The sequence below is a fragment of the Oryctolagus cuniculus genome, chromosome 9, assembly GCF_964237555.1.
Source record: "Oryctolagus cuniculus chromosome 9, mOryCun1.1, whole genome shotgun sequence".
NCBI lineage: Eukaryota > Metazoa > Chordata > Mammalia > Lagomorpha > Leporidae > Oryctolagus > Oryctolagus cuniculus.
The window spans coordinates 127,868,226-128,011,605 of record NC_091440.1 but is presented as its reverse complement, the minus strand read 5'-3'; the positions used below and the strand labels follow the sequence as shown (position 1 = coordinate 128,011,605).

Here is a 143,380-nt window from a genome sequence, read left to right as displayed (position 1 = left end):
TTCACAAATTTCACACCCAAAAAGGCATGTGTCCAGCAACATCCCAAAAGGATAGAGAGGGGATCTCTATCTCATGTCTGAAATTCTTTATCTATTTGAAAGGCAGAGTTAGAGAGAGAGAGAGAAGGAGAAACAGAAATAGATCTTCCACCCACTGGTTCGCTCTCCAAACGGTCACAATGCTGAGGCCGGGCCAGGCGAAAGCCAGGAGCCAGGAGCTGCGTCCAGGTCTCCCCCGTGGGTACAAGAGCGCGAGCTCATAGGCTATCCTCACTGCTTACCTAGGCACATTAGCAGGGAACTGGATTGGAAGTGGAGCAGCCCAGGACTCAAACCAGCACCTATATGGGATGCCAGCATTGGAGGAGGCAGTTTAACCTGCTACCCTACAACACCAGCCCCTGAAATTCTTTTCTAATGCAGAAATAAGGACCTATCTTCTAGCCATCTCCACTAACAAAATATCAGAGAGTGAAAGAGAGTCAGCAGGACAGATGCCACAATATTTTTTAAGACCTCATTTCAGAAAGCCACAAGATCTAATTCAATCTCAGAAAAAAAGAGCACATCACCTCTGTCACATTCAATCGGACACGAACGCTATCTCTGGTCACCCGCGGGAGGGTGTGCGTGCCCCAAGCAGGGGTCGCCGAGGTCACACTGGGGCCATCGCTCCTCTGTGCTTTATGGTCTTCTGGCCTTCAGGACCTTACTCCACCAGCCTCCTCGCTCTCACAGCTGCACCACGTTCTCTGTCCCAGCTCTTCCCCTGTTTTGCTTCTAGGTGCTCTGGAATTCTCTGCTGAAACTTCACTCTATACCATCCTGGGAAAAAAAGGAAAACTAAAACCCTTCTTATCTACTCTAGGTGCAGAACCTAGAGTTAACTCGTAACCCAGTTACGAGTCCACCTATAGGCCATTTCCCGAGACAGAAGTCCTCACACACGGCCTCCTCCTCCTTCCCCATTTCTTCCTTGCTCTATAGCAATCTGTTCTGCATCCCCATCTCTCTCCACTGGAATTGTGATCCCCCGGCCACCGGGACACAGCAAATCCTCCTGGTTGAAAATTTCGACACATTTTCCAGTCCTTACTGAATTTCTGTGGCATCTGTCTTCCTTGACTCTTTCCCTTTCCTCCTGGGACATCAACCACTCCTCCTTGCTCTTCTCCACTGCTGATTTTATCTCTGTAAAATACTGGCATTTTTCAGCCTTCCTTTTTTTTTTTATTCTAAACACTTACCTTTTTTAGCTTTTTCCAATGGCTTTATCAGCTGTATGCTGAAGACTGTAAAATCTGAATTCCTGGATTAGTTATCTTTCTTTAGTTTTTATTTATTTGAAAGAGTTACTCAAAGATAGGAAGAGATATGGAAAGAGAGAGATCTCCCATCTGCTGGTTCATTCCTCAGATGGCTGCAACAGCCCTGGCTGAGCCAGGCTGAAGACAAGAGCTAGGAGTTTCATTTGGGTCTCCCACAGGGGTGGTAGGATCCCAAACACTTGGGCCATCTCCCACTGCTTCTGCCAGGCCCTTAGCAGGGAGCTGGATCAGAAGTGGAGCAGCAAGGACACATTCCACAGTATTATAACCAACTCCTTGCTTCAGAGCATTAAAGTCCTACAGGTTTCTCAATTGATAGATATGTTGGCTCAATTTGGGCAGACTGATTATTTCTGAGAGCTTAGATTGGAAAGAGGAATCTTTTTTTTTTTTTTAAAGATGTAACTATTTATTTGAAAGAGTCACAGACAAAGAGAGAGGAGGAAGGAGTGGAGGGGGGAAAAAGAGAGAGAGAGAGAAAGAGAGAGAATATCTTGTATTTGTTGGTTCATTCTCCAGATGCCCACAACAGACTCACATGAGTGCTCTGACATGGGATGCCTGTGTTGCACGCAAAGGCTTAATCTGCTACACCACAGTGTGGGCATGGATAAACCTTTCTTTAATAAAGGTGTACTGAAGGGAAGTTTATCTCCCAGGAGAGTTCTACATGCCTGGTTCTTGGTGGAATGCGGCCCCAGCAAAAGGCTTTCCCCTGCTTATCAGAAGCCATCGATGTGCCACTGAGCCAGTATTCAGTTTGTGCTCAACATAAAGAAGAGCAGAGATCCCACAACCACTTTATACAGAAAATGTCAAAGTCAAAGCTGCACCCACTCCCATCTGTCAGCTCTCCTTTCAGGTATTTCACGGTGGCTATCCGAAGACTCAGAACCTTGCTGTGTCTGTTCTATACACACTGCTCACTTAAGAGGAACTCTTCCTCCCAGGAAGGTCCAAGATTTCAGACCTAAACCTGTCCTGAATCACTGTTATGGAACCAGGTTCTCAGGGCCAGTCTTGCAGGGTGTTTCTGGCACAGACAGCGGGTCCACATCCTGCAGCTGTAGCTGCTCCTGTGGTGCCCACGTTTCTGATGCAAACATCCTGTGAGAGTTCACAGTGCTGCCACAGGCTACCTGCCGCAGCCTCCCTCATACAGGCGACATCAGATACTCTCAGCAATCCCATGCTGGCACCACAATCTTCCTCAAGTACAAAACCTGATGTCAGGCGAGCAGCCATGACCTTCCTTCACCAGTGAGATCGCTCACACTGAGCCCAGGCCCCCAGAAATTCTGCACAGCCTCAGTTTCAATGGCCTCCATTCCACCACCATGAAACGATCCTGTTTTATGCCACTTCAAGCCACTCCAGGGGAAGGGCTGCCCAGAAAGCTGTCAGTCCTGCTGAGGCTGCCCTAGGATCCGAACTGATGAGGGACAAGAAGAAACCCATGCTTTACCACCCCCTCAAAAAAAATCTATACATTGAAAATCTTCAGTTGTGTGTGGAAAAATGGCAAAATAAAATTAATTTTTAAGTAGAAGGGAAAATTGAGACATGTACTCAGAAAAAAATCTAAAATCTTAATGCTAGTTCTAGATAATTTATGGAGATTTAAAAGAGCAAAAGAGGAAGGAATGAAGCAAGGAGGGAAGAGGAAAAGGAAAGGTAAAAAGAAAAAACTATATAAATAAATATATATATATGTGTGTGTGTATATGTGTGTGTATATAGAGAGGTGGGGGGAGGAGAGACCTCTTTCCTATTCAGAAATCAATGAGAAAGATACAGAACTTAGGGGCTGGCGCTGTGGTGCAGCAGGTTAAAGCCCTGGCCTGAAGTGCCGGCATCCCAGATGGGCACCAGTTCTGGTCCCAGCTGCTCCTCTTCTGATCCAGCTCTCTGCTGTGCCCTGGGAGGGCAGTGGAGGATGGCCCAGGTCCTTGGGCCCCTGCACCGGCATAGGAGACCAGGAGGAGGCTCCTGGCTTTCAATCGGCACAGCTCCAGCCACTGCGGCCATCTGGGGAGTGAACCAATAGACGGAAGACCTCTCTTTCTGTCTCTACCTCTCTCTTTCAAATAAATAAAATAAATATTTTTTTAAAAAAGATCAGGGCTTAGTTCTAGATACTCTGAAACTATTTTTTCAAGTTCTGAAACTATTTTTTCAAGTTCATCAACATTCCTTCATCTCACAGTGCTACTTCTAATTTATTATTGGAATTGCATTTATTTATGGCTAGTGTTATTTTATACCAATCTATTTGTATTTTTGAGACTACTTTACAGACTCTTTAGTGATTAAGACAGAATTAAGAACCTTTACTCCTTCTCAGGCATGGAAAGCCAAGACACTCTGGCAAAAAAAAAAAAAAAAAAAATGACCTAAATGAAAGATCTCTGTGAGTGAGATCCCAGCAGAAAGAATGGGCCATCAAAGAAGGAGGTACTTTTCTCTGAAGTGAGGAGAGAACTTCCACTTTGACTATGACCTTGTCTAAATAAGGTCAGAGTTGGGGAACTCAAGAGGCTTCCATAGCCTTGGCAGCGCATGACAAGAGCCTCAGGTGATGACTGACATCATAAATAAGAGTGTCAATTGTTAAATCAACAATAGGGTCGGCGCCATGGCTCACTGGGCTAATCCTCCTCCTGCAGCGCCAGCACACCGGGTTCTAGTCCTGGTAGGGGCGCCAGATTCTGTCCCGGTTGCTCCTCTTCCAGTCTAGCTCTCTGCTGTGGCCCGGGAGTGCAGAGGAGGATGGCCCAAGTGCTTGGGCCCTGCATCCACATGGGAGACCAGAAGAAGCACCTGGCTCCTGGCTTTGGCTCAGCATGGTGCGGCAGTGGCCATTGGAGGGTGAACCAACGGAAAAAGGAAGACCTTTCTCTCTGTCAGTCTCTCTCTCTCACTGTCCACTCTGCGTGTCAAAAAAAAAAAAAAAAAAAAAATCAACAATGGGACTCACTGTGCACTTACTCCCCATGTAGGATCTCTGTCCTTAATGTGTTTACTATATGAATTAATGGTAAAACTAGTCTTCAAACAGTACTTTATACTTTGTGTATCTGTGTGGATGCAAACTGTTGAAATTTTATTGTGGTGGAAAGAGGTGAAAAGGTCATGCCAAGATGGCCGCTGAGGTGAAAAGGTCATGCCAAGATGGTCGCTGACAACAAAAACTGCCTGGCAACAGGCCGTGATTGGATGGCTTCAGAAACCACATGACAACAGAGGAAACCACATGACAACAGAGCCTGACTGATGGCAGGCCGTGATTGGATGGTTTCAGAAACTGCCTGGCAACAAGAGCCTGACTGGCAACAGGCTGTGATTGGATGGCTTTGGAAACTGCCTGGCAACTGGCTGTGATCGGTTGGGGCATAGACCGCCCCTTGACTGGATTGGCTGGTCTTGGCTATATAAGCTGTTGTACTAACTCAAATAAAGGAGTCTGTGGGTTCACCTGACTCCAGGGGTCTGTGTGGTGACTCCGTGCCTCTTGCTCCCACCACGCACCTCCTCTGAGAAACCAATCCACTGCAACATTGTTGAGAAATCAACTGCAACAGTATATACTGAGTTGATCTTCTGTATATAAAGATAATTGAAAATGAATCTTGATGAAGAATGGGATGGGAGAGGGAGTGGGAGATGGGATGGTTGTGGGTGGGAGGGAGATTATGGGGGGCAAAGCTGCTATAATCCAAAAGTTGTACTTTCAAAATTTATATTTATTAAATTAAAGTTTAAAAAATAAAGAACCTTTACTCCATAAATCATTCATAATCTTGCTGTTTGGATGATCAATCAGCAAGAAGGCACAAAAACCTTCAGTTATCCCTGGTACCAGGACAAACCGGAGAGCTCCAATCCTGGTAACTGCTGAGACATCTCTGGACAGTGCTGCCTCCCATGGCACTGCAGAAACCTACAGTGATCAGCCCCCTGCTGTGACCCTGAACACAGTCAAATTAAAGAGAAGTATTTTAGCAGCAAGCAAAGTACCCCTCACTCACTCCATGAGTCACTGTGAGAATTACACTTAGCACAGGATGCAGGTGAGCTTAAAGAGACTGACCAGTGTTTTCACAAGTTACTTCCTAGAGGCTGGCTTAGAGACAAGACGCTGACATGAATCACAGGATGAATAAAGCCTCCTGGGATTCTGCAAACCTGGCACCTCTGTCCCTCTTCACACTCCTGAAACACCCCAGCAGGCTGCTGAGATGGCGGCATGCGGCTGCATGGGAGGCACCAGGGAAATGTTAACTGTCTGTAAAAGCTGTTGGGAGAACACGGAGGAGCAAATGGCCAAGGACTAATAACAAGACTCCCAGCGCTGTGGGAGGTCACCGGGTTGAGAGTCATGGATCTGCTGTGGCTGTTCCATGCTGGAGTCCGTAAGCTTGTTGGCGCTTAATCTGCATGACACCCAAATATGTAAACAGAGTTTTCCTGACTATATAGAAATAAGTCACTAATACAAATTTTCATGGCCAATTAGGGTTTTGTAGTCACAAAGAACAGAAAATCACTCTGGCTAATATAAGATAACAGGTATTTCACTGGAGGGACATGAGGAAGCAGAGGGGAAAAAACAAAAGGGAGACTCATGAACCAATCCAAGAGAGAGAAAGAGAGACTTTGCTTAGCTGGAGTCCTATTCTTAGTCATTGGGAGCTGCCTTCAAGACTGAAATACAGCATCACACAGGCACTTCACCAAAGGAGAACTGGAATGATGTCACCAAAATAAGAAGTGGCAGATGACAACGGGCCAAAGTCATCAGCAGAAACAGTGTTGATGTAAAATCTAATGTATCTTCTTCACCAAGGCCCTCCTAACAAGAATGGAGAAGGCAGATGTCTGTATGGTTACGGCACACGTAAACAGAAGATTAAGAATGGGAGGGGTCGACATTGGCACAGAGAGGCAAACCACCACTTATGATGCCAACATCCCAAATCCAAGTGCCAGTTTGAGTACTAGCTGCTCTGCTTCTGAAGCAGCTCCTTACTAATGTGCCTGGGAAACCAGCAGAAGGAGGACCAAGTGCTTTGGCACATGCCACTCACATGGGAGTCAAGAATGGAGTTCCGGGCTCCTGGTTTCCACCAGGCCAGCCCAGGCAGGCTGTTGAGGCCACCTGGGTAGTGAATGAGCAGATGGAAGATCTCTCAGTCTCTCCCTCTTTCTCTATCATTCTAAATAAACCTTAAAAAAATAATCAGGGAATTAGTGTTGGAAGTGCTCGTGAATGATGGGATTGCCAAGCAAGGGGAGAAAGGAGAGCTGGGTGTGTGGGGTTTGGTGGGAGGGACAAGGCAGGCAGGCAGGGGTGAAGTGAGTTAACTCCTGGAAATCTTCCGAGACAATTCCAGAAACTGTATGACACAAACTGAGTGAGAGGCACGCCATTAGCAACAGGCACATCATGAAGAGTCATCAAAGAACAAATAAGGTTTCAACTGTGTTTTAATTATCTGGCTTACTAAAAACTTGAAAAACTTAAGAGGTGGAAGACAGTTAACTGCCATGGTCAGGTTAAAAAACAAAATGAAAACTATATTATATAGCATTTATAAATAAAATAATATTTTCTGATCTGACATTATTTTTGTACCCACCCCTCTCCCAAAAGAGGTATTTTTTTGACTCCAGGTAGTGCTTTCAAACAAAAGCACAAATACAACCTAGAAGCAAAGTTAACAGTTGCTAGCTTACCTGGTAAAAGAAAACTGAGACAGTTATCTTTATTTGTGTTATAGTAAATGGGAGAAAAACATGAAAACAATCTTCCCTTGCTATCCATGGGGTACTGGTGCCAGAGTACCTCCCACCCTGACTAGATACCACAATCCACAGATCCTCAAGCTCCTCACATGAAATGGGGTGGAATCTGCATATAACCTATGAACATGCCCCAGTCCAACCCAAGTCATCTTACAATACCTAGTACAATGTAAATGCAAAATAAACTTGTTATATAAGATCGCTTAAGGACTAGTGACCAAAACTTCCACAGTATGCATTTGCAATCTTCTTTTCCCTAATGTTTTTGATCCACAGCTGGCTGCCATCTGTGGATGCAGAACTCACAGCATAGGGAGGGCTGAGTGTCCCTCACAGGAATCTGCCATTTGTGACAAGTAGTAAGATGAACTCTCCTATTACAGGGAAGAACAGCACCTCTATCCCTGATGTTCCCATATGTAGACCAGTGGCGCTTCCACAGGCTGCACACTGAATTCCTGAGTGGCCGCAAACATGCAGGGGGGCTGAGAATCACTGAGTCCTCCTCCGTCCCTCATTCGCTCCTTCTCAGGGAAGCAGAGGTGACTAGTGGGACACGTGACTTAGGGAGAACAGACTGAGCTCAGCCATTCCTCTACCCTTTGCAGATCCTATCTTGCAGAGAGTGGACCTGCCCCCTGCCTCAGGCCTGCCTCCGCTGGGAAGCCTGCAAGGAGTGGGGCCAGTGCCCGTATCTGGGGACATGTAAGCAGGCTCACTTCGACACGCCTTCAGTCAGTCATACTAAAGCGGTATTTTGATTCACATCTGACTCCTGTATTCCTGTCACTGAAATCAAGAGGAAGAAAGACAAATTAGCCCATGCATTTTCAACTAGTCTGAAACTCATCCCAGACCCAGTCAGGGACCCCGGAGATGTGACCTTGGATTTGCCTTATTGCCACTCTGTACTGAAGAAAGATAACTGTGAAATCCAAGCAGGGCAGGATTCATCTGCTTTACAGGCACATCAGGCACTTCCTGGCGCATTAGAGATACCTTAGCTTGTTTTTTAGCAACAAAGTGTGGTCCTAGCAGATACGTACTTAATAAATTCAATTTCTGCTGCATGGTAAATAGAATAATGCTTTCGTAAAAATGTCCATGTCCTAATCCCTGAAACCTGCGAATATATTACCTTACATGGCCAAAAAGGAGTTTGCAGAGCAATTAAATTAAGGATCTCCAGATAGGGGGATTATCAAGGATGACCCAAATGCACCAAGTATACCCAAAAAGGGAAGCCTAAGGAAGAGGGTGTCAAGGAAAAAGGACAACCAAAGTAGGGTCTGAGAAATGGTATGTGTTGACTGCAGAAGGAGGAAGGGTGCCGTGAGCCAAAGACTGTGGGCAACCTCTCAGTGTGGAAAAGGCAAGGGAGCAGATTCTTCTCCAGAGCCTCTCGAAGGAACATGGCTCTTTCAACACTTTCATCTTAGCCTGGACCTGTAACATATTTCTAATCTACAAATCTTAACAAATCTGGAAATCCACATATACGAGAGTTCTGCAAAAAGTTTATCGAGGGGCAGGCATTGTGATGCTACAGGTTAGGCTGCCACCTGGGACGCTTGCATCCCACAATGGAGAGGCTAGTTTGGGTCCTGGCTACTGCACACCTCCGATCCAGCTTTCTGCTTATGCCCTGGCAGGCAGTGGATGATGGCCCAAGTATCTGAGTTCCTGTCACCCACTTGGAAACTCAGATGGAGCTCCTGGCTCCTGGCTTCACTCAGCCTGGCCAAGCCCTAGCTGTTGTGGGCATTTGGGGAGTGAACCAGTGCATAGAAGAACTCTCTTTCTCTCTATTTGTCTGTCATCCTGCTCTTTAAATAAATAAATAAATCCTTTTTAAAAGTTCATGGAAATGTACACTATGAAAAAATCAAAATTTTTTGTACCTAAATAAACCTTTTAATTTACCCCCAATATTTCAAGTACTCTCATATTAAGAGTAATGTAAGTTTTTATACAGTTTGAAAGGTTCAAGGAAATGCATGATTCCTTTAGTTTTTTTAAATCAAGGTCAAGCCAAAAAAGACAATTGTTGAATAAAAGAAAATCTCCACAAATCTATGTAAAGACATTTTTACAACAGGGTAACAAACAAAAATGCTTTTTTTTAATTTTTGACAGGCAGAGTGGACAGTGAGAGAGAGAGACAGAGAGAAAGGTCTTCCTTTTGCTGTTGGTTCACCCTCCAATGGCTGCCACGGCCAGCACACTGCAGTCGGCGCACCGCGCTGATCCGATGGCAGGAGCCAGGTACTTATCCTGGTCTCCCGTGGGGTGCAGGGCCCAAGCACTTGGGCCATCCTCCACTGCACTCCCTGGCCACAGCAGAGAGCTGGCCTGGAAGGGGGGAAACCGGGACAGAATCCGGCACCCCGACCGGGACTAGAACCTGGTGTGCCGGTGCCGCAAGGCGGAGGATTAGCCTAGTGAGCCACGGTGCCGGTCCAAACAAAAATGCTTTTTAAAAATATTTATTTGTTCGAAAGGCAGAGTTAGAGGGAAAGACAGAGCGAACTCCCATCTGCTAGTCGGCTCCCAAAATGGCCTGGTCTGGGCCAGACTGAAGCCAGGAGCCTGGAATTTTACCTAAGTCTCCCACAAGCACTTGGGCCATCGTTCACTGCTTTCCCAGGCACATTATCAAGGAGCTGGATCATAAGTGAAGCAGCTGGGACTCTAATCAGTGCATCATAGATTCTTAACCCACTGCGCCACACTACTTAACCTGCTGCATCCCCAACACTGGCTTTAAACCCGTTTAACTAATTAGTGACACTCTGCTTCTGGAAACTTGTCTCAGGAACAGGAAATAAGCTTCTGTAAGCCATGCTTCTAAGACTGATCTTCAACATTTTCCTGCTTCAGTCAACAGTACTCCCCTAAACACACCCTTCCATAAACCTTGCACAGTACTTTGTTCCTTTTTATGACTGAATGATACTCCATTTTATGGATATACCACGTTTATTTATCCACTCATAAGCTGATGCACATTTGGGTTGTTCCTCTTTTTTGGCTGATATGGAGAAAGCGTCTATGAACTCTTGTGTAGAAGTTTTATATAACACATTTTAAACTGTCTATGAATACACCCAGGAGTTGATCATCATATAGTAACTGTTTAAATTTTTTCCAAAAACAATATTTTTAATTTATTTGAGAGGCAAAGAGGGAGAGGGAGAACATGGGGGAGGGAGAGGAGCAGGAGAAGGTGGGTAGGGACAGGAAGAGAAAGAGCACTCTGTCTGCTGGTTCATTCCCAAATGATTCCAACAGCCAGGGCTCAGAGTAGCTGGGAACCAGGAATTCAATCCTGGTCTCCCATGCGGGTGATAGAGATAACTACTTCAGCCATCATTGCTGCCACCCAGGGTGCACACTATCAGGAATCTGGAATAGGAAGCAGTGCTGGGACCTAGACACAGGCACTCCAATAGGCGACACAGGCACCCCAAAGGGCATCATAACCACTAAGGCAAACACCCACTCCTAGGTTAACTTTTAAGGAACTCCCAACCTCTTCTAAAGAAGCTGCACAATTTTATATTTGTACCAACAACATAAGGGAGTTTCTCAGTTCTCCACATGTTCACCAACTTATTATTGCCATTTTAAAAACTTATTGCAGCCATCAGAGTAGATGTGAAGGGGTAGCACACTGTAGTTTTGCTAGCATTTCACTAAGGATTAGAGGATTGAGCATCTTTTCATGAAAAAATGCTTACTCCAATCTGTGGTCCCTTTTTAAGTTACCTTGTCCTCCACTTTTGAGCTGTTAAAGAGTTTTTCACATATTCTGGATACAAGTTCCTTATGACTTATATGACTTAAAGTACTTTATCCCTTTCTGTAGGTAGTCTTTTTTAATTCCTGGATAGTGTCCTTTGAAGCACAAAAGTGTTTAATTTTGATGAAGTTCAAATTTATTTTTCTCTTTTGTTGTTTGCACTTTTGGTTTCATATCTAAGACAAGAAAAACCATGCCTAATACAGTGTCACTAAGATTTGTATCTATCTTTTAACACTTTTATAATTTTAGCTCCTCAAAACAGGTCTTAGGATTATTTTTAGCTTTTTTATGTGTGTAGTCAAGTTACAAATGCATTCCTTTGTTTAAAAGTATCCAATTATCTCAGATGTTGAAAGATTATTCTTTCCACCTCACCAAAATTGATGCACTTGTTGAAAATCAGTTGTCAAGACTATATCAATTTACTTCTGAATACTTAATTAATTCCTTTCATCTATATGTATATCCTTATGCCAATACCGGTCTTGATTATTATAGCAATGAAGGAAGACTTGAAATGGGGATGTGAACCCTCCAATTTTGAATTTCTTTTTGTAGGCTGTTTTGGCTATTCAGGGGCGCTTGCAATTCTATGTCATTTTGACACTCAGCCCTCCCACATACGCAAAGAAAGGCCATTGGAATTTTGAGAGGGATTGTTTAATTCTGTAAGTTAATTTGGGGAGTATTGCTATCTCAACAATACTAGGTATTCCAATCGATGAACATGGATATCAATTATGGGCATTCTCAATACACATCATCAATTCCCTTTGTTACATTTATTCCAGAGTACTTTTTAAATTCTTAATTTGAAAGGCAGAGTGTTAACCAGACAGAGAAAGAAGGACAGAGATCTCCCATCTGCTGGCTTACTACCCAAATGCTTCCAACAGCTGGTTCTGGGTCAGACTGCAGCCAGGAGCTAGGGACTCAATCCAGTCTCCCACTTGGGTGGCAGGGACCCAACTACTTGAGTCATCACCTGCTGCCACACAGGGTATGCACTGGCACAAAGCTGGAATCAGAAACTGACCCAAGCATCAAATCTAGGCACTTTAATACTTGATGTAGGTATCCTAAGTGGTGTCTTAATCACTGCACCAAATGCCTGCCCCTATATTTTTTGATGGCATTATATTGGGAATTGTTTTTATAGCTTCATTTTTTACTGTTCACTGTTGCTGTACAGAAATATATGATTTTCATATATTAACTATGTTGTAGGCAACATTACTGAACTTATTAGCCCTGGTGGATTTTTGTGGATTCTTTAGGAGGTAAGATTTCCTATCACAATGCCAACCATGTGGGCACTAGATTGTTTTGATGGCGCCAATCTCTAGCCCTTCCACTCCCTGCTGTTGTGGGGATTTGGGGTGTGAATCAGAGAATGGGAGCTCTGTCTTGCTCTCTCAAATAAAATTTTGATAAAATTTATAATAAGCTGAATTATGTTTTCAGAGTCATAGAATTTCACTTAGATAAATTGGTACTACTTTATTATATTATTTAAGTCCACTATATGCTTTCTTTGGTACACCTTACCTGCCATGGATCAAGAAGGGTGAAATAAGCCGGCGCCGTGGCTCAATAGGCTAATCCTCCACCTTGCGGCGCCGGCACACCGGGTTCTAGTCCCGGTTGGGGCGCCGGATTCTGTCCCGGTTGCCCCTCTTCCAGGCCAGCTCTCTGCTATGGCCAGGGAGTGCAGTGGAGGATGGCCCAGGTGCTTGGGCCCTGCACCCCATGGGAGACCAGGAAAAGCACCTGGCTCCTGGCTCCTGCCAGGATCAGCGCGGTGCGCCGGCTGCAGCGGCGGCCATTGGAGGGTGAACCAACGGCAAAGGAAGACCTTTCTCTCTCTGTCTCTCTCTCTCACTGTCCACTCTGCCTGTCAAAAAAAAAAAAAAAAAAAAAAAAAAGAAGGGTGAAATAAAGTACCTTACCACAAATGTATCAATGCTTTTCTTATAAATCATAACTTTTGCCTGAAGGGCTATACTTACATTGATGGTATATTATTTGTACGTATTCTGCTAACATATAACTGTCAACCTTCTGAACTGTAGAATTCAGCAGATGATGTGTCCTTGTCATTTAATGTTTTTTGTCCTGAACTCAATCATATTTGAAATTAAGATCATGACCTCTCCTGTTTACATTAGCCTAGTAATGGTGTGCCCATTCACTTCCCTCTTTTCTTCATTTCCCATCCTTTTTTTTTAAATATTTACTTATTATTTATTTGAAAGTCAGAGTTACAAGTTAGAAGTCAGAAAGAGAGAGAGGTCTTCCATTCAATGGTTCACTCCCTAATTGGCCACAACGGCCGGAGCTGCGCCAATCCCAAGCCAGGAGCCAGGAGCTTCATCAGGGTCTCCCACACTGGTGTAGAGGCCCGAAGACTTGGGCCATCTTCCACTGCTTTCCCAGGCCACAGCAGAGAACTGGATTGGAAGTGGAGCAGCCAGGTTTGGAACCGGTGCCCATATGGGATGCCAGCGCTTCATGCCAGGGCATTAACCCACTGCGTCACAACACCAGCCCCTCCCATCCTTCTAAATCTCTTAATCTCAGCCTTCTCCTTTTTCTTTTATACTGTTGAGTTACTTTTTATCTGTGATACAATCTTTTTTCCCTTTCACCAGCTGACTTATTTACAATTACAATTATTGATTTAACATGTTTACTCATAATTATGTCATGTGTTATAATTTACACATTTCCAAGGTAAAAAAATAATTGTCAGTGAAATTTCCTCTGTTATGTGTGCATTTATTCTGGTGATTATGAATACTTGTAATGCCTACTCTTTCTTCAGACTGTATTATCAATGCCCTAATCTGAACAACAATTACAATGGTAGCTATTCTCTTCCTTCCACCTTGTCTTTCTCTCCATAACTTCCCAATTTTAAATGATCATATTACAATACTTTGTTCTGTTCTCCATGTCTGGATTCACCTAATTCTACCTTCTCAGTAGTCCTTAAATGTGTCTTCCTTAGGCACTATGGTCAGCTCTCATTAGATAAAATCTGTCCAGTGGAAGATTCTTCCAATGAGTTAATAGAAACAATCTCTTTAAAATGCTGTGTTTTCAAAACTGCTTACCACTATGCTTAAGCAAGTCTGAAGATAAAATTCCTAGGTCAAGCTTCTTTTCCTGAAGATTTTGTTAGTATTTATCTGCCATGTTTTCTCAGAATGAATGTTGTGGCGAAATCCACCTAAGTTTTCCTCATTAGAAATGATTAGGTTCTCTTTGGCCTTCAAATAATTATTTTTGAAATCTAACAATTTTATGAAGACATATGTTGGTCTTGACCACTTGGATTCCTCTTTTAAAAAAGAAATGTCATTTTACATTCTTGGATCCACGCTTTATTTTATTTCCATACTTTTTCTTGAGTTATACTTTAATTTTTGTCCCTGTTCCTTAATTTTTTTTAAGAATTCATTTATTTGAGAGGTAGAAGAAGAGAGAGGGAGAGACACAGAGAAAGGTCTTCCATCTGCTGGTTCACTCCTCAAATGGCTGCCACAGCCAATCTAAAGCCAGGAGCCAGGACAGTTTTCCGGGTCTCCCATGTGGGTGCAGGAGCCCAAGCACTTGAGCCATCTTCTACTGCTTTCCCAGGCCATAAGCAGAGAGCTGGATTGCAAGAGGAGAAGCCAGGACATGAACCAGCACTATGGGATGCAGGTGCTACAGGCAAAAGTTTAGCATACTATGCCACAGCACCAGATCCACCCCTTATTGTTTAATTCCTTGCTTTCAACATCTGTGGATTTACATTTTTCATCACGTCTGGAAAATTTGCAGTTGTCATCTACTTTACGTTGTCTCCCTCCTTCTCATACTCTAAGCCAGGAATAGGGAGCCTTTTTTTCAAATCACTTGCGGGCCATATAAATTTATCAACATAAAAAAGTCTGCTATAGATTTACTTAAAGCACCTGTAGTTGCTTTGCCAGGGCCAGATCGAATGATTTCACAGGTTTTACATGGCCCGTGGGCTGGACATTCCCCACTTCTGCTCTCAATGGACAGGAGAACTCCATCTTCCCTATCTTTTAACCTTTCTTGCCCTATATTTTCTATTTCCTTGCTTCTCTTTACTGCTTTCTAGATCAGTTCTTCAGATATAGTTTCTGACTCACAAATTCTCACTTATTTAATCTTTGACTTAATCCCTCCATTGAGTTCTTCCGTGTTCCTCAATTATATACTTTATTTCTATCTCTTTTTGCATGGTTTCCAAAATATTTCTGTTCATTTCTGAGTGTTTCTAACTGAATATTCACTTTTTAAATTACATGGTTTAGTTGCTGGCATTGTGGCACAGCGGGTAAAGCTGCTGCCTGCCATGCCCGCATCCCATATGAGGGGCAGCTCAAATTCTGGCTGCTCACTTGCAAACCAGTTCCTTAATAATGTGCCTGGGAAAGGAGCAAAAGACAGCCCAGGCCCAACTTGGACCCAACTGGGGACTTGGAAGAAGCTCCTGGATCTTGGCTTCAGCCTGGCCCAGTTTTAGCTATTGTGGCCATTTGGGGAATAAACCAGGAGATGGAAGATATCTTTCTCCTTCTCCCTCTCTAATTCTGCTTTCAAATAAATAAATAAACCTTTATAAAAAATTAAAATAATAAATTACACGGTTTACTTTTAAACACTTAAAATGTAACTGTTTTATGTTGCATATATGTAAATATACATTAATTTCAAGAGTCACATCATTTATCAATGAGTATGTTCTATGCAATATGTCATTAAAAGACTCATTATTTTGTGAACCTCACAGAATACATTTATACAAACATAGGTGGTATAGATCACTCAACTGTCTCTTCAGACAATCAAGAGACCAAATACCAGATGTATGCGGCTATTCCCAGGGTAACACAGCAAGCTGCATTTCAGTAAACTTTTTAAAACTTATATCTACTTAAAAGCATTCAGAATGCCAACAAAACAGCTGCAACATTTTTTTGCAATTACTAAGTGACATTCAGTTAAAAATTCTTTCATACAAACTGCATCAGAAACAAAGATGAAAAAAATATTAAAAAGAATACACTTTAAGAGAATGATAAAAAGTACAGTAAATATAAAAATCAACAGCACAGCCACTTATCATTATCAACCACCGTGTACTGTATATAACTGTATGTCCTATGCTATAGGTAACAGGAAGTGCCAGAGATGTGTTAATAACAACAACATCACTACAACCACCCAAGTAATACCTTATGCTATGACATTACAATGGCTGTGACATCACTCAGCGATAGGGATGTTTCAGCTCCATTACAATCTTCTGGGACAACCACTATACCTGTGGGCCATCACTAACAAAAGCAGCCTCAGGCACTTGGAACCTCTGGGCAATCTGGATGCACTGCTCCTTGTTTCTGCTGACGCTCAGTCATGGTGATTGCCTTAGTGCTTGGTAATCTTGTGAGTTCACTGCTTGACCATAATCTCCTGGTGTCCTCTGACCATGCTTGGAGAGCTCTCTCCCAGACACGGTTTGTTTTCATTCTTTTCAATAACCAAAAGCTCTACAGCCTTTCTCAGGGTGTCCTTGGCTCAGCTTGTCCACAAGGTTGTCATTCTGAGGCTCGCCTTCCCCAGTTGTGTTGCTCTAGGAATATTTCCGTAGGCCAACATGGCTCTTCCTGGCTTTCTGCCTATCAAGGCAGCTTCCTGTCATATTAGCATTCTGGGTCTTGGCCAGCAGAAATCACACTTAAGACCCAGCATTTGTGTTTGAGTTTGTCTGGACTTTTCTTCCCAGTTAGGCTGTGCAGGTGATGTTCAGCGTGCTTTTTTCCATCCCCCGTCATAGACACAGACTGCTTTCCACAGGTCCAACATGTCTATGGGATACAGACATTGTCTTACTTTGTCTGCTTTTTTTTTTTTAAGATTTTATTTATTTAACTGAAAGTCAGAGTTACACAGAGAAGGAGAGGCGGGGTCTTCCATCCGCTGGTTCATTCCCCAGATGGCCGCAACGGCCGGAGTTGCGCTGATCTGAAGCCAGGAGCCAGGGGCCTCTTCCAGGTCTCCCATGTGGGTGCAGGCGTCCAAAAACGTGGGCCATCCCCCACTGCTTTCCCAGGCCATAGCAAAGAGCTATATTGGAAGTGGAGCAGCCGGAACCCAAATGAGCACCTATATGGGATGCCAGCATTGCAGGCTGTAGCTCTACCTGCTATGCCACAGCACCTGCCCATTGTCTGCTTCTTAGAATCAGATGGGGTCCAGGGAAGCTCCTGAAACCAACTTGTAAATCTTACTCCTGTCTCTGAAGAAAGACATTGAAGATCCACATGACAGATTTAAGTTAAGTCCTAAAGCTTCACAAAGAGTATTTTACTACTTATTCCTGATCTTACTATAAAATCAATCCCTAACCCTAAAGCATCAACATCTTCCTAAGATCTACACTTGTAACATCATTCCATATTCAACCCCTCTGCTTAATTTAGGGATTTGTCTTAAGGTTTTTTTTTTCTTTACCTTACTTGTTATTTTTAGGTGATTTACTCCTGTAAAAGAAACAGTCCTAACTTTATCTTATGATGTTCAAATCTTAAATTCTGCTACATTCTAGTCATTATCTCATTTTAGAAGATATCACATGTGTTTGGTCAAGTGTGTTTGTCTGTGGATCTCTACTATCATCCAGTTACAAGAGCAAAGTCATCTTAGTTTTATTTTTTTAAGTTATTTAGTTATTTAGCTATTTATTTGAAAGAGAAGGAGGGAGCAAAGAAGGGAGAGAGGGAGGAAGAGAGGGAAGAGAAAGAGAAGGAGAAAGACAGAAACAGACATAGACTTATAAGTCACTTCCCAAATGCCCACAAAAGCTAGGGGGGTGATCCAGACAAAGCCAGGATCCAAGAACTCCATCTAGGTCTCCCACATGGGTAGCAGGAACTGAAGCACTTGAGCTATCATCTGTTGTTTCCCAGGTGCATTAGCAGGAAGCTGGATCAGAGGTGGAGGCAGGACTGAAACCCAGACATTGTGATATGGGATGTGGCCATCCCAAATGGTTCAACCTGCTATGCCACATGCCAACTTTCTCATCTTAGGTTTTCAATATTTTCACAGTACTTATTTGATTACCATTGTGTGGACTTTTATTGCCAATATACATAAAAACCTTAAAAAGTATTTTGAAAGTATTTCACTAAAGCAAAACATAGTGATGAAAGGAGTAATGTGAGCATTAGAGGCTGGAATGTTGTAAATATAAACAACAACAAGGACTCCCATTTTTAGATAAGTAAAAAACAAATGAGATAACTTCATAGAAACAAGTGAAAAAGAGAAATATGAATAGAAGCATGAACATACATATTTGAAAACTAGCAATCCAGCTCGTTCTCTTTTTTCATACAGTATTATCATCTAAGAAACTATCTGAAAGTTTGACATAAAGTTAATGAGGCTTTCGCTATTATTTTTTTAAAGATTCATTGATTTATTTGAGAGGCAGAGTTACACAGACAGAAAAGGAGAGAGAGACAGAAAGGTCTTGCACCAGTTGGTTCACTCCCCAAATGGCTGCAACCATAGGAGCTGGGCTGATCTGAAGTCAGGAGCCAGGAGCTTCTTCTGGGTCTCCCACGAGGTACAGGGCCCAAGCACTTGGTTAATCTTCCACTGCTTTCCCAGGCCATTAGCAGAAAGCTGGATTCGAAGAAGAGCAGCCAGGACACGAACCAGTGCCCATATGGGATGCTGGTACCATAGCTGGAGGCTTAATCTACTATGCCACAGCTGGCCCCTCACTTTGATTTCTAAAAAACATAGTAGTAGGTGAAGTCACCACCTTTGAAGCCATCATCCCATATGGGCGCTAGTTTGTGTCCCAGCTGCTCCACTTTCGGTCCACCTCCCTGCTAATGACCTGGGAAAAGTAGCAGAAGATGGTCCATGTGTTTGGGCCCCTGCCACCCACATGGGAGACCAGGATGAACATCCTGGCTCCTGTATGTGGCTATCTTGGGATTAAACCAGCAGATGGAAGATCTCTCTCTCTCCCTCCCTCTCTCCCTCTCCGTAACCCTTACAAATAAGTAAATAAATCTAAAAAACAAAGTAAATAAATAAATCTAAAAAACAAAGAAACAGTGACCTCTGGTAAACCAATTACACTTTTTATTATTAAAACAAAACAATATAGTACACAATTAAAAATCCTTTAGCTAAAGTTCAGAAGAAGGAAAGCCATGGATATTTATTCAAAGGTGCCCTCTTTATTTACTAAAATAGGTCATCCTCACTGTTGCCAAAAGTTCTGTAAAAACCAGCTGGAAGTTACTAAAAATATGCTCAGAGATAAAGCCAAACAAGCTACTGGCAAAAGTACATTGTCAAGCAACTGACTTACTGGACATTGTATTATGTCAGTAGCAGTCATTGTGAAAGTGAAATTGCTGGAAATCGTATGCAGTATTTAATACTGCTGGTTCACCTGCTAACCACAGATAACACCAATGCATGTGTTGCTTTACTCACAATGAAGAGGGGATGGTATATTATGCCTTCTCATCTTATTTGAAGGGAACTGGAGGAAAAATGTGAATAAAATAAATGATAACCATTGGGAGTTCAATGCCCTAGTGTGCTGTGCAGACTGACCTAACAATCAGATGTTTTATCTGCTTGTTCCACATAACGTCTTCTATCAAAGCTGATTAATATCTTGCCAAATCTAATGACAAGTTCTCTAATTCATAGTTAATCTCTTAGTAGTATCTGATAATTCCTTTCAACACCATTTTCTCTAAGCTTCCCTGAAATTACACTGTTTCCCTCCTTCCTCAAAGGCCCTTCCTTCTCAATCTGCCTGTCAGCACCTACCTCTTCCAGCTCATCTTCTAAATCTGAGGATCTTTATAGATTTGGTACCTGAGGCTCTTCTCTTTTTCACTTACACTCTTTGCTGCACCATCTCAACCAGTTCCAGGGTTTACTGCAAGTGCATGCTAGACTCCACAACATATGCCTATAACACAGTTTGCTTCCCTAAGCTCCAGATTCATACATCGATTGCCTTTTTAGTTCTACATTGGATGTTGATTTCTCAGATTTAACATACATATCCTAGAGATAACTTTCTCACACTAAAAACATGTTCTGTCAGCATTCACTGCAGTTGGCTATCAGCATCATCATCCACCCTGTTGCTACAGCCAAAAATACATGAAGCAACCCAACTAATCTCGCTGATTTGTCCTTTTGTTCACTCTCTCTCCACAGACAGGGTACTCTTAACAGTACTCAAAGAGGTTGTCTACTCTTTACACTTTTCAATCTATGACATGTACATGAAGAAGAATATGTCAAATATAAATATCCATGTAAACATACACACAGGTTTAGAAATGGACCATAGTATGCAAAAGAATAAAGTTAGATTCTACCTCACACCATATTCAAACATTAAGTCAAGATTTAAATGCAAGAGCTAAGACTATAAAACTCTTCAAAGAAAACAGATGTAGAGGCCGCCGCTGTGGTGTAGCAGGTAAAACCGCCACTTATGGTGCCAGCATCTCATATGGACACCGGTTCGAGTCCCAGCTGCTCCACTTCTGATCCAGCTCTCTGCTATGGCCTGGGAAAGCAGTGGAAGATGGCCCAAGTCCTTGGGCCCCTGCACCCACGTGGAAAACTCAGAAGAAGCTCCTGGCTTCTGGTTTCAGATCGGTGCAGCTTGGGCCATTGTGGCCATCTGGGGAGTGAACCAGCAGATGGAAGACCTCTCCTTCTCTCTCTGTTCTCTCTCTGTGTAACTCTGCCTTTCAAACAAATCTTTAAAAAATAAATAAATAAATAAATAAATAAATAAATAAAGTAGAGGTAGATGTTTGTATCCATGGATGTAAACAAATTTTAAATGCAACACTGAGCGTACAGGCAACCAAGGAAAAAAAAATTAGACTTGAATAACATTAGTAACTTTTGTGCCTCATAGAACTAGAGCACTTCTGGTACCTTAAAAGACTCCTTCCTGTTCACATCTCCTCTGTAGTTCTGCACATGTATGTATATACGTATGACTGTATGTGTGATGACCATTTTCTTGCTTTACTATAGTTTAATCACACTTGTACAAGGGTTTTTCAGAAAGTTTATGCAAAATCAAATTAGAAGATTTAACTTGGGGCTGGTGCTGCGGCACAGCAGTAAAGCCGTCGCCTTCAGTGCCGGCATCCCATATGGGCAGCAGTTTGAGTCCTGGCTGCTCCACTTCCGATCCAGCTCTCTGCTATGGGCGGGGAAGCAGTGGAAGGTGGCCCAAGGACTTGGGCCCCTGAACCTGTGTAGGAGACCTAGAAGAAGCTCCTGGCTCCTGGCTTTCAAACAGCCCAGCTCTGGCCATTGTGGCCATTTGGGGACTGAACCAGCAGATGGAAGATTTCTCTACCTCTCAAATAAACAAATAAAATCTTTAGGAAAAAAAGATTAGCAAACAAAGCAAGTAAGAGGAGCAAAACCAGGACTTAATGTGGATGCTCACACATTTCCTACTGAAGCCTTCATAAAACAGCCCTCGTTTGATGGAAAGAATGAACAGGAGCATTACTGGTGGAGAATGACTCTGGTGAAGCTTTCTGGCCATTTCTCTGCCAAGGGTTTGACTAACTTTCTACAAACACTGCCCTAAATAATCAGACATTATTATTCACTATCCCTCTAGAAAGTCCACAAGGAAAATGCCCTGAGCATCTCCAAATAAGGTTTCCAGGACCCTTGCTCTTGACTAAGGACAGGGTGGGGATTAGGATGGTGGAGAGGTCTTTTATGTATATGTATAGCCAGGCATAGCACTTTTGCTCCGACTGGACCACTTCCCTGCCTTGGTAGCCACTGCTTTGACTGTGCTTTGTCTCAGGTTCACACTGGTAGAACCATGTGTCATTTCCTATCACAATTCTTGGCAGAAATACTTCAAACCTGCTTGTTTAAAATTTCCATCAAAAGCTCTTCTCTTGTCTGTAGCTGCTCCCAGTAAACAGCTTTGGCATCCATCAAGCAGAAAGTTTATTCAGAGTTGTGTTAGCTGAACCAACTGAGATATCCATGGTGGTGGCTACTGTTTCTGTTGCTAATTGTGAGTCCTCTTCAACCATGGCACAAACAAGATCAATTCCTTTTTCCTCACAAATTGATGTTGATGGACTGTCACTGCAAGATTCTTCTTCCACATTGCTTTGTCCCTTCTTAAAACAAGTTACCCATTTGTAAATTGCCAATTTTTTGTAGGCACTGTCCCCAAAGCTCTCCCCACAGCATTACTGATTTCATTATTCTTCCACACAACTTTCACTTTAAATTTGATGTTTGGTCTTGCTTCAATTTTACCAAAATTCATATTGATAGAGCTCCTCTGAAATTCACGTGATATTCTTAGTGCCTCAAACTAGATCCTTTCTCAAAGTAACAAGTTCGTACCAGTTCATTTTAATGCAAAAACAGTTTTGAAATCCAGGTATAGTTTTCCCTACACATTCCTATGAATTTTATAAAGAGTCGTCCCTGCACACAACACCTTATTTGCTGCCCAAACTCTTCCAGTGACAAAATTTGACCAGAAGAGAAGTAAGGCTATTTAAATGATTTATAGTTTTTAAAACAACTTTTATTTATAAAATTTTAAAATCGGGTTGGGAGAAGGCATGAATAACCACAACTTTATTAGTATTCTACTGCTGTGATTTAAACCAACAGTTTCTACAGTGTAGGCATCTGTGATCAGGGCAGCTGGATCCACTGCTCAGGGTCCCACAATCAAGGTGTCAATGGGCCTTAAGTTTATCTGGGTTCGGGGGGATTCACTCCCACACTCACTCGTGTTCTAGCAGAATTCAGTTTGAGGTCACAGGACTAAGGTCTTCTGGATATTTGCTGGCTGTCATCTGGATACTGCCTTGAGCAATCAGAGGCTGACCATACTCATCACCGTGAAGCATCCCCAGCATGGCCACCTGCTCCCTAATGCCAAACTGGGAAAGGAGGAGAGACAAATAAAACGAGATGGGCTCCCCAGTCTTATGTAACATAATCACGTACATTACCATCTTCATTCATTTAGAAGCAAGCCACACAAGTCCATTCTGTCCACACTCAAGGCAAGAGGATCACATGAGGTAGTGAACACCAGGAGGCAGGAATAATGGGGCCACTTCAGGAGGGTGTCTATCACAACAGCTTTCAATGCAGAAATGTTAGTGTGGTCTACAAGTCTGTTTTTGTGCCAGTACCAGCTGTTCTAACAGCCCTCTAGTATGTCTTGAAATTGGGTATTATGATGACTTTGGTTTTTTTGTTGTTGTTGTTGTATAAGATTGCTTTAGCTATTTGGGGTCTCCTGTGTTTCCATATGAACTTCAGCATCGTTTTTTCTAGATCTAAGAAGAACGTCCTTGGTATTTTGATGGATGTCTCACTGAATCTGTAAATTGCTTTCAGAAGGATGGACATTTTGATAACATTGATTCTTCTAATCCACGAACATGGGTGATTTTTCCATTTTTTTATTTCTTCATTTCTTTAATGTTTTATAATTCTCATAGTAAAGATCTTTGATGTCCTTGGTTAAATTTATTCCAAGATATGTGATTTTTTGTAGCTATTGTGAATCAGACTGATCTCAGAAGTTCTTTCTCAGCCGTGGCATTTTCTATGTATACAAAGGCCATTGATTTTTGTGTGTTGATTTTATATCCTGCCACTTTATCAAACTCTTTTTTTAGTTTGTCTTAGTGGAATCTTTTAGATCTTCCTATATATAAAAACATGTCATCTGCAAATAGCGATACTTTGACTTCCTCCTTCCCAATTTATATCCCTTCGATTGCTTTTTTTTTTTTTTTTTTTTTTTTTTGCCTAATGGCTTCAGCTAAAACTTCCAGGACTATGTTGAACAGCAATGGTGAGAGTGGGCATCCTTCTCTGTTTTGATTCTTAGTGGGAATGCTTCCAACTTTTCCCCTTTCAATAGGACACTGACCATGGGGTTGTCATAAAATGCCTTGATTGTGTTGAGGAATGTTCCTTCTATACTCAATTTGCTTAAGAGTTTTCATCATAAAAGGGTTCTGTATTTTATCAAATGCTTTCTCTATCTATTGAGATAATCATACGGTTTTTGTTCTTCAATTTGTTAATGTGACACATAACATGTATTGGTTTACAAATGTTGAAACATCCCTGCATACTATGGATAAATCCGACTTGGTCCAGGTGAATGATCTTTCTGATGTGTTGTTGGATTCAATTGGTTTGATTGGCTATTTTGAGGAGTTTAGTTTCTGTGTTATTCATGGAAATTGGTCTGTAGTTCTCCTTCTCTGTTGTACTTTTTTTCAGGTTAGAAATTAAGGTAAGGCTGGTTTCATAGAAGGAGTTCAGGAGGATTCGCTCCCTTTGAATTGTTTTGAATAGCTTGAGAAAAATTGGAGTTAGTTCTTCTTTAAATGTCCCGTAGAATTCAGCAGTGAAGCTATCCAGTTCTGGGTTTTTCTTTGTTGGGAGGCTCATTATTACTGTTTCAATTTCCACCACAATTGCTGGTCTGTTTAGGTTTTCTCTGTCTTGATGGCTCAAATTAGGAAGGTTGTATATGTCCAGGAATCTATCCATTTCTTCTAGGCTTCCCAATTTGCAGGTACACAGCTCTCGGTAATAATTTCTGATGATTCTTTTTATTTCTGTGGTATCTGTTGCTACCTTTCCTTTTTCATCTGTAATTTTATTGGTTTGGGTCTTCTCCCTCTTTCTTTTGGCTATTTAGGCGACTCGTATGTCAATTGTGCTTGTTTTTTCAAAAAACCAGCTCCTCATTTAGCTGATCTTTTGTATTTTTTGTTTCAATTTTAATTATTTCTTTTCTCCTACTAATTTTGGGTTTGGCTTGCTGTTGTTTTCCTACGTCCTTGAGATGCACTGATCATTTATTTAGTGTCTCTGCAATTTCTTGTTGTAGGCACCAATTGCTATAACGTTCCCTTTCATCACTGTTTTTGCTGTATCCCATAAGTTTTGATATGTTTTATTATCATCTTAACTCATTTCCAGCAATTTTTTTATTTCTCTATTTCTTCTATGACCCACTGTTCATTCAGAAGCATATTGTTCAGCCTCTATGTGTTTATATATGTTCTACAGATTCCTGAGTTACTGATTTCCAGCTTCATTCCATTGTGGTTAGAGAAGATGCACAGTATGATTTTGATATTTTGAATTTGCTGACGTTTGCTTTATGGCCTAGAATGTGGTCTATCCTAGAAAAAGTTCTATGAATTGGTGAGAAGAATATGTATTCTTCAACAGTAGGAGGAAAAGTTCTGTAGATATCCGTTAGGTCTATTTGGTCTATAGTATCCATTAACTCTGTTGTCTCCTTGCTGATTTTCCCGTCTGGTTGATCTGTCCATTGATGAAAATGGGGTACTGAAGTCCTCATTACTGCTGTAATGAGAGTCTATGTCTCCCTTTAGATCCACTGACATTCCTTTTAAATATCCAGGTGCCCTGTAATTAGATGCATATACATTTTTAATAGTCACATTTGGGGCCAGTGCTGTGGCATAGCGAGTAAAGCTACCACCTGCAGTGCTGGCTCACATATGGGCACCAATTCAAGTCCTGGCTGCTCTACTTATGATCCAGCTCTCTGTTATGGCCTGGGAAAGCAGTAGAAGATGGCCCAAGTCCTTGGGCTCTTACACCTGTGTGGAAAGACCATGAAGAAGCCCCTGGCTCCTGGCTTCCGAATGGCGCAGCTCCAGCCCTTGTGGCCAACTGAGGAGTAAACCAGCAACGCAAGACCTCTCTCTCTAAACCAGCAACGCAAGACCCCCCCCCCCCAGCCTCTCCTTCTCTCTCTGTGTAACTCTGATTTTCAAATAAATAAATCTTTAAAAAAAGTCACATCTTCCTGTTGAATTGTTCCCTTAATCATTATATACTGCTCTTCTTTGTCTCTTTTAATAGTTTTTGAGTTAAAATCTATTTTATCTGATATTAAGATGGCTATACCAGCTCTTTTTTGGTTTCTATTAGCATGGAATATCTTTTTTCAGCCATTCACTTTCAGTCTGCATGTATCTTTGTTGGTAAGAAGTGTTTCTTGTAGGCAGCAAATAGATGGATTTTGGTTTTTAATACATTCAGCCCATCTATCTTTTAACTGGAGAGTTGAGGCTATTTACATTCAAGGTGGCTATTGATAAGTACCCATTTGGCCCTGCCCTTTTTCCAGAAATATTCTTATTGTTTAATTGGAATTTCCTTTGCACTTTTACCCAGAGACTTTCTGCGTTCACCTTCTTTCATAGTGATGACCCTGTTTCTGTGTGTAGCACATCCTTAAGTATCTTTTGTAAGACTGGATGGGTGGTGACAAATTCTTTCAATTTCTGTTTGTTATGGAAGGTCTTTATTTCAGCTTCATTCATAAATGAAGAGCTTTGCAGGGTATGGTATTCTAGCTTGACAGTTTTCTTAAGATTTGGAATATATCTTGAGATTCTCTCCTAACCTGTTGGGTTTCTGATGAGAAGTCAGCTGTGAGTCTATTTGGAGATCCTCTGAAAGTAGTCTGGTATTTCTCTCATGCACATTTTACAATCTTTATGTTTTACTGTGAAGAGTTTGACTACAATGTGTTGTGGTACAGATTTGTTCTGGTCATGTCTATTAGAAATTCTATGTTATTCCTGCACGTGTATGTCCCCTTTCTCCAAATTAGGGAAGTTTTCTGTAATTATTTCACTAAAAAGGCCTTTTAAACCATTCATTTTTTTATTTTTAAAAAAATTTTTTTATTTGACAGGTAGAGTTATAGACAGTGAGAGAGAGAGAGAGACAGAGAGAGAGACAGAGAGAAAGGACTGCCTTCCGTTGGTTCACTCCCCAAATGGCCACTATGGCCAGTGCTGCACCGATCCAAAGCCAGGAGCCAGGTGCCTCTTCCTGGTCTCCCATGTGGGTGCAGGCACCCAAGCACTTGGGCCATCCTCCACTGCCCTCCCAGGCCACAGCAGAGCTGGACTGGAAGAGGAGCAACCAGGACTAGAACCCAGTGCCATATGAGATGCCAGTGCCGCAGCTGGAGGATTAACCAAGTGAGCCACGGCGCTGGCCCCCTTTTTAAACCATTCTTTTCATGCCTCTGGAACTCCTTAGACCCATATGTTGATGGTATCCCCTAAGTCCCCAACATGCTTTTTAATTTCTTCTTCTTCTTCTTTGTTTTTGTTTTTTGGTCTGAATGTAAAATTTTCAAAGATTTTTCTTTTAACACAGATATTCTTTCTTCTGCCTCACTGGTTCTGTTAAGGCTTTCTGCCACATTTTTTATTTTATGTAGAGCATTCTTCATATCAAATATTTCATTTTGACTTCTCTTCAAAATTTCAATTTCATTGGAAAAAATTTCATTCATGCTACGTATGGATTTTTTTAATTTGTGGATTTGCTTCTGATTACTTTTAAGTAATCCTACAATCAATTTTTTGAATTCCATTCCAACATTTCTTCAATCTCTTTATCTTCACATTCTGGTACTGAAGTGTTGTGTTCCCTTGGGGTCATCAAATTATCTTTCTTATTCTTGTTTCTTGAATTGGTGCATTTATTTTTAGGCATTTGTGGAGATATTTGTTGGCATTTTCCTCCTGTGATAGCTTTTACCTTTGGACTATTCCTCTGTGGCTTAGTAGAGTGTCCGTTCTTTCAGCAAATACCCAGAGGCATGTGCTGCGTGTGGCCAGGGAACTCTGTTCAGTGCTCCAGGGTGAGGGGAGTATCCAAGGTGACACCCAAGTTGGGCAAGTTCAATCTCCTCTTTATTTTTTTAATCAGAGAGGAGGTTTGATCAGCTCTGCTGGTATAGTCTCATGTTCATCTCCTCTCCTCCAAGGAGACTAATGCCTGGGCACTAGCCCTAGTGGATACAATATTCCTCCATGCTGCCACAAGAACTACACAAAGGATACAGACTATCCTCAGTGTGAGCACAGATCCTGCAGCAATGACCCTCACCAGGGCATCAGAGATCTCCAAGCATGTGGAGCCACCCACAGTAACTGCCCATAGACCCTGCCACACCCTGGGCCTGCCCATGCAGCCACAGTGTTTTCACAATCCCAGCACACAAGGCTCCCACAGTCTTGAACACCCAGCTCCCCTGCCAATTCTCCTAGCCAGACTCAGTTGTCTCCTCTCAGCTGCTTTCTGGGCGTGCAGACATAAGCTGGTACAGCTGTTAGGTATGTCCACAATGCCACCCACCACCTCTTGGCTAGTTACAAGATGCCAGTGCTGTGTGGTCAGGGAGAGAGAAAAATGCCCTCTTTTTTTCCCTCTAGGTTGGCAGGTACACACAGGGCTCCAAGACAGACTCATGCCAGCCTCTTCCCACAGTTTTACTGCCAGTGGCTTGGGCTGCCGCAGGCTGGTCTCACCTAACTCCCCAAAGCTTGTGCTGAGGCTCTCAGGTGCTGGGGTCCTGAGTTGTGCGTGTTCACACCCTCCACACAGTTCCACAATGTCCCTTTTATTTACTCGGAGTTTCCTCTGCCGTTTTCTCCCTAACTCTTCCCTGAGACTGCAGTCTCTCCATTTATTTATTTTTTTAAGAAAGCCCCCTCCCTAATCTGCCATCTTAGAATCCTCAGTAACAGGATTTTAAAGTTTGACTACCTGTCAGAAATATCAGGCATCTTACTTTATAACAAATGACCAATAATTATGTTAAGAATTATATAACTTAAAAGAAAAAAAGTGAAGTTAACTAGAAAATTGTCATGCACTGATTCTGAGCATCCTGATCAAAGGTCACAACTGTCATCCTCCTGACTGTTATGGAACTAACACAATTATTATTTTTGCTCAGAGCAAGCTATTCTTACCAATTTTCAAAATTTGCATGACATTTAAGTGCTTTGGAAATTGGTGACCTGCTTAAGAGTTGGGTATCGGCCGGCACCCAGCTCAATAGGCTAATCCTCCACCCCACCAGCACCCCAGGTTCTAGTCCTGGTCAGGGCACCGGATTCTGTCCCGGTTGCCCCTCTTCCAGGCCAGCTCTCTGCTGTGGCCCGGGAAGGCAGTGGAGGATGGCCCAAGTGCTTGGGCCCTGCACCCCTTGGGAGACCGGGAGAAGTACCTGGCTTTTGGATTTGGATCAACGTGGTGCGCCAGCCGCAGCACGGCGGCTGCGGCGGCCATTGGAGGGTGAACCAACGGCAAAGGAAGACCTTTCTCTCTGTCTCTCTCACTGTCCACTCTGCCTGTCAAAAAAAAAAAAAAAAAAAAGAGTTGGGTATCTTCCACCTGCTATTCTTCTCTACTCTGGGCTCTGAGGAGTTGACCTTTGTAAACCAACTAAATGGGGTCCCTTGATCTTGAACTTCTGTTTGGGTGGAAGTAGCAACAGCCACCAGCAGGAAATCATGAGGGGGATAGAGGATGGGTCAGAGTATCCTCCCAGCTCCTTAATGGCTGGGTTGCCACAGAATAGCTGGGTCTCTTTACCAAACCAAAGGCCACCAATCCTCTTGGATGGCTTTATCAGAGCCCACTTTCTTAAGGTTTTGGTAATTGCCCCAACCCTCTACTCTCCCAGGAACAGAAGAGATGATGGCTTCATGCCACTGCTAAGGATAAAATAACAGATCACTCTTGCCATTGCTTTCCCTTAACACTGCATACACCTTGCAAATGACCCCAGTGTTACTTTCTCCTTGCTTATCCTGTCTGAATTTGCTCATCTGTTTCCTGCTTCGACCCTCAGTCATACACAGTCCTACATACTTCTAAGGATTCAAAAGACACAAGCCTATAGCCCAAAACAATTTATATCAAGCCTATAGCCCCAAAACAATTATATCCTAGCCAGTGGGAAAAACTGCACTGTGAGCAACATGCCATGAGCATGGACATCACTGTTTCTGATTTGGAGCACGACTCAATATGAGGTATAAACAGAAACTGAAAACCATTTGTCACTTTTCCCCCGGGATGAGTTAAGAGCACTCTACTTGGAAGTAACCTCCACATAGTAAGGATAACTAAGTAGGGCCTCATCTGGCTTATCCCCATTCTGTTTGTGTGAAAATACACACACACACACACACATATATATATACACAAGGCATTTACTTAATCATTTGATGTACATATATTTAAAATTGCATTTAATATATATTTTATATATGTATCTATATATCATCATATACATTACAAGGTGAATCAATAGCATAATTTAAGAAAAGTAAATTGTGCCTATTCTTCTTTTTTTTATTTTTTGACAGGCAGAGTGGACAGTGAGAGAGACAGAGAGAAAGGTCTTCCTTTTGCCGTTGGTTCACCCTCCAATGGCCGCCGCGTCCGGCACACTGCGCTGATCTGATAGCAGGAGCCAGGTACTTATCCTGGTCTCCCATGGGGTGCAGGGCCCAAGCACTTGGGCCATCCTCCACTGCCTTCCCGGGCCACAGCAGAGAGCTGGCCTGGAAGAGGGGCAACCGGGACAGAATCCGGCACCCCAACCGGGACTAGAACCCAGTATGCTGGCACCACAAGGCGGAGGATTAGCCTAGTGAGCTGTGGCGCCGGCCCTATTATTCTTATATAACCAACCCAGAGCAACAAACTAGAATGAAGTATTCTTTATATGGTACCAGGGGTAGGAAATGGAGGTGATATTGGACTAGAGGGTGGTAGGCTCAGCAAGCAAAGAGGAGTCAAAGAGGAAAGGACACCATGCCATTAGCCTGGCCCTGGCCACAAATCATTTCATACACCACAAAAGACTTCCATTCCTTGTAACCTTGCATGCCAGGATAAACCACGAACAACAGGAATTTCCTAAAAGCCCTAACAGGAAATCCTCAAACCTTTGCATCCAGAGATAAGCCACAAAAACAAGAACATCCTGTTTTCTTTACCAAAAGACAGAATGCTATGTTCCAACCCAGTCTCAGCTGTTAACTGCTGTGCTATGAAGAGTTGCCACGTCATCTGTGCTGTAAATTCCTCTGACTGCACTTGATAGCCCATGACATCTGAAAGCCTGATTTTCTAAAACTGCTAGTAAAAATGCATCCCTAGGCTTGCATCTGTCAGTGAATTTCATTTTGGTAAGTTCCTGAACAGGCAGTGGTTGGTACTGACTTTCTTAGGAAGTCCTGAGGGTAGATGCACCCGAGACTGTTTAACGGATGGGTAGGAGGCAGATACAGTCAGAAAGGCCCCAACCTTGACTTAAGGTTCTGCTATCCTGAAATTCTGAATAATTTTCTAAAGGACTCCACAAGTTATAGCCCTGGTCCAGGAGGCACCATTATAGGCTCTCCTAGCCACCAAAACAGATTAGACAGAGTAGATCTTGGGAGTCTGACAGTCCTTTTTAATTGGAAAAGCTCTTCCCCTATCTATACAATTAGACCTCAATTCTATTTCTAGTTTTTTAAAGACATTTCCATATTGTTTTCCACAGTGGCTGCACTAATGCACATTCCCAAGAGTCTGTAACATTTCCCTTTCTCCACACCCTCGCCAGCACTTGCTGCTCTCCATCTTTTTAATAAGCCATTCTGACAGGGGTGAGGTGGTATCTCATGATGATTTTGACCTGTATGTCCCTGATGGCTAGTGATACTGACCATTTTTTCATATATTTGTATTTTTTCTTTTGAGAACCATCTGTGCATGTCCTTTGTCCACTTCTGAGCTATACTGATTGCTTTTCAGTGTTGACTATTTTAAGTTCCTTGTATATTCTGGATAATCCTTTGTTGGATAAGTAGTTTGCATATGTTTTTCCTATTCTTCAGATATCTCTTTAATCTAGTAATTGTATCCTTTGCAATATATAATCCCATTTGCCTAGTTCTGCTTTTGAGGTCTTATCCAAAAAACCACTGCCTACATCAACATCTCCAAGTGTTTCCCCTATGTTTTCTTCCAGTACTTTGACAGTTCAGGTGTTATATTTAGGTCTTTAATCCACCTTGAGTTAATTTTCAAATATGGTAAGAGAGAGGGATCTACTTTCATTTTTCTACATACATCCAGTTTTTCCAGCACCATTTATTGAAAAGATTATCCTTTCTTCAATGTATTTTCTTGCCATCTATGAAACAAATCATTTAGCAATATGTACATTGATTGATTTATGGTTTCTCTGTTTTCCTCCACTAATCTGTCAGTTTTTATACCAGTACCATGCTGTTTTAATTACTGTAGTTTTGAAGTATGCTTTGAAGTCAGATATTATGATGCCTCTTCCTTATTCTGCTTTTTTCTTATTGTTCAGGATCACTTTCGCTATTCTGGGTTATTTGTGGTTCCATATAAATTCGGAGATTTTTTCTAGTTCTGTGTGGACTGTTACTGGTATCGTGATGAACACTGTATTGAATCTACAGATTGTTTTAGGTAATATAGACATTTTGACAATTTTTTTTTTTTTTGACAGGCAGAGTGGACAGTGAGAAAGAGAGACAGAGAGAGAAAGGTCTTCCTTTGCCGCTGGTTCACCCTCCAATGGCCGCCGCTGCAGCCGGCGCACCGCGCTGATCCTGGCAGGAGCCAGGAGCCAGGTGCTTTTCCTGGTCTCCCATGGGGTGCAGGGCCCAAGCACCTGGGCCATCCTCCACTGCACTCCCTGGCCATAGCAGAGAGCTGGCCTGGAAGAGGGGCAACCGGGACAGAATCCGGCGCCCCAACCGGGACTAGAACCCGGTTTGCCGGCGCCGCAAGGTGGAGGATTAGCCTATTGAGCCACGGCGCCGGCTCCATTTTGACAATATTAATTCTTCCAACCCATGAACTTGGAACATCTTTCCATTTGCATATGTTTATCCGTTATGATTTCTTTCATTTATTTTATAATTTTCATTGTAGATTTCTTTCAGTTCTTTGTTTAAATGATCTAGTAATCCTACTTTTGGGTTATGATTTCTTTCAATTATTTTAAAATTTTCATTGTAGATTTCTTTCAGTTCTTTGTTTAAATGATCTAGCAATCCTATTTTTGGGTACATCTCAAAAAGACATGGAATCAGGGCCGGTGCCATGGCTCACTTGGTTAATCCTCCGCCTGTGGCACAGGCATCCCATATGGGCACCAGGTTCTAGTCTTGGTTGCTCCTCCTCCAGTCCAACTCTCTGTTGTGGCCTGGGAGGGCAGTGGAGGATGGCCCAAGTGCTTGGGCCCTGCACCCACATAGGAGACCAGGAGGAAGCACCTGGCTCCTGGCTTCGGATCGGCGTGGTGCGCCAGCCATTGCAGCCATTTGGGGGGTGAACCAACAGAAGGAAGACCTTTCTCTCTGTCTCTCTCTCTTGCTCTCTAACTCTGCCTGTCAAATAAAAAAATTTTAAAAAGACATGGAATCATTATTATCAAAGAGATATTTGCTACACCATGTTCATCACAGACTTTTCACAAAGTCTAAGATACGAAATCAACTAAGTTGATCTAGTTCTTAACTAGATGAATGGATAAAGAAAATGTGATATATATATATATATACACACATACATATAGACACATACACACACACACACACAATGGACTATTACTCAACCATAAAGAATGAAATCCTGCCATTCTCAGCAAAATGGATGGATCTGGAGGACATGATGTTAAATGAAATAAGCCAGACATAGAAAAACAAATACTATGTTTTCCCTCATTTGCATGGAAGCTAAAAAAAAATCTGAACGCAGAAGCTGGGAGGGACAGGAAAGGGTAGAGAGCATTTGGATAAAGGAAACCAAATCAGAGTTAAATCGAATAACTTCCCAGTGTTACACAGCATAGTGGGGTGACTACAGTTCACAATAACCTAGTTATATATTTTATAAGCAAACTAAAGACAGGAGTTCCAAGGATCCAATCATAAAGTAAGGTCAAAGCAGAAATGTTGATGACCCTGAGCTAAGCAATGCACATTACACACATGTATTGAAAAGCTGCACTGCAGCCCACAAATGTGTATACAATAAAAAAATTCTAAAAGAACATTAGAAGACATTTTAAGATTTTTAACTACCCACAGAGTAAGTTAACTCAATTAAATGTACTTTTTACATGAAAATAAATGACTCCAAGCTTCTTTGATGTTTATGATATCAGGCAAATATTTACATTTGACACCTAGAAGCTGCATAAATGATAGTTCTGAATTGTTCTATTTCACCTTCTGTGAAGTACACATACACCCTCAAGCAAGATTTCTTTCTCAATACTGTAAACAACAGAGGAGGACTTAGGCAAAGGGGAGGGATGGTCAATGGAATACAGGCACAGACTAAGTTCAGATTCTCTTGAGCTTTCTTTTCAGAGAATGTCCCAGGAAGCCTACCTTATAAGCTTGTACTTGGAAGGGTGCTGGGTACCAAACCACAACCAAGACAAGATTCCAGCCCCAAACACAAGGACATGTGCAGGTGCCAGCTCAAAGAAACCAATTTGTCTCCTTATAATACTAAAGTCTTCCAGAAACCATTTTCTAATCAAGGGATGTATGGCGAAGTATGCCAAATTTCTGCACCTGCACAATCCTGAGCCTTGCCTCTATATTCAATGACCTCAGGACTCTTAAGGAGTATGTATAGCCTCAGCTATCAAGATCATGCTGCCTCCTAGAGCAGGAAGGTACAGCTTTGGGAACTAACCTGTGTACTCGTTGTCTGTTGGTTGCAGCAAGTCTTTTAAATTCAGAATCCCTTAGCAAGAATGTTTGTTAGCCATACTCACCAGCAAGAACCCATTTGCTTCAGTAACAACATGTGTGTGAACAGAAGGAGCAATTTATTTCATCAAGTGTTTACTATAATGAGGGTTCGGCTACTTACATTTTCACTTCCTCAATTCCCATTCATCCCTTCCATTAACTGCTTCCAACAAGACCTCAAAGACCCTCAACAACGTTTCACTTTCAAGTCATGTCCTTCACAACCTCTGCTGCTTGTAGAAATTAACAATTCTTATCACTAGTTCATCTTCTGCAGTACTCCACATCCTGGCTTTGTCCTGGCTTTTTCCTTGATTGCCATCCAATAAATGTGTCCCTCAGCTGGTTCTCCAGTGTCTTGTTCTCTCTCTACAAATATACCTATTGATGAAGTCATTCATTTCTATACCTTCAGTGTTCACCAATATGCTTATAACTCCTGCTAAGAATATTTGACTTTCGGCTGGCGCTGTGACTCACTAGGCTAATCCTCGGCCTGCGGAACTGACATCCCATAGGGACACCAGGTACTAGTCCCGGTTGTTCCTCTTCCAGTCCAGCTCTCTGCTGTGGCCCAGGAAGGCAGTGGAGGATGGCTCAAGTACTTGGGTCCCTGCACCCGCCAAGGGAGACCAGGAAGAAGTACCTGGCTCCTGGCCTCGGATTGGTGCAGCACCGGCCATGGCGGCCATTTGGGGAGTGAACCAACAGAAGGCAGACCTTTCTCTCTCTCTCTCACTGTCTATAACTTTCTGTCTCTCTAAAATATATATATATATATATATATATATATATATATATATTTAACTTTCAGGGTATGTTGGTGGCAACAAACAGAAAATTCACCTCCAGGGGTTTGATCAACAACGGGAATGCATTGTTACCACAGGCATACAGCTGGTATCACGCTCAGGTTTTTCTCAATCAGGATGCCTGCAGCTGTTTTGTAATTCTCATACTCTGCCTTTCTGTTTAACTCCACTGAGCACGACAATTCTGAGAAAATGGAGTGCTGCTTCAGAAAGCACTGTTCCAAGACCAAGGAAGCTTCTTACCCCCAAATCTCCAGCAAAACATTTAATGGATCCCCTGCCCAGGACCTTATTCTATTGTTTGTTTAGATATGCCTTTTATTTAGAATTAATGAACAGGTCAGAACCAGGATTTAAAACACACACACACACACACAAAGAATGAGCGCTCCCTTTGGGTAACAGCTGAACAGTGTGTTTTGTAAGGTGGGAACCGGGAAACAGAACAGAACAAACTTCCACGGATGGGTTAACACTAGGTTATGTTTTTGTAAGGATTCCAGGTACACTGGAATCTCCTGTTTTCAGGGTTAGATATGGCGCATCTGAGATCTACCTGTGTCCCTAAAGTCTGTTTATGGGGCACTGGATTAGCCTGGTCGGGGGGCTGGGTGCGGGAGCTCAGATCCCGGCAATGGCCCCCCGAACCCAGGCGTGGAAGGCGGCCCTGACCCTTCAGAAGGCAGGACTGCTATTTTCCTCAGAACTCGGTTAGCCTTCGGCACTGGGGCCCACGGTAGTGGCGCCCCCAAGCTGGAGCGCACCCCACTCTTCCCTGTTCATCCGGGACGCGACCTGACTGAGTTAATTGCAGCAGGCTGCAGCGAAGCCGCCCCGACCTGAGTTAAATGCAGCAGGCTGTTCTGCACGCCCCGTCCTTGCCGGGACCCCGGCCGTCTCTGTGGTACCCGGCACCGGCACACGCGGACGCCGGCTCGGCACTTACCACACGGCCACGGCGCTCCCCACGCGAAGGCGGAGGGCCAAAGTGCTCAGGTGCCCACACGCAGGCTCGGATCCTCCACGACCCCCGAGGACGAGGGGTGACGACCCCCGGAACACACCCCGCCCAGGCCGCCCGCTCCCGTCTGACGCCGCGCGCGTGCTGGGGCGCAGCAGCAGACGCCAACGCGCAGGCGTGCGGAAACGGCGCGTCACGTGCCAGCGCTTGAGCCAATCGTATGGCTCGCTCGTCCCCGACTCCGCCCCTGCAATGGTCACGGATTCGCTTTCTTCGGGGACCACGTCGGAGCTTCGTGGCTGTGATAAACCAGGGCAGAGGAGCGTAGCAGGCGACTGCAGCATGCCTCGGATCTACCTGATTCAGTGGCGAGAGTCCCCGAGTCAGACGTTCTCAGCACCTCACAACCTGGGGGGCAGGCTTCTAGTACGACCGACGGGCCCCCAAGTCCCTAGGAAATAATTGTAAAAACAATTCAAAGACTTGCCCTACATCACGAGGGCCCACTCACCTTTGTGGTTTTTTGTTTTTTTGTTTTTGTTTTTGTAAGATTTTATTTATTTGTTTGAAAGGCAGAGTTACAGAGAGGCAGAGAGAGAGAGGGAGAGATCTTTCATCCGCTGGTTCACTCCTCAAATGGCTCAAGGGCCAGAGCTGCAGCGATTCGAAGCCAGGAGCCTCTTGCAGGACTCCCACGCGGGTGCAGGGGCCCAAGGACTTGGGCCATCTTTTACTGCTTTCCCAGGCCCTAGCAGAGCTGGATCGGAAGAGGAGCAGCAGGGTCTCGAACCAGTGCCCAAATGGGATGCCAGCACAGCCGTCAGAGGTTTTACCCCTGTGCCACAGCACAGGCCCCACCTTTGATCTTTAAAATACTGTTAACACACCACATACAGGCATCAGGCCGCTTATACAACAGTGGTCCCATAAAATTATAAGGAGCTGAACTCTGGCCTCAGAATAAGCCCTTAAGGCATTCGGATCTGGCTAAAAAGCCCATGAGAGTTTTGTAGGCATAGAAAGCTAAGACACTGTGGCAAAAATAAATGACCTAAATGAAAGATCTCTGTGAGTAAGATCCCAGCAGAAAGAACGGGCCTTCAAAGAAGGAGTTACCTTTCTCTGAAGGGAGGAGAGAACTTCCATTTGACTATGGCCTTATCTAAATAAGGTCGGAGTTTGTGAACTCAAGAGGCTTCCATAGCCTTGGGAGCTCACGACAAGAGCCTCGGGTGATGACTGACTTCACAAATAAGAGGGTCAATTGTTAAATCAACAACTGGAGTCACTGTACACTTGCTCCCCATGTAGGATCTGTCCTTAATGTGTTGTACTATGCGAATTAACGGTAAAACTAGTACTCAAACAGTACTCTATACTTTGTGTGTCTATGTGGGTGCAGTCTGTTGAAATCTTTACTTAGTATATACTAAGTTGATCATCTGTATATAAAGATAGTTGAAAATGAATCTTGATGAAGAATGGGATGGGAAAGGGAGTGGGAGATGGGATGGTTGTGGGTGGGAGGGAGGTTATGGGGGGAAAAGCCGCTGTGATCCAAAAGTTGTACTTTGGAAATTTATTTTTATTAAATAAAAGTTGAGAAAAAAAAAAGATTATAAGGAGCTGAAAGTTCCTGTAGCTGGTAACAACATCATACTCATAGTAAAGTTCTAGCACAATGCATTTCTTTCATATTCATGCTAATGCGTTGTAAACATACCCAGAAACCGACAGGCATTCAAAAGTATAACAAATACAACTACCTACAGTACAATAGTTGGTAATGAGAATACACAAATGTGTTCCAGGTTTATGTACTTTGGTTTTTAGGTTTTAATTTATTTGAAAGGTGGAGTGAAAGAGAAATAGAGCCAGTCTTCCATCTGCTGGTTCACTCCCCAAATGGCCAGACAGCAGGGGCTGATCCAGACTATAGCCAGGAGCCAGGAACTCTGTTCTGATCTACCATGTGGGTGGCAGGGGCCCAAGCACTTGGGCCATCTTCTGCTTATTTCCCGTGCCATAGCAGAGAGCTGGATTGGAAGAGGGGCAGCCAGGACTTGAACCGGTGTCCATATGGGATGCTGGCACTTCAGGCCAGGGTGTTAACCTGCTGTGCCACACCGCCGGCCCCTATTCTGGTTTTTTTTTTTCCACACAGGCTTTCAACTGGTATCATTTTTAGTATTTTGTAAAGTATTGAAACCAGAACCAGCACACAGATATAGATTACTAGCATTGCAAGCAGTAACTCAACCTGCTGTCCCACAACACTGGCCCTCTATACTTTTTTAAAAAATCACAGAGTGTGCTCCTTCTGCTTGTTTAAAAAAATTCACTGGCCAGCGCCACGGCTCACTAGGCTAATCCTCTACCTTGCGGCGCCGGCACACCGGGTTCTAGTCCCGGTCGGGGCGCCGGATTCTGTCCTGGTTGCCCCTCTTCCAGGCCAGCTCTCTGCTGTGGCCAGGGAGTGCAGTGGAGGATGGCCCAGGTGCTTGGGCCCTGCACCCCATGGGAGACCAGGAGAAGCACCTGGCTCCTGCCGTCGGATCAGCGCGGTGCACCGGCCACAGCGCACCTGCCACAGCGGCCATTGGAGGGTGAACCAACGGCAAAAGGAAGACCTTTCTCTCTGTCTCTCTCTCTCACTGTCCACTCTGCCTGTCAAAAAATAAAAATAAAAAAAAATTCACTGTAAAATAGTGCACCATATTATCCCAGCAGTAGCCTCATCCACCTCATGCTCACAGCATCTCTTGATTGCATCATAGGCCTTTTCATGTGATTCATCCTCGCTATGTAGGTTTCTGCCAGTGCATTCTGTGATAGTCTCAAACCAATGCAATTGCCTAACATCTCATTTCTCAGAACATATCCCCATCATTACGCAACACATGACTACAACTGGCTAGAAACAACTAGGACTTTTGTTATCTTGCCTTGTGATACCGTTTTTTGTTGTTGTTTTCTAGTTTTTTTTTTTTTTTTAAGGAAAGAAGAATAACAGCTGTGCCAAGTTCTTTGACTATCTTGAATCCAAACGCCAAACATTTCATAACAGTTGGGCAGTGACCTTCACTCTACTGGTTTTGAAGAATTGAGAGGTCAATTGAAAGACCTACAGGGACAGCTGTGCAACACTTAACAAATAGGAAGGGCCAAGAAGTCCTGTTCTCATCTGCTCTGTCAAGGGCTTCCACAGTCTTTTTTTTTTTTTTTTTTTAAGATTCATCTATCTCTTTGAAAGGCAGAATTACAGAGGGAAAGAAGAAGAGAGAGAGGGCTTCAAGCCGCTGGTTCACTCCCCAGATGGCCCCAATAGCCAGAACCAAAACCAGGAGCCAGAAGCTGATCCAAAACCAGGAGCCAGAAGCTTCCTCTGGGTCTCCCACCCACATGCAGGGGCCCAAGGATTTGGGCCATCTTCTACTGCTTTCGCAGGCCACAGAAAGAGAGCTGGATTGGAAGTGAAACAGCTGGGTCTCGAACCAGTGCCCTTATGGGATGCCGGCACTGCAGGCGGCAGCTTTACCCACTACGCCACAGCACCAGCACCTTCCATAGTCTTGTAAGCTCTAATCAGCTTTGAGAGCAACAAGTATTCTTCCCAAAAATTACTGTGTTCATTAATAAATATGTGGACAGTCCTATCACTGCTATTCAATATATTCTCTTTCTTAAAAAGATTTATTTATTTATTTTAAAGGGAGTGTGAATAAGAAAGAGAGATAGCTTTCTTTTGCTGTTTCACTCGCTAAATGGCCACAGTGAACAGGGCTGGTCCAGGCTGAAGCCAGGAACCTGGAGTTCCATCCAGGTGTCCCACATGGGTGGCAGGGGACTGAGTACTTGGGCCTTACTCTGCTGCTCTCCCAGGCAGCTGGATTGGAAGCAAGGGTCTGGATTGAGTTCCACACTCCAAGCTTCAGCCCAGTCTAGCACCAGCAGTTGCGAATACTTGGGGAAATAAACCAACAGATGGAAAATCTTTTTTTCTCTCTTCCTCTTCCTCTGTAATCCTGTCTTTCAAATAAGTAAATGAACTAAAACAACAACAACAACAACAAAAAAAAACACAACTTCAATGGGTCAGTGCTGAGGCATAGTAGGTAAAGCTGCCACCTGTAGCGTTGGCATCCCATATGGACACCGGTTTGAGTCCCAGCTGCTCCACTTCTTATCCAGCTCTCTGCTATGGCCTGGGAAAGCAGTAAAAGATGGCCCAAGTCCTTGGGCCCCTGCACTTGTGTAAGAGAACTGGAAGAAGCTCCAGGCTCCTGGCTTCAGGTCAGCACAGCTCCGGCTGTTGTGGCCATTTGGGGAGTGAACCAACAGAAGGAAGACCTCTCTGTCTCTCCCTCCCCTCCCTTCCCCCTCCCCTCTGTTCCCTTTTCCTCCCTTCCCTTCCCCTCTCCTCTCCTCCTCTTCCCCTACCCTCCCTCCCCTTCCCCTCTCCTCCCCTCCCCTCCCTTCCCCTCTCCTCCCCTCCCCTCCCTCCCTTCCCTTTCCCTCTCCTCCCCTCCCTCCCTTCCCTTTCCCTCTCCTCCCTCCTCTCCCTCCCTTCCCTTCCCCTCTCCTCCCTCCTCTCCCTCTCTTCCCTTCCCCTCTCCTCCCTCCTTTCCCTCCCTTCCCTTCCCCTCTCCTCCCTCCCCTCCCTCCCTTCCCCTCTCCTCCCTCCCCTCCCTCCCCCTCTTCTCCCCTCCCTTCCCTTCCCCTCTCCTCCCCTCCCCTCCCTTCCCTTCCTCTCCTCCCCTTCCCTTCCCCTCTCCTCCCCTCCCTCCCTTCCCTTCCCCTCTCCTCCCCTCCCTCCCTTCCCCTCCTTCCCTTCCCTTCCCCTCTCCTCCCCTTCCTCCCTCCCTTCCCTTCTCCTCCCCTCTACTTCCCTTTCTTTTTCTTCCCTTCACCTCCCCTCTTCCCTTTCCCCTCCCCTCCCTTCCCCCTTCATCTCCCTTCTCCCCTTCCCCCTCCCCTCTCCTCTCCTCTCCTTTCCTTTCCTTTTTTCTGCAGGCATGCCCAAGGGAGAGTTTGTTTCCAAATTCTGGGCCATGAACAAAGCAGGGTGTTGTCTTATATACCCTGGCCCAAACAATTTCAAACTTTTTAGTACATATGTGGTTACATATACCTTGATTCAGCGGTTAAAAGGTATAGCACTGCTCACACAACTATCACACAGAGCTACACCTGCATACATTAAATTTGCTTCAGTTGACTTATATGCTTTTGTGGTATTTCTCAGACAACTCCCCTCACCCACCAACCCTGAACCCTGCAGTCTCCGAAAGCCTCCTACTGGAAAGCCTCTACCATTTCTGCCTTTAGCAGGTTTTGTTTCTTCCTCTACTTCCCGGGAGAGGATCCCTGCCACAGTACTTCTTGAATCTGTTCGTTCAGCAGCTATTATTTTTTTAGGCTTTCATCAAGACTTGTATCTGGTCTCTGGCCTCTGCCTGTGAACTCTTCAATTCATTTACCACAAAGCAGCTTGAGTTATCTTTCAAAAATTTTTCTTTTTAAAAATATTTATTTATTTATTTATTTGAAAGGCAGAGTTGCAGAGAGAGAAGGAGAGACAGTGAGAGAGATCTTCCATCTGCTGGTTCTCTCCCCAGATGGCCAAAACGGCTGGGACTGAGCCTGGGAGAAACCAGAAGCCAGGAGCTTCCTCCAAGTCTCTCATGTGGGTGTAGGAGCCCAAGCACCTGGGCCATCCTCTACTGCCTTCCAACGCAAATCAGCAGGGAGCTGTATTGGAAGTGGAGCAGCCAGGATTTGAACCAGCACCGATATGGGATACCGGTACTACAGATTGCAGCTTAACATACTGCACCACAGTGCAGGTCTCTATGCATTTCCTGCTCTTGCTTGAAAGCTATCTGTGATTCTGCCTAACATCCTTCAAACAAAGCCTGAACTTTCACATACAGGCCCATTATGTCCACATTTCTAAACCAGGAGGTGAAGAATTGAGCTTGTTCTTGACTATGTGTCAGCAGTTAAATAGAAAGTTGTGCTGTCTGCTTTTCTCTTTGATTTTGCCTATTCTGCAAGCTCAATTCTTCACTGTAAAACTTGATTGTGGGGAGTTGGATTTAAAGTTACAGGCATAAAATGTGATCCCTGTTAAACATAAAAGTGGGAATAAGAGAGGGAAGAGATGTATAATTTGGGGCATGCTCGGGCTGACTTGCCCCAATTGGTAGAGTTGGAAACATACTAGGGGATTCCAATTCAATCCCATCAAGGTGGCATGTACCAATGCCATCTCACTACTCCAAGTGATCAATTTCAGTTCACAATTGATCATAATGAAAGGACTAAGAGTCAAAGGGAGCACATAAACAAGTCTAGTACCTGCTAACACTAACCGATAGAATAAATAAAGGGGAGAGTGATCCAACATGGGAAGTGAGATACTCAGCAGACTCATAGAATGGCAGATGTCCTAAATAGCACTCTGGCCTCAGAATCAGCCCTAAAGGCACTCGGATCTGGCTGAAAAGCCCATGAGAGTATTTCAGGCATGGAAAGCCAAGACACTCTGGCAAAAAGATCTCTGTGAGTGAGATCCCAGTGGAAAGAACAGGTCTTCAAAGAGGGAGGTGCCTTTCTCTGAAGGGAGGAGAGAACCTCCACTTTGACTATGACCTTGTCTAAACAAGATAAGAGTCGGAGAACTCAAGGGGCTTCCATAGCCTTGGAAACTCATGACTGGTGCATAGGGAGATTACTGATGCCATAAACAGGAGTGTCAATTTGTAAAGTCAACAACAGGAGTCACTGTGCACTTACTCCTCATGTAGGATCTCTGTCCTTAATGTGCTGTACACTGAGGCTTAATGCTATAACGAGTACTCAAACAGTATATTTCACTTTGTGTTTCTATGGGGGTGCAAACTGTTGAAATCTTTACTTAATGTACACTAAACTGATCTTCTGTTAAAAAAAAAAAAAAAAAAAGAAAGAAACTATCAATTCCCAACTTGACTCTCACTGGGATTAAACATGACAATAGGTCTGATCTGATTTCATCATCATTTAAAAAAAAAATCATCTATTATTTTTCACTTTATGTTTCTGTGTGGGAACAAACTGTTGAAATCCTTACTTAAGGTATACTAAGCTGATCTTCTGTATACTAAGATAATCGAAAATGAATCTTGATGTGAATGGAAGGGGAGAGGGAGTGGGAAAGGGGAGGGTGGTGGGTGGGAGGGACGGTATGGGGGGGAAAGCCATTGTAACCCATGAGACGTACTTTGGAAATTTATATTCATTAAATAAAAGATAAAAAAAAAAAAAGTTACAGGCATAAGCCTCCTCCCCCAAAGCTGAAGCTATGTGCAGCTGTAAAGATTAAAAAAAAAAAAAAAAAAAAAAAAAAAAAACAAAACCTATGTAACATCTGCCTCACCCGCTGTTTGCGAGAAGCCCCTCCCTACCCCTTTCCTGTATCTTGCCTCCCCCGACCAGTTCCCTGTCCCTGAGTTCCCAAATAAGCCACAAACCTTCCCGTAATCTTGTGTAGGACCCTGCAGTTTGGCACGTACACCCCAGCAGCTCAGAGCCTATACTTCGGCCAGTCAATTCAAAAGGCATCAACCCCAAAGCCATCCAACCACCTTTGGTGGGTCCGTTCCCGCCACTGGATGCACCAATCATTTTTGGGAGATGTCCTTTGAATTTCCCGCGTGATGAGATGATTTGCTAAATGGTACCATGATGTGTGGAGTGCCTCTGAAAATTGTATAAAAACCCTGACCCTCGACTTCCCGGGGCTGCTCTGTTCCTGTGTGTCAGAGAGCCCCAGCATGCTGGATCAATAAACCCCTTGCTGATTGCATGAGAGTGTCTCTTGGAGTCGTTCCTTGGGCGGCGGATGCTTCTCTACCCTAACAGAGGGGGCAGATGGGCAAACTGCCCACAGACCAATTATAGTTTCCAACTTCAGGATGGTTTTCACATTTTCAATGGCTAAAAAAAAAAAAAAAAAGATAAAAATAACATGAAATTAAAACTTCTATTGTCTATAATAAAATTTTACAACACAGCTTCAGCCTACATACTTTCTGTGATTGCAATTAAATTGGAATAAAAAAAATTTTTTTTTGAGAGCCAGATAGAGACAGAGTTTCCATCTACTAGTTCGCTCCTCCAAATACCTGCAATAACTGAGTCTGTGCCAGGTCAAAGCCAAGAACTCGATCCAGACCTCCCATGTGGGTGGCAGGAACCCAACCACTTGAGTCATCATTGCAGCCACCAGGGTCTGCATTAGCTGGAAGCTGGAGTCACGAGCCAGAACTCCCTACTGAACCCAAGAATTCTGAAATGGGATGGTGGCCATGTTAACCACCATGCTACATGCCCACCCCTCGGTCACACGTCGAATACCTGTGACCCAGCCAGAATGATCCACAAACCCTAAAATACACACTCATCGGACCCTTACAACGCCCAGCATGGAACGTTCCCGCATGTTCCCGCTCCGACCGCGGTGCCCAGGGCCTGACTGAGGGGTGACCGAGCGAGCGGCACCCTGAGGAGATCAACCCGGGTCCGAGGAGTCCACCAGGAGAACCAAGAGTCCACCAAGAGGACACGGCCCCGAGAGGCGGCGGGCGCCCCGCGGCAGCACCCACGGGCGACCTCGGGGCCTGCGTGCCGGCGCGAAGGGCCCGCATCCACTCAGGGAGGGCACGCGGTGCCCACGTCAGGGGTTAACGGTCGGAACCAGGCCTCGGCGCGCGGCCCACGCAGGGAGCAGCCACTCTCCGACCCTCGACAACGCCCAGCCCCACGGTAGAGCCGTGCGGGAGTCCGCTGCGTGTGGCCCGGTCTGGCCCAGCCCCCGGCGCACGCTGCAGGGCGACCTCTCGGCCCGGCCCGCCTCGCAGGGCGGGAACCGCCGCGAAACCGCCCGGGGCCGCGCGCTGAGCCTCCCGGAGGAACTACAACTCCCGGCGTCCCTCGCCCCGGCTTAGGGCTTCTCTGCATTTTCTCACACTCGCCCTTCCGCGCCCGCGCTCGGTGGCTCCGCCCCAAGCAGGGCGCTCCGCTATCGCCCCGTGGTCCCGGACGTGGCCACGCCCCGGTCGCCGGGCGACTCCGTGACGTCACGCGGGCCTACGCGTCGCGCAGGAGGCGGTAGTTGGAGGACGGTTCCTGGCTGGGTCCGGGACGCCCCAGGAACGCGGAAGAGGCTCTGAGGGCGGCCGCGATGCCCGGCCTGCAGCGGGTCAGTCAGCTCCTGGAACTGTGAGTCCGACCCGTCCCGCCAGGCGCCTCCCCGCCCCTGCGCGGCCCCCCTTCCCGCCCCGACCTCCGAGGAAGCCCCGCTGCGCTTCTGCTCCTGCGTCCCCGACTTGTCGCTCCCTCTCCTGGGGCAGCTGCCCAGACGGGCTGCAGGGCGGGCTGGCCGCCGGTCGCCTGGCCCCGGGCTCCCCGACGAGGGTCCCGCGCCCGCAGGCAGCCTCGCAGCTTCGCGCGCGCTGGTTCTTGGCTTCTCGCAGCCTCGACAGAACAAAAAGCGCCCGTGGGGCTCCCAGCCCCTGCCGCAGGGACGAACACGGACACTCGAGGGCCGACCGCGGTCGAGATTTCTGGGCTCAGCCCGGGCCCTGCCCTCGTCCGGCCCCGTGACCCGGGAGGACTCAGCGCTTCTCGCTCTCCTGGGCCTTTCTCTGGGCCTTTCTCTTGGAGTGGCCAGAGCAGTGCACTTAACAGGTGCAGCGTCCTATGCTTTGCATGGAATAAGCGCCACTGGATGCTGGCTATTGTCATCACTTCGCATCAAAAATTGTGTTGCAGATTGCTCTCCCGCGTGAGCTTTGAGCCCGTGCGTAGTGAACAATCTCAGTCTGCCGAAGCCTTTCTAAAGACAGTGGGCTTTGGCCTGTTGGAGCTCCTGCTGTTTCTCCTAAACTCCTGGCCCTCTCTTCATGGAATTGTGAAAGAGAAACCAGTTGTCCCTTTGTAGGTTCAGACTTGTGTAGAGTCCTACGAAGCAGGTTTTGCAATTTTTGGTGTAAATTTTAACACCTGAGCCAAACTGGATTTTATTTTCATCAGTGAAGGCAGTTTAGAGTAGTGGTGAAGAGGGCAAGCTAGGAAGACAGACTACCTGGGTTCTTTCCACTCACCTAATGTTCACTTGCTTTACAATTCTGAGCAGATGATACAACCTGTCTCACTTTCGCTTTTCTTGTTTGTAAATAGAGAACATGAAGACTAAAAGCCAGTACATGTAAAGCTCATAGTGCTTGGCACATAATGAATGTTCCTTTATTTGACTTACTATTATTTCCTGCCTACTGCAGCAAGCAAGGTAACAAGGGGTGTGTTACCTGTGTCCTAAGCTTTCTTCTACAGCTCGCTTTAATTTCCTTTCTCTTAGTTTGTCTTTCCTGAAGTCTTGCAGAGGGTTCCATGGAAATGACTCTAAATTCCTGTGCCAGAATCGAGTTTTTTGTCTCCAAATATCTGCAGTTCTTACTCCCAGTAGTTGCTCAGATCAGCTAGGCATATATTTGAACAGCACTTAGGGCTCATGAAGCACCATGCTGAAGATTATGGGAAATAGCTAGCATAAAGGATGTCCAGACTTGTAGAACTAGTATAAGATAGTATATAAATAACTATATTATAGGTAGAACAGTAGCAGAAAAGAGGATTTTAACAACATGTTTGAAATTTCTGATGAGGAAAAGAACACACATACAAGTTTAGGAACAGGCTTTGTTTAAGGGATTATATTTGAATATCACCTCACAGTTGCAAATGTGAGGAAACACATCTCAGAGGGAATGAAGTAAGAGTCAAGTCCTGGGATTGGCATTGTGGCACAGCAGATTAAACCAGCACTTGTGATGAGACATCCCATAGTAAAGCACTGGTTAGAGTCCCCCACTGCTCTGTTTCCAATCCAGCTCCCTGCCAATGCACCTGGAAAAGCAGCAAAAGATGCCCCAAGTACTTGGGCCCCTGCCACTGGCATGGGGTATCTAGATGGAGTTTCTAGTTCCTGCCTTTGGCCTGGCCCAGCCCTGGCCCTTGCAGCCATTTAGTAGTGAACCAACAGATGGAAGATCTCTTACTTTCTCTGTCACTTTGCCTTTCAAATAAATTTAAAAATATATATTTAAGAATGTAAAGTGTTAAACACACAGTGTGATTAGAAATACGTAAGACCAGAAAGTATTATTCCAGTTTGCCTGGAGGATTCAATATGAACAGCAGAGTAGTGAAACAAAGCCTGATAATTAAAAGTCCCAGAATGAAGTATTTAATTTTATAGCAGCTGGGAGCTCAGAGTTTTGGAACTGTGCTGGGAGCAGAGAGAGTCTTGCAGTATGTAGAAGTTGGCAATAGGAAGACTGTTGCACAATCCTGCAGAAAGATAAGTGGAGCCCCAACTGCTGTGAAGATGTTTTTTGCATGATCATTTCTGGTAGTAGGAACCTAGAGTCCATCCCTGGGAGAGGTATTTGGAGTCTTATGCAGCTGTTAGGAAAGTCAAGAGCATATATGAACATATTCATGTGGCTGGGACTCATGAAAAAGAAGAAATAGAATGACACCTGTCAAGAAAATTATGTAAAACTTGACCATAAAGCAAAAAGGTGACCACATGGCATACCTTGTCATGCTGGCATGAGGTCCTCCACTTAAGGGGTCCATATTTGCCTTTAGAAACATCTTTTTTAATACAAGACACAGTTTGAGACTGGCAACTGGTCAGCCAGCCGTTTTTGGTTTGTAGCAAAGTGAGGAGCTTGAGCCAGAATAGCATTCAGCTCTGTCATTGAACACACTGTGTAGTCCAGCTGATAGGCCTCCCTTCTTGAAGAAAACTGCTTGACTTAGATTCTGGTTCCATATCTGACAGCACTGTGAAGAGCACTAAGACAGTCTTTTGGATCTGGATCTGGTGAACAGTTTTGAATAGAGGGACCAAGTAAAGAGGAGCATCAGAAATCACTACAGATTTCAAGTTTGTTAACCAGGAGCATGGTGACCAGGTAGTTATAGAGGAACAAAATCTTAAGGGGAAAATGAATCAGGACATCCATTTGAAATATCAAGTGGAAAGTAGAATGTAATTTTAAATATCAAAGACATCAGGAATTAAAGCTGAGATAGGGAGTAAACTGCTCTTTGAAGAAGATAGTAGACCATGGTTGCATTTAAGGGAGAGAACAGTGAGAAGGAAGAAAGGCAAAGGACAAAGTGTTATGCATCACTTGGATTAGAAGCAAGCCATTTAGCCAAAAATTAATTCTTTGTTGGATCAATTTGCCATATAACTGGCCAAATATCAACTGGTCATTTCTTTTAATTATAAAATCAAGAGCAATTCGTGTGGAATGGGATGATTGCCTCTTTCCTTACCCCTTTCTTTATGACTTTTGAAGATTTTCAGTATGTAGTTGACCACTTTCATTTTCTCTTGATAACTGAGTACCACCTGCACAGCTTTTAGAACTGAAAATTGAGACTGCTTCTGCTGATGTAACTTTTTCTTCTAGGAAATTTCAGAAATCAGTCATTTCAATAAACACTTGGCTCAGGACAAACATTTTCATTATTAGGGCAAACGTTTATCAGTACAGATTGCTTATCTAGGCATGTTTCAAGACTTCATGTTTGTCAGTCTTAACCCTTACTTCACAAACCTTGCCCAATCCTGACTTATTCCCCATCTTGGGGGGGATAAGACCTACTTAAACTTCTAGAGCTTACATCCAAAAATATACATGTGCTTGCCTAACTCTTGCCTAACTCTCTTTTGAGACACTACCAAAACTGTCAAGTTGGTCTTCCTTCCTGATGTAAATTTAATAAACTGTTTTGTTTGACCAGTGGGGTTTTTGGATGGTCTGTATAGGCCGTTCAGTAATCCTCACAGCAGCATTTTAAGAACTGTATAATTTGTTTCTGTTCTGATGCAGCTAGAAGGAACTGGAGTGAAAGAGAAGCCACTTACTATGGGAAACACATGGCACAACCTGCACAGTTGAACTCAGAGAAGAGGATACTAAAGGGCCAAGATGAAGAAGACTGAGGAAGAGAGAAAGAGAGAGGACAGGGATGTTGAGGGGGACTACATGTTCCTTATCACTTATTTCCAAGTGGCAGTGCTGGAACCTACTGTGGCATTCATGGACAAGGATGTCACACATGTACATGACCGTGTAACACATTAACCGTGTAACACATCAATACCAATAATACATTCAGTAATGAAAACCACAGAAGTATATTGACCTGAAAGGCTCCACCAATAAGGTCACTTTAACTTCTCTTCCCAACCTAGAACTTTACCCAAATCCCATTAGTTGAATGTTGGTGTCTTTCTGCTGAGAGATTAGAGATTAGGAATTTAATATATGTATAGCTAACAGGAGACTATGTGGTAATGTAGGGAATGCAGAGTAATATGAAAAGGTAGCTCCCAGGGAATGATGAGAGTGACAAGGATACTTTTTTCTTCTTTGCTTCCCATTGTCATCTGAACAGAGATACTGCTTCTTCCCTTGGGTACATCCCAGCAACCGTCTGGACTGAAAGTTCCTTTTGTTACTATCCCAGTGGACATCAATGCATTTTACCCCATAGGGTTTGGTAATCTTGGCCATCCCAATCCCCATCACTCTGATCACCCTCACTGGTCAAGTCAGACTATGGAAGAAGGTACATACACTATGAGACTTTACATTTACTCTTTTTTGAGGATCTGCCTACCTGTAGCTCAACTGAAAGAATTGATCTTTTTGGTGTATCACATAGCAAGGTCCTCACTACTGAAACCATATATTTCCACATTATAGATTAATTGCCTCAGAAACCACAATCATTTTGGCTTCCAACTGAAGCCACTTGGCTTGCTGCTCAATTTTTACAATATCATGCCTTCCTCTTCCAACATGGAACCATTAACATATTTGTTTGACTCCTATTTCTAATCACTTAGCTGCATCAATAGGTGGAGACATTCATTCCTTCCCCCTTTACCATGGTGAGAGTATTTGATACCAAATCTCAAGGAATCTTCTCATGTCCCCAAATGTGATCATAAAACCGACGTCCTTCCCATTCCATAAAACTATGTTTCTCTGAGGATCCAATTTTTATTAACAAACTGTCAGATCTTGGATTTAAAAGCTTACCTTATTTATACACTAATACTTTTGTTTCATGGATGCTAGCAAAACATACAGGATTCCTAACTTAGAGATGAAAAACTTATAGCACAGCAGGCAACTTAAGCTTTTTTTAAAAAAACTTATTTAATGAATATAAATTTCCAAAGTACAGCTTATGGACCACAATGGCTTCCCCCCCCCCCAAAAACTTCCCTCCACCCGCAACCCTCCCCTTATCCACTCCCTCTCCCCTTCCATTCACATCGATTCGTTTTCAATTCTCTTTATATACAGAGGATCAGTTTAGCATATATTAAGTAAAGATTTCAACAGTTTGCACCCACATGGAAACACAAAGTGAAAAATACTGTTTGAGTACTAGTTATAGCATTAAATCTCAATGTACAGCACATTAAGGACAGAGATACTACATGAGCAGCAAGTGCACAGTGACTCCTGTTGTTGACTTAACAAATAGACCCTCTTGTTTATGGAGTCAGTAATCACCCTAGGCTCTTGTCATGAGTTGCCAAGGTTATGGAAGCCTTTTGAGTTCACCGACTCTGATCATATTTAGACAAGGTCATAGTCAGAGTGGAAGTTCTCCCTTCAGAGAAAGGTACCTCTTTCTTTGATGACCTGTTCTTTCCACTGGCATCTCACTCGCGGAGATCTTTCATTTAGGTTTTTTTTGTTTGTTTGTTTGTTTGTTTTGCCAGAGTGTCTTGGCTTTCCATGCCTGAAATACTCTCATGGGCTCTTCAGCCGGATCCGCATGCCTTAAGGGCTGATTCTGAGGCCAGAGTGCTGTTTAGGACATCTGCCATTCTATGGGTCTGCTGTGTATCTTACTTCCCATGTTGGATCCTTCTCTCCCTTTTTTATTCTATCAGCTAGTATTTGCAGACACTATTCTTGTTTATATGTGATCCCTTTGGTTCTTAGTCCTATCATTACGATCAATTGTGAACAGAAATTGATCACTTGGACTAGTGAGATGGCATTGGTGCATGCCACCTTGATGGGATTGAATTGGAATCCCCTGGTATGTTTCTAACTCTACTGTTTGGGGCAAATCAGCTTGAGCATGTCCCAAATTACACATCTCTTCCCTCTCTTATTCCCACTCTTATATTTAACAGGGATCACTTTTCAGTTAAGTTTCAACACTTAAGAGTAACTGTGTATTGATTACAGTATTCAACCAAAAGTATTAAGTAGAACAAACAAAAAAATACTAAGAGGGATAACGTATTAAGTTGTTCATCAACAGTCAGGGTGAGGGCTGATCAAGTCACTGGTTCTCACAGTGTTCATTTCACTTCAACAGGTTTCCTTTTTGGCGCTCGGTTAGTTGTCACTGATCAGGGAGAACATATGATATTTGTCCCTTTGGAACTGGCTTATTTCACCCAGCATAATCTTTTCCACATTCCTAACAGGGATCACTTTTCAGTTAAAATTTAAACACCTAAAAATAATTGTGTATTAATTACAGAGTTCAAACAATAGTACTAGAACAAAAAAATACTAAAATGAATAGAGTTACATTGTACATCAACAGGACAAGAGCTGATCAAGTCACTGTTTCTCATAGTGTCCATTTCACTTCAACAAGTTTCCCCTTTGGTGCTTAGTTAGTTGTCGCCAATCAGGGAGAACATATGATATTTGTCCCTTTGGGACTGGCTTATTTCACTCAGCATGATGTGTTCCAGATTCCTCCATCTTGTTGCAAATGACCATGTTTCATTGTTTTTGACTGCTGTATAGTATTCTATGGAGTACATGTCCCATAATTTCTTTATCCAGTCTACTGTTGATGGGCATTTGGGTTTGTTCCAGGTCTTAGCTATTGTGAATTGAGCTGCAGTAAACATTAAGGTGCAGACAGCTTTTGTGTTTGCCAATTTCATTTCCTTTGGGTAAATTCCAAGGAGTGGGATGGCTGAGTTGAATGGTAGGGTTATATTCAGGTTTCTGAGGAATCTCCAGACTGACTTCCATAGTGGCTTAACCAGTTTGCATTCCCACCAACAGTGGGTTAGTGTCCCTTTTTCCCCACATCCTCGCCAGCATCTGTTGTTGGTAGATTTCTGAATGTGAGCCATTCTAACCGGGGTGAGATGAAACCTCATTGTGGTTTTGATTTGCATTTCCCTTATTGCTAGTGACCTTGAACATTTTTTCATGTGTCTGTTGGCCATTTGGATTTCCTCTTTTGAAAAATGTCTATTGAGGTCCTTGGCCCATCTCTTAAGTGGGTTGTTTGTTTTGTTTTTGTGGAGTTTCTTGATCTCATTGTAGATTTTGGTTATCAACCCTTTATCTGTTGCATAGTTTGCAAATATATTTTCCCATTCTGTCGGTTGCTTCTTCACTTTCCTGACTGTTTCTTTTGAAGAACAGAAACTTCTCAATTTGATGCAATCCCAAATGTTAATTTTGGCTTTGACTGCCTGTGCTTCTGGGGTATTTTCCAAGAAGTCTTTGCCAGTACCTATATCTTGCAGGATTTCTTTGCTATTCTCTAATAATTTGATGGTGTCAGATCATAGATTTAAGTCTTTAATCCATGTTGAGTGAATTTTTGTGTAAGGTGAAAGGTAGGGGTCTTGCTTCATGATTCTGCATGTGGAAATCCAATTTCCCAGCACCATTTATTGAATAGACTGTCCTTACTCCAGGGATTGGTTTTGGATCCTTGATCAAATATAAGTTGGCTGTAGATGTTTGAATTGATTTCTGGTGTTTCTATTCTGTTCCAATGGTCTATCCATCTGTTTCTGTACCAGTACCATGCTGTTTTGATAACAACTGCCCTGTAGTATGTCCTGAAATCTGGTATTCTGATGCCTCCGGCTTTGTTTGTGTTGTACAAGGTTGCTTTAGCTATTCGAGGTCTCCTGTATCTCCATATGAATTTCAGCATCATTTTTTCCAGATCTGAGAAGAAGGTCTTCGGTATCTTGATTGGTATCGCACTGAATCTGTAAATTGCTTTTGGGAGAATGGACATTTTGATGATATTGATTCTTCCAATCCATGAGCATGAAAGATTTTTCCATTTTTTGGTATCCTCTTCTATTTCTTTCTTTAAGGTTTTGTAATTTTCATCGTAGAGATCTTTAACGTCCTTGGTTAAGTTTATTCCAAGGTATTTGATTGTTTTTGTAGCTATTGTGAATGGCATTGATCTTAGAAGTTCTTCCTCAGCTGTGGCATTGCCTGTGTATACAAAGGCTGTTGATTTTGTGCATTGATTTTATATCCTACTACTTTGCCAAACTCTTCTATGAGTTCCAATAGTCTCTTAGTAGAGTTCTTTGGATCCCCTAAATAAAGAATCATATCATCTGCAAAGAGGGATAGTTTGAGTTCTTCCTTCCCAATTTGTATCCCTTTAATTTCTTTTTCTTGCCTAATAGCTCTGGCTAAAACTTCCAGAACTATATTGAATAGCATTGGTGAGAGTGGGCATCCCTGTCTGGTACCAGATCTCAGTGGAAATGCTTCCAACTTTTCCCCATTCAATAGGATGTTGGCCGTGGGTTTTTCATAACTTGCTTTAATTGTATTGAGGAATGTTCCTTCCATACCCAATTTGCTGAGAGTTTTCATCATGAAAGGGTGTTGTATTTTATCAAATGCCTTCTCGGTGTCTATTGAGATAATCATATGGTTTTTCTTCTGCAGTCTGTTAATGTGGTGTATCACGTTGATTGTTTTGCGCACATTGAACCATCCCTGCATGCCAGGGATAAATCCCACTTGGTCTGGGTGGATGATCTTTCTGATGTGTTGTTGCATTCTATTGGCGAGAATTTTATCGAGGATTTTTGCATCTATGTTCATCAGGGATATTGGTCTGTAATTCTCTTTCAATGCTGCATCTTTTTCTGGCTTAGGAATTAAGGTGATGCTGGCTTCATAGAAAGAATTTGGGAGGGTTCCCTCTTTTTCAATTGTTCTGAATAGTTTGAGGAGAATTGGAGTCAGTTCTTCTTTAAATGTCTGGTAGAATTCAGCAGTGAATCCATCTGGACCTGGGCTTTTCTTTGTTGGGAGGGCCTTTATTACTGTTTCAATTTCTGTCTCAGTTATGGGTCTGTTTAGGTTTTTGATGTCTTCCTGGTTCAATTTAGGTAGGTTGCATGTGTCCAGGAATCTATCCATTTCTGATAGGTTTCCCTGTTTGCTGGCATACAGGTCCTTGTAGTAATTTCTGATGATTCTTTTTATTTCTGTGGTGTCTGTTGTTATGTTTCCTTTTTCATCTCTGACTTTATTGATTTGGGTCTTTTCTTTTTTTAGTTAGTTGGGCCAATGGGGTGTTAATTTTGTTTATTTTTTCAAAAAACCAGCTCCTCGTTTGGTTGATTTTTTGTAATGTTTTTTTTTTTGGATTCAATCCTGTTGATTTCTTCTCTAATTTTAATTATTTCTCTTCTACTAGGTTTGGGTCTGGTTTGCTGCAGATTTTCTAGATCCATGAGATGCATTGAAAGCTCATCTATTTGGTGCCTTTCCAATTTCTTGATGTAGGCACCTATTGATATAAACTTTCCTCTTAACACTGCTTTTGCTGTATCCCATAAGTTTTGGTATGTTGTGCTGTTATCCTCATTTACTTCCAGAAAATTTTTGATTTCTCTTTTGATTTCTTCTGTGACCCATTGTTCATTCAGGAGCATGTTGTTCAATCTCCATGTGTTTGCATATGCTCTAGGGATTCCTGAGTTGCTAATTTCCAACTTCATTCCTTTATGGTCTGAGAAGCTACTTCGTATGATTCTAATCATTTGAATTTGCTGAGACTTGCTTTATGGCCTAGTATGTGGTCAATCCTAGAGAAGGTTCCATGTACTGCTGAGAAGAATGTAAAATCTTTATGTGTAGGATGAAAAGCTCTGTAGTTATCTGTTAGATCCATTTGGGCTATAGTGTCGTTTAAATCTACTGTCTCCTTGTTGATCTTCTGTCCTATTGATCTGTCTATTTCTGAGAGTGGAGTATTGAAGTCCCCCAGTACTATTGTATTGGGGTCTAAGTCTCCCTTTAAGTCCCTTAACAAATCTTTTAAATAAACCGGTGCCCTGTAATTAGGTGTATATACATTGATAATCGTTATATCTTCCTGTTGAATTGATCCCTTAATCATTATATAGTGCCCCTCTTTGTCTCTCCTAACAGTTTTTGTGGTATAGTTTATGTTGTCTGATATTAAGATGGCTATACCCGCTCTTTTTTCCTTTCTGTTGGCATGGTATATCTTTTTCCAGCCTTTTACTTTCAATCTGTATGCATCTTTGCTGGAAAGATGTGTTTCTTGTAAGCAGCAAATAGATGGGTTTTGTTCCTTAACCCAGTCAGCCAATCGGTGTCTTTTAACTGGACAGGTCAGGCCATTAACGTTCAATGTGACTAATGATAAGTAGTAATGTTGCCCTGCCATTTGCCAAAGATATTTTCTAATATATGTTTTGAACTTCCTGTGATCTTTTGCTGTGAGGTTTCCTTCGTTTACCTTCTTTCATATTGATGACCGTGTTTCTGTTTCTGTGTGTAACACATCTTTAAGCATCTTTTGCAGGGCTGGACGAGTGGCAACAAATTCTTTCAATTTCTGTTTGCTGTGAAAGGTCTTTATTTCACCTTCATTCACGAATGAGAGCTTTGCAGGATATAATATTCTGGGCTGGCAGTTTTTCTCTCTTAGTACCTGGGCTATATCTCGCCATTCCCTCCTGGCTTGTAGGGTTTCTGATGAGAAGTCAGTTGTGAGTCTGATTGGAGATCCTCTGAGAGTAATCTGACATTTCTCTCTTGCACATTTTAGGATCTTTTCTTTATGTTTCACTGTGGAGAGTTTAATTACAACGTGACGTGGTGAGGATCTCTTTTGGTCATGTTTATTAGGGGTTCTGTGAGCTTCCTGTACTAGGATGTCTCTGTCCTTCTCCAAACCTGGGAAATTTTCTGCTAGTATCTCACTAAAAAGGCCTTCTAATCCTTTCTCCCTCTCCATGTCTTCAGGAACTCCTAGAACCTGAATGTTGGGTTTTTTAATAGTATCCTGAAGATTCCCGACAATATTTTTTAGATTTCTAATTTCCTCTTCTTTTCTTTGGTTTGATTGTATATTTTCCTGTTCTCTGTCTTCTAAGTCCGATATTCTCTCTTCTGCTTCACTCATTCTGTTTTTAAGGCTCTCTAATGTGTTTGTCATTTGATCTATTGAATTCTTCATTTCATTATGATTTCTCGTCACTATCACAGTTTCATGTTCTACTAGTTGTTTCATTTCATTTTGATTCCTCCTTAATATTTCATTTTCGCGCGAGAGATTTTCTATCTTTTCCATTAAGGATTTCTGTAGTTCAAGAATTTGTTTTTGAGAACTTCTTAATGTTCTTATCAATTTTTTGAGATCCGCTTCTTGCATTTCTTCTATCTCATCATCTTCATAATCTTGAATTGGGGTGTCTTTTTCATTGGGGGGCGTCATAGTGTCTTCCTTGTTCTTATTACCTCGGTTTCTGCGTTTGTTGTTTGGCATATTGGAGATATTCTTTGGTTTCTTCGGTGTGGTGTTTTTTCTCATTATACTGTGACTCTAGATTAAGTGGACTGTCTGCTTTTGATGGATCCTTAGAGGCTGTGATGGGTGTGGCCAGAGAGCTCTGTTTGGTTCTTCAGGGTTAAGGGTGTGCCCAGATTGTTCTCTCACTCGATCATGCGCTCTCTCTCTCTCTCTCTCTCTTTTTTTTTTTTTTTTTTGACTCAGTTGGGAAGTAATTCCACACAGCTGAGTGGAATTGAGGGTAGTTGATGTATGAAATCTGGCCCCTGTGGATATTCTTTTGCTTAACCCTAGAACCACACAAAGAGGTTATGCAGCCCTCAGTGTGGTCTCAAATTGCTCAGCAGTCTCTCACCAGTTTGCCCAGGTTACCGAGTTTGTGTACTCAGTGAGTTCTCTTGCCCTCCCCTCATATTTGCGCAGTCTCAGTTCATTAGCTCCACACTTTCACTAACTAGGTCTTAACCTCCTGTCATTTCTCCCCACCAGAGTCAGGTTTTTCTGCTTGGCTAATGGCCAGCGCCTCTTTACATATGTAAAATGGCACCTGCTCTTTGTCTTGTTCGGCTTTGTAAGGTGAGTGGAGAGAGAGGCTGATGTCCATGCCGGTTCCCCTTAATTGTTCGTTTTTTCTCTCCTCCAGTCAGCCTGGTGAACTTTCCCCAGTGGGGCTTTCGTTCTCTCTAGGCTCTTTCTCCCTTTCCCCGCCAGTGTCTTGGGTTACCGAGATTTTTGTCTCACCTCCCCTTCCAGCACTGGCGCGCAAGACTCTGCGGCGCAGCTTCTGCGGCTCAGCTTCTGCGGCTCGGCTTCTGCAGTGGCGCGGCTCCCACGGCTCGGCTTCCACGCGGTGGGCAACCTTGCTCTCCCCGTAGGTCCTCCGTGTCACATCCACTAGATCCGGAAGAGTTTCCTCTGCAATTTTTTCCTGAGCCTTTTCCTGTGGCTACAGTAACTCCACTTTTATTAAACTATCTTTTCCCGGACTATCGTTGCGCGCCCTCACTATTCCGCCATCTTGGCTCCCTCCACAACTAAGCTTTAGCATGTTTTCCCCAGTTCTCCTTTTACTGAATATCCCACAGGGATGTCCCAGAGGACTCAGAGGAATGGCTCCTATGTTTTGGGTACATTTTAGGAATAAAAAACTAAGCTTGGGGAATGCACTGTGTGTGTTTTTTTTTTTTTTAAGAATTATTTATTTGAAACCAGAGTGATGGGTAAACTCACACACACACACATACACAGACATCTTCCATCTGCTGGTTCACTTCCCAGATACCCACAACATCTGGGCTGGACCACGATGAAACCTGGATCCTGGAATTCCACCTGTGTCTCCCACAAAGGGGGCAAGGGCCCAAGCACTTGGGCTGTCATCCAGTGCTTCCCAAGTACATTAGGAGGAATCTAGATAAGAAATGGAGGAGAAGGGACTCAAACCAGGCACTGTAATACATATGGGCATCCCAAGTAGTAATTTAACCCTCTGTGCCACAACATGTGCCCTTGAGAATGCACTGTTTTATAAGAAGTAAGCATGCTTACTCTTTTTATTCAAGGGTAGGAGGTACTTAGAATTGCTTGCTGCTTATATAACCCATATGAGGAATGGTCCAAGTAAAAGAGCATTGTTAGCACACCTAGAATGATACGTAGACATATGAAAGACCTAACTGACCGTGAGCCATGTATCGGGAAACTACCTCATCTCAGTTTTTAACACATCTTAACAATTTTATGGTTTCCTTTTGATACATGGATGTAACATACACATATACACTCTACCACTTCCAAAAAAAGTTTTGGAATCTACTAAGATAGAAAGACCTTAAAGTAAGAAACTTGAAATGATCAATTCATTTGAAAGAAACAGTGTGTACTTGAAAGGAAAGGAGTATTTCTTATTAATTGAATCCAGACATGTTAAATGGATGAAAATATTGATGATATTTAGCGGACTTACAGGTGATAGTGTGAGAGTTCCATGTATCTGCCCACCTTTGAAATTAACGTAACTTTTAAAAATTATAAAACAAAACTTTATAATTTTTTGAAGATGTATTTATTTGCTTGAAAGGTAGAGTTACAGAGAGAGAGAAGAGACAGAGAGATCTTCCATCCACTGGTTCACTCAGATGGCCACAATGGCTAGGGCTGTCCCAGGCTGAAGCCAGGAACCAGGAGATTATTCCAGGTCTCCCACATGGGTGCCGGGGCACAGAGACTTGGACCATCTCTCACTGCTTTCCCAAGTGTCTTAGCAGGGAGCTGTATCGGAAGTGAAGCAGCCGGGACTCCAACCAGCACCCCTGTGGGATACAGCACTGCAGGCTGTGGCTTAATCCACTGTGTCACAGAACTGGCCCCCAAAGCCAACTTTTAAAGTTACTGGACATTCTCCTAAGTGCATGCAGCAAATGAAGAAACATCTATTGAAGAAAATCTATTAAAACTTAACAAGAATGGTTAGAGTCTGTGGTTTTTTTTTTTAAAGACTTATTAAAAAGACAGAGTTACACACACACACACACACACACACAGAGGGATCTTCCATCCACTGATTCACTCCCCAAATGGCCGCAACAGCCAGGCCTAGGCCAAGCCAAAGCCAGGAACAGGAAGTTTCTTCCAAGTCTCACACATGTGTGCAGGGGCCCAAGCACTTAGGCCATCCTCTGCTGCATTCCAAGGTGTATTGGCATGGAGCTGGATCTGAAATGAGAAGCTGGGGCTTGAACCAGCACCCATATGGGATGCTGGCATTGCAGGCGGTGGCTTAACTTGTTAAGCCACAATGCAGGTCCCAGAGTCTGTGGTATTTGATCGAAATCTGCTACATCCCTCCACCACCTGCTACCTACCTCAGCTTGATTAGAAGTTCCACTCCATGGAAGTTGGACAAGATGACAGGTCTACCTCTTCTGTAGTTTCTACCCAAGGGATTTGGAAACTTCATAGGAAGGGCAGACTGCCAGCATTTCTCATCACTCCTCCCACCAGACCCAGAGGCTACATTGCAAGCAGACGTTGCTTCCACTAAGCCTCCATTTTTAAGGCTGAAACTATCTCAGCATGACTTGATGAGAATATTGTCATTCCAGATCATTCATGTGACAGGATTTCCATCACAGAATACACAAGCTAAGACTAGATCCCACCAGCAGCAAGGGTGTCACTCGAAGAAAAGCAAGTTTATGTCTCTGTCCCAACTCTAAGACTGTAGCTCATTTTTCCCAAATGGAATAGCAGGTCACAAAACAAAGTTCTAAAGCTCTTCATTAAGAAATTGACTTTATTTGAGACAGAATATAGGGAAGTGCAAATCTAAGGGTTCTCTCAAAAACTGGGTATTTTGGTAGTAAGCAGTTTAAAAGAGGCTGGTAACCTCATGTGAGGCACAGCTAAGCCATAGTCCATCTAGTTGACAAAGAACCAAGAAAAACCTATAAGAAGAACCCACCTACAGTCAAAACAAGCCTCAAACACTGGCCTCAAAAAATATCCCTTGCAGAGGAGTCCAAATTGAATTGGATATGATTGTGAAGCAATTTGTGCCCCAGGTATTGTTGGAAATACTGTAGCAATAAATTTAAAATGAGTGGAGGCTGACACCTGGATCTCATACCCATGGCAGCTTAACGGAGTAATTAGAGGAGATAGTCTAATAGAGTCCTTCTAGATCGCTGTCATCCTAGAATGATGGTTTCCAAGACTATGCACCTTGAGCAGTAAAATTAGTTGTTTACAATGAGAAATAGATATCACTAAAATAATCCAGCCACATCACTTAAAAAAAAAAAAAAGGTAAACAACACATTCCTCAGAGTTAAGTACCCAGAGTTGGTACTCCATATTATCTAAACTGTCCAGTTTTCTACAAAAGATTTCAAGATAAACAGAAACAAATTGTGACTCAGTTGTGAAGAACGGGAAAGGATGGGAAGCAGGCAATAGAAACTACCTTTAAGAGGGCTCAGATGTTGGGCTTAGCAAAGACAAAAGAAGCTGTTATAAATGTGTTCAAAGAAGTAAAGGAAGCTATGCTTAAAGAAGTAAAAAGGAAAACAGTTGATAATTCCTCAAAGTTAAACCTAGAATTACCAAAATCCCACTCCTGTGTATCTTCCCAAGAAAACAAATGGGGTATTTAAAAAAAAATGCTTGTTCTTAAATGTTCACAGCAGTACTATGCATGTTAGCCAAAAGGTGCAAACAACCCAGCTCTTTATTAGTTGATGAGTCAGTAAACAGAATGACATGTATAATGGAATATTAATCATTAGGAGAAATGAGCTACCGATAAATTATACAACAGATGAACCTGAAAAACATATGCTAAGTAGAAGAAGCCGGACACAAAAGACTGCATATTGTATGAATCCATTTATATGAAATATATGAAACACATAAATCCATAGTGACAAAAAATTGGTAGTTCTCACAATCTGGCAGAAAGGAGGGATGTGGACTGAAGAAAACATTTTGGCACTAAATAAAAGTGTTGCACATGATTGTGAAGGGACAAAATACCACTGAATTATGTACCTTAAAATAATGTATTGTTTGACTCTTCAGTTTTTAAAAATAAATGACACTGTCTCATCAAATAGAGGACATTAATTGAGATAGTAATTAATATTTTAAAAGAACCAAATGGAAATTCAAAAGTATAATAACCAAAATAAAAACTTACTAGAGAAACTCAGCAGTAAATTTGACCTGGCAGAAGAAGAGATTAATAAGCTTGAAGGTAAATCAATGAAGAGTGGTGTACAGTCCAAAAATGAGAGGAAAGAGGATGAAAAAGACTAAACAGAAAAGAGCAGAAGAAAATACTTGAATAAGCAATAGCTAAAATCTTTCCAAAGGTAACGAGAAACATTAAGCTACACATCCAAGAAATTCAATGAAATTAACATGGGACAAATTCACACATGGAAATTTAGTAAAAACTCTGAAGCTAAAGATAAAGAGAAAATCTTGAAAGAAGCTCAAGAAAAATGACCCATGTATTCTAAGGCAACTCAGGCCTGATTTATTCCAGTTCAGGTTGATTCAACATATCAAAATCAATCAATGCAATATACCTTGTAAATAGAAGGCAAAATCCATCTAATCATCTCAATGCAGAAAAAGAATTGAACAGAATCAGCATCCTTTCATGATAAGAACATGCAGCAAGCTGTGAATTGAAAGGAATCAACTGATGACAGGTACTAATGTACCCACAACTAACTTCGTTCTTAATGGTGAAAGACTTAGATCAACAACAAGGATGCCCACTGTTGCCACTTCTGTTTAACATTACACTTACTGGTGGTTCTAGTTAGGGTAATTCTACAAGAAAATGAAGTAAAAGACATGCAGATTGGGAAGGGTGTTGGTAGATTTTATTTTTTTCTTTTTTTCTGTGTTTTTAAGCAATTATATTTCCTTTTTTCAAACAAACCAAGTTATTTACTTATTTATTTATAAATTTGAAAGCCAGAGTGACAGAGACAGATCTTCCATCTGTGCTGTTAATGTTCCAAATGCCTTCAACAGCTAGGGTTAGGCTAGGCTAAGAACTCTATCTAGGTGGCCTCCCAAGCACTTGGGTTATAATCTAATTCTTCTTAGGTTCATTGGCCAGAAGCTGGATCAGAAGTGTGGGGTACCAGTGATTTGAGCCGGGCACTCTGATATCAGCATTCCAAGTGGCGGTTTAACCCATTGTGCAATAGCACCTGCCCCTTTGATTTCCTCTGAGGCCTCTGTGGTTGACTTGTAGATGGCTGCCTTCTTGCTTTGCCCTTGCATGGTCTTTCCTATGTTCACAGGCATCCTTGGTATTTCTGTGTGTATCCAAATTTCCTTTTCCAATAAAAACACCAGTCACATGGGCTAGGGCCCACCCGCATAGCTTCATTTTAACAATCACCTCTTTAAAGGCTTTATCTCCAAAAACGGTCATCATCTGAAATACTGGGGCTTTGACCTTCAACATGTGAATTTTGAGGTGACACAACTCAGCTTGTAACAGATGGCAATGACCTGTGACTTCAACTATAGATTTAACATAATCCTGTGAGAATCCCAGCTAACTTTCTTCAGATATCAAAAAGTTGATCTAAAAACTCATGGAAATGAAATAAGCCTGAAATAGCAAACACAATCTTAGAGAAAAGCAAAGTTGGAGGACTTACACATCTCTATTTCAGAACTTATTACGAAAACAGGATGGTTCTTGAGAAAAAAGACATAGACCAATGGAAAGGAGTTAAGGATTCAGAAATAAACTCTCACATTTATAATCAGTTGATTTTCTTTCTTTTTTTTTTTTTAAGATTTATTTATTTATTTGAAAGTCAAAGTACACAGAGAGGAGAGGCAGAGAGAGAGAGAGGTCTTCCATCCGCTGGTTCACCTCCCAGCTGGCCGCAATGGCTGGAGCTGCGCTGATCCGAAGCCAGGAGCCAGGAGCCAGGAGCCAGGAGCTTCTTCCAGGTCTCCCATGCAGGTGCAGGGGCCCAAAGACTTTTTCTACTGCTTTCTCAGGCCACAGCAAAGAGCCGGATCGGAAGTGGAGCAGCCGGGCCTCAAACCGGCGCCCATATGGGATGCCAGTGCCTCAGGGCAGGGCATTAGCCTGCTGAGCCACAGCGCCAGCCCCAATAATCAGTTGATTTTCAACAAGGATGCCAAGCAAATCATTGAGGGAAATAATGGTCTTTTAAACAAAGGAGTTTAAGATAACTGAAAATCCACATGCCAAAGAATGAATTTGACATCTCCTCACTGCATACCGTATACAAAATCTAACTCAAAGTGAGCCTAAACATAAGAGCTGAAACTATAAAATCTTATGAGACAACACAGATGTAAATTTTTGTGACCTTAAATTTGACTGAAGTTTCTTAAAGTTGATGCCAAAAGGACAAACAACCAAAGGAAAAAAAAATCCATCTTGGGTTTGTCAATAGTCAAAAAATTTTAAACATGTAAGGTGAAAAAATAGCTTTGAAGGGTTTAAAAAGCAAATAGGAGAGTTCACACTTTAGGAACTTAAAATAATAGAATACTTTGAAATATTTTAAAGACAGGTGTAATGGAGGGGCCGGGGCTGTGGCATAGCAGGTAAAGCCACTGCCTGCAGTGCTAGCATCTCATATGAGCGTTGGTTCGAGTCCCAGCTGCCCCACTTCTGATCCAGCTCTCTGCTATGTCTTGGGAAAGCAGTACGAGATGGCCCAAGTCCTTGGGCCCCTGCACCCATGTTGGAGACCCAGAAGAAGCTCCTGGCTCCTGGCTTTGGATCAGCACAGCTCCAGCTGTTGCAGCCAATTGGAGTGAACCAGCAGATGAAGGACTTCTCTCTCTGCCTCTCCTCTCTCTCTCTAATTCAGACTTTCAAATAAATAAATCTTTAAAAAAATGAGATATAATGGAAATTATCAAAAACAAAGGCAGAAACAGTTGTTCTTAAGGGAAGACTATGGGTAAAATGACAGATTTTTTTTTTAATTAGAAGGCCTAATGAAGAAAATTGTTGTCATGGAATGTCTAAATTTTCTTTTGTGCTTCACAGAAGATCATAGGCTGGACTTTAACCACATCCTGTCTTTTTAAAATAAGACCTGCATGTCTCTGTTCCCCACTACCACCACCACCGCACTTGTTCCTAGATAACTGAGCCTGGAACCCTGGAATAAATATTGACATAACTACTACAGGTTGGCCTTCTTGCTGCTTGGAGTGCTAGTGATACCATCCTTAGTGAAATGCCATAAAAGACAGATTAGACAGATTTGGTTTCAGCCTCTGTTGGTGAAATTAGAGTAACTGACAGAGTGGTGTACTTATGTAAATATTGAGTTCAGCAAAAACAAGTTGAGGTGGATTGTTATGAGAGGCAGTCTGCCGTTGAGCTGCATGATCTTGTTGAGTATGTAAAAAATGCAAAATCCTGGCTGCTCTGTATGCAGGCCAGTTTATGTTTGTACCAAGTAACCTTAAGAGATGAAGTGCTTTCTCCATCTGAACAAAAGGTGGACTTGCGGCCGGCACCGCAACTCAATAGGCTAATCCTCCGCCTGCAGCGCCGGCACACCAGGTTCTAGTCCCGGTCGGGGCGCCGGATTCTGTCCTGGCTGCCCCTCTTTCACGCCAGCTCTTTGCTGTGGCCAGGGAGTGCAGTGGAGGATGGCCCAAGTGCTTGGGCCCTGCACCCCAAGGGAGACCAGGAGAAGCACCTGGCTCCTGCCTTCAGATCAGCGCAGTGCGCAGGCTGCAGTGCACTGGCTGCGGTGGCCATTGGAGGGTGAACCAACGGCAAAGGAAGACCTTTCTCTCTGTCTCTCTCTCTCACTGTCCACTCTGCCTGTCCAAAAAAAAAAAAAAAAAAAGTGGACTTGCTTCAGCTTTCAGTTTCCTACAAAAGCAGGAAATCCTTTAAATTCTGTGTTCTTCACCCACAGCATGGGCAAGGGTCTTAGTAAATTCAGTCCACTATAACAAAATACCATAGACTAGGTGCTTATAAACAACAGAAAGTTACTTTTCACAGTTCTGGAGGCTGCAAATACACTATCTGCAGGGCAGCATGGCCTAGTTCTTGTGAGGGCCCTCTTCTGGGTTGCAGACTGCTGACTTCTCATTTGATCCTCATGTGGAGGAAGGAGCTAGAGAGCTCTTGGCAGTCTTTTCAATAAGTACACTAGTCCCATTCATAAGGACTCCACTGTCATGATCTATTTGCTTTCCAAAGTAAATAGATTTCAATATAGGGATTTGAGTAGAGACACAAACATTGCAGCTGTAACAGTAAGTGTTCATCTAGGCTCACCAACTCTGCCTCCATGGAATTTGGAGGGGCATGGAAAACAATGTAAACATGAAGCTGAGGATACTGCTCTTGTAAGTAAAAAAGTCACATTTTCCTCTGAGCTGTGAATATCATGTGTTCAGTCAGCATTAATGAAATAGTAATAGGCTAACATATGCCTGTAAGTAGGGCCAAATTGCAAATCTTGACAAATAACAATTCCAGTTGGTTTTAAGTCAAAAAGTGAAAAATACAACAATAAATCTAGTGATTTTTTTAGAAGAAACAGGAGAATATCTTTGTGGATTTAGGACACAGAAAGAATTCATAAAAAGACACACAAAAAATCACTTGCCATGAAGGAAAACATTGATAAATTGAGCTACATCATAAGAAAGTGAAAGGCAATTCACAGAATGGGAAAATATATTTGCAGTATGTGCATAACCAACATAAGGCTCATATTCAGAATATAATAGAAACTCCTCCATGTCAATAAGAAAAATAATCCAAAAGAAAACAAGACAATAGACTTGAGTGGATACTCAACAAAGCTGGGTATCCAGCTGGACAATAAAGAAATGCAAATGTGCTCCAGTCAATGATCAGAGATTGCAATTTAAAGTCACAATGGGGGCCAGTGCTGTGGCCTAGTGGGTAAACTGCTGCCTGCAGTGCCAAAATCCCATCTGGGTGCCGGTTAGAGACCTGGCTGCTCCACTTCCGATTCAGCTCTTTGCTATGGCCTGGGAAAGCAGTATAAGATGGCGCAAGTGCTTGGGCCCCCTGTACCCACATGGGAGACCTGGAAGAAGCTCTTGACTCCTGGCTTCAGATCAGCACAGCTCCAACCATTGCAGCCATTTGGGGAGTGAACCAGTGGATGGAAGACTTCTCTCTCTCTCTCTAACTCTGCCTTTCAAATAAATAAATAAATTTTTAAAAAAATAGTCACATTGTAGTTCTATTATACAATCACTAAAATGGCTAAAATTCAAAAGACTGACAATGTCAAATGTTGGCAAGGGTGTATGAACCACAAGAGCACTAATTCACTAATAGTAGGATTGTAAGTAAATAAAGCCACTTGAAAACTTGTTTGGCAGAGCTAAACATAGGCACTTAATTGAATTCCTGTAGGCCAAGGATTCTACACCCAGATACTCGGTTGAAACACAGCCAAATGTGCACCAAAAATACATTTTCAAGAGTATGTATATTGATACTGAGAATAATAAAAGGATGCAAACAACCCAACTGCTACAAAAATCAAAATACCAAAAGGGGCAAAGAACATAATTTGACAATTTACATAAAAGCTTAAAGAAATATAAATTAAAGTAATGAAATACCACGTTTCACCTGTCAGACCTTCCAATGTTTCAGAGTAGGTAAATCTTTAAAACAAGTGCTGAGTGAAAAACTAAACAGATCTCTGAGATATGCCATATACATAAATAAGGAATGTATGCACATAACAAACAGGTTAACAGGAAACAAAAGTGAAAGCATATGCATTAAGCATTAGAATGGTTTTCTGGGGTGATGTGGCTGGGACTAGGAAATGGAGATAGAAGTAAGTGAGAAAATAAATAAAAAGCAATAATACCTATTGCTAGCAAAATGTGGAGGAGGAGGAATATAAAGTATTAAAGAGTTTCTGGAAACAGTCTGACGACATACATCAACAGTCTGGGAACAGGGCCGGCGCCGCGGCTCACTAGGCTAATCCTCCGCCTTGCGACGCCGGCACACCGGGTTCTAGTCCCGGTCGGGGTGCCGGATTCTGTCCCGGTTGCCCCTCTTCCAGGCCAGCTCTCTGCTGTGGCCAGGGAGTGCAGTGGAGGATGGCCCAAGTGCTTGGGCCCTGCACCCCATGGGAGACCAGGAGAAGCACCAGGGCTCCTGGCTCCTGCCATCGGATCAGCGCAGTGCGCCGGCCGCAGCACGCCGGTCGCGGCGGCCATTGGAGGGTGAACCAACGGCAAAGGAAGACCTTTCTCTCTGTCTCTCTCTCTCACTGTCCACTCTGCCTGTCAAAAAAATAAAAAAAAATAATAAAAAAATAATAAAAAAAAACAGTCTGGGAACAGTGGCAGTGCTCATCAAAAGTGGCATGACAACATGAATCATGCACACTGTAAAATATATAGCCATTAAGAGACAATTAGGGCCGGCGCCGCAACTCAATAGGCTAATCCTCAGCCTTGCGGCGCCAGCACACCGGGTTCTAGTCCTGGTCGGGGCACCGGATTCTGTCCTGGTTGCCCCTCTTCCAGGCCAGCTCTCTGCTGTGGCCAGGGAGTGCAGTGGAGGATGGCCCAAGGCCTTGGGCCCTGCACCCCATGGGAGACCAGGAAAAGCACCTGGCTCCTGCCATCGGATCAGCGTGGGGCGCTGCTGCCATTGGAGGGTGAACCAACGGCAAAGGAAGACCTTTCTCTCTGTCTCTCTCTCTCACTGTCCACTCTGCCTGTCAAAAAAAAAAAAAAAAAAAAAAAAGACAATTAGAAGTATGCTCTATGCTTTGAAGGAATTTCACAGATACTATTCAATAATGAAAGGAGATATATAAATCTACTGTAATGCCATTGTTGATAACAGTGATCCCCCAAATGTATGTATACACACACATACACACACACACACATATTTCTGTATATTTATACAGAAAGTCAAGAAAGAATCTTTACTAGATTAAAGTAGAGAAATAAACTACTGGAGTGGGAAGGATAAGAGAGGGAAGGACAGAAACTACCAAAAGGAAAAAAAAAAGTAAAGATTTCACCCAAAAATAGGATTACAGATTTATGATCACATTCATTCATGAATGTCAAATTGTATATATGTATGAGTATTTTATAAACAGAAATTAAATAAGATTTGTGTTTGTTGAAAGGCTGAGTTTCTCCCATGATTGGAATCTGAACCCACAGATGAGATATATTAATTGTTTGGGTCGCAGGCAAGGCTAAAGGTCTCCTCTTCCCATCTTGCTTCTTACGTGAGTCATCAGTTGGGTCTGGGAAACAAATTAACACGAGGTAGACTAGCAAACAATTAGCAGGTTTTATCAATTTTTGCACGTACATGGGGAGCCCCACAAGAGAGTGAAGACCTGAAGAAATGTTCAAACTAGGACATTTTTGTCTCTTAGACTACAGAGAGAGAGGGAAATTTGTGAAGAAATACAAGGGCACCTGGACGAGAGGTGGTCAGCTCCAAAGCTGTGTCTTGGAGGTGTGTTAGGGGTAGAAGCTGGCGAGTCACTTCAGTGCTCTTACAGGCAGCAACAGTTCCCAGCCTCTGGTGATTCCGGATTATTTCTTGCCCCTCCTCAGTGGGATTGTTGTGACCTGCTCTCCCTGGGAAAGGACAGGTGAGACAGCCCACCCTACAATTATAGTTTTGCAGGTGCTTTCTGTGTGAAGTAACCAATATCCCAAGCCAGCGTTTGTTGTGGTGGATCATCCTTAGCTCCCTCAGGGTCTTAGTTGCTGCTTGCTCTGATAACTCTATCTCATGCATATACTGATCTTGGCATGAGTCCACTATCTCTGTGACTTGTGCAAAAACAGTCAAATCTTTGGAATCTGTGATTATAGTTCTTTCTCCAGTGATTTTCTTGCCTACATATTTTTTAAGAAAAATGATGCCCCAGTTTAATCTTTATTTAGGGACTACATAACTGAAATTTTGGTGGTAAATGTTTCTTAAGAATAAGGAAAAAGAAATGCTGGTTTTTGCCATTTAAAATGCATTTTGAGGGGTCCATATTATGATACAGTGGGTTAAGCTATTGCCCACAACACCTGCATCACATATGACTGCCAGTTCAGTTCCTTGGCTGCTCTACTTCGGAACCAGCTCCCTGCTAATGCCCTGAGAAAGCAATAGAATATAGCCCAGGTTCTTGAACTCCTGCTGCCCACATGGGAGACCTGGATGGAATTCGGGCTCATGGCTTCAGCCAGGCCTAGCCCTGTCCCATGTGGTCATTTGGGGAGTGAACCAGCAGATGGAAGATCTCTTTCTTTGCCTCTCCTTCTCTTTGTGTAACTCTGCCTTTCAAATAAATAAGTAAGTCTTTTTAAAAAATGCATTTTGTCTTCTTGGTGATGGGGACCTATGTACTTGAGTCATCATTTGTTGCTTTCCCTGATGGATGTTAGTAGGAAGCTGGAATTAGGGGTGGAGCTGGGACTTGAGCCTGGGTGTTCCTTTATGGGATTCAGACATCCCAGGCAGCATCTTAACCACTGTACCAAGTGGCTGCCCCTATACGAAGTTTTATGAAAGGACTGAGCGCTAACAAACAGCATGAAGACAAGTGTTAGGAGTCAGTCCAGTAAATGTAATTTTACTCTATTTTGTTTGTATTTCAGATGCCTTTGGTGTTTCATGAAGAATATTTCCAGATATATCACAGACATTAAGCCTTTGCCTCCCAACATAAAAGATAGATTGATTAAAATAATGAGCATGCAGGGGCAAATAACAGATTCAAATATAAGTGAGGTAAGAATATGTGTAACTGTAAAGCAAGCATATTATATTTTGCTGTTTAGAAATGGTCTCAGATTTTTTTCCCTTGAGGTAATAAAAATGTTCATATGTAATATTATTTTTAAACTCTTCTCCCACTATTCTTTTGTTTACCTCTCTTGTCTTCATGGTACCAGCACCCCTTGAACTCCAGGTTTTAAAAAAATTTTAAATATTTTGGTCACAACTCACACTAAGAAATGTAAATTACATTATGAATCCAGTACATAAACCATACTTAGTGTAACTATACTGTGTGAAGAACAAGTTGGTATTTTCTATTTTTTCATTCTATTTTGTCTTCATTAAAAGAAAACAAAACATGTCTCACAGTCTAATAAACTGATTTCATAATCCACCTGTGGATGATTATCAGTAGTTAAAAATCACTCTCTCCTCTAAACTTGTCCCATGCTTCTTGGTGCCTCCCTCCTCTACTATATTAGACAGAGAGGTATTTCATCCACTGGTTGACCCCTCAAATGTCCACAACAGCCAGAGCTGGGCCAGATTGAAGCCAGGATCTTAGAATTCAATCTAGATCTCCCATCTGGATAGCAGAGATCCAATTACTTGAGCCATCACCTGCTGTCCTCTTGCAATTGCATTAGTGAGAAGCTGGAATCAGAAGCAGAGCTGAGACTCAAACCCAGGCACTCCTATATGGCATCTGGATATCCTAAGCAGCCTCTGAACTGCTACACCAAACTACTACCCCAACATCTTGTTTTAAAGTATTGTAAAGCAATAAATATCTTTTCTGTAATTAATAGTGAATAGGAGAATAGTGTTACCTATTCCTAGATAGTTTACCAGCTGGTAGTACTAGGATTGAATTCTGTATTCCCTTCAAAAATATGTTGAAGACCTAACCTCTCATACCCCAGAATGTGATCTTGTTTTGAGATAGGGTTGATGAAGTGACATGGAATAGGGTGGGTCCACAATCCAGTATGACCATTATCCTAATGGGAAGAGGGCTGTGAGAAGGCACAGACACTGGGAGAAGTCTGTATCAGGATGGAGGCAGAGACTAGAGTGATGCTTCTACACATCCAGGAATGCCAGGGTTGGCGACCATGAACAGAAGATAAGAGAGAGGTGGGAAATAGATTTTTCCTCGGAGCCAGCACCTTGGTTTCAGACTCCCAGTCTCTACAACCATGAGAGAATGAATTACTTTTGCTTTGTAAAACTTCAATTTATATTTATTTTATTTATTTGAGAGGCACAAAGAGAAATCCCCCATATGCTAGTTCATTCCCCAAATGCCTGCAATAGCCATGAATGGGCCAGCTCAAGCTGGGTCTCCCATGTGGGTATTTAATTATATTAAATTGAAATACGTTATAAGTGAAACACTTGTAAGGGTATTTCAAAACATGAGAAAATGGAATTAAAAGGTTATTTTGGTGCAAGAAAATTCTGAAGTCCATGCTTATAAGGAGAAAAGGAAAATCACCCACTGCTACCTTGGTTTTGCTTCTCAGGTCTAGGGGCCATTCCTCTGCACCAGCCATCAACAGTGCTTCATGTCTCACAAGGGACTGAAGGGGCACTGAAGTAGCCCCTCCAGCTGGAAGCAGCCTTGGTTATTTTCTGCTCTGCATATCCTGTGTCCATATGAACATGTTTCTATAGTTTTTGCTCTATTTTCCATCAGCCACTTGTCTGTTGTAATCTCCAAAGCACTGAACATAGAGTATTTTTAAGACTTATTTATTTATTTATTTGATAGGCAGAGTGACAAGACAGATAGAGAGAAAACGCTGTCTTTAGTCTGCTAATTCACTCCCCAAATGTCAGCAGCGATCAAGGCCATGTCAGACCTCAGACAGGAGCCCAAAACCTCATCTTGGTTTCCAGAATGGGCCATCATATACTGCCTCCCAGGTGCATTAGCAGGAAGCTGGATCAGAAGTTTGGAGTAACCCAGGCCTTGGGACTCACACCAGACACTCCAATGTGGATGTCCCAAGCTGCAGCTCAACCCACTGTGCCTGATGCCAACCCAGGGGGATATTTATATCACAGAATTTATTAGAATCATATATTTGTTTCAGATCTTACATCCTGAAGTTCAGACTCTAGATCTACATAGCTGTGACATTTCTGATACTGCTCTCCTGCACCTGTGTAACTGCCGAAAACTGAAGATATTAAATTTAAGTTCCTCAATAGGAAACAGAATTTCCATAACTTCAGAAGGTATGTTTATTAGCACTACATAAATTAGTAAACTACTGGTCACCACCTAGTATAATTTTAGTGAAAAGAAGGATATAATATGTGAGAAAAGTACAGGAAGATGTCATTGAAAAAGGAATTTATCATTAAAAATATTCATACTAAGGATAAAAGTTCCAAATTCAGTTTCTGGTTTATAACTTTTAGTACTGAAAGTTTAAAAATGCATTAGATAAGTTACTACCTTATATTTTAAACCTATATGAAATAAACATGAATAACACCTCTATATTTTAAATATTTTGCCTGATGTACTAGAACAAAAAATGACCAGTTCATATTCATCAGATTAAACTTGCTAGACACTCCTGTATCAGTCTGTATAATCATAGTTTCTCATACCCAGGCAGACTGCATTTTTCAGTATTACTATTACACAAATTAGTGGATTTTACTTTTTTTCCCAATATAGATGCTTTATTTTAGAATATAGGATTTGTACCAATTTTTGTTAATATTAGAAAGAAGGGGCCGGCGCCTCGGCTCAATAGACTAATCCTCCGCCTGCGGCGCTGGCACCCCAGGTTCTAGTCCCAGTCAGGGCGCCGGATGCTGTCCCGGTTGCTCCTCTTCCAGGCCAGCTCTCTGCTGTGGCCTGGGAGTACAGTGGAGGATGGCCCAAGTGCTTGGACCCTGCACCCGCATGGGAGACCAGGAGAAGCACCTGACTCCTGGCCTCGGATCAGCGTAGTGCGCCGGCTGCACTGCGCTGGCAGCAGTAGCCATTGGGGGGGTGAACCAATGGCAAAGGAAGACCTTTCTCTCTCTCTCTCTCACTGTCCACTCTGGCTGTCAAAAAAAAAAAAAAGAAGAAGAAGAAGAAGGACTTACTTGGCTAATAGATTTCTGAAAAACTTCGTCTGTATTTTGCAATTATCTTGGTTACAAGTTAGGATACCCACAGTATTACAAGCCAGCATAAATTTTCAATATTTACATAAATGATAACTTATTAAAAATAACTAATCAAAACAGTGCAGTCTTAATATTCATACACTTCAGACAGCAAACGTGTGAGATTTTTCCATACAAAGCCATTCTCCAACTCTCTTGACACTAAGTGTCCTACAATTTAATGAACTTCTGACAGAATGTAGCTTAATCCCACAGGACAATTCCCCACTTCAAATGCCAGTTCAAGTCCAGGCCCCTGGTCCTTCTGACTGATCAGCTATAAATCAGGGGTTCCATGACCTCCTCGGGCTCAGTACTTTGGCAGAATGCCTCATAGAACCCAGGGATATTATTAAAACTATTATAAAGCACCTAAATGAACAGCCAGATAAAGAGCACCAGGGTGAGGTCAGGAAGTATCCCAAGCACAGGAGCCCCTGTTCCTGTGGAGCCAAGGTGCATCATTCTCCAGTGTGGGATGCTTTCACCAGCCAGGACGCTCATCAGATCTACTTGTTCAAGAGTTTTTATAGAGTGCCCATGAACCACTGGATGGACCTGGAAGTTCTAATCTCTTGGTCTCTGGAGAATGGCCCCATCCTGAGGCTGTCTAGGGGCCCACCTGGTTACTGTAAACTCAGGTATAATCCCAAAGAGCTCATTTTGAATAACAAAAGACACTCCCATCACTCAGGAAATTTCAAGGGTTTTAGGAACTCTGTGTCAGGAGCTCGAGTCAAAGACCAAATATATATCTGATTATACCACCACTTCCATAATGGACACTAATAAGTAAAACAGCCATTCTTAAGATGTGGAAAACAATAAAAATGTTTTACCCATCAATCTACCAGCTTTCCTTGACTGTATTTTGCATACAAAAGGATTTTTTTTTTTTTACAGGCAGAGTGGACAGTGAGAGAGAGAGACAGAGAGAAAGGTCTTCCTTTTGCCATTGGTTCACCCTCCAATGGCCGCTGCAGCCGGCGCACCGTGCTGATCTGAAGGCAGGAGCCAGGTGCTTCTCCTGGTCTCCTATGGGGTGCAGGGCCCAAGCACTTGGGCCATCCTCCACTGCACTCCCGGGCCACAGCAGAGAGCTGGCCTGGAAGAGGGGCAATGCCCCGACCGGGACTAGAACCTGGTGATCCGCGGCGCAGGCCAAAGTATTTTTAACAGTGTTAGAATTTTGTCCATGACTAAAGGACCCAGGATCCCAAAATGCTTTTTCACTTATGTGATACTATGTCATGTACCAGCCTGCAATGCACATTTACATCAGTTTAATTGGATTTAGGAACTTCTCTTTTCTTGGTCCTCAGTGAGATGTATGACTGGTCCAGGCTAGCAGAGGAGCATGGTGGTAGCAAAGAAATAAAAGTTCGGGGGTTGGGGGAAAAGATGCATACATATTGCTGTTAGAGAGGAAGGTAGACTGTAGCTTATGTGTGAAGAGGTCAAAGGGAAGTTTGCAAGAAGCAGCCTTCGAAACATGCCTTGGAAGCAGCCAGCATTTGCACGTCAAAGTTCTGCCCATGTCCTAATAACTTCATAGGTAGGCCCAGGCTTCTCCCCACTCCAATCTCCACCCCAGACATCCCTGGAGAATCTTCCTGGCCCAGTGCTGAGAGGGCTTTTTTTCCAGCTCCCTGGTCTGATAATGTTGGGTTACAAAACCTTAGAAGGAATTCCACAAATATCAAACCCAGAAAGCCCTTTGACAATATCCGAGGAGCAGGAGAAACAGGAGGAGGAAGTGCACCTTGTGCCCATATAAACCCGAGTCTGAACACAGACTGGGCACACTGTGTTCCTTCTGACAAGCTGCCCTTTGGGCTTGTTGGATCTACTACATCATTACAATTTGCTACCTTGCTTATTGCTACTCTCTGTCTTATGTCTGAAATTCTTAGGTGGAAACAAGGACCTCCATTCCAGCCATCTGGTAACTTACATTTGGACATTAACTTTTTTTTTTTTTTTTTTTTTTTTGACAGGCAGAGTTAGACAGTGAGAGAGAGAGACAGAGAGGAAAGGTCTTCCTTCCGCTGGTTCACCGCCCAAATGGCTGCCACAGCCAGCGCACTGTGCCGATCCCAAGCCAGGAGCCAGGTGCCCCTCTCTGGTCTCCCATGCAGTTGCAGGGCCCAAGCACTTGGGCCATCCTCCACTGCACTCCCGGGCCACAGCAGAGAGCTGGCCTGGAAGAGGAGCAACTGGGACAGAATCTGGCACCCCAACCAGGACTAGAACCCGGGGTGCCGGCGCCACAGGTGGAGGATTAGCCTAGTGAGCCGTGGCACCGGCCTGGACATTAACTCTTTTTTTTTTTTTTTTTTTTTTTTTTTAGGTTTTTTTTTTTTTTTAGTTTTAAGCCCTGCAAAAGCAAGGCCCTCAAAAAATTGGGTAACAACTCAGAATTGTTCCTCTCCACGGAAATCTTTAGTAAAAGGCAAAAGATTTATACGATCTGAAGAGAAACCAGAGTATGGACATTAACTTTTGATTTCCTTTCTGAACCCAAAACAAAATTAACTTTATTATTTAAAAATATTTATTTTAATTCAAGGAAGAATCATCTACCATATAACTATCATCTAACTTGATTCTGAATGGCTTTTAGTCATTTCCTGAAAGCTAATCTACTTGTGAACAATAAAAGCTTGCCATCAAAGACATTGTGAAGAATATAGTATTACAGACTGTGTGGAATGTTCCTGAAACATTTCAAGAGTTTTAAATAATGACAGCATCTTTTTGGAAATTAAGTATATCCTCAGAGATAGGCTGCTTTGAAAAAGGCTAACATAATTGGTGACTGCTAAAATGAAAATCAGTTACATTGCTTACACGTACAAGTATCTATCCCTGAATAGTGCATTGTTACCCAATCACATTTTCTTCTAGGAATAAAGGCTGTGGCTTCATCTTGCTCATCCCTGCATGAAGCGTTTCTGAAACGATGCTGCAAGCTCACTGACGAAGGAGTGCTTGCCCTTGCCCTCAATTGCCGGCTGCTAAAGATCATTGACTTAGGAGGCTGCTTAAGTATTACTGATGCATCCTTACATGCATTAGGGAAAAACTGCCCCTTTTTACAATGTGTTGACTTTTCAGCTACCCAGGTAAATGAAATAAAACAGACTCTGTTTGCCCAATGTATTCCCATGACTAATTAGGAGGGCGTAATTAATTACTTTTGATAATGTTGAAATTGTTGACCACTTCATGCTTTGTGTGGCTAAATAATTACAATATAATTGTTACCAAGTTCAAGTCTATCTGCCCATGGCATGAAAAAAACAGTTACTCAAGGGAAAGAAAGATGTTGAAGCAAAGAAATTTGAATTTCTTAGACATGCTGACAAACTAAGATGGGTAGAGGCAAACTAGTGTGCTAAAGAAACCATCTTCCCTGTGCCTTGTAACAAACCATTTGTAAATACAAGTGGCAGGAAATGGGGAGGGAGGGCAAGACCAAGAAGGAACAAAGTGCTGTAAAGGCTTGGTGCCAGCAGGAGTCCAAGATGGGCTATGAAACTCTGTCCTTAATTAGGTGACTTAGGAGACATGAGTCTGATCAAGCTGCTCCTACAAATCCTTGACAAAACACTCCTTACTTCTGCGCACATCTTGTCTTCAGATAAAGACCTATTTGCAGAAACCTCAAGCTGCAAGCAGAATTCCTCTAGTGACTGACTTGTCTCCTTGCAGGGCTGAACAGAAACAGTCTGTCCCAGCAGGTCAGGTAGCATGACAGACATACTCTGACATACATGGGAAACTCATTCACCTCGTTTCATAATTTGGCATGCTCCCCTCAATTGTTACAATAAATGTGGAAGGTGTGCGTAGCTACAATATGTGTTTGCACAATGAAAGACAATAAAGCTATATCTAAATGATAGTAAAATTGAGAAAAATTCCATTTGTACCTTCTCCATTTATAAGCTGTGCTTCTTTTTCCCTTTGCTTAGGTATCTGACAATGGTGTGGTCGCACTTGTTAGTGGACCTTGTGCCAAGAAATTAGAGGTAATTTAAAAATATCTATAAAGATGATTAGATTCTATATGTCTTCAGAAATTGTTTTATAAACCTAATAGACAACCAATGCCTTATCAGTTAGGTATTTCATGGAATTTTCTTTTTGCCTCCAGCTCTTTATTTCCAGAGGAAAGAAAAACTGGTAGATATAAATGTGCTTTAACATAAAAACCTGTTGTACTTCCAATATAAGTTCTTTTTAAAGATTTATTTTATTTATTTGAAAGGTAGAATTTCAGAGAGGGAGAGAGGGAGAGACAGAGAGAGAGGACTTTGATCCACTGGTTCACTCTCCAAATGGCTGCAATGGCCAGGGCTGGGCCAGGCTGAAGCCTGGGGGCCCAAGCACTTAGGTCATTTTCTACTGCTATCCCAAGTGCATTAGCAGGGAGCTGGATCAGAAGTGGAGCAGCCAGGACTCAGACTGGCTCCAATATGGGATGCCAGCGCTGCAGACTGAGGCTTAACATTCTGTACCACAGCACCAGCCCCACAATGAAAGTTCTTCATTTCCCGTAAGTCATAGCTTCTGACAGGTTTGAGGACTGTCTTATTGTGGGTGAAGGTTGCTAAAATTTATCAATGTGATGTGCTGTTCTTTGGACCGTCATGTCTGACATATTTCTACAGTGTTAGTAATTCTAATCATACTATTTTTTTTTCCTGAGAACCATTGTATAGCCATTTAAAAAGATCATAAATTAGTGATTGATATGGAATCTTATTACAGAATTTTGGCTGTTGCCTTTCCCTATTGAAAGTAGGGTTTTGTTTTCTTTTTTAAATACAATTGTGCTTGTAAGCAGTGAGCTGCACCAACTCCTTTTTGGAAGTAAGCAGTCTATAAATGAATTACAAATGTTAGCAATAGTAGTTTTGTAATAGAATAACAGCGCATGTTTTGGGCCAGAATTTTCCTTGAGTTATTGCCCACAGAGATTTGTGTGTGTGTGTGTGTGTGTGTTTATTTATGATATGAATCTTGCTTGTCTTGCTAGTGTATATATTTTAAAAAATATTTTTCTTAAGATATTTTCATAGGGGTGGGCATACAGCACAGCAGCTAAGACGCTGCTCAGTTGACTTGCATCCCACGTCAGCGTGCCTGGGTTTGAGGCCCCACTCTGGGACGCAGCAGTGATAACTCAAGTACAAGTACTCAAGTATGTGCCACCCACATGGAAGACCTGGTTTGAGTTCCTGACTCCTGGCGTTAACCTGGCCCAGCCCTAGCCTCAGCTACTGGGGCCTTGGGAAAGTAAACCAACACATAGATCTGTCTCTGCCTTTGTCTCTGTCTTTCTGCCTTTCAAATAAGTAAAAATTGTTAACAAAAAAAAGACATCATCATATTACTCTCGTCCCATGTTCCAAATTCCAAGTTGCATCATAAGACAGAGCCAGCATTTCTTATTTTAAATTCCAGCATTGGTTGGGGGTAGCATTGTGGCGCAGCAGATAAAGCCACTGCCCTCAACACTGGCATCCAATATGGGTCCTGGCTGCTCCATTTCTAATCTAGCTCCCTGCTAATGCACCTGAGAAAGCAGGAGAACATGGCCCTGCCACCCATATGGGATACCCGGATGGAGTTTGAGATTCCTGGCTTTGACTTGGCCTAGCGCTGGCTATTGCAGGCATTTGGGAAGTGTACCAGCGGATGGGAGATTGATCTCTCTTTCTTTATCTTTCCCTCTTTCTGTAACTTTGCCTTTCAGATAAATAAGTAAATATTTGGAAAAAGAAAAGAGTGTTTTAATGCCAGCCTTGGTTGAGCACTTCTTATATGCCAGGTTCCATGTTAACTGTATTATATTCATTAGATTAGTTAATTCTTACAACATATCATGTAATCACCATAATTTTTAATAAAATTCTCAAGCTATTTGACTTAGTCTATATGTTCTAATAAAACCATCAGGAATTAGTTGTTATGCAATGATGGGAAATACATATTTATCTCAACATTATAAAGTTGGGAACACCTACCTAAGTAAGCGTAGAAAAAAATAAATGTTGGCAATTATAGCTCCATATCCTTGAATTCTACTTTGTTTTATAAAATGGTTGAGCATTTAAATTTTTAAAAATATTTATTTATTTATTTGAAAGTCAGAGTTACACAGAGAAGGAGAGGCAGAGGGAGAAAGAAAGAGAAAAAAGAGAGAGAAAGAGGTCTTCCATCTGCTGGTTCACTCCTCAGGTAGCCGCAACATCCAGAGCTGCGCTGATCCAAAGCCAGGAGCCCAGAGCCTCTTCTGGGTCTCCCACGCGGGTGCAGGGTCCCAAGGACTTGGGCCATCTTCCACTGCTTTCCCAGGCCATAGCAGACTGCTGGATCAGAAGTGGAGCAGCCAGGACTCAAACCGGCGCCCAAATGGTATGGCGGCACTACAGGCGGCGGCTTTACCCGCTGTGCCACAGCGCCGACCCCAAGCATTTAAATTTTAAAACTGTTTAATTTTCCAAATTACTTCAGACTCACATTGGTTTGTTCAATGTGTTTTCCTTGCAAGTGGATATTTATCTTTTTTATCAGAGTGTTTCATCAGCCGTGTCATACTATTATAATAAATCTATCTTATCTTTTTGTTTTCTTTATTTCTAAATAGGAAATCCACATGGGACATTGTGTAAATCTGACGGATGAGGCTGTGGAAGCTGTCCTTGTGTCTTGTCCTCAGATACGGATATTACTTTTCCATGGATGCCCCCTAATAACAGGTTTGATAAATAGCCTGGCTTCAAATCCTAGCTTCTTTAACTGTGACCATGAGTAAATTACATAACCCATTCCATTATTCAGTTTCTTCACTTGTAGGTAAAATAGTCCTAGTGATGGTATCTCCCTCGTAGGGCTGGTCATGATGATTACCTGACACCTCTTTTTATGGTCCCTTGAGTATAATAAGAACTCAAAAAATGCTGACAGTGATGATAGTGGTGATGTTGGTGTGATAGTGGCATTGGTAAATGTTCAGTGAATATTGGCTATAATGAGGAAAATGCTGGCAACAGTGTCCATGTCCTAATATTAAGCATGACGCTTTATGTAGACACTAACAATTTCAAGCTTATAATATTACACCTATCAAATATGCAAAAATAACCTGTTAACTATTATCTCAGCAAAGTAACTGATACCTTAACTGTTATCGAAACTGAGTGAGAGTCAGAATAATTTGCACTGTTGGCCTCGTGCAACTCTCACTGAAGGAAACAAAGTAGTCCTAGCCCATTTGGCCTATGCTGGAGCTATGACACTGTATGTGTGTTACCCTGGCCCAGAAACCATGCCCTTTCACATTCCCCCTTCAATGGCTCTCATCCCATAATATGACCTGCATCTCACTTATAAATCACCAGTTATACCAGTTCTTCCAGTTCACTCTTAATTACATTCTAAACAGTTGTCCCTGGGTTGACTTGGAGTTGAGGTTAACCCTGGAAGTGTCTTTGACAGCTTGTCTTTTCTTATGTTTAAATAGCCAGTATTAACCAAAGCTGTATCCTGGTGTTGTATTTTGGTATTAGTGATTTACGTAATGAAGACTGAATCTTATATTAGACAAAGACATTTATTAAGAAAATATAGCCAAAAGGGGCACATAAGAAACTGTTAACAGTGGTTACTTCTAGGGAAAGTTGTGAAAGGAACCAGAATGGGAAGGTATATGCTTTTGTACCTTTTGAATTTTGTGTCACATGGGTGATTTTAACATTAAAATTAATAACTTGTAAGGAAATAATTTAAAACTAGAAAAACTCATTGGTTTAGTGTCTGATGTATGTGTATACTGTTGTAGGAATGGCAAAAAGGGAAACCGAGGGTTTCTGGTCATCAAATAAGTTAGGGGAGGGTGTTGGGCATAGTAGTTTGAGACACCCGGTAAGAATTGGACCCCACATTGTGGTGTGCCTGAGTTTGAGTTCTGGCTCCACTTTTGATGACATCTTCCTTGTGGATGTGTACTCAGGGAGCCAGAAGTAATAGTGAGTCCCTCTCACCCACATGGGAAACCTGGATTCACTTCAGCCCAGCCTTGAAAGCATTTGGGGAGTAACCAGTGGGTGGGAGATTTCTTTCTCTGTCCCTCTGTCTCTGTCTGCCTTTCAAAGAAAGAAAGAAGCCTATGAAAAGATGGCTGAAAATTGTGTCCTAGTAAGCAGACTGTCTGTTAAGGTAGAGGAGACCACAATATGTGGGATGCAATAGCAACCATTGTTAATGGATCTCAGAACAGCAACCAAAAATCTGTAAATCCACCCTCGAAGCTCCAAGTGCATTTAACCAGCATTCTGAACATGCAAGGAGTTCTCATAAAGGCTTATTTTCCTCACACTATTTAATTAAGAACCTGCTCTGAGGGGGCTAATTTTTCCCTACTGCCAGGTAAAATCTCCAACAGGTGCCGTTGACTTTCCTTATTCTCAGAGTTACTGAAATCGCTTGATTTCAGTAGTTGAAGTGTCTTAGGTGCGTGTCATACTCCAGCCTCCAACCCAGCCTGTTGTGGTAAGACTGAGGTCTTCTGTCAGGAGGGACTTCTGCATGCAAATCTGTCCAAGTGCTGCACAAATGAAGTTTGTTGTGTTCTACTGCCACCTGGTGGTCAAGTCTTTTTCTTTGCTTTGTTCTGAAATTCCTCAAATTCACTAGTTACATGGAATGGCATTCTAGAATACATCGTAGGTGTAGCATAAGACAAAAAGTGTTTATATGTCCAAAAATATCATGAAGTGCAACATACTACTATAATAAATGTTGATTTGTTGAAGTCTCTGGGAAATCCTGTAGCTAAGAGACATGTTTAACTTTGTCCCAATTTCCCCCTTTTTAGTACAGAACACTCCTGACTCACCCATTCAACTCCTTTTTTTTTTTTTTATAATGTTGTTTTTCTGATTCCTAGTTTTACAGAATGGGAAAGTGAGGAGCTTAAATGTTATTTTCTTAACATGACACATTTTTAATAATGCCAAGTGTAAATTAAAGACTCAAAGCACAGTGGCAGGAATACTGATCTTCAGTCCTGCAGTCTCTCCAGAATTGCAAATAAATCCCTTCTGTGTAGCTCAACTTTCCCTGTGAATAATCAATTGTCATCAAAGTGGGAGATCCAATAACAGTGCCAGAGTGCACACACCGTGGCTTTATTTTAATAAAGATTCTTTAGATGACAAGAAGCTGAAATTTTTAACTACCCAGATCCTCTGTATCTTTCCCCCTTTCTCATGAGTTCTGCAACTATGCTACCATTATATATATATATATATATATTTTAATTTATTTGAAAGTTATAGACAGAGAGAGAGACAGAGAGAAAGGTCTTCCTTCCATTGGTTCACTCCCCAAATGGTTGCTACAGCCGGTGCTGCGCCGATCTGAAGCCAGGAGCCAGGTACTTCTTTCTGGTCTCCCACGCGGGTGCAGGGCCCAAGCACTTGGGCCATCCTCCACTGCCCTCCTGGGCCACAGCAGAGAGCTGGACTGGAAGAGGAGCAACCAGGACTAGAACCCAGCGCCCATATGGGATGCCGGCGCCGCAGGCAGAGGATTACCCAAGTGAGCCACGGCGCCGGCCCCACCATTATATATTTTTGTGACCATCACTGAATGAAAATAAAGTGTGCTAAGATTGTCACCTTATATCTAATTTTTAATTCCTTCTTTCTCCAGAGAAGATACATGCTTTTTTTTCTTTTGGCTTGATAATAAAAATCCCTTTCTTGATAAATGAAACCCCTTTCTTCTTTCAAGGAAACTTATATAGCATGCTTCCTTTCCTGTGTATTCATGTGATTGCTCATACATACACGGGGGCTTTATAAAGTTCATGGGAAACTCACCTTATCCTCTAAGTCCATATGCTACCATTTTTTCAGTCCCCTCATACATGAGTATTTAAGATGATACAATTTATAAACTGTAGAAAGTCTTTACTAACTTGTATGTGTTCATGTGCAGCTATATTATGTTATTTTCAAAGCAACCTGATTCCCACATTAGCAATATCCACCATAATTTCTCATCAGAGTCCCTGAATTAACCTGTCTTCTCTGTTCTTAGTAATTATCAAATTTCTCACCCTTAGTCAGACTATAAACTCCATAGTGTGAATTAGATCTTGAAGCAATTTGAAGCACTTTGATTTTATTTCTGCCAAAAACATAAAAACTAAGCTGCTCTTGCAAATAGTATAAATTGTAAGGTGGGTTAATAGGTGTTATCAAAGCACAGAAATAATTGTTACACTTACTAATTTTTTAATTATGTCTTTAGTTTTATCAGCAAGTTCAATTTAGATACTTTTGTTAATCTTATCACTTTATCTGTTTCTCATAATTATCTAAATGGGTTTCTATTCACAGACAGGGGCTTAGATGGAATGGCAGTAAAGCAATTAGACATTAAGAGTCCTTATGTTTTACACTGAAAGGCCAAAGTATCCAGCAGGATGCCTGATTAGCCTTTTCTTAGAATCCTAGATGGACGCATATGTCAAGATTTACCACAAAGAGCCCGCAACAAAAGTATTTTAAGACCTGAGTGATTTGCTTCAGAGTTTTTCTTTAATTAAAGCTCATTCCTTATTAAAAGGACATTTTTTATTTCATATTTTTTCTTTGTATTTATTTAATTTATTTGAGGGGCCAGTGTTGTGGACAGCTGGTTAAACTACAACACTCACCAGCATCCCACATGGGCACCAGTTCGAGTTCTGGTTTCTCTACTTCTGATCCAGCTCCCTGCTGATGTGCTTGGAAAAGCAACAGAAAATGGCCCAAGTGTCTGGGCTTCTGCCACCTGTGTGGGAAAACTGTATCAAGTTACAGACTCCTGGCTTCAGCATGGCCCGTTGTGGCCATATGGGGAGTGAACAAACCTATGAAAGATCTTTGTGTGTGAGTGTGTGTGTGTGTGTGTGTCTATAATTCTGCCTTTCAAATAAGTAATCTTTAAAAACAGAGAACAGTCAGAAGTCTGTCCATCTGTTGGTTCACTCCCCAAGTCCCCGCAACAGCTAGGGCTATGCCAGTCTGAAACCAGGAGTCAGGAACTCAAGCTGTGTCTCCCATGTGCTTGTCAGGGGCCCAACTACTTGAACCATCACCTGCTGTCTTCCGGTGTCTGCATTAGCAGGAAGCTAGAATTGAGAGCAGAGCCAGGACTCAAACCCAGGCACTCCAGTCTTGGATGGGGTGTCCCAAGCAGCATCTTACTGCTGTGCTAAATGCCCAGTGCATGATGATGATGATGATGTTAATCCTACATTATCCTTTTGTCTCCTAACTCATTCATTCATTACAAATCCAACAGGACAGAACTTCATGTAATGAAGTCATGTACACACTGCTGAAATGAAGCAATGAGCTTTGTAAAAATATGCCCAGCCTTTTTTTCCTCTTTAGAATTTATTTTATTTTTTTTGAAAGGCTGCATGACAGAGAGAGAGAGAGAGAGAGAGAGAGAGAGGAGTGTACCAAACAGCAGGTTTTTTTTTATTTAATGAATGCATTTTTTCATAGATGCAAATTTAGGAATACACTGGTTCTTTCCCCCATACCCACCCTCCCATCCCACCTCCCTCTCCCTCTCCCATCTCCTTCTTCATTATGGTTCATTTTTAGTTTGACTTTATATACAGAGGACCAACTCTATGCTAAGCATAGACTTCAACAATTTGCACCCCCGCATACACAAAACATATAGAGTACAGTTGGGAACAAAATTTGCAGTTGATTCTCATAGTACAACTCATTAGGGATGGAGGTCCTATATGGGGAGTAAATGCACAGTGACTTCTGTTGTTCCTTCACAATTAACACTCTTAATTTTTCTGTCAGGGATGGCCCGAGGCTCTTGCCATGGGCTGCCATATGGAATCCTTCTATGACCATGGACTCCATCAGTACTTGGACACGGCCATAAGTAAAGTGGATGTTCTCCCTTCAGAGAAGAGTACATCCTTCTTTGATGACCCCTTCTTTCCACTGAGGTCTCACAGGGATCTTCCATGTAGGATTTTTTTGCCACAGAGTCTTGGCTTTCCATGCCTGAAATGCTCTCACAGGCCTTTCAGCCAGACCGGGAAGCATCAAGAGTTGATTCTGAGATCAGAGTCCAAACAGCAGTTTATTCTCACATGCCACAGCACCTGCCCCTATGCTCAGAAACCTACAAAAAATCTATACATTTTACTTGATCATCTGTAAAGATTAATTTGTTAAATTTGTATTTCCCATAGTTTCTTCTTACTGGTGTTCCAAAAACCCTGACATAAATCTTTCAAAAAATGGCCTCCATCTCTGTGGTCATAGATTTATTAGAGAAATGGTGAGCAGTTCACTAGTTGTCATCTATACAACTCCCACAGCTTAAAGAGAGGGGAATGGAGGTAACCAAAGCTTTAAGTAGATTGGCCCAGATCTTCAAAGTAGTTAACAGAACTAGAGGTAAAACCAAAGTCACCTGATCCACAATCTAGTATTCTTTCCCCCAATAGAGCAATTTCCTGGGCCTTTAGTGTAGGGTGGCTTAAATATTATTAGGAAAGAAAAGGGAATGGAGTGACATCAAGTACTGTGGTGACGGTAATGTGACAGTGGGGGACACTGGTAGTGTAATTGGTATACATGACATTTTAGCTCTTCTTAAGTATGTGTTCTGTAAAGGAATCTTGAGATTCTTAGAGACCCTACAGTTTCTCCTGTATCATAATAAATTCACAATATTGCATAATTCTACTATTTAAATGCAGCATCCTAAATACTTTACACCTTCCTGGGAAGCTGACTGAGGATCTGTACTATTAATACTGCCATCTAGCATCAGAATATTTAAATGATAGAAAAGTATATTGTATGCTTATATTGGAGGGAAAAGTATCATTTTATTACGTGCAATAGTAAATTCCTGCAGAAGAGTGACACATGCAGTCAGAAGACAAATATTTATATACAATGTTTGGTAATATGTTCATAACTAGGAAAAATACCAAAATAATCCTATAAACACCAATTAAAATGAAATTAAGAAGCATGTCTCCAGTTTTTTGTTTTGTTTTGTTTTTGTTTTTTTCAGAATTGTGCTGCTGTTCTGGGCCCTTAGAATTCTCATATAAATATGAGGATCATCTTACCAACTTTCACCCAAAAAAGCCCATTACCAGGTTGAGGAAATTTCCTTTTACTCCTTGTTAGCTAAGTCTTTTTATTCTGAGTGTTGGATTTTTTTCCTACACCTGTTGAGATGATTGTTTGTTTCTTGTCCTTTATTCTATTGATTTATGATGTCTGTGGTGGCAAAAGAATGCTCCCACCCAAAGATGCCCATGTTCTAATGCCCAGAACCTGTGAGTATGTTGTGTTACCTGAGGTTGCAGATGGAATTGAAGTTGGTAATCCTGGCTTAAAATAGGGAGATTATACTGCAGTATCTGAGTAGGCCCAATGTAATCATAAAGGTTCTTAAAACTGGGAGAGGCAGAGAGAAGAACCACATGAGATGGATTCTACCAGATGTTGCCCACTTTGAATACACAGAAATGCAAGGCATGTGGTGGGCTCTAGAAGCTGGAAAAGTCAGGAAACTGGATTCTCCTGTCGAGCTACCAGAAAGGAATGCAGACCTTTGACACCTGATTGAATTCCAGTGAACCCCATTTCAGAATTATGACTGTAAGACCCCTGCAAAAAGCATAATAAAATTATAATAAATAAAATATCAGTTAGCTTTAAGTTACAATAAAAAAAATAATATTAATACGGCTAACAGTGATATTAACAAGTGTGTTATATTAGGCTGTTAGGCCAAGTAGTTAAGTAATCTGGTCACATTAAGTAAAGCCTTTCCCCTAGATAGTGCTGGTCCTGGGAAATAGGGAAGTAAACTGGTTCTCAGAGGAGCGGTTAGATATTACTTGGAGATATGGGCAACAGAACATCCTGTTATGTACATGGGCCTCCTCCCCTGTGCTTTGCTCAAGCCTAACAAAGAAAACCACCAGGCACGTAAGGCACGTAACCATCTACTTCTCTTCCTCAAAAGACCCCCCTTGTCCATGTACTTTGCCCAACTGTCTAATTGCCCAATGAACTTATGCCACCCTATAGTATGTTAATCTTGCCCAATGAACTTACGCCACCCTATAGTATGTTAATCTTGTGGTTTTGCCCTTTAAAAGCTGTGTGAGATGACTGCTCGGGGCTCTCTCTCTCTTTCTCGCCACTTGCGGCAGCAGAGAGCCCATTTGCGCAAATGAAATAAAACTGCCTCTTGCTTTTTGCATCGCCTGGTCTGGAGTCTGTGTTTCTGGGGTCATCACAAAAGGGCACCACTCTTGGGGTCCTTCAGTGACCTTCAAAATTGTGTGATGATGAGTTTGCATTTTTTAGCCACTAAATTTGTGGTGATTTGTTACAGAAGCGCTAGGAAACAGATACCATGTATTTTATTAATTGATGTTAAGCTAATCTTATATTCCTGGTATAAATCCTGGTTATTCATTGTATGCAATCCTTTTTATAGTTGCTGGATTTGTTGTTGACTGAAATAATCAGTCTGGTTGGACAGAGTTTATTTAGCAAGTCAAAGTGAGAACTCAAACCAGAAGCCCTCTGAATTGACTGCTTCATAGGCTTCTGTTTGGTAATAGTTTTTATGCTTTCTCTTACAGGGTGAGTATGTATTGAATCAGGTTTAAACAGGTAGATTTATATCACAGCTATCAATTACATTAAAAATCAAAAAAGAGGAGCCTGTAACACCAGCATCCCATATGGATCCCAGTTCGTGTCTTGGCTGCTCCACTTCCAACCCAGCTCCCTGCTAATGGCCTGAGAAATCAGCAGATGATGGCCCAAGTACCTGGGCCTTTGCCACCCATGTGGAAACCTGGAAGAAGCTCCTGGCTCCTGGCTTTGGCCTGGCACATCACTGGTCATTGTGTCCATCTAGAGAGTGAACCAGTGGATGGAAGATCCCTCTTTCTCCCTCTCCCTGTCTCTCCATCTCTCTCTGTAACACTTTAAAAATAAATAAATAAATCTTTTTTTAAAAAGTCAAAGAATATCTGTCAATAATCACAGACTTGGTTATTGATTAAGCGGTTGTTAAACTATCTTCCTTTACCGGGAGTGGCAAACAGTGGGTTATTAATTATTCAGACCACAGAGCTGTTAGTCTGTAATGGCCCTAAGATCTAAAGCTTAGTACAGCAGATGTTCATGTGGTCACCGGGTTTGTTGAAGAGTCTGGTTGACCCTGAGGGACTGACTGCATGGTGTCTTGACAGCATGGACAGCGTCTCGCTAACTAAGGCCTCTCCAAGCCACGGTGTGCTCGTGTTTTGTTGAGGATCTTTAAGTTTATATTTGTGGGGGATCTTACTGTGGTTTCCTTTTTCTGTGGTAGCTCTAGGTTTGAAATAGCCTCACAGAATGAGATCAGAAGCAACTCTTCCACCTTAGAATCATCCCTCCACCTTCATTATGGTTTTGTTTCCATAATCTGTCTTTGTCCATCCTTTCCTTTCAACTTATTTGAAATCTACCTTTAATCTAGATTTCCCACATAACATTGTTACTGGAGAAACAAAGCGTCAGGCATGAGACAGAGCAGTGGAAAGCAAAGTAGCAAGGTTTATTAAGGTAGGGACATCCGTAAGAACAGATGTACACCTCTCCATGAAATCAGACATGACCGATTTCACACAGGGGCATGGCGAAGGTATAACATTTAGGCTGGGGCTTTTAAGGGGATGGGTCTCGCCTTCCTGCCTTTTCTCTCCCCATCTGCTTCTTCTCCAGAACAAAGGACTTGTTGGGTGTAAAAATGAAACATTCCTTTTGAGTTTTCCCCCTAAAGTTGTCAGACAGGGGAAGCCTGGATGGCATTAGCCAAAGGGGCTTCTCTCTAGGGTGCCCACCTTAGAGGAAGGATGTTTATCAGGCCAGGTAGAAGGGGCAGGACCCCCTGGAAGGTCATCAGGGTCCAGGCAGGACTTTGAAGTGCAGATACTGGGCTGCACCTGGAAGGTTATGAGGTGACTTTGAAATGCAGATGCTGGACCGATGTAGATGTCAATTCCTTAGGCCCTTGTCACACGCACATAAGCTCATTTCTGACTTCCTACCTAACAAAATCACAGAACAAAATACCATATGTAAAAAAAATCACAGAGAAAGCAATAAATGCCTGCTTTTAAAAAGTATTACTATGATATGTACACTACCTCTTATAAGAGTGAGGACTACCTTTAATATTAATATGTTACTCATTTGTATACTCTGCTTTATATTTTATATCATTTAATCCTTTAGATAACCCTATGAGATTTAATAGTTATCATTCAAGTTTATACATAAGGAAACATTGACAGCTACTGTGAATTAATATATTATCGTGTTTTCTTTTATAGATCATTCACGAGAAGTCTTGCAGCGATTAGTAGGCCCAAACAAACTGAAACAAGTGACATGGACTGTGTATTGATGCCTTTTGAAGCTCATCAAAGCTGTGGAGGCTGATCAAAGCTACTTTCCCAGGAAACCGTCTGTACAGATTTGCTTTCCACTTAATTTAAGACTACTTTATTATTTTACCATCTTATTTAAGCTATAACTCTCAGAGAATCAGCTAACTCTAAGTGTGTACATGGTTTGTGCTCTGAAGTTAACCAGACCCTTAAACATTTCAATGTTGCTATTATTCTATACTTGTTTGGCGAGTCATTGTTTTTGAAATGTAATTCCAGCATGAACTCTTACCTATTGAGGAGGGACCAGAGCAGGGCATGAGTTTTGTTTCTTAAATAGCAAGGTTTTAAATCATTCGTTTTCCCCTGAGATTTCCTTCTCCTACGTAGACATTTGAGCTGTTTAAAGAGAAATTTGCTGATATTGGATAAACTGTTTGTTCTTCCTTAAGAAAAAAGTTCCTTCCTAATTATTTCCTGGCTTTTACCTTCTTGAACTATTTAAATGCCATTTGCCAAAAGCAAAGCTGAACACTAGACCTGTTAAGTATTCACAGAATTTATATATCTCTTTGTTTCACGAAGTAAATACGTAAATGTCATAATTCACAACATCACACCTTAGCCACTGGGCTTGTTTATATTTGTAATGCCCTTGACCAGCTCCTTTCTCCGTTGATTTTTGTGCTGACTCTTCCCAAATATATTTTATTCTTCTGTGAGTCTTGTTCCTTAGCAAAACTACATTTAGAAATGTGTAAACATGAATAAATATGAAGTAGTATTACAGAGACTGTACCCTGAAACTCTTTTGATTTCACATTGTGAAATAAATAGCAAAGGTCATAGTTTCGAAAAGAAAACTTCTGAAAAACAAACAAAATTTTCTGACATATACTATGCTCAAATTACCCCCAAATTTATGCTGTGATCCTGGCTCTGGCTTTCTTTTTTTTTTTTTTTTTTTTTGACAGGCAGAGTGGACAGTGAGAGAGACAGAGAGAAAGGTCTTCCTTTGCCGTTGGTTCACCCTCCAATGGCCGCCGCTGCAGCCGGCGCACCGCGCTGATCCTGGCAGGAGCCAGGAGCCAGGTGCTTTTCCTGGTCTCCCATGGGGTGCAGGGCCCAAGCACCTGGGCCATCCTCCACTGCACTCCCTGGCCATAGCAGAGAGCTGGCCTGGAAGAGGGGCAACCGGGACAGAATCCGGCGCCCCAACCGGGACTAGAACCCGGTGTGCCGGCGCCGGGCTCTGGCTTTCTTAAACATTTCTTATTTTGCCTCTGATGTAGTGAAAAACATGAAAACAGGGGAAATACCATATGTAACGAATCTTGTACATGCTTGGGGAGGGGCTACATATCCAACTCTATTTCTTGACTTTATAATGTGGCATGTTTATAATGTGGATATATGTATTGCCACTGCAAAGGTGGTGTGTGTGTGTGTATATATAAAATGGGTAAGGCCTGTCTGTGAAATTTTCTACAGACAAACATGGTGAAATTTAATATTTAATTTCTAATATGTCAGTAGGCTCTTCCCCTTTTTTGCAGAAACTAGTTTCAGGATCTAAGGTGTGAGCTTCTTAGGGTTTATAAAGGATTTATCTTACTAAACTGATTTGCACTTTTTTAAAAAAAAATTTTATTCATTTACTTGGGAGGGAGGAAGAGGGAAAGAGAAAGAGGGCGAGCGAACATGCTCCATTTACTAGTTGAATCCCAAAATACCTGTAATGGCCAAGTCTGTGCCAGGGCAAAAGCCTGGGGCCAGGAACTCCATCGAGGTCTCCCATGTGGGCAACAGGAGTCCAATTACTTGAGCTGTCATTGGTGTCTCCCAGAGTCTCCATGAGCAGAAGGCTGGAGTCAGTAGCCAGAGCTGGGGATAAGCCAGGGGAGTCTGATGTGGAGCACAGGTGTCTTTTTTTTTTTTTTTTTTTGACAGGCAGATTTAGACAGTGAGAGAGAGAGACAGAGAGAAAGGTCTTACTTTTTCCATTGGTTCACCCCCCAAGTGGCTGCTACGGCCGGCGCACTGCGCCTATCTCAAGCCAGGAGCCAGGCACTTCCTCCTGGTCTCCCATGCAGGGAGCACAGGTGTCTTAAGCAGCTTCTTTACCCCAGGGCTAAATGCTCACTCCCGCAGTTTGTATCTGGATTTTCTTGCTTTTTGTTGTTGTTGTTGTTGCTAGTTGTATTAGCTATTTTACAGTACTTTTTTAAAAAATAGGAGTTTACTTCAAAAAGTTCATGGAAATAGGATTAAAAGATAATCTTACTTTGATGCAAAAATACTTTGAAATACATGCATTGTTTTTTAATAATATGACTTCCCCATGAACTTCTTGAAGACCCCTAATATCAATACCTTCTCTGTCTAGGGATCCTCACCACTATGTATCAGTCTCCCATCCTGGTACCATTTTCACTCATGCCTCCTTGTTTTTCTTCTATCTGTCACCATCTGATACCTGTTTTATGTTTAATTTGATCAAAATCTGTCTCCCACTCTAGAATATAAACTTCATGAGAACAGAATATTTGTCTTTTTTTTTCACTGCTTTAAAACAGTGCCTGTTCGCTGTGGTGCAACAGGTTAAAGCCCTGGCCTTAAGCGCTGGCATCCTATATGGGCGCTGGTTCTAGTCCCAGCTGCTGGTTCCGATCCAGCTCTCTGCTGTGGCCTGGGAAGGCAGTAAAAGATGGCCCAAGGACTTGGGCCCCTGCACCCACATGGGAGACCTGGAAGAAGCTCCTGGCTCCTGGCTTCAGATCAGCACAGCTCCGACCGTTGTAGCCATCTGGGGAGTGAACCAGTGGATGGAAGACCTCTCTCTCTGTAATTCTTTCAAATAAATAAAAGTAAATTTTTTTTGACAGGCAGAGTGGACAGTGAGAGAGAGACAGAGAGAAAGGTCTTCCTTTACCACTGGTTCACCTTCCAATGGCCGCTGCAGCCGTCACGATGCAGCCGGCGCACCACGCTGATCCGAAGCCAGGAGCCAGGTGCTTCTCCTGGTCTCCCATGGGGTGCAGGGCCCAAGCACTTGGGCCATCCTCCACTGCACTCCCTGGCCACAGCAGAGAGCTAGACTGGAAGAGGGGCAACCAGGACAGAATCTGGCACCCCAACCGGGACTAGAACCCGGTGTGCCGGCGCTGTAAGGCAGAGGATTAGCCTAGTGAGCCGCGGCACTGGCCAATAAAAGTAAATCTTAAAAAAATATATATAAAACGGTGCCTGTTACATAGTAAGTACTCAAATATTTGTTGAATGAATGAATAGGAAAGAAACACAGGAAGAAAAAAATAGATGTAACACCCATATTTCCAATATCCAGTTCAATTTATTTCTTTCAGTGTAAAGAGATTGGAAATCGTCACTCCCATCTTCACAAGAAAAAAGCCCAATACATTTAAAAGTCAACACCACTTCCTAGATTCATCAGAAAATTAAGGTCAAAGGAAAAATCAAAATTGGAAAACCAAGTGAATGCAAAGAATTGCAGCTCATCAGGAGCAGAAGCCTGCTGTACCCTGCTGCTGGAGCCAGGACCAGTAGGACCCACACTTACAGTATAGTTGATGAGTTTTTGGAGGCCCCATTTGATGAGCGTGGAGGAGAACCACCATATTCTCAGGGCAAAGATTAGAGAAACAGCCCCCTCTTACTACCAGCAGGTACGTGAAAAGTAACCATTGTGAAATAATGCGCTGTGGTGTAGCAGGTAAAGCCATCGCTTGCAGTACCAGCTTTCCATGTGGGTGCCAGTTCAAGTCCCAGCTATTGCTCTTCTGATCCAGCTCTCTGCTGCGGCCTAGGAAAGCAGTGGAAGGTGGCCCAAGTCCTTGGACCCATGCACTCGTGTGGGAGACCTGAAAGAAGCTCCTGGCTCCTGGCTTCAGATCAGTGAAGCTCCAGCCATGGGAGCCATTTGGGGAGTGAACCAGCGGATAGACGATCTCTCTCTCTCTCTCTCTCTCTCTCTCTCCCTCCCTCCCTCCTTCCCTCCCTCCCTCTCTCTCTTTGCCTCTGCCTCTCTGTAACTCTGCCTTTCAAATAAATAAATAAATCTTAAAAAAAAAGTGCACAAGTATTCCATTTTCCTTAATAAACACTGGCCCTCCAGTGGCCTTGCCAGAGCCTAAGTGACCTGGGAGAAAAGAAGTATCCAGCCTCAGCCTATCTGTGCTTCCTGTCTCACCAAAGAGGAGGAAAGGAAAGCTGAGAAAGATTTGTGAAAGTGACAGTCCAGGGGCACGGGCTGACAGAGACAGACCTAATCCATGACCACAGAACACGCCCCTTCGCCCTCACCTTACCTCCACATTAAACAGGCCACCACACATGAACAGAGGATTACGGCTGGAAGAAACACAAGCCTCAGACGCTACTGAAGTAGAAATCAGGAGAGACAAAAACTAGAGGAAAACTTAGCCTCTGACACCTACTGCACAGCAAACAGTAACTCTACGCAGAGAAAACATGAAACCTCATATTACCCCAGTTTACCTGTTTTTACAACAAAGGAAAATCAAAAAGCATGCCAAAAGACAAACACACACACACACAATTAGAAGAGACACAGCAGGCATCAGAGCCCAACTCAGAGATGGATGAGATTTTGGCTTATCAGAAATTTGAAATAGTATGATTAATGTGCTAAAGACTCTAATGGAAAAGCAGACATAAATATTTTAACAGAAATGAAGAATTCCTTTCACAGAGGCATAATTAGACTGCTCTTGGCCAAGGAAAGAATCAGTGAGCTTGGATTTGTCAACAGAAACCTCCCAAACTGAGAAGCAGAGAAAAAAAAAAGAGAATGAAAAAAAAAAAAACACAACTTCGGGACAGCTACAAAAGGGGTACCACACATAATGGGAAGAGCAGGAGAAGACGGAGAACCTAAGAAATACCTGACTGGGATGATGGAAACTGACAGTTTCCCTAAATTATTGGCAGACATCCAATCTCACATCCAGAAGAAGCCCAGAGAACACCAGGCAAGATACATTCTCAAAAAACTATACCTGTGCATTTTCCAACTGTAGGTAATCAAAGAGAAAAAACCTGAAAGAAGCTAGGGAAATAAAATGCCTTACCTGCACAACAATAAAATTAAGAATTTCACTGGGTTTCTTGAGAAACCATGCAAGCCCGAGGAGTATAACAGAGATGGTCCCTGACTTAGAATGATTCCACTCACAACTGTTTCACTTTACGATGGTGCAAAAGCGACAAGCATTCAACGGAAACCTCCTTGATGTCTGGTCTTTTCCTGGACCAGCAGTGTGTGATGCAATCCTCTCTCATGACACTGAGCAGTGAGTGAGCTCATGACGTGAGCTAAAGCTTCGTCAGCCACACAATTACGAGAGGAAAGGACTGATACCCTACAGTGCACTGCACTGCTGAGCTATGTTGTGCGGTAGGTTAAGGTGTGGGAAATGCATTTTTCACTTTTTAAGACCTAACCCCCTTGTAAGTTGAGCAGCATCTGTACTTGTATTGAAAGAAAAATCGCCAAGCTAGAATTCTGTATCCAGAGAAAGTATCCTTCAAAAATAGAAAAATGCTTTCTTAAATGAATGTAGGTGGAATTTTTAACAAATATACTGCCCCACAAGAAATGTTAAGAAGTCATTTTGCTAGAAGGAAAATTGTATAGGTCACAAACATAGATCTATATAAAGAAATTTAGAGTATTAGGGAAAGAATAAATGAAGTTAAAGTCTTTCTAAAAATTATTTATTTGAGAGGCAAAAAGACAGACAGAGCTCCCAACTACTGGTTCACTCCCCAGATATCAGCAAGGGCTGGGCCCAACTGAAACTAGTAATGGGCACTCAGTCCAGGTCTCCCATGTTGGTGGCAGGGAACGATTAACTGAACCATCACCAGTGCTTCCCGGAATCTGCATCAGCAGGAAGCTGGAATCAGGACACAGAGCCAGGACTCAATCCCTGTACTCTTATGTGGGACGTGGGCACATTCACCCATGTCTTAACTGCTAAGCTAAACACCTGTCCCAAAGTTACAGTCCTTTATTTTTCTTAATCTTAGTTGATCTCATAATTTGTTCAAAATAATAGCAACAATGTATTTGGTAATTATAGTTTATGGATAAGTGAAGTGAATGAGGGAAATTGTATAAGGGCCAGGAGGAAGAATTGGGAATACTCTGTATAAAGTACTTATGCTACCCATGAAGGGGTACAGTGTATTTGAAAATAGACTTTGATTAGTTACAAATGTATACTGCAAACATTAAAAAAAAAAAGTATAATTAATAGCCTAAGAGAAAAAATGGAATGATAAAATGCTTAATTAAAACTAGATAAAACAAGGGTAGAAGACAAAAAAAAGAAAGAAAGAAGAAAAAGGGCAATAAAATAGGAATAATTTACATATTAGCAGATATCAGTAATCATGCTAAATATAAATGATCTTAATACAAACCAGTAGGCTACAAAATCATTTTAGAGCTCACCGATATGTACATGGGAGACTAAAAAATATTTTAAGTAGCATCTGGATACCTCAAGGACATTCCTGTGCTGTTCTTCTAAATGATTCAGAGGATAACAGAGTTTATGGGTATTTAAACTGAAATCTACTTGACCTCTTCAAGTGGATTTACAACAGTGCTCCAAGTACAGTTTTCTTGAATTTTCTCTCATCTTGCTGAGAAGAGTAGTAACCAGCAGAAGACCCGGAATTTTCAAAGAATATCTCGAGAATTACTTCCTCTCAGGTGCCATCTAATGCCATTACACCCTGTAATTTCTATTCATTTTAACCAAGACTGAATAAAAATTCAAGGTTTATACTTTTAAAATCCCAGTAGACACCAAGGAAAATTTAAAGCATCAAGGGCTGATTCACTAGGCTATAATAAACTCTGACCCCCAAAGTTCAAGAATCAAGAAATGCCAAGATCCAAAATAATAATAATAATAATAATAAAGGGGCTGGCATTGTGACTCAAGAGGGGTAAGTTGCTGCCCACAATGCCAGCATCCCATATAGGCATTGGCGTCCTGGCTGTTTCACTTCTGACCCAGCTCCCCGCTAGTGCATGTGGGAAAGCAGCAGAAGACACCCAAGTACTTGAGCCCCTTCCACCCACGTGGGAGACCCAGATCGAGTTTCAGGATCCTGGCTTCAGCCTGATCCTGCCCTGGCCATGGAGTTATTTCAGAGTGAACAACTAGGTGGAAGATCTCTCTGTCTCTCCCTCTCTCTCTGTAACTTTGCCTTTCAAATTAATGAATAAATCTTTTAGAGAGAGAGAGAGACAGAGAGATGTCAGGATACTCTGCAACTTCAACTCCAAAACTCCCATCAATTATGCTATTTTCCTGCCTAAACAACAACTTGCCCTTAATTGCTTTTTCCAGTATTTCTGCCATATAACTCTGATCCAGTCTCCTAGGTATCCCAATCCCAGTGGCAGTGCAGTGTATATTATTAGAATGCATTTAATCCAAATGCTACACATAATTCCCAAGCAGTGTATGAGAACAAGAGGGTACGTCAGAAGGGCTACATTTGATGCCTCACTTGTTTTTTGTTTTTTTGTTTTTTTGTTTGTTTTTCTTTTTGTTTGTTTGTTTTTGACAGGCAGAGTGGACAGTGAGAGAGAGAGACAGAGAGAAAGGTCTTCCTTTTGCCGTTGGTTCACCCTCCAATGGCCACCGCGGCCGGTGCACCGCGCTGATCCGAAGCCAGGAGCCAGGTGCTTCTCCTGGTCTCCCATGGGGTGCAGGGCCCAAGGACTTGGGCCATCCTCCACTGCACTCCTGGGCCACAGCAGAGAGCTGGCCTGGAAGAGGGGCAATAGGGACAGAATCCGGCACCCCGACTGGGACTAGAACCTGGGGTGCCAGCGCTGCAAGGCGGAGGATTAGCCTAGTGAGCCACGGCGCCGGCCTGATGCCTCACTTGTAACATATATAGCAGTGGTGTTTAGTTTTCTATTAGAGAAATGGAAATAAAGAACATGCTATTAGTATAAAATTCTAAGACTAAGTACTAAGATTCCTTCCTACCCCAGCCCACAAGCCATTTGGCTCCCTCAGAAGGCAGCCATTGTTACCAGTCCCTTACTTATCTTTCTAGAGAATGCACACATGTATATACACATTTTTATGTAAATAGTAGTATGCTACATACTTTATTCTTCCCATTATTTTTCATCTGTTTGATAGTGTTTTATTTTTATGTAAAATTCTGACAATGTGGGGCATGTAGTGACATAACAAGTTTCTTGGTAACCTTAGTAAAACATAGTCATCGTAAGGTGTCAGAGTACAGAGAGAGAAGGAAATTCTGAGTCATTTTCCCCATGATTGTTAACTGAGGCCCTACTAGATACTAAATATTATATTACGAATTTTACATTTTAATTTATACAATAACCCTTTGAAGTGAGACTTACTGAATTTTTTTCTAAAGATTTATTTCTATTTTATTTGAAAGACAGAGTTGCAGAAAGAGAGCCAGAGAGAGAGGTCCTGCATCCACTCATTCACTCCCGAGATGAATGCAACGGTCAGAGCTGAGCTGATCAGAAGCTGGGAGCCAGGAACTTCTTCCAGGTCTCCCATGTGGGTACAGGGGCCCAAGGACTTGGGCCATCTTCTACTGCTTTCCCAGGCCACAGCAGAGAGCTGGATTGGAAGTGGAGCAGCTAGGACTCAAACCAGCACCCATATGGAATGCCAACACTGCAGGCTTGGGCTTTAACCCGATGCACCACAGCACCAGCCTCAGGCTTGATGAATTTTATTACTACTTCATAGATGAAGAAGTTAAGGTTTAGAGAGAACTTAACTAGCCCAAAAATCACACCAGGAAGTGGTGGAGCTTTCTGGCTCCCAAGGACATTCTTAGGGATTGAATAGGATTTGGCTCCCCAGATTCACGTGGACATTTCACCTGAAAGTCTTACTTTTTGGGGGTGGGGGTGAGGGGGTACTGTGGTGCAGTGGTTAAGCCATCTGTAGTGCTGGCATCCCATATGGGCTTCAGTTTGTGTCCCAGCCGCTCCACTTCCTATCCACCTTCCTGCTGTCGTGTCTAGGAAAGCAGTGGAAAATGGCCCAAGTACTAGGGCCCATGCACCCAGGTAGGAGACTTGGCCTGGCCGAGCCCAGGCCATTGTAGCCATTTGGGGAATGAACCAGCAGATGGAAAATCTCTCTCTCTCCTCTCTCTCTCTCTCTCTCTCTCTCTCTCTCTCCATCTGGCCTTCCCTCTCTGAACTATGCCTTTCAAATAAATTAATCTTTTTATAAGAAGTCATTTGTTTTTAATGGTTATTTTTATTTTCATCTACTTTAGAGGCAGAGCAGCAGAGACAAAGGACAATATTCCATCTGCTGGTTCACTATCCAGATGCCAACAGCAGCAGAGCGAGCCAGACCAAAACCCTGGGTCTCCCTTGTGGGTGCAAGCACTTGAGCCATCGTGTGCTCCCAGGGTGTATTAGCAGGAAGCTGGATCAGAAGCAGAGCAGCTGGGACTCACACCAGCACTCCAGTATGGGATATGGGCATCCCAAGTGGCAGCTTAACCCTGTGATGCCCACCCCCTAAAGTCTTATGTTAATCTTTGATGGATTAAGGGTGGAGAAGTGATCTAATTATGGTGTCTAGGAAGTGGGCTTAGTGAAATGTTTTTATAACACTGAGGATGTACCTCAGAAGGTAGTGTTTGAGAGAGGATTGGTCCTGGGCTGGCATTGTGGTGTGGCAGGTTAAGCTGCCACCTGCAACACTAGCATCCCACATCAGAGCACCAGTTCAAGTCCCGGCTGCTCTGCTTCCAATCCAGCTCCCTGCTAATGCACCTGGGACAGATGCAGTAGATGGCTCAAGTACTTTGGCCCATGCCATACCTGTTGGAGATAAAAGCCAAGCATGTTCCTGGTTTCTCCTTGCTGGCTGGCTCACCTCCACCCAACCTGCCGCAACCAGCTCCCACTAGATGTCAGACTCAGGAGCCACCTGATCTTGGACTTCAAACCTTGAACTGCCAAGCCAGAATAAACCTTTTCCCTGCCAAGAAGCTCCTCCCAAGTATTTTAGTTAAGCAAACAAAAACTTGACTAATACACTCATGTACTCAATACTAACTGCATCGTTGATCTTTACCAATAACTTTTTAAAATATGGTATTCTGGAGTGGGTGTTGTAGTACAGCAGGTTAAGCCTAGTCTCTTAGGATGCCCACATCCCATATCAGAGTGGCAGCTGAAGTCCCTGCTATTCTGCTTCCAGTCCAGCTTTCTGCTAATGTACCTGAAAGGCAGTGGATGCCGCCTCTGATTCTTGAGTTTGGGCCACCCATGTGGGAAACCTAGATGGAGTTCTTGGCTTCTGGCTTTGACAGCCCAGCCCCAGCGGTTGTAGCCACTTGGGGAGTGAACCTGTGGATAACATGTCTCTCTGTGTCACTCTGCCTTTCAAACTGTAGATTCTGCTACAGTATCTAATTCCCCTTCACTCGTTAAATTACCCACTACTACCCATAATCATATTCCTACAATAGTAAAACTAGAAAAGAAAATTATGCACAGAGAAAGGTGCACCTAGCATGCACAGAAATGCAGAACAAGTCCCTTGACAAAGGCTGACAACACTTTAAGCCTTCATGCTTTGGAATCAACACGTGCCATTTAATAAGACTTAAAGATTTATGTTCTTTAAGCTGGAGAATGTCTCCTGTGGGGACAGCAGTCAGGGATAAATCCAAAAATAACTATGTACTTGGAAGCACTTTGACAAGTCAAGGCTGGAAATCCCACACCGAGCTTGTGGTTAGTCCATTGTTGTCCTGCCTGGTAGATTCTGTCAGGGGATAGTCCACCACCTTATGCAGCTGATGCTGAATGCTGTGGACGCTGAACTGGGGCCGCCCAGGGTCACCAATCAGCACGCGGGTTCTGTGGGTCCAGCAGCAGTCCTTGAGCCACTGGTGGAGACGGTCTGCGAGGTCTGCATCATAGAACATGTCTCCAAGTACAATCAGGTCCCACCGACCTCGTTCCAAATTCAAAATGTCTTGGGTTAAAATGGGAACAGGATCCAGTTGGTTCAATTCACAATTCAGTGTAATGGCCACTCCTGCAACTTTAAAAATGATATAATGAATTAGTATATGCTAGGCTGCTTTGATTCCCTACTGATGAATTTAAATGATTTAGAAACTCTCCTGACAATGTGGGTATTCCCTTTTTCTTGAACACTGGTTTTTTAGGTAAAGGAAACCTAGTATTTACACTACCATGAGCTACATTCTGCATATTCTAAATATATAACTGAATATCCTAAAACAAAAAAAAATAATACAAGACACCTGGAAATGCTGGATTTTAAGAACATGTGCTAATCTCAATATCCAAGAAACTTGGTTTTTTACTATGGACAGTTCCACAAGCTTGGGCTTGAGCAAGGTAGCAAGTTATAACTGACACCCTGCTGTGTTTTTTAAAAACAGGATCTCCCAGGACTGTATCTCCCCCAGGGGCAGGCGTTTGCCCTAGTGGCTGAGATTTAAGATGCCACTTGGGACGCCTGCATCCTGCACTGGAGTGCTTAGAGTCAAGTTCCAGCTCTGCTTCTCACTCCAGCTTCTTGCTAATGCACACCACAGGAAGCAGCAGGAGATGGCTCAGTACTCAGGTCCCCGCCTCGCATGTGACAGGCATGGATTGAATTCCCTACTCCCAGCTTTGGCCTGGCCCTTATTTTTAAAGTATGAAATCCTTACCAGGGTCTATGTCATTGGCCAAAATCCTTGATGCTCCACTCATCTTTGCAGCAATAGCTGTAGCTCCACATCCACTCCCAAGATCTAATATGGATTTTCCTCTGACAACATCAGGATTATCCAAAATATACCTAGAGGCAAAGAGAGAAAATGTGTCTTACAGAAACAGGAAAAAGTCAGTAAAAGGTATCCCAAAAATAAAGAGAGAGAGAGAGAGAGAGAGAGAGAGAATGACTTGGGGATGACTCAACAAAAAACTAGTGGAACTTAGCAGAAGAACTTGGTTCAACCTGGACAAGTTTGGCCTGACTTGAGTGAAACATGAAATCCATGTTCAGGGATGGGCAGAGGCAGCAGGAGAGGGAACCTTGGTCTTTCTCTTCAGCAGCCTTGAAGGAGCTAGTTATGTTCCTCACATCGACATCTTCTCGAAAGGGTGTTGAAGGGCAGGCGTTGTGCAGCCGTAGGTTGGGCTGATGCTGGAGATGCCCACACTGGATGCCTCTGATCCAGCCGCCTGCTGTGCACCTGGAAGGCAATGAATGATGGCCCCATGTGGGAGCCCCTGCTGGAGTTCCTGGCTCCTGGCTTTGGCCTGGCCCTGCCCTTGCTATTATCAGGCATTTGGGAAATGAACCAGCAGATGGAAGCTCTCTCCCTATCTGTCTCACTGTCCCTCTCTCTTTCACTTTGCCTTTCGAATAAAAATAAATAAATCTTTTTTAAAAAGGGGTATTTAGCACTTACAATGATCCAAAAACCAGGAATTAAGATTGACCAAAAAAAAAATGCTAAAATAGAACTAAGTATACTTGACCCAAAATTCAGCTTCATTTTGATTATTTATCATAGAATATTTGACTCATTTGCTTGAATTTTATTATAATGACCTCTTTTGTTAGGCCAACCAAAGAATTTGGACCAATACTAAATAGTTATCAAACATGTGAAGATGGATAAGACACCAAAATAATAAATGTCAGCTGACATTTGGTGTTAAAATTGGGTATCAAAGAACAGTGGGGACTATGGCAAAGTAGAGTTGTACATGCTCCGGCTCTTTGGGCCAAGTCGCCACCAGAATTCCAGTGTTCCCAGACATTTTTACATGAAATCTACTTTTTTCTTTAAGTTTCACCAGTACAGGCCAAACAAAACACACTTATGGGTCCCTCAGTTTATAACTCTGATTCAGTCTCAAAGAAGTTGACTGAGCTGAAAATCAGTCACTTCAAGAGACGTCTCTTAAACTGTCAGCATTTTAAACCTACGCTGAGGCAGACGTCAGGGACAGCAGTTAAAGATGCCATGTGGGACGCCCACGTCCCGTGCCGAAGGTCCTATGTTTGAGTCCCATGCCACTCACACTTGCGAGACCTGAACTGAGTTCTTGTCTCCTGGCTCCTCTTGGCCCAGTTTCTGGCTGTGGTAGGCATTTATGGAGCCAGCACATGAGAACAAATGGGATTTCTTTTTCTCTCTGCCTTTCAAACAAAAATGAATAAGTTTTTAAAAATAAATGTTGTAACTAAATAAAGCTTGAAAATCTGGGAACACAGCAACCAGAATATTAAATTGTTTGATATCACCTGAAAATTTTTCACATTTAAAACTATATTGGGGGCCGGTGCTGTGGCTCACTTGGCTAATCCTCCACCTGTGGTGCCAGCATCCCATATGAGCTCCGGGTTCTAGTCCCGGTTGCTCCTTTTCCAGTCCAGCTCTTTGCTGTGGCCCGGGAGGGCAGTGGAGGATGGGCCAAGTGCTTGGGCCCTGCACCCTCATGGGAGACCTTGGGGAGGCACCTGGCTCCTGGCTTCCGATTGGCGTCGCCATTTGGGAGGAGAACCAGCAGAGGGAAGACCTTTCTCTGTATGTCTCTCTCTCACTGTCTAGCTCTATCTGTCAAATAAAAAAAAAAAAAAAAAAAAAAAAAAAACACACACTATACTGGGTGGGGTATTTGGCCTGGCAGTTAAGATGGGAACGCCCCACATCAGAATCCCTGGGTTTGGTTCCCAGCTCTATTTTCTGACTCCAGCTTCCTGTTAATTCAGACGCTGGGAGGCAGCAGTGATAGGTCAAACAATGGGGTTCCTGCTACACATATGGGAGACCTGGATTGGGTTCCTAGCTCCTGTCTGTTGTGGGCATTTGAGGAGCGAGCCAATGGATGAGAAATCGCCATATGTCTGTCCCTGTCTCTCTCAAATAAACAAACTTCTTTAAAAAATGAAACCATATACAACATGAATTCTATAGGCTACACCATTCCTTTGAAACAGAGCGCTTATCACCCTTTTGTTTTATAACCCCAAAGCATAAACAGATGACATAATTTCCCAATCCTAGATGAAGGCTCATGAAAAGCTCCTGCCTTTGCTTCAGCAGTACTGATAACATTTGGCTCTGTGAGAAAATGCCCTGAGAATACCTGCGCAGTGTGGAGAGTTGGGAGGAGACCTTAAAAATGTGGATTCGGGGGGGGGTGGGGGGGTGGGTTAATCTGCAGCCTGAGATGCTGGCATCCGTATGAGCATGTTGGAGTCCCAGCCTCTCCACTTCCTATCCAGCTCCTTGCTACTGTGCCTGGGAAAGCAGTGAAAGACAGACCAAGTGCTTGGGCCCCTGCCACCCAGGTGGGAGACCTGGATGGAATCCCAGGCTCCTGGCTACAGCCTGGCCTATATCGTCTGTTGTGGCTATCTGGGGAGTGAACCAGCAGATAGAAGATCTCTGTGTCTCTATCTTTCTCTTTCTCTCTATCACTCTGCCTTTCAAATAAATCTTTAGAAAAAAAAATACTAAGCTTGTGTCAGAAGGTGAAAACAGCATGCAAAAATATAGCTAAATTGGTCTAAATATAAAAACAAGAATCCTTTGGGGCTTGGAGTTCTTAGGGGGTGGGATTACACTTTTATTTACTCTTATTTATAAGGAGTCAACTTCTCCGACTGCCAAGAAGTTCTGGCAGTAACCTCATCGCACATCAGTCTTCCAGTTACAATCCCTGTCCTCTCTCAACTGAGAACCCAGACTCCTGAGGCCCTCCTGTTCCTGGCAAAGGCCAAAGCCGGACACGCCAGCGCTGTTCCTAGAGGAGACAAAGGAGACAACTCTGTTCCCCGGGAGACGGACCCTCCACCTTGCTTTAGGAGGCAGTCACAGTCCCAAACCTGTGCGGGCCTCCGTGACTTCCGATGGTTTTGGTGGGGGCAGCAGTGTCGGAGGGAGCTGAAAAGCCAAAGGAACTGTAGTAGCCCTGCAGGTTCAGCACTCAGCGGGGCAGTACCTGGACAGGGCCTGGCCTCCGGGCCAGTAGACTGCCCAGTAGGGTTCCCTGTGCGGCCACCGGCCAGCCTTTTCCCACCAGAACTTGCATCTGGGAGTCAGCAGTCGCAGCTGGACTTCGGGAGTGAGGCTGCCGCGGCCGGTGACTTCGGTGTTCTCCTCCAGAAAAGCTTTCAGCGCCGGGTCCAGAGAGCTGCCCGCGCAGTGGCCCCGGGGACACAGGGGGAAAGCCCCGCCTCTGCCGGCCCTCAGGAGCCTGCAGCCACTCCCCGAGGCTCGCCAGGCGAGCCGCAAAGCCATGAGGCCTCCTCCAAAACACGCGTCCGCGGATGTCACGTGGTCAGGGCTGCTCCTCACGGAAGTGCGAGGTCTGTCTCCAACTTGATCTCAAGCAGAACGTCTGGATCTCTGAAAGCAGAGAATATTGACAAGTTCAAGGCTGACCAGCATCTCCAGATGCTGAGATAAAAGACTGCAGTGCGAGCTCCAGACCTGACATTCACAAGTGTGAATCTTCCATACAAACGCCTGGGCCGTCAACCTGGGGAAATCCAGTCTCTTAAAGGGATGCCTCTTCACAGCAGAGCGCTTTTCCTAACCTAGAGGCATGCGTAATTAAATTAAATGCTTATGCAGATCCTCAGGAAAATGCCTCTTCTATAAAATAAGGTGTAGCGTTACAGTTCTTTGATGCATTTTGTAAATGAGTTCTCCTTAAGCAGGCATGGCGGACAACTAGGCACAAAACACACAACAGTCCCTGAGTTCGGGAAGCTTTATTGTACTGCTGGGACAGGGCAGTCAGCAAGGCACAGCTGTTGCCTTTCTGAAATCCAGCCGAGAGCTGTGGGGTCACCGAATTATACTGTGGGCAGATACGCAAATACTGATTACATTGCACCACTAAAGAATGTTGATTCACAAAGTGATGCAATCAAGGTTCAGATTATTTCTTTGAAAAAAAAAAAAACAACTATGGATTTAACTGTAATAAAAACCATCAACTCCCAAATCTCTTTCTGTAAATATCTCTGTTGACTGGATTTTACAAAGTCTGGTCTGAAAACACATATTCTGATAGCAACAGCTCCACTCGATTAAGTAGGAACGACAAACAACAACTTAAACACAAATTAGACACCCAGGTGTTTGGGGCTCTAGTCTGTTCTGCAAATATATGTAAATCAGTCTTTTTTTTTAATTACGTAATTTTTTATTTATTTGAAAGGCAGAGGGACAGACAGAGATCTCTCACTCACAGGTTCACTCACCAAAAGCCATTAACAGCCTGTATTGGGCCAAGGCAAAGCCAGGAGCCTGGAACTGAGTCCAGGCCTCCCACATGGGTGGAGGGACCCAGGTACTCAGCCCTGACTGCTGCCTCCCAGGGTGCCCGTGAGCACGAAGCTCTACCTATGGGATGTGGCATCTAACCAGGAAGGCGAACGCCTGCCCCTGACAGGTCCGCTCAGGTATCAGAAACTGAGCAGGGATCAAATGCCGAGGGCTACAAGGCACAGGACGCAGGCTGGGGGAAAGACAGGATGGGCTGTGGCGAACGTAGACTCCGCATGCTGCCGGGTGTTCCAACTGCTCAATCCGGAATGCAGGTATTTACACTTAATTTCCACGCGCGATTCGTGCACGGCAGGTCCTAGTCTGAGAACGGAGTAGCCTTCCAGGGGGCATTCGCCGTCCCACCGTGATGGCAGGGGATCCCACGCTCCGGGAGTCCACCTTAAAGGGGCAGGTGCCGCCCGCCCTGTCTCCTCACCTGGATTAGCCAGCACGGAGCGCGCAGAGCTCCAGCGCCACTGGCGCTCGCGGCGCGCGGGGCCCGCAGCCGGTGGGGAGGCTGGCACGGGGCGCGCGGGGCCCAGGCGGGCTGCGGGACCGCGGCGGGCTGCGGGGCCCGGCTCCGCCCTCGCTCCCAGCAACGCTCGCTCTCCCCACCTCCCCAGCCCCGCGCTTCCTTCAAAGGGCAGGAAGTGCGCAAACCCGGGGGCGCCCTGGGGAATCGGTGCACTGTCTGCCGACCTGTGATTTCTAAAACCAATCTTTCTGAGACGTTGCGTGTAGCATTTGCTGCGTGCCAGGCACACCGCGGGCCCTGCGCAAAGCGTAGGGAGTGGAGCCCCGAAGAAGCCTTTAGGACGCTGGCACTGGACTGCGTTTCAGTCGTCACGGACGGCCTCGCTGTTGTAAGAATTTTCCTCCATGCAAAGTGTAAATCCCTCTGCACCTCGATCGCTCCCCTTCTGCACCCAGGTGTCCATCTGACCTTCCGTGCCCCCAGGAACTCACCGCCTCGCCTGAGCTGCGCCCAGGAGCAGCACCAGTCACTGGGGTTCCCGCTTTCCCTGCAGAGTGGAATTCAGGAGCTGCGGCAGGGAAGTGAAACCTGAAATCCCTTGTCAGTTGCTTCCTGATAACGGATGGGATTCGGTTTCCTTGGGACCTGCACTCATTAACTTCTAGGCTGCTTTTTATTTAAAAGGTATTTATTAATTTAATTTTATTTGGAAGCCGAATGACAGAGAGAATCTTCCATTGACTGGTTCACTCCCGAAATGCCTGCAACAGCTCAGGCTGAGCCAGGAACTCAATTCAGGTCTCTGTGCGTGGTAGAGACCCATAACCTGCTGCCTCCCAGGTGTGCACTGGGAAGAAGCTGGATCAGAAGGGGAGGCCTGACTGTGTCCCAGGCCCTCTGGTGTGGGTGAGGGCATCCCACACAGCGGTTTAACTTCTGTACCACAAGGCCTGACATTGCTTTTTAAAAATTGGCTGCTGGGGCCAGCATGGTGGCACAGCCGATGAAGCTGCTGCTTACAGCCCAGCACTGCATCTGAGCCCTGGCTGGAGTCCTGGCTGCTGCAGTTCCAATCCAGCTTCCTGCTGATGTGCCTGGTGGCAGCACATGAAGGTCCCAGTACTTGGGCCCCTGTCACCCAGTGGGAGACCTGGATAGAGTTTTTGGTGTCTGGCTTTGGCCTGGCTCAGACCTAGCTGTTGTGGCCTTTTGGGGAATGAACCAGCAGGTGAAAGATCTGTGTCTCTCTCCCCGACCCCCACCTTTGTCTCTCCCTCTCTCTGATGCTGTATCTTTCAAATAAATACTAAGTAAATCTTTAAAATAAGTGAAGTTAGCTGCTTTGGTAAATCTTTTTTTTCTCCTCTACTAACAACTTGTGATTTTCACACATTGGATACTCTGGCTAGCAGTAAACCTTAGTACAGGCTCAAAATCGACTTGTCTAAGAAGTGTTTTCAGCTACCGCCCATATTCACAGTGAATAGCTCAAACATCCCACTTGCTGCTTCGGAAACCAGAGGGAAGAGGCAACCTTAGCATTTAAAAAAATATATTTATTTATTTATTTGAAAGGCAGAGCAACAGAGATGGATTAAGAAACAGAGAGAGAGAGATCTTCCACCTGCTGGTTCACTCTCCAGGTGGCCACGACAGCCAGGTCTGGTGCAGGAACCAGGAACTCCATCTAGATCTCCAGCAGGCATCCAAGCACTTGGGCCATCTTCTGCTGCCTTCCAGGCACCTAGCAGGAAGCTGGATTGGAAGTAGAATACCCGGAACTCAAACCAGTACCTACCTTCCTTGCTCCCTCCTTCCCTCCCTCCTCCCTTCCTTCCGGGTTGGGAGCAAACACCTTCTGGAATGAGGACCTTAAAGACCTACCGTCAGACAGAGTGGGCCAGAGGACCTCCGAGGGCCAGTGCCTACACAGGTGGGGAGGCCGGAGGAACGCCCTGGGGCTCTGGGGCTGGTCTTGGGGAGGGAGGGATTCTGTTCTCCAGGACCCACCTTGGGAAGGGGGACTCTAGTTTCTGCGGCTCACCCCCGGAGGGCTGAGGGGTGAGAGACAAATTAACAGGATAAGTTCAGAGAGACACTTTGTTCTGGGGGCCTTTCAGGAGCCGTTTTCTGAGCCCAAACAGGGTATATTGAAAGTAGGAGCTTTGGCATCTACCTCTCTTTCTGTAATACAGTAGTTCAATTAACACTTTTCTTGTCATTCCAGCTAATGAGGTGCCTGAAATGATGAGCAAAAAATAACTTCCTTTGCCATTTTGTACTATGTATTTTGTAATATATGTAATTTACTTAATGCATACATACAAAATATAATATGTAAATGCATGTAAAGATCAACAGTTTGAGGCCGGCGCCGCGGTTCAATAGGCTAATCCTCCGCCTGCAGTGCTGGCACTCCCGGTTCTAGTCCCGGTCGGGGACCCGGATTCTGTCCCGGTCGCCCCTCTTCCAGGCCAGCTCTCTGCTGTGGCCAGGGAGTGCAGTGGAGGATGGCCCAAGTGCTTGGGCCCTGCACCCCATGGGAGACCAGGAGAAGCACCTGGCTCCTGCCATCGGATCAGCACGGTGTGCCGGCCGCAGCGTGCCGGCTGCGGCGGCCATTGGAGGGTGAACCAACAGCAAAGGAAGACCTTTCTCTCTCTGTCTCTCTCTCTGTCACTGTCCACTCTGGCTGTCAAAAAAAAAAAAAAAATCAACAGTTTGTAAATCTTTATGAATTCTGTTTAAATTTATAATACATTTCAGTGCAATTTCACATACCAGTCTTTTTTTAAAAAAAAAGATTTTATTTATCTATTTGAGAGGTAGAATTACAGACAGTGAGAGGGAGAGACAGAGAGAGAGATCTTCCATCTGCTGATTCACTCCCCAAATGGCCTCAATGTCTGGAGGTGAGCCAATACAAAGCCAGGAGCCAGGAGCTTCTTCCAAGTCTCCCACATGGGTGCAGGGGCCCAAGCATTTGGGCCATCTTCTACTGCTTTCCCAGGCCAGAACAGAGAGCTGGACTGGAAGAGGAGCAACTGGGACTAGAACCCGGTGCCCATATGGGATGCCGGTGCCAAAGGCAGAGGCTTAGCCTAGTGTGCCACAGTGCCAGCCCCCCACACAACAGTCTTAAGATGCAAATAACTTGTACATTAAATTATACCTAAACAATTGTGATTTGCCTGTCATTCCAGAGTGTGTTTCTCACCAGATATTTTATTTATTTATTTATTTATTTATTTATTTTTGACAGGCAGAGTGGACAGTGAGAGAGAGAGACAGAGAGAAAGGTATTCCTTTTGCCGTTGGTTCACCCTCCAATGGCCGCTGCGGCCAGCGCGCTGCGGCCGGCGCACCGAACTGATCCGATGGCAGGAGCCAGGTACTTATCCTGGTTTCCCATGGGGTGCAGGGGGCCCAAGGCCTTGGGCCATCCTCCACTGCACTTCCTGGCCACAGCAGAGAGCTGGCCTGGAAGAGGGGCAACCGGGACAGAATCCGGCGCCCCGACCGGGACTAGAACCCGGTGTGCTGGTGCCGCAAGGCGGAGGATTAGCCTAGTGAGCCGCAGCGCTGGCCCTCACCAGATATTTTTAAAAATGCTTTATTTATTTATTGAATTTTGAAAGGCAGTCCAATAGAAAAAGAGAGAGAGGGAGAGAGAGAGAGACGTTCTATGCTGGTTCAGCTGCTAAATGCCTACAACAGCTAGGGTTGGGCCAGGCCAGTGCCCGAAACCAGCAACTTCACCCAGGTCGCCCACGTGGGTGGCCTGGGCCCAAGTACTTGAACCAGCACTCGCTGCTCCTCAGGACACACCCTGGCCAGGAGACTGGAGCGGAAGCGGGATTCAAGCCCAGGCTCTCCCTGTGGGACGCAGTCCCCACGGAAGAGGGATTCAAGCCCAGGCACTTGCTATGGGACGCAGTCCCCACGGAAGCGGGATTCGAGCCCAGGCACTCGCTGTGGGACGCAGTCCCCACGCAGGGCTTTGACAGCTTGTCCCCTCCCAGACTGTTGAAGGAAATTGTGTTTTCCTGCATCTTGAGCCTCCTTCCAGCTCTTCCCTCTGCAAACTGCCCTTGCAACACATCGTCAGCGCCACACCTGCCTGTGGGAAGCGTGGGGTTCCTCTCCTCAGTCCCTCCTCTGTGGTTCGTGGCGGTGGCTCCTTCCGTGGTCTCCAGGCAAACCTTTCCCCCCTGCTCCCCACACCCAGCCCGCTGGCCCTTTAAAACTTGTTGGCTGCAACAGGAATGGCGCTCCCCCGGGAAGCTCTGCTGACGAAGCTATGGTGCCATCTGGTGATAATCTAGCGTAACACCTGGCACGTATGCCGCGCTGACTAGATGTCGGCTGAAATAACCGGTTTGTTTGCAGGATCGAAGTTAATTCCGAGCAGGCTGCTTCACAAGTTTTGGTCCGGTCACAGGCTTCCTACGTTTTCTTATAGGGAGGGTATGTGCATTGAGTCGGATTTAACGAGCAGATTTGCGTCACAATTAATCCCACTCAAAATCAAAGACGCAGGACGGGCATTGTGGTGCAGCGGCTTAAGCCACAGCTTGGCAATGCCTTCCTCCCATATGGGAGTGCTGTGTTGAGTCCCAGCTGCTTTGCTCCTGATCCAGTTTTCTGCAGAGGCACCAGGGAGGCGGCAGATGATGGCTTAAGTGCTTGGGTTCTGCCTCCCATGTGGGAGACCCAGATGCATTTCCTGGCTCTCTGCTTCCCACTGGCCCAGCTGCAGCTGTTGTGGCCTTTGGGGAAGTCAGCCAGCAGATGGGAGATCTCTCTCTCTCTCTCTCTGTCTCTCTCTCTCTCTGTCACTGACACTCATTCTCAATCTGCCTTTCAAGTAGATGAAAGATAAAAAAAAAAAAAAAAAAAAGGCAGAGAAGAGGGGCATGTTTGCGTAGCACTGAAGCCACTGCTTGGGTTGCCTGCATCCCTTAGGAGAGTGCCTGGGCTCAGGTCCTGCTAATGTGTACCCTGGAAAGCAGCAGGTGACGGCTCCAGTACTTGAGTCACTGCCACCCATGTGGGAGAGTCAGATGGAGTTCAGGGCTCCTGACCCCAGCCTGGCCCAGCTCTGGTTTTGCAGGCATTTGTGGAGTACAGTCGTAGATGGAAGGTGTCTCTCTGTCTCTTCCTGCCTTTCAAATGAACAAAAGTAAATAAATGTAAAATAAAGAAGCAACTGTTAACAAGACAAGGATCAAAGAAGAGAGCAAAACATTTGGCCTAACAGTTAGGATGCCTGCATCCCACATCACACTGCCTGGGGTTGTCTCTCTCATATGGCCAAGGCGGACCCTGGAAGGTAATGGCAGTGGCTGTAGTAATTGGGTCCCTGCTACCCTTGAGGGAGACCTGGGCTGCGTTCCCAGATCCTGCCTGCAGCCCTGCCCTGCTCCAGTTGTAGGCTTTTTAGCACTGAGCCACTCCCTGGTTAGTAGGTCTCCCTCTTCTCTCTTCTCTCTCTTCTCTCTCTCTCTCTCTCTTTCTCTTTCTCTTTCTCTCTCTCTCTTCTCTTTCTTTCTCTCTCTCTCTCTTCCTCTCTCTCTTTCTCTCTCTCTCTCTCTCTCTCTCTCTTTGTCTCTTTCTCTATCTCAATTTAAAAATTCTTGTAAAGAATTAGTTGCTGGAAGGTGTATATTAAGCTGTAAACTTGCACACCTGGTATGCCTAGATACATCACTTACAGGCAGGCTCTTTGGCGTCTGGAATCCAGCTTCGCGTGGAAACTTAGTTTTGTTGGGGTTTTCCCCCTGTGTTTACCTTCTGATCAAGGTAAACTGATTGTGAACAGAGAGTTGATATATTAGATCTGGAAATCTGTCTTCAACACCAGTTCTTATGTCTTTTTGTTGTTGTTATTAAATATTTATTTATTTGAACAGTGGAGTTACAGAGAGACAGAGAAAGAGGTCTTCCACCCCTGGTTCACTCCCCAGATGGCCACAACAGGTGGGGCTGGGCCGTTCCGATGCCAGGAGCCCTCGGCTGCGGCAGGTGAAGTGGTGGTTCCCCAGTTACCATTTGTTCCTTCAGTTTTCCCAGAGAGCCCTAGAGAGCTCTTCCACTGAGCTGCAGAGAGGTTAGGTGGGATTTTCCCAAGTGGGAAACTTAAAAACCAAGTTTCTTTGTTGCTGTCAGAGCAGTTGCTTTGCAAGAAAAGGCTACCCAGCCAGACAACAGAGACAGAGTAGTAAGAACACATTCGTTGTCCCACAAGGAAGAAAATGAGTTAAATCTATTCCTGGAGAGTTAAAGGGTGCAAAGACCTTGGCTCATATCAGTGTTGTGTCTTTATGGTGTTCCCAGGAGTATGGTTTGGGCTGATGGATCACGCTCCAGTGACACCCTTGGAAATCCTGTGGAAGGTTTAAGTTGTTGTTTTTTTTTTTTTTTAAGATTTATGTATTTTACTTGAAAGGCAGAGTTAAAGAGAGGGAGAGGCAGAGAGATCTTCCATCCACTGGTTCACTCCCCAAATGTCTGTGACAGCTGGAGCTGGTCCAGTCCAAAGCCAGGAGCCAGGAGTTTCTTCCAGATCTCCCACAAGGGTACAGGGAACCAAAGACTTGAGCCATCTTCTACTGCTTTCCTAAGCCAAAGCAGGGAGCTGGATCAAAAGTGGAGCAGCTGGGACTTGAACCAGTGCCCATATGGGATGCCGGCACTGCAGGCAGCAGCTTTACTCGCTACACCACAGCTCCAGACCTGTCAAATGCATATTATTAAAGAGTGCACAAATAAAAGATGTGGCATGGGGCCAGCGCTGTGGTGCAGCGAGTTAAAGCTCTGGCCTGAAGCGCCAGCATCCCATATGGGCTCCGGCTCTAGTCCTGGCTGCTCCTCTTCCAATTCAGCTCTCTGCTGTGGCCTGGGAAAGCAGTAGAAGATGGCCCAAGTCCTTGGGCCCCTGTACCCATGTGGGAGACCTGGAAGAAGCTCCTGGCTCCTGACTTCGGATAGGCTCAGCTCCGGCCATTGCGGCCATCCGGGGAATGAACCAGCAGATGGAAGACCTCTCTCTGTCTCTGCCTCTCTTTGTAACTCTGTCTTTCAAATAAATAAAATAAATATTAAAAAAAAAAAAAAAAAAAGATGTGGCTATGCTGTGAGAAGTCTCCCCTACTGGTAGCATCTTATATTACTATGGTACATTTATTATCACCAATGAACCGATACTGACACATTATTCTTCACTAAAGTCCATGTTTTATTCACATTTTGCTGGTTTTTACTCCATATTCTTTTTTTCTGTCCCAGAACACCACATTTGCATTGAGCTGGTGTCTTCTTAGGATTCTCTTGATGGGTCAGTTTCTCATGATTTCATTACTTGGGATACCCTGACAGTTCTCAGGAGCACTGGTCGGATATTTTGTAGGACGCCCTCTTTGGAATTTGGCTGTTTTGCTCCTGGTAAGACTATGACTGGGGGATTCAGGCAGGAAGATCACAGAAGTAAAGCACATGGTACCAGCATGACCCACGACTGCTGGTGTGGACCTCGGTCACCTGGCCCAGGTGCTGTTCCTCGTACCCCTCTGCTAGAGAGCTCCCTCGTCCCGCTTCTAGTCGTGTGCTTTGGAAGAAGGCTATCCCACTTGGGGTGCGGGATGAGGAGCTCTGCCCCTCCTGCCCGAGGGAGCAGCATCTGCGTAGTCATCAGCTCATCAGCTCCTCCTGGGTCTTGGCCTCAGGCCCTCCGGACCAGAGCTACACTGTGGGGCTCCTGAGGCCCCTGGAGTCTTGGGTCTTGGGACTTGACAGCTTCTGTGTCCACGCAAGCCCGTTCATTATATCAAGTCTGTTCTTCCAGGGTCCAGCACCCCAGCCTGCACCAGCCAGGCAGCCTGCCTGCCTCCTGCAGCCTCTGCTCTCACTCACCTTTCCAGGGAGGCCCTGGACCACTGTGGAAGACAGCAGCACAGCCACGCCCCCCCGCCGTCCCTCTCCCCCACCTCCAGCACGGTCATGGCCATCTGACCAAGCATAGCATAGATGTCCCTCATTTACTTGGCCACTGTGTCTCTCCCCACTGGAAGACAGAAGGACCTGGCTGTGTGCACAGCACTGAGTGCGGCACGCAGCAGGCGCTCAATAAATAGTGTGGAATGAGTGAGGGAAGAGGCAATATGAGTTTAGAAAAAGAAATCGTTATTGTGAAACTAGATGGTGGCCGGCACCGTGGCTCACTAGGCTAATCCTCCGCCTAGCGGTGCCAGCACACCGGGTTCTAGTCCCGGTCGGGGCGCCGGATTCTGTCCGGTTGCCCCTCTTCCAGGCCAGCTCTCTGCTGTGGCCAGGGAGTGCAGTGGAGGATGGCCCAGGTGCTTGGGCCCTGCACCCCATGGGAGACCAGGAGAAGCACCTGGCTCCTGGCTTCGGATCGGCGTGGTGCACTGGCCACAGCGCGCCAGCTGTGGCGGCCATTGGAGGGTGAGCCAACAGCAAAAAGAAGACCTTTCTCTCTGTCTCTCTCTCTCACTGTCCACTCTGCCTGTCAAAAAAAAAAGAAAGAAAGAAAAGAAAAAGAGAAAGAGAGAAAGAGAGAAAGAGAGAAGGAGAGAAGGAGAGAAAGAAAGAAAGAAAGAAAGAAAGAAAGAAAGAAAGAAAGAAAGAAAGAAAGAAAGAAAGAAAGAAAGAAAGAAAGAAAGAAAGAAAGAAAGAAAGAAAGAAAGAAAGAAACTAGATGGTGAGAAAAAGCTCAGGTCCAAGAAGGGGACATTAGCAATCGATGCCAGCGACATCAATCAGACGCACACCACCTGCTACACATCATTGTGATGCCCTTACCTCAGTGATCTCAGCGGCAAAGTAAGTGTGGAATGTGGGTACTGTTAGGACTTCTGATTTGTAGGTTAAAAAGCCGGGGGAAGGGAGCCAATGCTGTGGCGTAGCAGGTAAAGCTACTCCCTGCATCTCTGTAATGCTGACTTTCAAATAAATAAATAAATATTTTTTTAAAAAATGGCAGCCCAGGGGCTAAGGAACTTGCGAAAAGCCTCGTAAATAAGCAGCAGTGGATCTGGGGTGAGGAGGAGCAGCCTGCCTCGCTCCAGAGCCTGGAGCGTGGTCACTAGGCTGCACCCTCTGCCCGCAGGGATGCAGACTCAGTAACAGGAGAGGGGAAAGCGTGGAAGACAAGAATGACCAACTTGTCGTGCGGAGAGGCAAGGCCAGGTGCAGGTGTAGGGCAGCAGACGAGAAGGCTGGGGCGGAGCCAGCATGCCTGGGCCTCGCATGCCGGGCTTGGAAGTGTGGGTTCCAGCAGGAGCTTACACTGGGAGTCATGCTAGGTGTGTGAGCAGAGTAGTGGAAACAGCAGGTCAGAGCTGCCCACAGCACCTTTGGGAGTCAAGCCTCAGAGAAAGGAGGGCTGGCAGGGTGGAAGGGGAGCAGTCTCATCACCGAGCTCACACCGCTCTGTGCCTCTTCAATGTTTGTGTGTTTGCTTGCTTTTATTTGCAAGGCAGAGAGGCAGAACTGCCCCATCCGAATGTCCACAGCCGCTGAGGCTGGGCCAGGCTGAAGCCGGGAGCTGGGAGCTGGGAGCTCCGTCCAGGTCTCCCACAGGGGTGGCAGGGACCCATTTGCACCATCACCAGCTGCCTCCCAGGGTGCACATGAGTAGGGAGCTAGAATCAGGAGCCAGAGCCAGGAATTGAACCCAGGCACTCTGACATGGGACACAGGGCTCTGAACCACCAGACCACACGCCTGCCCCAAATTCTGTGCACTTTAATTGCACATCTAAAAAGAAAGGCAGCCCAGTCACCCTCACTCACTGTCCCGTCTCCTTCAAATAGATGTAGGTTCCAGGTCTCTAATTAGCTGCCGTCAGTAGTACACAAACAACTCATGGACTGCGTGCTGTCCTTTATATAAAGTGTTTATTTTATTTTTTTATTTTTTTTTATTTTTTTTTATTTTTTTTGACAGGCAGAGTGGACAGTGAGAGAGAGAGACAGAGAGAAAGGTCTTCCTTTGCCGTTGGTTCACCCTCCAATGGCCGCCGCGGCCGGAGCGCTGCGGCCGGCGCACCGCGCTGATCCGATGGCAGGAGCCAGGAGCCAGGTGCTTTTCCTGGTCTCCCATGGGGTGCAGGGCCCAAGCACCTGGGCCATCCTCCACTGCACTCCCTGGCCACAGCAGAGGGCTGGCCTGGAAGAGGGGCAACTGGGACAGAATCCGGCGCCCCAACCGGGACTAGAACCCGGTGTGCCGGCGCCGCTAGGCGGAGGATTAGCCTAGTGAGCCGCGGCGCCGGCCTATATAAAGTGTTTAACCTGCACCTGTTCAGAAGAGGAAGGTGATGCTGAGGACCGGGGAGGGGGCTCCCTTCACTTGCCTGTAGAATCAGACTGTTGGGCTGGAATAGACTTTGAAGGTCGTGCTCACCACGGCCCACCTAACGTGCAGCCTTCCTACAGCGTCTGGAGAGCACCAGTATGCTTCCCGTGAAGCCCACTTCTGAGAGGGGAGACAAGGCGGCACTGCGCAAAGCCTCTCCCCACCCCCAAGAACATCGGACACCCCCAATGTTACGGACCCCCCCAAGAGACTGGGTGCCAGCGGCAAGAATCGTTATCCTTGTGAAAATGCAGTCCAGAAATGTTTCCTCTCCCTTGCTGGACTTGAGCTGAATTCTTGTTTATTTTTTGATGTGGCAGAAGTTCAGGAAGGGAATCCAGGGGAAAGTAGAACAATGTTCATGGATTGCAGCTCGAAGGCAGGCGCTCTCTCACCATCTCATCTAATTCTCACGACAACCAGTATGAGGAAGAAATTACTGTTTCCGGGGCAGGCGTTTGGCCTAGCGGTCGGGATGTCTGCGTCTCACATCGGGTACCAGGTCCAAGTTCTAGTTCTGCTCCCCATCCCAGCTTCCTGCTAATACAGATTCTGGGTGGGGGTGGGGGTGTCTCGCCTGGTTGGGTCCCTGCCACCCACGTGGAGGACCTGGACTGAATTCCTGTTTCCAGCTTCAGCCTGGCCTAGCCCTGCCTGTCGTGAGTGTTTGGGGAACGAGCCAGTGGAGGGGACTTTGAGAGCTTCCCATGTTCTCCCGCAGCCGTGACCAGAAGTGCTCTGCACCTGTGCATGGAATTTCAAGAGACCGAAGAAGGCAAAAGGAAGAAGTACTTTCCTTAAAAGGATGCGTGAGAATGGGGGGGGGGGGGGTGTTGGCGCTGTCTGAAATGGAATTAACTCAGCTTTATAAGCAGCACAGGAGGGGGCGGGGTGTTGTGGTTCAGCAGTTCCGTTATCACTTGGGAGACCCGCATCTCATATCGAGTGCATGAGTTCAAGTCCCAGCTCTGCTCCCAGTCCAGCTTCCAGCTTTCCTGCTAATGTGCACCCTCGAAGGCAGCAAATGATGGCTCAAATGATTGGGTCCCAGCACCAACGTGAGAGAACTTGGTGGAGTTCCTGGCCCCTGGCTTTGTCCTGGCCTACTGCCGGCTGTTGTATGCATTTGGGAAGTGATACAGTGGATGGAAGATTCTCTCTCTCTCTCTCTCTCTCTCTCTCTCTCTCTCTGCCTTTCAAATAAATAAATAATAATAAATAAATAAATAAATAAATAAATAAATAAAACTACTCCAGGCTGTCCTGACCGTTTGTCCTTTTGACCTTTGCATGTAGGAAACTTGGTACCAGCAGATGGAGTGGAGCCTGCCCAGCAATTCCTGCCACCCACTGAGCAGTGGGCAGTCTTCACTGGGCACCTCGTGTCCATGTGGTTCAATAATACTTTATTCTGTTTTCTCCAGTTTCAATTAAAAAGGAGAGAAAAATTTTATAAGTAAAGATAATACGTAGACCATATAAACAGAATACACTTTGGGGGGCTGCACTGTGACATAGCAGGTAAAAGCTGCCTCCAACAGTGCCGGCATCCCTGTGGGCACCGGTTCAAGTCCTGGCTGCTCCACTTTTGATCCAGCTCTCTGCTATGGCCTGGGAAAGCAGCAGAAGATGGCCCAAGTCCTTGATCCCCTGCACCCATGTGGGAGACCTGAAAGAAGCTCCTGGCTCCTGGCTTCGGATTGGCACAGCTCCAGTTGGGGACTGAACCAGCAGATGGAAGATTCTCTCTCTCTCTCTTTCTCTCTCTCTGTCTTCCTATGCTTCTCTATAACTCTGACTTGCAAATAAATAAATAAATCTTTTTAAAAAATAGAATATAATTTGAACAGAGACGGCTCTCAGAAGAACAGAGCCTGAGTCACAGTCGAATGTCTGCTGACCAACTGTGGCAGAAAAGAGGAAGACCAGAGAACACATGCCAGCTACTGGAAGTTATATCTGAGGCCAGTGTGGTAAAATGAAGAATTTCCTCGTCCATGTCACCTCTCTGATGGACAGAAAATCCTGAACAGGTAAATTCAGGCATAGTATACAGGTCCAAACTTTCCACTTTAATTTTTTATTCTTTAATTTTTACTTATTAATTATTTGCAACCTAGAGACAGAGAGAGTTCCTACAATCTAGGGCTTCCTCCCCAAATACCCACAACAACCAGGGTTGGCCAGGCTGAAGCCAGAGCCAAGAACTGGGCACCCAGGCTGGGTCTCCCTCGTGGGTGGCAGGGATCCAAGTACCTGAACATCCATTGCTGCCTCTAGGATGTGCAGTGGCAAGGAGCTGGGGTGGGAGGTCTGAGGTTTTTTTTTTTTTTTTTTACATATATATTTAGTTTATTTATTCGAAGGGCAGAGTTAGAGAAGAAGGAAGGGAGTGTGGGAGTGAGAGAGAGATGGATTTTCCATTCACTGGCTTACTCCCCAAATGGCCATAACGTCTGGGACTGGGGCTGGTGCTGGGCCTGCCTGAAGCCAGGAGCCAGGAAATCCATCTGGTCATCCCCGGTGGGTTGCAGGGCCCCAGTACTGGGACCATCTTCTGCTGCCTTCCCAGGCACGTTAGAGGCACATTAGCAGGAAGGCGGACTGGAAGTGGAGCAGCCAGGACACGAACTGACTCTCATCTGAGAAGCTGGCACCCCAGGGCATGGCTTAACCTGCTGCTTTTGGTTCTTAGAAATGTGGTACCTGTGTACAAGAGTAAGGCCAGCACACAGCAAGGAAGCCAGTGGGTCACGTGGCTCCCCGTGTTGGCCACCAGAGGGCACCATCGGCTCATAACTGCCTGGCTATGGGCCCAATAAGCAGAAGCAGGGTCTTTCCCGTGTGGTTTGAGGAGGAAAAAGCAACCTGCAGTTGAAGGGTCCATTCAGTTGGGATCATGACGTTGTAACCTAGAGGCTGCCAGAGAGTCAGGATGTAGCTGGTTTTTGCCACCTCGCTCACACACCTTGTGTAAAGGTTTCCAGTTGTAGGCCCCTGCTTCACTGACTCCCTGGGCTCTCCCAGGGGCCTGCGGAGCCGTTCCAGCCTGACCCGGCCCCGGCAGCCACATCTGCCGACCCTGCTGACCTCACCTCTGTGCGGTCTGGAACAGCCCATCTCTGTGAGATTCTGACCGCGGATTTTCATGTCCTCAAACAAGATAAGCTGTCACGGTTACAGCTGTGCGCCTAGGAGCTGTTGACGGTGACAGGGGTCAGAGTCTAGACTGCACCAGACTCTCGGGCAAGGAAATGGAGGCCACTCAGCCAGTCTCGGTTCCCCCGCCCCTGACCCCATGCGTGCTGAGCCCGTCAGTTTGCTTTCCGTGCTCAGCACCTTCCCTCTTGCTCGCAAGCTGCCCTCCGGCACTCTAAACCACAGGAAAGTGGGGGGCGTTGCGGCACAGCAGGGTAAACCACCACTTGGACGCCTGTGTCCCATACGGAGCTGCTGGTTCGAGTCCCTGCTCCTCCACTTTCCATCCAGCTCCCTGCTGATGCACCTGGAAGGGAGCGAACTATGGCCCAAGCACTCGGGTTTCTGTCACTTACGTGGGAGACCCAGATGGAGTTCCTAGCACCTAACTTTAGTTGGCAAAGTCCCAGCTGTTGTGGCCATTTGTGGAGTGAACCAGCATATGAAAGATCTCTCCTCCACCCCCTTCCAAATAAATAAAAAAGCATTTAAAAAAAATCACCAGATCATGGCCGGCGCTGTGGAGTAGTGGGCTAAGCCTCCGCCTATGGTGCCAGCATCCCACATGGGCGCTGGTTCAAGTCCCAGCTGCTCCACTTCTGATCCAGCTCTCTGCTATGGGAAAGCAGTAGAAGATGACCCAAGTCCATGGGCCCCTGCACCTGCATGGGAGACCCAGAAGAAGCTCCAGGCTCCTGCCTTCGCATCAGTTGGGGAGTGAACCATCAGATGGAAGACCTCTCTTTCTGCCTCTCTTTCTCTCTCTGTATAAATCTGACTTTCAAATAAATAAATCTTTTAAAAAAAAATCACCAGATCACCTCTACAGCTCAGCCTGGGCGAGGCTAGCAGGGAACTCCGTGGGGACCCCTGCTCAGGCCCACCCAGGGCGGGCACTTGGAACCACCCACTGGCGGCTGCCTGCACTGACTGCTGGGCTCCTGCCTGCGGCGCCTGGTCCTAGAGGAGCCCTTTGCCTCTCAACCACTGCCGGTGTGAACCTGCTTTCTCAGCCCTTGAGGGCCTCCTGGTGTTTGAGCGCCCCGCCAGGGTGGCTCCCTGGTCTGCCTGGCCAGCCTTGGCCCCACAGCCGGCCAGCTCCCCTCGCTGTTTGTGTCCTGGGGTTCATGGCTGTGGATCACTTAATTCACCTTTGCAGGCCTTCACGGAAAATAGGAGGGCACTTCGGAAGGGCTGCGGGGAAAACGGGATTGAAAGACACATTCTTCCAGGGCAGGCATTCGGGCTAGCGGCGGGGATCCTCACGTCTCTTACTGGGATGCCTGGGGTCAAGTCTGCCTCCGCTCCTGATTCCAGCTTCCTGCCGAGACGCCGCCTGCAAGGCAGCGGTGATGGCCCAAAGGCTTGGGTCTCTGCTGTCCCTGGGGGAGGCCTGGACTGAGTTCCTGGCTCCAGGCTGCAAGCTGCATCAGCCCTAGCTCTTGTGGGTACGGGGGGTATGCATCAGCAGAGGGGAGTGCTCTCTCTCTCTCTCTGTATGTGTGTGTGTGTGTGTGTCTCGGGGGAAAAGTTCATTTTGGTGCAAAAAAATCTGGAAATTCATAAATTTTTGTATGAGTTCACGGAAAAGGTGTATTAGGAACCTATATATGGGTTTCAAAATTTGGGGGCAAAAATAAACTTATCTGGTGGCTCCATGTTTCCCTAACCCTTTTCCAGTCCCATCATCTGGAAGTGCCGGCGAGCTAGGGCCTGAGCACTCCGTTTTGTCTCTGGGTGACCTCTAGTCACGCCGCGTGTCCCGAGTGTCCTCTGTTGTTTCCAACCAGTCGCACTACTCATCTACTCAAAACCTAACCTTGTGAGAATGTTATCTGTAAGGACTGTTTACACTGAGCGCTGGGAACATGTGTTCAACGCCCCCCAGATAAGCGTCACCTTGCTTGTTCTAGCTCCTGTAGGGAATGCTTGGCTTTGGAATTAACTTCCGACAAGATGTGGCTTTTGCCTTTATTAGAGCTCAATCCAGGCTGCATGATTCGGAGAGCGTAAGTCCCGGTGCAGCCGCCGATTTCAAAAATAAAGACCATAGTTCAGCCCTCCTGTAACTCGCTGTTCTGAATATGGCAATTTCTATATGAAAACACCGTCTTTGCTGTCTGTGCGCTGACGTCCGATACTTCTCCCATCTCGTCTCAATCTCCCGGCGTCTCTGGAAGGCTAAGAGCCGGGCTCGGGAGAGCCAGTGCATCGGGCAAGTGGGAAAGGCTGCAGCGAGTCGCCACGGGAGCAGTGCAGGCTGGGAGGGGCCTCGTTCCTGCCCCGCGCAGGGGCTAAGACGGGTGCACCGCCCCAGCTCCCAGCTCCCCGGGGCACCTGCACCCTCTGGTGTTTCAGCAAGGAGGCCACGCAGGCCGGCTGGGAAAGCAGGGGCCACTTCCACTCGCTCGTGTCTTCATCGACACTAAGCGCTCACCGCCGCGTCCGCACAGCCCCCAGAAGGGTGACTTCCCTCTCAGGTTCTCTGATGGAATCAGGCCGCAAGCAAGCCCCAGGGGAGGGGGACGGCTACCCAGGGACAGAGCTGCGCTCACCCTGCAGGGAAACCGGGAGGCGATGCGGCCCTGATTGTGCAGGGAGCCCAGGCTCGCCCTTTCTCCGAGACAGTCCAGCCCCGTCTCTGACGGCAGGGCACAGGCCGGCCCCGCTCGCAGCTTCAAGCCAGCAGCCCCTACCCCTGGGTTTCTGCCGTGTGGAAAGGGTTCCGCTGCGGGGGCAGCCTCGTGGGCCACCTCCGTGACCTCGGCACCCGCGTGCGGCCGCCCTCTCCGTGGCCAGCAGGCCAGAAAGCAGCGAGGGAGGGGCCAGGGCTGAAGTTGCCCCTGCAAGGGACCCCAAATACCAGCAGGTGCAATTTCATGTCTGGTTCTTTTATTTTTTTTTTTTTTTTTTTTTTTTTTTTTGACAGGCAGAGTGGACAGTGAGAGAGAGAGACAGAGAGAGAAAGGTCTTCCTTTGCCGTTGGTTCACCCTCCAATGGCCGCCGCTGCAGCCGGCGCACCGCGCTGATCCGATGGCAGGAGCCAGGATCCAGGTGCTTTTCCTGGTCTCCCATGGGGTGCAGGGCCCAAGCACCTGGGCCATTCTCCACTGCACTCCCTGGCCATAGCAGAGAGCTGGCCTGGAAGAGGGGCAACCGGGACAGAATCCGGCGCCCTGACCGGGACTAGAACCCGGTGTGCCGGCGCCGCAAGGTGGAGGATTAACCTATTGAGCCACGGCGCCGGCCTTTATTTTTTTTTAATGACTTTTCTTTACAAAAGAAAGATTTATTTATTTGAGAGGTAGAGTTGGGGGTGGGGTAGAGAGGCAGAGAGAGAGAAAGAGACAGAGAAAAGTTCCATCTGTTGGTTCACTCTCCAAATGGCCACAATGGCCCGAGCTGGGCCAATCTGAAGCCAAGAGCTTCCTCCAGGTCTCTCAGGTAGGGACAGGGGCCCAAGCACTTGGGCATCTTCTACTGCTTTCCCAGGCACATGAGCAAGGGGCTGGATGGGAAGTGGAGCAGCCGGGGCTTGAACCACTGATGCGGCAGGCAGAGGCTTAGCCCACTGCGCCACAGCGCCGCCCCCAAAGTCTGGTTCTTAACAGTGTGCACCTGCTGTAGCGTATTCCTCCTCTCCCTGATTCTGGCTCCTCGGCTGCAAATAGAGAAAGGACGATGCCAGCTTCAGGGTGGGTCAGTGTGGGAACTAAGCACGCAACACGCGAGAGGCTGTGATTGTTATTTACTACGTACCAAGGTCCTTTAAAAAGCTCGTGGGAAAAAACAAAAGATGTTTATTTTGGTGCAAAAATGCGACATCCATACATTTTCCTGCACAACAGTTTTCATTACCTTTTTGAAGACCCCTCATATGCGTGGATTTCCAAGTGTCGTACAGCAAAATACAGTAAAAAGTTAGCTTTTCATTCCACTTTCCGTGGAGGTTTCTGAAGCACCCTCCCACGCACCTGCGCCAACGCCACCGCCACTGCTCCGCCCCACCCCGCACCGCACCGCACCGCGGTCGTCCGCGCGCCCACGGACGCCCGGGGCGGACTGCGGGGTCTCGGCTGGGCGCCCGCCTGCGCGTCCCGGCCACCAACGGAAGCCTTGCGGAGCCGGGCATCCGCTTCCCGGCTCCGGCTTCCTGCTCAGGTCGCTGAGCTTCTGCCCCTCACCGCACCAACCCGCACTGAGTTCCCGGCTCGCAGTCTCCGCAGACGCGGGGAAAGCTGACCACCTCCCCTCTCCATTTCGGGGGGAGCCTGGGCTTAAGCTCCGGGCTTCCCACCCCCTGTCCAGGGAGACCCAGAGGAAGATCCAGAGGAAATAAAGCCGTCTGCAGAAGATGGGCTCTGGGCGGTGGTAAAGGAGCGGGGGAGGAGGAGAGGCCCCAGAAAGGGGGTCCCAGGGGCGGGGGCCCCACACCGGAGTGCAGGTGCCTGGGGCTGCAGCAAGTGTGGGTGCACACTGTGCGACAGCCAGGGCAGAGGAAAGCGGGAGGGGATGCTGATAGGCTCTGAGTGTCCGTTAGCTGCTTTGGCGAGGGCGTGCACGGAAGGAGGGCTGCTCTGGGCACGGGGGAGTCGTCAGAAAGCGGTGGGGGGGCACTTTGGTGCTTGGGTGCCTGGAACGATTTTTGTCTCGCAGCTGGCTGGAACGACGCAGTCGCAGGTGCGAGTCCTCGCCAGGAGAGGGCGCGGTCGGGCTGCTTGTTCCAGGCCCGTGGTCACCCGGCAAGGCGGCTTGGGCCCTGGAGGTGGACACCTTGGGCGGGCCACTGGTGCCGGGCTAGCTGGCAGCCGACAGTTTCTGGCCCACATCTTCCTGTCCACGGGGGTACCCGGCCCGCGCCGGAGCCATGGCCTTGGACGGATTCGCCTCCGGCTGTGAGGCTCGCCTATTTCTCTGGGCTTGAGTTTCCCGTGACAGCGTGCACCGGACACTTGAGAGAGTGGCCGGCGCCAGGCTTGGGGAAGTCAGAACTGAATTCCTGTGAAGCTGCGGCTCCTAGAAAGACCTCAGATGGCCCGCTGATGGACAGCTGATGGGTCAGCTTCTGTCTCCGGTTGGTCAAATCGAAAAAAGAAAGAAAACCGGCCAGGGTCAGGCACGGGGTGCAGCAGTTGAGACCCTGCCCGCGGCGCCCACCTGCCATATTGGGTCCCTGCTCTGATTTGGATTCCAGCTTCCTGCTAATGTGCATCCTGGGAGGCTTAGGTCCTGCCACCCACGCGGGAGGCCTGGGTGGGGTTCTGGGTTCCTGCCACCCACGCGGGAGGCCTGGGTGGGGTTCTGGGCTCCTGCCACCCACGTGGGAGGCCTGGGTGGGGTTCTGGGCTCCTGCCACCCACGCGGGAGGCCTGGATGGGTTCTGGGCTCCTGCCACCCACGCGGGAGGCCTGGGTGGGGTTCTGGGCTCCTGCCACCCACGCGGGAGGCCTGGGTGGGGTTCTGGGCTCCTGCCACCCACGCGGGAGGCCTGGATGGGGTTCCAGGCTCCTGGCTTTGACTAGGCCCAGCCCCTGCTTTTGCAGGCATTTGGGGAGTGACCCAGAAGATGGAAGATCTCTGTGTATCTTTCAAATAAATAAACAAAAATTTTAATAAAGACAAACCCCAGACTTAGCAAGGAAAGACCTTCATTCAAAATGGGGCTTGGGGGACGTGTTGCAAGAGAAGACTGATCCGACCTCGGGCTGGTGGCAGGGCAGGGGTCAGGTGCAAAGGTCAGGATGAGCCGCAGGCAGGGAGGGGGCGCAGATCAGGCTCAGACCCTGCCCCAGCCTGCCTCCAAGGCTACCTGCCGGCTGAAGCTGCCCGGCGTTCAGGGGCCTGGCCGGAGAGAACCTTCTGCAAGCTCTCAGTAACGGGCAGCTTGCTCCTGTCCTCTGTGAGGACAGCCTCGCAGCTCACCATTTAGGAGCGAAGACAGGGGAGAGCGAGGGCTTGTGTGTGCCTAGGCCGAGGTAAACAAGCGGGTCTTATCTGAGTCACACGGGCAAAGGCTGCCTGCATTGCCCGATTCCCCCGCTTCCCGGGATCTCGGCGCTCAGGTCCAGCTCAGCCTTGTCCGGTTGCAGAAGCGTTTCCTGTTGCTCACTTCTGACGGGGGCGGGGGAGGTTTCTGGGTGCTGGAGAGGGGCTGGGGGGACGCTCTGACCATTTGCGACCCCACTGGGAAGCAGGACTCCGGTAGCGTGTGCGGTTCTTGGCGTTTCTCTCTGGCCTGCGCGTGGATCAGTGAGGAATAGCCTGGAACATCACGGGAGCCGGCCCCAGCGCAGGCACGGACGCTGCGCCTCGGCTGGGCCCATGTTGGTTCCGGGGCTGTTGCTCGCGGTTGTGGCTGGGTCCCTGCCTTTAGCGCAGCACCGACACCTGTGCGCCAGGCTCTCTCTGCCTCCATGCGGGTCTGTTCGCCCTCTCAGAAGGCTTCAAAGGCTCACCTGCGCGGCAGGATTGGCTCCGCCTGTACACACTGTGACATCTCTCTGTTTTCTCCTTTTCCCAGCCGTCTGTGGTGCAGGGAGTTAGTGTGAGGGCCGCTGATGGCTCCTGCCACAGAGCCGGGCAGCCCTGACTTGCCTGCCACTTGCTGGCCTTCCTGGAAGCCGGCCCAGCTCAGGAGGAGACCTTGCGAGGCCGTGGCCCCAGCTGCCCTGGCCCTCGTGAGCGTCTGTATTAGATGCACCTGCCGGGCCCTGCGCAGCCAGCCTTGATTTACTTTCCCTTTCTGGAGGCGAGGGAATGGAGGCGGCTGGTACTAGCGGACGATGGGAGCTGATCCTGAGAATTCTTGAAAATGCTTCAAATCCAAGGGGAAGGGGGAGCAGCCGCCCTGACTGCAGCCCCCACGGGCCCAGCCTCCCCCCTGCTCCCTGACATGAGTGCGAGGAGTTCCACTGAGCTAGGAGCCCAGCTCCCGCATGGTGTGAAACATTCTCCACTCCACAGTTGGAGAGCTACGCAGACACCTTTTCCTTTACATCCTTCTTTTTTTTCTCAAAGATTTATTTATTTATTTGAAAGAGTTACAGAGAGAGAAGTGGAGGCAAAAAGAGAGATCTTCCATCTGCTGGTTCACTCCCCAGGTGGCCACAACGTCCAGAGCTGCGCCGATCCAAAGCCAGGAGCTTCCTCTGGGTCTCCCATGTGGGTGCAGGACTTGGGCATCTTCCACTGCTTTCCCAGGCCATAGCAGTAGAGCTGGATCAGAAATGGAACAGTCGAGACTCGAACCAGCGACATACGGGATGCCGGCACTGCAGGTGGCGGCTTTACCTGCTACGCCACAGTGCCGGCCCCTCTTTACAGCCTGGGAGGTTCTAATTCAGAAAGGAAGTTAAGTGTTCATCCGTGGCTCTCCTGCCCTCCAGAGGCCACTTCTGCTGGGACCCGGAAGGAGAAGCAACAAAGCATCTAGAGGTGTCCCTGCATCTGAGATTGGAGCAGCGTGAGCACGAAGGTAAGAGGCTTAGAGGGGAGGCGTGGACTAAACAGGGGTGAGTGGTGGACCAACTGTGTAGTCACGGGTGCGCGTGGACCAACTGTGTAGTCACGGGTTCACATGGACCAACTGTAGTCACAGAAGTCTTTTTTTTTTTCCTAAATATTTATTTATTTAAAAGGGATAATTACAGAGAGGGAGAGGCAGAGGCAGAGAGAAGTTTCCCATCTGCTGGGTCACTCCCCAAATGGCTGCAATGGCCAGGGCTGGGCCAGACCTAAGCCAGGAGCTCCATCCAGGTCTCCCACATGGGTGCAGGGGCCCAATCACTTGGGCCATCTTCTGCTGCTTTCCCATGCACATTAGCAGGAAGCTGGATCGGAAGTGGAGCAGCCGGGACTTGAACTGACCCCACATGGGATGCCAGCACTGCAGGCAGTGTATTAACCAGCTGCACCACAACGCCAGCACCGGTACATTTTCTTAGACATGGGAGGCACAAGGGGTAAGAAGGAGGGAAGCCAGCGATGGCGGGGACGTGAAGTCCCCAGAGGGCCCTGCAGTGAGGATTATGTCTCGGAAGAGGGACACGATTGAAACGCCCTCAGGGAGTTGGATGTTAGTGCTCAGCCCTAAATGCTGAAACTCAGGATCAGTCCAGAGGACGCATGCTTGCAGGGCTGCACCTTCGCGAGCAGAGGCTCCCCCAGGGCACGGCAGAGCGCGTGAGCTGGCTCGGTCCTGCTCAAAACTCTCTGTTTAAGTTGGGGAAAAGCAAACTTACTTTTTGACCTGTGCTTCAGATACCTGTTACTAAGTAGCTCCTGAAAAGCTGAGTGGCTTCATGCAACCATTTATTTTCCCTGTGGTTTTGTGGATAAGGAACCTGGGGAGGACTCTGGTAGACAGATTGCCCCACAGATTGCCCCACAGATTATGTGGGGCAGTGAGGTCCAGAACATACAAGGGAACTTCAAAATCTTTGTGCATAAAGTAGAATTAAAAGGTAAGTTTATAGAGATGCAAATATTTCTGGAAGTCCATGCACACGAGAGGGGTCCCCAGCAAGCTGGTGGAGGATGGGTGCGTATTGCGAAACTGCTCTGCGTGGGTACGCACACGGGCAAGTGTGCGTCTCTCCTGGTGTCTGATGTTGCGATGCTAGCCCCTGGGGCCTTTTTGTCAGGCTTGGACTTACCAGGGCAGGGTGGGCTCCTAGTAGTCAGGCTTCCAGAAGCAGGAAGTAGACGCCAGCAGGCTGCCGAAAGGTTGCCCCTGAAGCAGGCACGAGGTCACTGTCACCTGTCACATGTCTTAGTGGTCAAAGCTGCCACAGAGCCTGCCAGAGCTCAAGGAGGGTGACAAGGTCACATTGCAGAAGAGCACTGGGGGCTGCTGCTGTGGCACAGGGGGTTAGACCACTGCCCCGCAGGGCCAGCAGCCCGTGTGGGTGCCGGTTTGAGTCCTGGCCGTTCCACTTCCCACCCAGATCCCTGCTAATGCTCCTGGGAAGGCAACAGAAGATGGTCCAAGTGCTTGAGCCCCTGCGTGCACTTGGGAGGTCCGGATGAGGCTCCTGGCTCCCAGCTTCAACCTGGCCCAGCCCTGGCTGTTGCGGCCATGTGAGGAGTGAACCAGTGGATGAAAGATCTGTTCTCCTCCTCTCTCTGTAACTCTGACTTTCAAATAAATAAATAAATCTTTTAAAAAGAAGGAGAGCAATGGGATCCAGAGACATGAGGACTCTTTAAAAGTCCTTGGAAAGTGTGTGTTATAGGCAAACACACATGAATTTCAGCATCTGCACCAAATTAAACTTGGTTTAATTCTGTTTTTCCATGAGCTTTTTGAAGTTCCCACATATTGTTGAAGTCATCTTCAGACAAAAAATGTATTTATTTATTTGAAAGGCAGAGTTAGAGAGAGATGGAGAGACAGAGATCTTCCACCTGCTGATTCACCCCTCCCCACCAAGGCCACAACAGTCAGGGCTGGGCCGGGTGGAAGCCAGGAGCCTGGAAGACCACCCGGGTCTCCTTCACAGGTGTCAGGGAGCCAGGTATTTGGAGCCTCTGCTGCTGCTTTCCCAGGTACATTGGCAGGAAGCTGGATCCGAAATGGAGCAACCGGGACTAAAACTGGTGCTCACGGGGGATGCCAACCGCACAGGACAGGCAGTGGTTTGATCCACTGCGCCACAACACCAGCTGCCGCGACTTACACTCTTAGCCTTAGAAAGTTATGACATGGGAATAATGCCAAGAGGGGGATAAATAGGGAGAAGTTCATCTCAGCTTCTGTAGCCAAAAGAAGTCGGGAACAACCTTAGTGTCTACGAATAGATAAGCGCCGAGGTGAATTATCGCACAGCAATGAACAGGAGTGTGGAGCCATAATAATTAAGAAGATTATGAAACAGCATGAACAAATGCTGCTGTGAAATGAGAGACGTGGGTCAGCGCCGCGGCACACTAGGCTAATCCTCCACCTTGCGGTGCCGGCACACCGGGTTCTAGTCCCAGTCGGGGCACCGATTCTGTCCCAGTTGCCCCTCTTCCAGGCAGCTCTCTGCTATGGCCAGGGAGTGCAGTGGAGGATGGCCCAAGTGCTTGGGCCCTGCACCCCATGGGAGACCAGGAGAAGCACCTGGCTCCTGCCATCGGATCAGCGCGGTGTGCCAGCCGCAGCGCGCCGGCCGTGGCAGCCATTGGAGGGTGAACCAACGGCAAAGGAAGACCTTTCTCTCTGTCTCTCTCTCTCTCACTGTCCACTCTGCCTGTCCAAAAAAAAAAAAAAAAAAAAAGAGAGAGAGACGTGAAATTAAGCACATGCACGCGATAATTATGTTCAAGGCTGTTTGCGCCTGGACAGAATCCGCCAGGCAGTAGGTGGGGTGAAGGTAATGGGGCTTCGTGCTAGGATTGTGCCTGCCGCACATCTCCTCTTTACGGTGACAGCTTCACGAAAACTGAGCACGAGGAGAGAAGAAGAGAATGACAGCTTGAAGTGCCAGAGCCCAGCCCTGGGCCGGAGCATGCGCGCCAAGTGCGGGAACAGCGGGCCTGCAGGTCTCCTTTCCAGTCACTCAGATAAACTGCCGGCTCGGAGGATCAACACGCACTCTTCTACACCTAATCTCCTGCTTGCTCTCACCTTTGGAACGTGGATCATCACGGAAGTAATAGTTATTGTGTTAGTCTTGCTGTGTTCCGGAGACTGCTCGGGATATGAAACACTTTCTAAAGCTGCTGGGACAGCAGCTTTTTTATTTTTATTTTTTTTGACAGGTAGAGTTATAGACAGACAAAGAAAGGTCTTCCTTCTGTTGGTTCACCCCCCAGATGGCCACTACAGCCGGCGCTGCACCCATCTGAAGCCAGGAGCCAGGTGCTTCTCCTGGTCTCCCATGCAGGTGCAGGGCCCAAGCACTTGGGCCATCCTCCACTGCCCTCCCAGGCCACAGCAGAGAGCTGGCCTGGAAGAGGAGCAACTGGGACAGAATCCAGCACCCATATGGGATGCCGGCGGAGGATTAACCAAGTAAGCCACGGCGCCAGCCCTGGAATGTGTTGCTTTACTCTTGTTTAAAAAATGTGTTTCTTTGACAGACAGTTCCCATCTGCTGGCTCGCTCCCCAGGTGCCTTCGGTGGCCCCCAGCCGTAGCCAAAGCCAAGAGGCAGGACCTCATTTCAGGTGTCCCACGTGGGTGGCAGACACACAAATACTCGAGCCATCACCTGCTGCTTCCAGGGTCTGCGTTAGCACGGAGCTGGTGTCAGGAGCTGGGCCGCGAACGCGGGCACTCGGACGTGGAACATGGGCACATTAATCGCTAGGCCAGATGGCCACTCCTCATGCTTACGTCTTCACCATAGTAAAATCATCCTGCCCAGGGGGTCTAAAATGGTCAGTGGCAGTTTGGGAATTCACCTAGAAGAGCTGATCAAAGACTAGATGAACTCTAGTCTCCCTCTTCACAGGCAGAGTCCCTGCATAATCACGTCCAACCTTGGAGCGGACTCTGCTCCCCACGGTTACCTCCACCTGCCAGTCACCACCGCATTCTCTCCAAGGGCGTCTCTGATGAGCTGTTAAAGAAAGTCAAAGTACATCGAGGTCAGAGTCTAATGAAAAATCTGATTAAATAATTGCAAAAACAAGTTTAAAAAAAAAAAAGAACATCTGACCCTATGGCAGAACCACTAATGGTGTTTATCTAGCTGATAATTGGAAAAAGCCTTCACGAGGGAATGTGTTAGATTGTGCCCTGGTAAATTATTTTGATTTGTTTCAGTCTCCCTCAGGGAAGTGGCAGCACAGTGGGTTAAGCTGTCAATGGGGAAACCTACTTCCGGTATTGGATGTCCTGCTTCAAGTTCCAGCTGTCCTGCTCCAACTCATCTTTCTGCTAACGTATCCGGGAGACAGGAGGTGATGACTGCCCACATTGGAGCCCCAGACAGAGCTCCTGGCTCCTGGCTTCAGCCTGGCCCAGCCCTGGCTGTTGCGGGCATTTGGGGAGTGTACTTGCAGATGGACGATCTCTCTTGTCCTACTTTTCAAACAGACAAGCAGACAAACATGCAGGTAGCTACTGCATGACAAATGTAAGTACTGATGTTCTTAGAATTAACATTTTTTTAAAATATTTTATCTGTATACTTTAGAGGTAGAGTCACAGAGAGAGGGAGAGACAGAGAGAAAGGTCTTCCATCCACTGCTCCAGTCCCCAAATGGCTGCAGTGGCTGGAGCTGGGCCAATCCAAAGCCAGTGGCCAGGAGCCTTCTCACAGTCTCTCAGACAGGTACAGGGGCCCAAGCAGCTGGGCCACCCTCTGCTTCTTTCCCAGGCCATAGCAGAGAGCTGGAGCAGAAGAGGAGCAGATGGGGCTCGAACCAGCTCCCATATGGGATGGCGGCACTGCAGGCAGCGGCTTTACCTGCTACACCACATGCTGGCCACACAAGAATAATGTTGTTTGAGAGCGATTGATTGACCGATCTTCCATCCACTGGTTCACTGCCCGAATGGCCATGAGAGCTGTGGCTGGGCCGGGCCCAAGTCAAGAGCGAGGAGCTCTTCCAGGTCTCCCATGTGGGTGGCAGGGGCACAAGCACTTGGGCCATCTTCTTCTGCTTTCCCAAGAGCACTAGCAGGAAGGTGGATTGGAAGCAGAGCAGCCAGGACTTGAACTAGGGCTCCAGTGTGGGGTGCCAGCCTCACATGTGGCAGCTTAACTCTGTGCCACAATGCTGGTTCCCACGTTCCCTAATTTAATTCTCGCAAATCCACCATTTGGGGTCCATCCTCCTTGTTCCCCTTTTACAGTGAGGCAATGGAATCAGGACGGGGTCACAAAGCCTGTGAAGGTCATCGGTGCGGACGCCGCCCAGCCAGGACTCAGAAGCAGGGAGTTGGGTCCAGAATCCTGTGTGTAACCACTCCACCGTGCTGCCCAGTTAGGGGTCAGGAGCACAAAATTCCATTTTAACAAACATGAGGGATCTTCAAAAAGTTCATTGTTAATGTTTATTATGAAAAAACTCCATGAATCTCAATTCTTTTTGCATCCAATTTTAGTTTTTTTTTTTAAAGATTTATTTTATTTATTTGAAGGACAGAGTTACAGAGTGAGGTAGAGCCAGAGAGAGAGAGAGAGAGAGAGAAAGTCTTCCATCTGATGATTCACTCCCCAAATGACCACATGGCCTGAGCTGACCTGATCCGAAGCCAGGAGTCAGGAGCTTCTTCCAGGTCTCCCACACGGGTGCAGGGTCCCAAGCACTTGGGCCGTCTTCTACTGCTTTCCCAGCCCATAACGGAGAGCTGAATCAGAAGTGGAGCAGCCGGGACACCAACCTGCACGCATACGGGATGCTGGTGCTGCCAGCTGCGGCTTTAACCCACTGTGCCACAGCACCGGCTCCCCAAGTTTAGCTTTTAATTCCATTTCTTCATGAATGTTTTGAAGTCCCCTCAGAAAGCTATGGAGAATCTGTGTAATAAAATATTCCCATAGCCAGGTGCGTGCTTCTAATCGACTTGCAGCAAAGACTCCTGTACTTCATAGCTTTCTCTTGCCCTAGTTTGTGCCGCTGTCCATAGAAAGATGCTGTGATTTGAGTACAGCGGTCACCTGGGGGACTTCCCTCCCTAGCTGCTAGACAGTTTGTCATAATGCAATAGGTAGGAGATCCTGAGCCTTCACAGGTGTGCTTGTCAGTCTCATGTGTTACTCTCGCCTAACCCCATTAAACTCTTCTGGTATTCAGATCTAGGCTGATCTTGTGAGTGCATTAGCCAATAAAATATGGCAGAAGTGACACAGTGCCAGTCCAGCCCTAAGTCTTGCAAGGACTACCAGCTTCTACTTTTTGTTCTTGGGAACCTTGAGCTGCTGTGTAAGAAGCTGCCTACTTTCTGTATGGATCACAGCATGGTCAGAGGCTGTGTGGGGAGGGACTTGGACACCCAGCTGAGCCCAGTCCCCAGTCGATGTGACACTGATTGCACAAGTGACCACTGGCAAGACTGGTAGAAAAATCAGCCAGTTGAGTCCAGCTAAAATAGTTGCTTTAAATCACTAAGTTTTGGGATATACTATTGGAACATTGGATGGCTTTGATTCTGTTAATGGATTCATTGCAAAATATTTTTCTAAAGATTTGTTTATTTATTTGAAAGGAAGAGTTACAGAAAGGCAGAGTTACAGAGAGAGAGGTCTTCTATCCACTGCCTCACTCCCCACATGGAGCTTCTTCCATTGCTTTCCCAGGCTTATTAGCAGAGAGCGAGATCAGAGTGGAGCAGCTGGGACTGGTGTCAGTGCTCCAGTATGGGATGCCGGCATCACAGGCCACTGCTTAACCTGCTGCACCACACCCTGGCCCCTGCCACCCACATAGGAGACCAGGATGGAGTTCCAGGTTCCTGACTTTGACCTGGCCTTGAAGTCATTTGGGGAGCGAACCAGTGGACGGAAGATCTGTGTGGCTGTCACTCTGCCTTTCAGATAAATAAATCCTAAAAGAAAAAAAGGGATCCTGAAACCTGACCTGTAGAGAATTGCAGAACCAGGGTGATAGCAATGAAGCCCGACCAGAGTGGTTAAACTTCACATCAGTGTTGAACACAGACCTCATCGCTGGGGGCGGTGTCAGAGGTTGGTGGTAAGATGTGTTTTTCAAAGAGAAGGTCAGGGGTGACTGTGGTTTGGGGGCCAAGCAAACATGCCTGGTGCTGCTGGGAGCTCCTGTGAGGAGACTGTGAGGAGCAGGTCTGGCAGAGAAAATCAAGAGTTCTGCATGGGAAATTTAGACATTTGGGTTGAAGGATTATCTCATTTCATTCCAACCAACCCAATGAGGTTGATGGTATCATGTCTGTTTTCTAGAAAAATTATTTGACAGACAGAGAGACAGAAACAACAAAGGAGTTCTCCGTCCCAGTGGTTCACCCCACCAAGGGCCTGCAGCAGGTGTCCACGAGGTGGCAGGGACCTAAGGACGTGAGCCTCGCCTGCTGCCTGCCTTGGGGTGCGTTTGCAGGAAGCTGGAACCAAGCACAGCTGGGACTCAGACTCGGGCACTCCAGGATAGGGTATGGCGACTGCTCACCTCCATCTCACAGCTAAAGACAGTGAGAACCTAGGCTAATCCTCCGCCTGCGGCGCCGGCACACCGGGTTCTAGTCCCAGCTGGGATGCCGGATTCTGTCCCGGTTGCCCCTCTTCCAGGCCAGCTCTCTGCTGTGGCCCGGGAGTGCAGTGGAGGATGGCCCAAGTGCTTAGGCCCTGCACCCGCATGGGAGACCAGGAGAAGCACCTGGCTCCTGGCTTCGGATCAGCGCGGTGTGCCAGCCTCAGTGGCCATTTGGGGGGTGAACCAACAGAAAAGGAAGACCTTTCTCTCTGCCTCTTTCTCTCACTGTCCACTCTGCCTGTCAAAAATAAAAAATGAAAAAAATATAAAGATTCATATTTTTCTATTACTGATATTAAGGTGTTAATTTGTGAGGGTGTGACTCTGGCATAATGATTATACTTTGAAAAAGAGTCTTAAGCTCTTGGACACACATGCCGTAGTATTTGCTGGTGACATGACCTGGCACTATACCCAGCAGTCGAATGCTTCACTTACACTGAAACAGATTGGCCGCATATGCTAAATGTGGAATACAGGCAACAGAGGCGCAGGCTCTCGTCACCCTCTTCTTTCCATTTTGTGTATGTTTGGAAATTGCATCAGAAAAAAGTTTATAAAAAAAGAGAGTTCAGTATTTATCCAGTGTTTGGAACCCATGGCTACTGTTTGAAAATAGACACACACAGCACAAGACTTAATTGTTTCCTGTATTTTACTTGCATTTAGGGTTGTTTTTCTTGAAAGGATTTTGTGAAATTGTACCTTTCAAGATGAACATAAAAAGCAGTGTGTGTTTAACGATGACCTCTTTATCACGGCTGCTGGGGCCTCCTGTACACCTCCAATCATGGCAAATGAGAGTAAATAATTCCCCCTAATTTGGCCTCCGCGCTCAACTACTGTCACATTAATTACTAGCTTTGCATAACTACTGCCTGCCTGTAGCCAGTGATAACATGTTAAAATGCATTACAAGACAGACTGTGTTTTAGTGTCTAAATTCAGATAAGACCTTAGCAAGTTTTCCGTTTTTCAATAACTTTTTTGTGAAATTGAAAATTTCAAATTCTGCCATTGACTTAGTTCTTTATTACAGTCTGGCCATGCATTGCCTTAGCCGCATCCCTATAAATCAGTTTTGTACTCAACACTGTTGAAAAGGAAGCTCCACAATATTTTTAAATTTGGAACTACAAATTAGGCAGTTTACCAGTAAGATACTTTAAACTTTCTCTCTAGTAATTACAGAGTACATTCCGTTGATAAGTAACTGAAGTGAGTTGTAGAAAGGGAATTTGCAGAGGGGTTTTAACGAGAATTCTGCTCTTAAATTTTATGTTTTTTTTTTTTCTTTTGTGATTGGCCACACCACCTAAATCTAAGCACTCTCAGTGATGTTCACAGTGGTGGAACCGCTGGGAGATGCATTCTCAGAAAGTATCCCCATTGGGGGGCCATGGGAATTTTATGTTCTTAACCATTTAGAATGTCAAGATATATATGTCTGAGAATTTCATATTGTTTACTCATTTTTTGTTTTTACTTATTTATTTGGCAGGCAGAGAGAGGGGCAGAGACTGAGAGAGATGTTCAGTCTGCTGGTTCACTCCCCAGATACCTACCACAGCCAGGGATAGGCCAGGAACTTGTCCAGGTCTCCCAGGGTCTGTCCAGGGGCAGAGACCCAGCTAACTGAACCATCACCTGTTGCCTTCTATGGCCTAATCAGACGAAGGTGCAATCAGAAATGAAGCCAGGATTCAAACCCAGGCACTCTGATCTAGAATGGAGCATCTGGAATGGTGTATCAGGTGCTGTGCTTTTTTTTTTTTTTTTTTTTTTTTTTTTTTTGACAGGCAGAGTGGACAGTGAGAGAGAGAGACAGAGAGAAAGGTCTTCCTTTGCTGTTGGTTCACCCTCCAATGGCCGCCGCGGCCGGCGTGCTGTGGCCAGCGCACTGCGCAGATCCGATAGCAGGAGCCAGGTACTTATCCTGGTCTCCTATGGGGTGCAGGGCCCAAGCACTTGGGCCATACTTCATTGCACTCCCTGGCCACAGCAGAGAGCTGGTCTGGAATAGGGGCAACCGGGACAGAATCCAGCGCCCCGACCGGGACTAGAACCCGGTGTGCCGGCGCCGCAAGGCGGAGGATTAGCCTAGTGAGCCGCGGCCGTTGCGCTATTTTTAAAAGCTGAAGTACACTGTTCCTTTTGTGAATTTGTTAAAGATTTATTTATTTATTTGAAAGGCAGAGAGAGAGAGAGAGAGAGAGATCTCATGTGCTGTTTCACTCCTCAAACGCCTACAAAGGCTGGAGCTAGGCTGATTTGAAGCCAGGAATTAGCAGCTTCAAGATTTTTCTGGGTCTCCCACGTGAGTGCAGGGGCCCAAGCACTTGGACCATCCTCCACCCCTTTCCCAGGTGCATTAACAGTTAGCTGGACTGGAAGTGGAGCAGCTGGGACTCGAACCAGCACCTGTGTGGGATGCAGGGACAGGGGCTTAGCCTAGCACTGCAGAGGCTGGTCTCTCTTGTGAGAGTACCTGGTTCTGATTCCCGGTTCTGGCTCCTGGCTCTGGCTTCCTGCTGTCGCAGACCCTGGGAGGCAGCAGGAATAGCTCAAGTACTCCCACGGCCACCCATGGAAGAGACCTGGATTCAGTTCCTGCCTTCTCTGGTTTCAGTCCTGGGGCAGTGTGGGGCGTAAACCAGTAAATGGGAACTGTGTTCTCCCTCTGTCTGCCTCTGACATAAATAATAATCTGTTTTAAAAGATGTGTGAAATGTGTTGAACCTTCAGTTGCCTCAACCTGGCTATTACTAGTGCCAGAACAAATTGTTAAATGTATATTTTAAATTATAGACCATCTTTAAGAGTAAGATTTCACTTTTGAAAAATATAGTTGTGGGGCTGGCACTGAGGTGTAGTGGGTAAAGCTGCCGCCTGCAGTGCCAGCAGCCCATATGGGTGCTGATTCGTGTCCTGGCTGCTCCACTTCCAATCCAGCTCTTTGCTCTGGTCTGGGAAAGCAGTAGTAGACAGCCCAAGTCCTGGGGGAGACTGGGAAGAACCTCCTGGCTCCTGGCTTCAGATCAGCCTAGCTCCGGCCGATTGGGCCATTTGGGGAGTGAACCACCAGATGGTTCACTCTCTCTCTGCTTCTTCTTCTCCATGACTCTGCCTTTCAAATAAATAAAAAAAAAATAAATCCTTTTTTTAAAAGAAAGAAAAATATAGTTGCTCCAAGTTCAAGATCTAGCACACCAGGGGCAGGAGTTGGGACAGCAGGTTATGCTGCGACCCGGGACGCCTGCATCCCATATCCAAGTAGTGCAGCCCAGCTTCTGAATCAGCTTCCTGCTGATGCATCCTGGGAGGTAGCAAATGATGGCTCAAGTGCTTGGGCCCCTGATACACACAGGGGAGACCTGGATGGAGTTCTGGGCTCCTGGTTGCAGCCTGGTCCAGCTCTGGCTGTTGTGGGTATTTAACGAGTGAACCAGCAAATGAAAGATCTGTCTCTCTTTCTCTGTGTGTTGCTTTGCCTTTCAAGTAGATGAAAACAAATAAATAAACCTTAAGAAAGGATTTAACACGCCAACTTAAATTTAGATTATGCTTTTGTATAAGGTCATTTGTTTACAAATGGCTTTGAGGAGCATCAACAGTGCAAAGATGAGGAGTTTGGTTGCAATTTCCTGGCAGAGCAGCTCAACTCCAGGCGCTGAAGTTGTTCTACTTATCTCAAACCTTGAAGAAAGGAGAGTGCGTCTCAAGTGGCTGATTCATGCTCCTGGTTCTTTCGTGCCAGATAATGCTCTCTCCCACTCTTAGTTAATAACATGCAAACCCAAATTAAGACTCTTACATTGCCTTGGATTCTGTTGCTTTAAATAGGCACCCACCAGATTATAATTTTTACTTGTTGGAAGATTGTTGGAGTCTGATAATATTTTTTTTCTTCCAGAAAATATCACAATGGGCAGGCTGGAAGTCAGGAACAATTATTCCAGAGAGTACAATTAGACTGGCTTCTTTCCCAGCATCTTTCTTGCCATCTGTAATTATTGTTTGAGTCTGAAGTTAAAGGAAATCATCCTAGGAGAATTCTTGAAAGAGAGAGAGAGAGAGGGAGAGGGGAAAAAAAGCCAGAACACATACTCTTCAAAATGCTTTCCGAGAGCCATTATGTAATAAAATTTCTCCCTGGAAATGATGGCGGCAGGGGCTGCAAGCTTTGAGCATGATGGGTGCCTAGAAGCTAGTCAGGGCCACAGACATCGTGAATCTCCCCTCTCAGATTTCCAGCCTGGGAGCAGCTGAGACACTGTGTTCCACGTCGGAGTCCCTGGGTCCCATTCCAGCTCCTGACTCCAGCTTCCTGCTGGTGCAGGCCCTGGGGGGCAGTGGTGATGGTTCAGATAAGTGGGTTTCTGAGATCCACCGGAGGAGACCTGGAAAAGGCCAGAAGATCTGCCTCTCCCTCCCTCTCTCTCCCTCTCTCTGTGTCGCTCCGCCTTTTAAGTAAATTTAAAAAAAAAAAAAAAGGTTTCACTTCCTAAATACTATCACCTTAGGGGTTAGGAGTGCATCAGAATTTTGAGAGGACACAAATACTCAGACTGTGGCTTGATCTCTCTTCCTGTCTGGTGAAGCTGAGAGCTGCACTAGAGGCCTGGAAGTGTTTTCTGTTTGCTCACAGCCACGCATCCCTCAGTTTACGTGCTCAGGAAATTGACTAATGCATTCCTCAGCTTCCTCAACAGAGAGCAGACATCTAACCTAGAAACAGAGCACAGATCCCTTGTGCTTTCCAGTCATAATCAATACGCCTATTCACGAGGCAATTAATTTAAGCTTAACAATTTAGTCGTAATCCCAGCATTGATTTAGACTTGAAGTCATTTTTTTTAAAGCAGATAGACAATGAGAGATAGAAAAAAAGAGATTTACACAGAGAGACAGAGAATCCAGTGATGCATTCCCCAAATGCATGCAACTGCTGGAGTTGGGCCAGGCTGCAGCCAGAGCCAGGAAACCTATCTGGGTCTTCCACGTGGGTGGCAGGAACTCAAATTCTTGTGCCTGCTGCCTCCCAGGCACATTAGCAGGAAGCTGGATCAGAAGCAAAGGCAGGAGTTGATCCAGGCAGTCCAGCCTGGGATGTGGGTTCCAAGCGGCCGATTACCGGCTGCACCGTAACACTCCCCACAAAGGGGGGAGATCCTCAGGATGTCATTAGGGGGCTTCCTATCAGTGGGGTTAACACCTTTATGGAACACCGGGGAGAGCTAGCTCCTTCCTTCTGCCCTGCAAGGATGTTTCCGGAGGTTGAGGGTGAGGACAGCCTCGATTCTTAGGTCGAAGATTTTCCACACCGACAGGGACAGTGAGCAAAGAAGATTTATTGAAAGCAGGAAACCTCCCACCACAGCAGCCGGGAGGGGGGCTGCTCAGGAGGAGCTGCCAATGCAGCCTGCCCTTGACTGCCCTTTTTAGACATGAAATGGCTTTCTCTGATTGGCCCCTTTCTGAAATCAGATCTGGATTTGACCGGTCAGGGGAGGACCAGAATAACAGCTAATCAGAAGGCAGGGACTGCAATCCTGTCCAGCTTTGGTAAAGCCAAGCGTAGTTAACTGGCCTAACTGCACATTAGCCCGGCTAACTCTACTCAAGGACACAGCCAGAAGCACCCTCTAATGAGCCAGGGAGTACGACCCTGCCACACGCTGCAGCTGCCAGCACCCAGATCTTGGGCTTCCCTGCCTCCAGACAGTAAGAAATAAATTCGTGCTGTGTATAAACAGCCCAGCTTCTGGTGTTTAGTTGCAGCAGAACACACTAAGACAACGAACAGACTTGAAATAGTTCATCATGCAGTGCTCAGCTGTGGGACTTGTCACAGGTGCGTCTGCCTTCAGCATGGGAGAGAGCAGATGACAGCTTTCTGTGATCCAGAGAGGCGCTCGCAATGTATGTGAAGTCTGAGAGGAGAACTCGCATTCAAATCGCGGCGTGTGCTGAGGGGCTAAAGATGCCTGACCCACGACACAACACGCCCGGAGTAGCACAGGCAGTTTCATGGACTTGGCTATCAAATTGAGTGATGCCAGCTTTAAGGTTAAAGTGAAACTGACAAAGATTACACATTTATCCCATGAATTCAACTCCATCATGAAGTAACTAACTTTTTTTTTTTTTTTAATGTTAAAAAGATTTATTCATTTGACAAGCAGAGAAGGAGAGATGTGCCATTGCCTGGTTCACGCCCCAGATGGCTGCAATGGCCTTCCAGGAGCCTGCAACTCCATCCGGGTCTCCCGTGTGGATGTCGGGGCCCAGTATTCTCAGGCTGTTAGCAGGGAGCTGGATCAGAAGTGCAGAAGTTGGGATTCAAACCAGCCCTCACATAGGATGGTGGCATCGCAGATAGTGGCTTACACACTGTGCCATGATGTTGGTCACCAAACTAAAAATGTTTGACAATGGAAAATTACATATTCACAAATATATATTTTTGTTTCATTTCAATATTCGTAGTTATTTGTACTCTTTTTTTTCTAATGTTTATTTGAGAGGTAGAGTTACAGGTAGAGAGAAGGAGATAAAGAAGGAGTCTTCCATCTGCTGGTTCACTCCCTCAAATGGCCAAAGGCTGGGTGGATCTGAAGCCAGGAGTCAGGAGCTTCCTCTGGGTCTCCCACACGGGTGCAGGGGCCCGAGCATTTGGGCTGTCTTCCACGGCTTTCCCAGGTGATTATTTATACTCTTGAGATTATTTGAGATCATTCTGTATCTACAGTGCTTGTATTTGTTGGCAAATCCCTAGAGTCCTGCCTGACATACACTGTAACTTTTGAATAATGACTAGATAGTCATGTGTGCATATGCATATACAAATGGAAGTGTAGTCACTTAAATTAGTCTCAAAAATACATCATTATAATGGTACAAATTTGAGTTATTTTTATGAGAGTAACCATGATTCACAATCTTGATCATCTTTTCTCACAGAAACACACACACACACACACTTGAAAAAGAAAGGTGTTGAGTGATAAAAAGTAAAGATGCCTGTTACAAATTGAACAATACAGAAGTATGAAAAAGTTTAAAAATGGGAGCCTTTCAGATGTTTTTATGCATAAACATATGTCATAGTTTATTTTTAACAGAAAATTTCATAATGCATTACTAAACTGTGTTTTTCAAACTATATATTTTTTTCTTTCCTCTTTATATATTTTTCTTCCTTTTCTCTTCCAGCCATATACTAGATAATTTTTTCATCAGCGTAACCTCATTCTTAGTAGTACATCGTATGGATATATCAGAGTTTATTTAACCATTTGCTACTGGTGGAATGATTGTCTCCACTTTAAAAAAGTTGTTTTTATTTATTTGAAAGGCAAGAGACAGAGAGAGAGCTTCCATCCATGGGTTCACTCCCCAAATGCCTGCAACACCTAGGGCTGGACTACAGCCAGGAGCTGGAAACTCAGTGCACATGTCTGGGGGTGGCAGGACCTAATATTTGAGACTTCCAGGGTGCACATGCA

General features: G+C 45.2%; 2 protein-coding genes, 1 long non-coding RNA gene and 1 other non-coding gene across 21 annotated transcripts; 2 read left to right on the top strand and 2 right to left on the bottom strand.

Moving 5' to 3' along the window:
- Positions 1-45,529: 45,529 nt before the first annotated feature.
- On the top strand, positions 45,530-91,039 carry AMN1 (antagonist of mitotic exit network 1 homolog). 17 transcript variants are annotated; one of them, XM_017343287.3, is made up of 10 exons: positions 45,626-45,764; positions 46,725-46,833; positions 49,457-49,687; positions 70,425-70,557; positions 72,648-72,792; positions 76,633-76,850; positions 77,703-77,759; positions 80,384-80,495; positions 86,857-86,944; positions 90,194-91,039. In XM_017343287.3, exons 3-10 carry the CDS (start codon positions 49,596-49,598, stop codon positions 90,300-90,302), a joined length of 954 nt encoding a protein of 317 aa, XP_017198776.1. In that variant the 5' UTR covers positions 45,626-45,764; positions 46,725-46,833; positions 49,457-49,595; the 3' UTR covers positions 90,303-91,039. The 17 variants fall into 17 exon arrangements, with proteins under 17 accessions (XP_017198779.1, XP_069905717.1, XP_069905721.1 ...); XM_017343286.3 differs by lacking the exon at positions 46,725-46,833 and having other exon boundaries at positions 45,619-45,764; XM_070049614.1 differs by lacking the exons at positions 46,725-46,833; positions 86,857-86,944 and adding an exon at positions 69,197-69,418 and having other exon boundaries at positions 45,619-45,764.
- On the bottom strand, positions 76,099-76,215 carry LOC127492265 (U5 spliceosomal RNA). The gene has a single exon (XR_007921401.2). It is a non-coding gene; the product is annotated as a U5 spliceosomal RNA (small nuclear RNA).
- A 9,879-nt stretch (positions 91,040-100,918) lies between the features above and the next one.
- On the bottom strand, positions 100,919-107,262 carry ETFBKMT (electron transfer flavoprotein subunit beta lysine methyltransferase). 2 transcript variants are annotated; one of them, XM_008259433.4, is made up of 4 exons: positions 107,100-107,262; positions 105,327-105,733; positions 102,035-102,165; positions 100,919-101,394 (listed from the first exon to the last, which is right to left on the bottom strand). In XM_008259433.4, exons 2-4 carry the CDS (start codon positions 105,623-105,625, stop codon positions 101,051-101,053), a joined length of 774 nt encoding a protein of 257 aa, XP_008257655.2. In that variant the 5' UTR covers positions 105,626-105,733; positions 107,100-107,262; the 3' UTR covers positions 100,919-101,050. The 2 variants fall into 2 exon arrangements, with proteins under 2 accessions (XP_008257655.2, XP_069905724.1); XM_070049623.1 differs by lacking the exon at positions 107,100-107,262 and adding an exon at positions 105,818-105,893.
- Positions 107,263-107,303: 41 nt separating this feature from the next.
- LOC138843898 (uncharacterized) lies at positions 107,304-118,762 on the top strand. The gene is made up of 2 exons (XR_011379050.1): positions 107,304-107,822; positions 118,237-118,762. It is a non-coding gene; the product is annotated as an uncharacterized lncRNA (long non-coding RNA).
- Positions 118,763-143,380: the final 24,618 nt, after the last annotated feature.

What these genes read in the sequence shown, in the direction of transcription:
- AMN1 (XM_070049614.1), top strand. Translation starts at nt 49,596, where the DNA reads ATGTTGAGGGGGACTACATGTTCCTTATCACTTATTTCCAAGTGGCAG. An exon ending in CAGATTCAAATATAAGTGAG is followed by an intron (nt 70,558 to 72,647) that starts GTAAGAATATGT and finishes TATTTGTTTCAG; the next exon opens with ATCTTACATCCTGAAGTTCA. An exon ending in TGGATGCCCCCTAATAACAG is followed by an intron (nt 80,496 to 90,193) that starts GTTTGATAAATA and finishes TTTCTTTTATAG; the next exon opens with ATCATTCACGAGAAGTCTTG.
- ETFBKMT (XM_008259433.4), bottom strand. Translation starts at nt 105,625, where the DNA reads ATGGCTTTGCGGCTCGCCTGGCGAGCCTCGGGGAGTGGCTGCAGGCTC. An exon ending in GGAGGCCAGGCCCTGTCCAG is followed by an intron (nt 102,166 to 105,326) that starts GTACTGCCCCGC and finishes CTTTGCCTCTAG; the next exon opens with GTATATTTTGGATAATCCTG. An exon ending in GGCCAATGACATAGACCCTG is followed by an intron (nt 101,395 to 102,034) that starts GTAAGGATTTCA and finishes TCATTTTTAAAG; the next exon opens with TTGCAGGAGTGGCCATTACA.